This window comes from Felis catus, chromosome E2, assembly GCF_018350175.1.
Source record: "Felis catus isolate Fca126 chromosome E2, F.catus_Fca126_mat1.0, whole genome shotgun sequence".
In the NCBI taxonomy this organism is placed as follows: Eukaryota; Metazoa; Chordata; class Mammalia; order Carnivora; family Felidae; genus Felis; species Felis catus.
Window position 1 is genome coordinate 28,472,037 of NC_058382.1, and position 139,812 is coordinate 28,611,848.

The following is a 139,812-nucleotide window of genomic DNA, read 5'->3' on the forward strand; positions in this document are numbered from 1 at the left end:
GCTAAAGAAAACATTATTTTTTGGTGTTTTCATGAATGACAATGATGACGGTGATGACGATACGATGGTCCCTTTTATCACAGGTCTGTTATTTGCAGGCTCTGTGCCAAGTGTTTGCACACATTGGCTGGTGATTCACCTTGGTCTGTGGTTATTTGCATGCACGGTGACACTTCCCATGAACCTAATCTCCTCTCTTCGAGATTGGGTTTGTCCCAACACCGTGTAGGGCACCCAGCTTGGTGCCTGTCCTGCATGAGGTGTAGGGCAGCCTGATGAGAGCCCCTCAGTGGGTCACCTCCGACTTAGCGTTCGGTGTGACATGAACGGGGTGGTCAGTGCAGACGTTCTGTTACCGCACAGATTCCACAGGCCACCTGGGTTTGGTCCTCTGGCCAGAAGTCGTGTGGGGCCTGATCTTCGGGAGGTGGCTGCCTAACAGTGGGAAGGACCCCCCCTCCAGCGCCTCTGCAAACCCAAGCCTCAGTTCCTCCTTCCCTATTAGTATGTTGACAGCTGGCTCCAGAATTCCTTCTGGGGACGGTGAGGAACCGTGAGGAACTGTCCATTTCTACTAAGTCACTTGGGCTGGAGGCGAGACCTCCCCAGGGCTCCAGCTGGGGGTTCACATGGAGGCCGGACAGTTGGCACGTGGAGGAAGAGGTGACATCTACACCGGCCCTGAAGGATGAGCAGGGGCCCAGAGTGGAGAGAGTAGGGGGCAGAACAGCAGAGAGAGGGCATGGCCTCAGGAGCCTGCTTGGGACTCTCTCTCTCTCTCCCGCTCTCTCTGCCCCCCTCCTCCAGATAAATAGGTAAACTTAAAAGACAGAAAAACCTGCTAACTTGAATGGAGAGCCAAGGTTACCTTGACTTTCCAGAGGGACCACAGCTTTCCTCTGTTTAAAACCTTATTTATTGTGATCTTGTGCCCATTGTCTGGGTTTTTGGTGAGGCCCAAGAGCTTTTCAGCGGTTTGCTAGTCCTCTGTCTGCCCCCCTGGACCATCTAGGCCCCCTGCATGCTCTTATGCAGACAGGTTAATGTTTAGGGGACGAGAAGGAAGAAGATGGGGCGGGGCTCCCAGGCCCCATTCTCAGTCCCTCCTTCCTCCTTCCCCGTACCCGCCCCCCCCGCCCCAGACATCCAAGACTCAGCATGTGACGACAGAGGACAGCAGGTAGTATGGGCCCCACCTCACCTCACACAGTGTGGGACCTCGGTCACCTTCCTCCTAGGTCGTAAACACCAAAGGTCGACAGTGATGTGCAGCCTGGTGAATTCTTGAAAGATGGTCTGATGCCCGATGAAACTGAGAGCCGTGCGAGTGTCTATGCAGGAGGGAGGCCTGGCCCATCCTGAGCATGGTTCCCATGGTGGGAGGTCACAGAGGTGATGTTCTTGACGACAAGGCAGCATGAATGATGGATCACGTCTGTGGAGAGCCCACCCGCAGCGGGGGATCTGCAGACCATTTTACAGACGGAGGAAGTGAGGCCAAGTATCCAGCCAAGGCCGCTCAGCTGGCAGGTGAGGAAGGCAGAGCCATCTCGAATAGCCTAGAATCCGTCTCCAATCGTTTCAGCATGTTCCTTTCTTAGCTGTAATCCCCATACACAGATGAGAAAACTGAGGGCAGATATGGGAGACAGGAAGCACTGATGCTCTGCGTGGTCTTGGTTTCCCTCGGGTACCCACGGAAGGCAGAAGGTCTGGGTAAAGGAGGGACTCGTTTCTTCACCAGAAGCAAGATTTGTGCCGGGAAGAAGGGTCTCAGGGGAGGCCTCAGACTCAACATTCCTTGGCTGAGCCCCAGGCCTTTACACAGATGTTGATAAACACTTAATTTGTCATAATTTTTTCTACCACGGGTTGGCATGTACAGTTGCACAGTGTACACACTGCCCAACTTGAAGCGTTATGTGGGCATAAACCTGGACGACCCATCTTGCAGTACGCAAGGGCTTGGCTGGCAAGCAGTGGGAAATCCAGTCTCTGCAACTGTGTTGAGAAGCTCCATTCCTCTCCTTGAACCTGTATCCTCATCTACAAAGTGGAAATGATAATCAGAGTCCCTTCATTTCCAGGGGGTTGTAAGGATCATGTGGGATGACAAAACTCCCGTAGCCCTTCACACAGGGCCTGGCAACAGTGGGCTTTCAGTACAATTTAGCTTCTCACACTTGTCTCCTTGCCTGGTCGAGGGCAGGCAGGAGCCCCACCTGATTAATTCCTGCATCCTTCCTGCCCAGGCTGGTCCCGGCACATTGGAGAAACTGGGTACCCCTTTGCCAAGGAACTGAAGGAATACATTAATTGGGGGGACGCTGGAGCATCAGGCACCGGGCTGGCATTGCCACCCCTAGTTTTCCCTTTTGGAGAGAGCCTGGGGCCGGGTCTGAATTATTACCTTCCTTCTCCAGTGTTCATTGTCTCTGGATGAGTTTACCTAAGCAGAGGGTGAAACTAGTGACCACAGGCTGGGTTCCCGTAGGGATGCATGCTCCCTATGGCCTGCGCCACACTTAAAATCTTTACGGTTCGTGGGGCACCTGGGTGGCTGAGTCAATTAGGCCTCCGACTCTTGGTTTCGGCTCAGATCATGGTCTCACAGTTTCGTGAGTTCGAGCCCCATGTCGTGCTCCACGCTGATGGCGTGGAGCCTGCTTGGGATTCTCTCTCTCCCCTTCTCTCTCTGCCTGTCTCTGTCTCTCTTGAAAATAAATAAATACATTTAATTTTTTTTTTTTTTTTTTTTTACAACTCATGGCCAACTTAAGAAATTTCGAAGATTTCATTTAGAAACCCGGATTCACAGCTCCTTTTGAAAAATCCAAAGATCTAGCAGCTCTGGGCCCTCGGGTGGTAGCTGGTGTTGAGCTGTGGCTGTCTCTTAAGGCTGGGTATGTGCCACCAGACCTCCCTGGCCCCTGCCCTTCCCTTATGTTTCCTGCGCTTCCCCTGGTGAACCTGTGACCAGCACCCCCCTCCCCACCCCGGCCTTATGGAGCTCCTGTGCAGTCCCAGTGACCTCTCAGACCTTGGTTTGGCATACCAAACTGTGCCGGGGCCTTCCTCCGTGTGATGTGTGTACCTTACTAGCGAGAATGTGGAGGTGCTCTCCAAATGCGCTGGCCAACGCTCACAACCCAGCCCGCATTGTAACCATCCTGTGGACCTTCTCTCCCCCCCCGCCCCCCCCCCCGCCGCCCTCCCTGCCTCCCTCCAGTCAGCCAGGCTGCTGCATTGTTTTGGGACGCAAACATACACACGTTATTAGAACCCCAGATCAAAGGCGGCATCCCACAGCCTGCCTCTCAATGGTCCCTTTGTGCAGACAGAAGCCTGCACAAAGTCAGAACCCAGGGACAGAGGGAGGGGCTGGGAAGGGGGGCGCTCAGTACAAAGATATTTGTCACCCAGAGAAGTTCACAGATCATGAAGCTAAAAGGGGCGCCAGGTGGAGGATGCACCCCCAGTAGCTGTGGGAAGATGCAAACAGAGAAGAAAACACCCATCCCTGTGGTTTCAGAGGGGAGGACAGCCGCGGCCCGTGGCCCAGTGCATGGCCCCCATCTGTCCCCCTGCCCTGGCTGGGAGCGGAAGCTGCTTGGAGCGATTGGGTGGCAGTGACCCGTTGGGCACAGAGTCAGAAGAAACAAAAATGATGTGGGAGGGGCCTGGAGAAGACCCGAAGAGGCCATGGGGGACAGTGTCCCCTCCGGTCAGATGGGTTCATGTGCTGTCATTCCTGCCTACAGCAGACATTTTTTAAAAAAATAAATCATTGTTCCACTATATGCCAACTAACTTGGATGTAAATTTTAAAAAGTAAATAAATTATAGAAAAATAATCTTGTTTTCATGTTTACTTATTATTATTATTTTTTTAATGTTTATTCACTTTTGATAGAGAAAGAGAGAGAGAGACAGACAGAGTGCAAGTGGGGAAGGGGCAGAGAGGGAGGGAGACACAGAATCTGAAGCAGGCTCCGGGCTCTGAGCTGTCAGCCCAGAGCCTGATGCGGGGCCTGAACTCATGAACTGTGAGATCATGACCAGAGACAAAGTCAGGTGCTTAACCGACTGAGCCACCCAGGTGCCCCAACTTACTATTGTTTTTAACGTTTTCTCTATTTTTGAGACAGAGAGAGAGAGAGAGAGAGAGAGAGAGAGAGAGAGCATGAGCAGGGGAGGGGCAGAGAGAGAAGGGGACACAGAATCTGAAGTGGCCCCAGGCTCTGAGCTGTCAGCACAAAGTCCGATGCAGGGCTTGAACTCATGAACCACGAGATCATGACTCCAGCCTAAGTTAGATGCTTACCTGACTGAGCCACCCCGGCTCCCCTATGTTTGCTTATTTCTGAGAGAGAGAGAGAGACAGAGAGAGAGAGAGAGAGAGCACAAGTCAGGGAGGGGAAGAGAGAGAGGGAGACACAGAATCCGAAACAGGCTCCAGGCTCCGAGCTGTCAGCACAGAACCTGAAGTGGGGCTCGAACCCACGAACTGGGAGATCATGACCTGAGCCCACGTCGGACGCTTAAACGCCTGAGCCACCCAGGCGCCCCAACATTTCTAAAGCCCGTACTGTGGGCCAGGCATGGAGAGGTGAGGCCGGCACAGACCCGACGAACTCAGGCTCAGGCCCCCACGCAGAGAGCCGGCTTCTCTGCTGTGACCAGGGCATCAGGGAGAGCTGGCATCCGCCAGGGTCCTGCGCTGGAGGCCCTAAGCGTTTCACACACATTGTCTCGTTTATCTCTAGGGCTGGTTGGAACAAAGAAGTACTTTGAGAGTTCAGCTGCTGAGCCAGGAATCTGCCAGCCTGGGGGGCGGTGCAGGCAGTGGTGAGCAGGTACGAGAAGGATTGCCGAGAAGAGAGGGGGTTTCTCTAGGAGGGGAACCCACGCGGACCGAGTGGAGTCCAAGAGGTCGCGGGGTGCTGAGATTCTAAGAAGACACTTGCTGACCCTTAGACTTGGCAGGGTCCCAGGGTTCTATTCTGTTCTCTGTCTCCACTCCCTCCCCAGGGGATCACGTCCAATGTCAGGCTTTAAATTGCTTCGAGATGCTCGTGATGCCCAGGTGTATCTCTCTAGCCTGCAGCTTGCTTCTGAACCCTAGGCTCTTGGATCCACCTGCCTACTTGACCTTGCTGCTTGGCTATGCAACAGGCCCCTTCCAAGTAGCTGCTCAGACGGAGCCCCCGGGGTTCCCTGCCCTGCGCACAGCTCCATCTGCAGGCTCCCTCCTTCCCAGGGATCAGGACAGGAGCTCTGGCATCTTACACAACTCCTCTTTCTCTCCCCCACCCCCTTGTCCACTGTATTAGCTAACCTCATTGCCTCTGACTTCCAAATACAGTCATATCCTACATCTCACCTCCTTGGCTACTATCACTCAGGTGTAAGCCACCATCATGTCACAACAGCGTTGCTGCAGTCACCTTGTCACTGGTCTCCTTGCTTCTGCCAGGCCTCATGCTGCCACCCCCTAATCCACATTCTGCTTGAAGCACGGTAGCCCGGGCACTCCAGGTCACAATTCTCTGTCGACCCCCTCTCCCTCGAGTAAAGCTGAAGCCCTTGGCAAGGCCCACAAAGTTCTCAGGATGAGCCTTCCCACCTGGCAAGCTCAGCTTCCCCTCCCCCTTGAACATCCCATCCCCACACCCCCATGCTTCGGAGCCACAGCCCACCTTGTACCCAAAACATTCACATTATGTCTCTGCCTCAGGACCTTTGCACTAGCTGTTCCCTGCCTGGATCCGCTTTCCCTCCAGTATCCTTATGCATCCTTATAGCTCCCTTCTTCATTTCCAAGTCTGCACTCAAAGACTACTCTCTGACCCCCCCCCCCCCCCACCTAAGATTGCAAACCCTCCCTTGGTATTTCTTCTCCCTCTTTCCCACTTGATTTTTTCCCCCATAGACACACCATTTATTTCACTGACTTATTTTTGTCTGTTTTCTTAACATAAGAGCCTGGTATAAATTAGGCCTGCTTCACATCTTTGTGGAATGACTTAATTAGTAAAAGAGAAACACGTTTATTTCTCGGGTCCCCCCTCCCTGACTTCTGTCCCTCCTTCTCCAAGTCCTGCTACTTCCTCAGAGAAGAAGCTAGTTATAAACCCTCGCAGCTGCTGCGAAGGCATGGCTTTCCTGGGCTTCAAAGGTGGTCTACAGACCAGCGGCAGCAGTCGGATCTGGGAGATTGTTAGAAATGCAGATTCTCAGGTCCCACCCCAGACTGCATCTTAACAGCATCTCAGGGGATTCGTCTGCATGTTAAATTCCAAGGAAGCCTCCTCTCTAGCCCCCTGGGAAAGGGGGGCCAAGGGCCTGTCAGGGACCCAAGGTCAGAACACGCAGGCGGAAGTAACAAGGTTAAGAGCCGGGGATAGGCGGTCTCGGGGACTGAGACAGTGTGTCGCGTGGCTCTCTCCACCTGGTTTGCTGTCTCTGCTTCTCTCTGCTCCTGCTTCTTTTTGCTTGTTCCTTGGCTCACGTGGGCCCCAAGGAGCCGCTGCAGGCCCCGGGGCTACGGAGCCCTTCGGTTTTGGAGACCGCCAGCATGCTGACCACAGGCCCTGGGCCTCTCACTTCAAATTCTGCAAAGAGATCCTGGCTCATGAGTCAGGCGTCCAACCAGCTGTGGCCAAGGAGTGAAGGGGCCACGGGGTACCAACATGGCAGGAGGGCCCCCCTGAAGCTGCGCTCTGTGGGATGGATGGAGAAGATTCTGGTGGCGGTGGAGGCCATGGAGGAGGAGGGGGAGGAAGGGGAGGAGAAGGGAAAGAGGAGGAGGGAGAGAGGGCCGATGAGGCCAACTGGCCAGGAACTTCCCTGTAGTGACCCTCTTCCTTCTTGCCTCACACTGTGGCCGTGGAGCCTCGTGCACAGGGGTGTCCAACTGCCCAGAGGCCTGGAGGCAGGCGAACACGTCCTGAGACATGCTAAGTGCCCACCGTAGACACACGCGGTGCATACCTTCAGGGGGCCTTCCCACGCTGGTTCTGTCCTCACTGAGTTTCCTTCCCGCCACCCTCATAGGCTAGGCCCCTGGATTAGGACTTGGGATCTCAGATTGGCAAGATTCTTAGAAGCCGTCTAGTCTGGCATTTTCCAACCTGTGTTCCACGAACATTTGTTTGCAATCAAACTTCCAATAAAGGGTTCCCCAGTTAAGTGAGTTTGAAAAACACTGCTTGTGACGTCGTCTTCTTGAAGAATGACAAAACTCCATTGCTTACTGAAGGTTCTGACAGGTCCTGCAGGAAAAGGAACTTATTTCCCCGTGGCTAGGCCGGGGCTGCCCAAAGTTTCACATGGAGCCCTTTCTTTCATATAAGGATAGCATCTCACAATTCTGGTGTTCTCCATGGGACCTGCTTTGGGAAATGCTGATTGGCCGGATCCTTTCTTCTATTTTATAGACATACAGACTGAGTGTGGTGAGTAGGCCCCAGACTGACAGCATGTGACTGAAAAACAAAGGCTTGGGAAGGTGGAAGTTTCTTTCTCCCTTTTTTTTTTTTTTAAATGTGTATTTATTTTTGACAGAGAGAGACAGAGCATGAGCGGGGGAGGGGCAGAGAGAGAGGGAGACACAGAATCGGAAGCAGGCTCCAGGCTCCGAGCGGTCAGCACAGAGCCCGACACAGGGCTTGAACTCACACACCGTGAGATCATGACCTGAGCTGAAGTCAGACGCTCAACCGACTGAGCCACCCAGGCGCCCCTCTGTCTCCCTTTTGTGGAAAGAAGTCTGGAAGTAGACACACAGGTAAGGCAACTGGGAGGGCTTCACAGAGATGCGGAAGAAGGGCTGAGAGGCAGGGATTGGAGGAGGGCAGGACCTCACCAAGGAGCATCATGCTGAGGCCAGGCAGCTCCTCCCTCTCTCCTTCCCTTCTGGGAAGCCCGTGCTCTGAACTTGCTGAAACACCCCGGACCCGGGAGAGGCTGGTGGCACAGAAATCCAGTTCAGTTCAGCTAATATTTAGGCTCGAGTAGCTGTCTTTGGAGCCTTTTTCCTGTACGACTTGAATCGAGTGGCTTGGGGACCTCACCCCTCGTTCTGGGGGAAGCCCAGCCTCCTTTACCTCATCTCCAAGGACTGACGCTGGGGCCGCGTTCCTCCTGGCTGCGTCCAGCTCCCATCCTTCCCCCGGATGAACACTTCCACTCTGCCGAAGACCTGTGTGACCCGTTTCCCTATGACGACCGATGTTGGGCCCGTTCCTTCATTCTGTCCTGTGCCACTAACCCAGAGACGTGATTAGGGTTTTGCCCAGGTTGGGAGCGACCGAGGGCCATCCCACCATAGAGGTGAGCAGGTGACGCCTGCCGATCTCACGTTATATCTCACTGTCCTGAACATTCACTGGCCGGCCCCTCCTCACCGGACTGCCCCTCCTTTGGCCCCTATTTATTGCCCTTCTCTCGTGCTCCTTGGTTCCCCTGACATGCTTTCCTTCCTTTTCCTCGTGGCCATCTCCAAAATTCTTGCGACTTTCTCGTGCAGACCGGTTCACCTCTCCCTTCCTTACGCAAACGGGGTTTGCAGGCCACTTAGCAATGCCCAATCTCACTGCAGGAGGGCGGGATGAAGCAGCCCAGGGACCGGGCGTGGGGGGAGCCGGCGGAGTTGGGCATTCATTTTCTCTTGAGTGTATCCCAGGGCATATTCTTGGCAGTGTCCTACCTTCTCCTTGACAGCGTACCCTGGAATGGGGAGGGTGGAGGTGGGCCTCCGTGGGCTCTTCTCATTCCATCTAGAGCGCCTCCTATGGGCAGTGATGGGTACTGCATCTAGAGACGCCAGTCGGGCAAACCCCCTCCTTTAAAGAGCCTAGACTCTGGGAGGAAAATTTAGTACCATCATTAAAAAAATAAGGAGTGCCAAACCGAGAGGCAAGGGAGGGGACCTTGGCTATTCAGAGCTCTTCAGGTTGGGAAGTCAAGGAGGGCTACTTCTAGGAGGTGGCATTTGAAGGGAGCCAGTGCTTTAACCTGGGGACAAGCGTGGGGGTGACCCACCAGGGTGATGTGGTTTTTAAAAGGAAAAAAAAAAAAAAAAACCTCCCAGCTCGACATCTAACAGATTTCACCTAAACCAGCCTTGCTAAATCTCAAGCCCCATGAAACCCGTTTCTGTTATAATCTCTCTCTCTTATCTCTTCCTTCCCATCCTTTCTCATTCTCCTCCCCCAAAGGATGGGAAATCTTCAAAGAAAAAGATGTGTCACTGTAAGTATTCAGCCCAAGAAGTGGGCCAGATAAATTATTAAAACACATAAAAAGACAGTGAGTCGTGGGGCGGGGAGCCAGCAGAGGCCAAATAGCCACCCCAGGTGGACGGTGGGTCCGTGGCCCCCCGGGGAGCCCCTCCTCGGAGTCCTGGACAGGCTAAGATTTCAGCGCATGGCCCACCTCTCTGGTTTCTCGCCCCGGGGCCAGGTTGGTGGGGGTGGTGGTGTCACGATTCCAATGGCAGCCAGGTCCCCGGCGCCTGCCCGGCTGGGAAGGGCCAGGCTGAAGGTGGAGGGGGGCCTTTGTGTCTGGGCTGGACATTTGGGATTTACTTCCCCCAAGACTCAAACTGGTAACTGTGGAGTTTTAGTTCTTGCTTTTATCTCTTTTTGAACTGTAAAAAGAAATTCCCAAGGGGAACAGGGGATACTTTTTTCTCATGAAAGAAGAAAGCCATGACCGGTTTAAGGAAGTAACCAACTTTTTGAGCACTGTGAGAAAGAACGCGCAGACTTTTGCTTTGATTTAGATGCACCCTGGCACCGGTGGGGGGTGGCGATGAGAGAGACCAAGAGCGACCCCAGTAGAATTCCGTTTCCTCTGGAGGGGGTTCACAGGAGGGCTCCTGCTCTGAATCAGACCTTCAAACCCCCCACCTCCCTCCTGCTCCTGACTCCCCTTCTCCTGCTCTGGGTTTTCACCTTCCTATTGCTGGGTGGGTCGGGAGAGTCCTCACTTCGGCAATATTGACATTTGGGGCTGGATAATTTTTTGTTGTGGGGGCTGTCCTGTGCATCGTTGGATGTTTAGTGGAGACTCTGTGTGCTAGGTGTCCTAGCAAATGTCCCTTGGGGGGCAAATTGCCCTCAGTGGAGAGCCGCTGCATAGCTGGCATATCACCTTCTGGCTTAGTGCATGCACTATGTTCCTGTTTGTTACATTTATTGTTTCTTGTCTCACTTCCTCTCGGTAGAGTGGGAGCTGGGGATTGTTTTGTTCCACGATGGACCGTAAGTGCCTAAAACAGGGTTTGTTTGTCACAGAGCTGCTACATCATCAGAACGGGTCTCCAGATGGGGGACTCTCTCTAATGGATGTGAGGCTTAGACTGTGTTGGGGCAGGCTCGTATAGAGAAAACAGCCCGGCCAATGGAATCTACAGGCTTCGGTTCAGTCCTCACCAGGCCACCCGCTAGCTGTGTGACCTTGGACAAGTGACTTCACCTCTCTGAGCCTAATGGTTTCCTTTCTTTTTAAAGCAAGTACAAGCCTGCATCAGACAGTTGTGGTTCTGAGGGCTATGCCTGACTCAGGATGATGGCTGGCATATGGTAGGTCCTGGGTAAAGAAGTGCAATATAAAATGGCAAAAACATTACTTTGGGGAGTCCCAGGACTCCTCAAATGAAACCAGCCTGCTAACAGCATTAAAGTACCTGCTTATAAGATGAGCCTTCATTCTCACCAAAGAGGACGGATTTGGAGGATAGAAGTAAGACATTGGTGGGTGAAGAAATTTATCACTCTGGAGGCCCATGCCGTTCCCAATGTTCTTTTGTGACAGGTAGATGCTCTGGGGCTATGACGCCCAATGCAGTAGCCACCAGCCACACGTGGCCATTGATCTCTTGCAATGTGGCTAGTCTGGGAGGAGATGCGCTCTAAGTGTAAAATACACACCAGATTTCAAGCAATTAGCGCAAAAGAAGGAATGTAAAATATCTCATTATATGTTGAAATTATAATATTTTTGGTATGTTGGGTTAAATAAAATATATTATTAATCTCATGTTTCTTTTTGCTTTCTTCTGTGTTGATGAGTAATATGGCCTATATATTTTTTCTTTTAGTGTTCTTGCAAGCTTCTAAAAAATTTTACTTTTGGGTCACTTGGGTGGCTCAGTCAGTTAAGCACCACACTTCAGCTCAAGTCATGATCTCCAGGTTTGTGAGTTCAAATCCCTGCGATGGGGCTCTGTGCTGACAGCTGGGAGCCTGGAGCCTGCTTCAGATTCTGTGTCTCCCTCTCTTTCCGCCTCCCCCTGCTCATGCTCTCTCATTCTCTCTCTCTCTCTCTCAAAAATAAATAAACATAAAAAAAAATTTTTAGGGGCGCCTGGGTGGCTTAGTTGGTTAAGTGGCCAACTTCGGCCCAGGTCATGATCTCAGGGTTCCTGAGTTCAAGGCCCATGTAGGACTCTGTGCTGATAGCTCAGAGCCTGGAGCCTACTTTAGATTCTGTGTCTCCCTCTCTCTCTGCCCCTCCCCTGCTTGCATTCTGTCTCTCTCTATCAAAAATAAAAATTTAGGGGCGCCTGGGTGGCTCAGTCGGTTGAGCATCCGACTTCGGCTCAGGTCATGATCTCACGGTCTGTGAGTTGGAGACCTGGGTCGGGCCCTGTGCTGACCGCTGGGAGCCTGGAGCCTGCTTCGGATTCTGTGTCTCCCTCTCTCTCTGCCCCTCCTCTGCTCATGCTCTGTCTCTCTCTCTGTCAAAAATAAATAAACATTAAAAAAATTAAAAAAAATTACTTTTATTTTAATTTTTTCTTCTAGTATGATTAACATACAGTGCTATATTAGTTTCAGGTGTATATATATAGGAGTCAACAATTCTACACGTAACTCAGTGCTCTTCACGATAACGTGCTACTCTTAATCCCTGTTTCTTTTTACTTAAAAAAAATGCGGCTACTAGAAAATTTAGCTTTACACATGTTGCTCACATTATCTTTCTTGGGCAATGCCGCTCTAAGGAGCTCTAAGGAGTTGGCAAAAAGGGCAGCCTTGAGCCTCCATTTTACAGACCTGAAAACTGAGGCTCACGCAGAGAACTCAGTCCCGGGGGCCGAGCTGGTCTTCTCACTCTTCGCACAGGGTTTTCTTTCCCCATGCCCAGGCTGACGGGTACCAGGCCCAACTTGACAGGCCCACCGTGTCCCCAGTAGAGCAGCCATCCTCCCTGACAGCCACAAAGGTGGGGTGGAACCCCTTGATGTCTCCCTCCCCTCCGCAGAAACTTCCCCAGACAAAACAAACAAGCCCATGGGTCTGGCGAACTGCAGCGGGGAGCGGAAACCAAGGAAGATCAAAGGCCCAGCGGTTACCCCCTTCCGGGCCGCGCAGCTGGCAGCGCGCCTCGACCCCAGGAGGGCACCCACGGGCACCGGTATGAGACATCCGAGTGATTGGCTGGCAACTCGTGGCTTTCGGACACTTGTAGCCGCCAGGAGTGGGCCGGGCTCACAGTAGGCTCAGGCGCGGTGGGGCTCCTCTTGGACTCCCAAATCAAAACTTCCAGAGGGGCGGAGGGAGGGGGAGACATGGGTAATAAGCGAATCCTTTCTGCAAAAGTCAGGTCGTGGGAAGACTGGGAAGGGGCCGCGAAGCAGGCTCGCGGCAGACCCTTAGCGCCCCAGCAGCGTCTCCTTTTCCGACCTCAGTTTCATCACCCGTAAATTGGAGCCGCCGAGTCCTGCCCTGCCCTCCTCCAGGAAAAATAGAGCGGAGGGAAGGCGCAGTACACTGTTAGTGGAGCGGTGGTTCTGGAGAAGGCAGGACCCAAGAGGGTGTCTGTCCCAATACGCCTGCTGGCCAGAGGCCCGCCCCCTACTCCGGTCCCGAGTCCTCGCTTCTCGGGTCCCGGGTCCCGACCTCCTCGCCCCCTCGCCCCCTGGCCCCCCGGCCCCCACGGCCCTCCAGCTCCCCGCGCGGGGCTGAAGACCGCAGCCTGGAGGGGGGCGCTGTGTCCGCCCGGCGGCGCCTGGCCCCGCCCTGCCCCGCAGCCCCGCCCCCCGCCCGTCCCCCGCCCGTCCCCCGCCCGCCCCCTCCGCGGCCCGCCTCGCCTTTGATGCGCCGCGCCCGGCCAATGGGCGCGCGGGGAGGTGCGGGCCGCGGCGGCGGGCTGGGGGCTCGGCGCGCCCGGGCGTCAGTCGGGCCGCGGCGACGGCGGCAAGAGCGCGTCCCGGCGCCGCCTCGGGCTCCGCTCGGCTCGGGGTTTCTCCAGGAGGAGGAGAGCGAGGCGAGGCGCGGCGAGCCGCCGGCCCCGCGGACCGGGCGCATGGCTTAGGGACGCCCCCGCCCGCCGCGCCCCCAGCATGGGGAAACTTCACTCCAAGCCGGGTCAGTGTCCCCGCCCGCGCGCCGGCCCCCTGGCCCCGGCCGTCCTCGCCCCCGCGATTGCTAACTCTCTGCCTCTCCTTTCTTTCCGGCTCCCGCCGCCGCCGCCGCCGCCGCGCGCGATGTGCCTGCAGCCGCCGTGTGCAAGCGCAGGGAGAGCCCGGAAGGTAGGGGCGCGCGGGGCACCGACCGGGGGGATGGACGGGGAAGCACCGCGGACCGCGGCGGAATGGCCTAGCTCGCGGGATCTTATTACCAGGGCCACCCCCACCCCCTACTCCGGCCACCAGTTCCACAGACCCGCTCCGGGAGCAGCCTTCTTGCCCCCCCCCCCCCCCCTTTTCTGTTCCATCCACCCGCTCCTCTCCGTCCTGTGCTCTCTCTTCTGACCCCCAAGCCCTCCTCTCGCCGTCCCCGCCCTCCGCGCTCACGGCGCCCCCTCTTCAGACTCCTAAGCCCCTTCCCCCAAGATTCTGCCCCCTCTCTTTGCGGCCCTCAGCCCCTTCCCCCGAGATCTGGGCTCTTGCGCGCGCTCCCTCTCCTCACCCCCCGTTTCCCTCTTCCCCTCATCCCGTGCTCATTGCACCCATCTTCTGATCCTCACCCCTCTCCTCCGCAGTCGCGGCCTCCGGCGCTCGCTCTTCTGATCCTCAGACCCTTCCTCCGGGGTGCTGCTCCCCCTTCGCGCACCCCGTTAGGTCCCTGCTCCTGGGGCTTCGCTGGACCCCTTTCTCCTGATTACCTGCGTCCCTTTCTCGGATTGTGTCCCGGCTCTCAACTCCCTCCTGGCCCCCGCTGCCTCTGCCGCGCCCACTCGCCCTGCTCTCTCGGGTAACTTTTCGCCCAGGGGCCAGACTCAGGGGGCTTCGTGTCTTCCCCGCCCCAGGTGACAGCTTCGCCGTGAGCGCCGCCTGGGCTCGGAAAGGCATCGAGGAGTGGATCGGGAGGCAGCGCTGCCCCGGCGGCAGTTCTGGGCCCAGACAGCTGCGGGCGGCGGGCACCGTTGGCAGAGGAACCCGGGTACGATCCCCTCCTACCCTCCTTTCAGCCTCGGAGACGGGCCTCCTTACCCACCCACCCCAACTTTTAGCACCCTCTTGGCACAGCTTAAGTCCAGAAGCCCCTTCTCAGCTGCCCCTGCCCCCCCTAACATGACCCTGTACCCCCATGTCTTGGGGAACCTTAGAGGTGGCACAGGTGATGCAGTCTCCTGCCCAGCTGGGGAAAGAGGGCTGTTTGGGGGGAAGGTCCTAGGTGACGAGGTGGTACAGGTCCAGTCTGTGGGGAATCTTGTCTGCGCTGGAGGGATTTGGGGGCCTGCTCTGACTTCTTGCCTTGTTTCTGCGCCAGCATTCAAAGGTGGATCTGGAGGGGGGTGGCTAGTAAGACAGGGAAGGCATGAAGGAGGGGTGTCTGGGTGGAGGGCAGGACTGTGGTGGCCTCCAAATGTGTTCCAAGTGTCTGTGGCGTTCATCAGTACCATCTGCCCAGGAACCCCCAGTAGAAAGGGCTGTGATCTGGGTAGCAGAGTTTGGGGGGCACTGAGACCTGGTAGGTAGGTTTGGGGGGCACTGAGACCCCGTCATTTGGCCCACAGGGAGAGAGAGGGTCTCATTCCACTGCAGCCCGGGCCTTGCCCCAGTAGGTCCCCGAGGCTGGAGTTGTTCCTGGGGGAGCAGTAGATGTGACAGGGGAGCGAGTGAGTCAGGCCCCAGCTCCTGGCCTGGGACTGGTGTTCACAGATGTCCTGTGAGCTCTGGAACTCTGCACGGGGCTTTCAGATGGTCTGCGTGGAACTCGAGCAAGCCAAGGATCAAAGGATCAATCAACTTTTTGATGTGACATTTAATTTTTTTTTTTTTTTTTTTTTTAACTTAGAGGGGGAACAGACTGAGTCTCAGGTCTGGTTAGTTCTTTGGTCTCGTCCATGGGCTAGGGAGGGGCCTGGGGAGTCTTTGGAGGTGTGCGTGTGTTTCCGGGCGGTGGCACCTGGGCTCTTTGCAGCAGCCCCGTCGCAGGGGGCCGGTGTTGGGAGGTGAGCCTGTGGATAAAGTCGACTCTTGTCATACTTCTTGTATGAAGTAACCTCTGGGTCTGGGAGAAGCCCCCGCCTCCTCCTCTGGTGGCTCGCTTTAGCTGGGGGCTTTCTCTTCACCATTTTTCTTCATCTGTTGGCTGGGCTGGAATTGGAGCTGCTCTCCCCTAGGAAAGGTCAAAACTTGGTGGGTGGGGGGCACTGCGGTTGGGGCCCTTGAGAAACAGAGCCACAAACTTCCCTTTCTTCCCCCAGCGTTTATAGTTTTTGATCTACTTACTTATTTAAAGCCCAGTGAAAATGATCCGATTTAGCCCTATGAACAAATGCATTTGTAGCTCAAGACAGAGGCCAACTGAGTGGATTTCCATTAATCAAGTTTTGGGTTTTTTCAGCCTGTTTATTTTTACAAAGTATTCCTGCAGAATGACATTTATTTGCAGTCCCCCCCCCCCCCACCTTTTTTTTTTTTTTTTTTTTTCCTTTCCTCAACTGCCAGGCAGCTTGCTCCATGCTTTAGGGGAAACTTGAAATACAGCGAGGGCTTACTTCAATTGACTTTTATCTTCAAAGCCATAACAAATGTTACCCGCATGTTTTTGGTGGGTCTCCTTGGCATCCAGTCCTGGAGGATGGGAGGGAGGAGGAAGGAAGGAGAGGAAAACAAAAGTCTGTCGTTTTTAATTAAATAGTAGTGTTCCCAGCAAGAGGAATGTGAGCCAGTAAAAGTTGCCATTGGGGGAAATGAGGGAGGGTGGGGAGGGGGCCCCAGCTTAAGTCTGTGGCTTTGGTGAAGTCACGGAATTTTGTTGCCTGGTTTCTTCCCCCAGCTGAGGACAGCGTGGGGGTGGTGCTTGCCCCCTCCCTTCCTCGCCTCCCTCTCTCGGAGAAACACTGAGGGGTCATTAATGTTTGTTCAAAGCACTTTTGAAGATGTGAGACACAGAGCCATCAGCGTGACATATGTTAGTGGTGGCGGAGGGTGGGCCCCGCCATCCAGGATATTAAGGGGAGGAAGCCTCTGCTTCTTTGGGAGTTATGCTTGGTGACTAGGGTCCAGACACCTGCGTTCCTACCAGTCCCTGGCCCAGCCACCGCATCTGCAGAGCGGGGGCTGGGGAGCCCACCCTGGGAGAGGTCAGGGTAAGCCCAAACGTGTAGGCCTGCATGGTGGGGGCCTGTGCAATGATTTCAGGTGGTGCCTCGAGGAGTGTTTGTTATCTTAATAGTGAAGCGCTGCTTTTCCCGGGAAAGGTAGTAACTAGGACATCAAACCCCCGATTTCACGGATATTATCGCTTAGGATGAAGCTAAATTGAAAGAGAGCGGTGAAAGTTGATTCCGGGAAAAATATTAAGTACAAGTGGTCAAAGTCGTGACTGCGGAAACAGGATGCTCAGAGTTTGGGAAACACCGAGAAATGGTAAGTAAGACAGCAGTGAGCAACCTTCTGTCCAGTTTAACTCCCATGATTCCCAGTGGCACAGAAAGCGTTCTTCCATTAGTGCAGCGGGAGGTAGGGTGTGGGCTCCAGAGTCTGCCGGATTCCAGGGGCTGTCAGAGGTCCCCCCACCAGCTCCAGGCCCGGCTTGGTGGTGGCCTCTGTCTTCACTCCTTCACATGGCCTTTCACCAGAGTGGCTGGAAACATATTAGTGGTTCATCCAAGTAGCATTATTATTATTGCGATGAGAACTAATTATTAAGTGCCACGTGTATGTCAAGTACTTTGCTTACATTATCTTACTCCTCCTTATAACCCTATAAAGTTGCCAGCCAGCTTGTGTGAACTCTGTCTTTCTCCCTTTCTGGAGCACTGTCTAGACCACAGAGGCCACGTGTGGTAAAGCCCTGTGCTGGACCATCTGCCCCGAGGGCGCCACGCTTCATGTCCAGAGAGATGGCATGCTGACCCGCTGCTGAGTACTTTGGGAAGAGGCAGGCTGTGGGGCAGGCGGAAGGGGCCCCTGCTTGCCGTCTTCCTCCCTGACCGGGTCTGAGTAGCTTAGTAAATGTTCAGGGTGGGTCCCGGTTGCATGCAAGGTCCTGGGATGTGAGAGGGTGACCTCGCTGGCACCAACCTAAGCCTGACCTCCCGAATACAAAAATAAATGAGGTCAGGCTCTGCCACTAAAGCTGGTCACCTTGTATAAGCCATTTTACCTAAGCTCATCTGCAAAATGGGTATCATAACATTCCCATCCCTGGCAGGGTTATGGCAGATGACTCCTCAAAGAGCTCAAAAGGGAGAAAGGTACCGGGAGGTTTGCTGAGGCACCGGTGGGGGTGGAGACGGGAGCCCAGATTACAAATCCAGAGGTTTCCCACCTCCCCTGCCCGGCCATACCGTATAGAAGCACTTGGAGGGACACAGGCTAAGGCCGGGGCTTCCGCTCTTTCCGGGGGGACATGGCAAACTTCAAGGAAACTGGAGCTCAGAGGAGAAAAGCGATGAGAAATAGGAGGTGTCCACGTTACGAGTGAAGAACAACAAAGCGAACAGTTTATATGCCAGACAACAATGTGCTAACCAATTAGAAATTTACATAAGCATAACCTCAAAGAGATAAAGAAGGATAGTGAAACATGAAGCTACAACAGGCGGTTACAAAAGAGAACCAATTGGAACTACTGGGTCTGGAAAATGTAATATAATATAATGAGCGAAGTAAAAAAGCTCGGTAGGTGGAAGGACCAGCTTAATGGACCCAGAGAGCCTGATAGGAAAACACCTGGAAAAGCAGAATCTGCTCCCGCGGCGTGTACGTGCGAGAGCATACGTGAGTGTGGATGACCAGATTTAAGGCGGTCCCCTCCCCACCTGCCCCCACCCGCCCCCCATTTGGCCCTTTTGTTCTTTTATGGCAAAAGTGCCTGAAGAAACCGGCTGAGAGCCGTGGTGCCGGTCGGCCTGCCTCTGGATCGAAGGCGGCTGCCAGGAGGGCTGGTAATTTGATTAGGGGGCACCTAGCGCATTTTGATATTGGGGGACGATTGGGAGGGTGCAGGCCGGGCTGGAGCCCGCGGGGACGTGTGCGGATGGGTGATGGGGTTGGAGGCTGGCTCCTGGCCCAGCTGCTGCCCGAGTCGCCGGATTCCAGGGGAATTACCCTTGAATGATACCAGTTGGCACAATTAAAAGGCCCCATGTCTTCACCATATGGAAAGCGTTAGGCCTCCTTACGTGGTTTCAAAGCTATGTGCCGGGAGGTACACTTGACATTTGAGGTAAAGCATAAATTAAATATTTGGTGTTTCAGAATTAAAAGATGATTTGCTTTGAGGCTGGGGGAGGCCTCTGGGCCTCCACTTGCTGGCATCTTTGGGTTCTCCATGGAGGGTCTCCTCTGTCCGTGGCACCCGGGACTTCAGAGCCCCACCTGGCAGCTTTCTTTACCCCTGGGGAGCAGGGAGGAGAGACTGGGGAAGTCTGAACTGGGCAGGGTGCTGGGGGGGGCTTCTGGTTTCCAGTAGGGCTTGGGTCCCTCAGGGTGGTGCCGGGGGTGGGCGAGGGCGTCATACTCTGAAGGCTTAAACAAATCTCTGTGATGTGGTCTCTGGGAGACTTCGAGGAGCGTCTCATCCTGCCTTCAAAACTCTTCTTCTTTGAGAAGAAAGTTCCCCTGGGCCAGGCCAGTGCGTGTTCTGTTTCCTTGAATTCAGGAAGAGCCCCTCCTTCAGGACGTCAGCTATTAATTATGATTAATAATGAATTGTTATTATTAACTCCCTAGCTGTACCAGGCATCGAGGACATAGTGGCACAGAAAAGAGATGTGGCACCTGTCCTCCTGTGGCTTCTAGTCTAAGAGAAGAGACAAAAAGAATCCACGCATAAATAGCCAAATTAACAGGCAGCAGGCCTTGGGAGAAGCTGTGTGAGTGACATTCGAGCAGAGACCAGAAAGGCCGTGAGGAAGAGGGTGTGGGAGTGGCAGGTTGGTTTTCGAGCAAGGAGTAGCCGACCGAGGCCCCGGGCTTGCTATTGTCCCTGAGAACTGGGTGGTGTTTGGGTTGGGATGGTGGACCCCAAGGGGCTCGCAGCCTGTGGGGACTACAGATCTCTCCTGGTGCTCAGTCTTTCTGAAGAGTCCTGTGCGTGAGTGGCTCTTGGCATGTTTGAGCCACCTGCCCCCCCTGGACAGGTATGTGGGGTGGAACCGGGTGGGTAGTCAGTGTGCCCCCCCGCCAGCCATTAGCTTGCCCCTTAGATGTGATTAATGTGGATTGTCATGGACGTGGGGACTTGGGGGCTTTACTTCAGCTGTTTGGATGGATTCATTGCCCCTGCTACCCTGAGGGGAGAGGAGGGGCGCCTGTAGGGCCAGAAGCCCAGTTGTGGGGGGATAGAGGGGACCTGAGGGGTGGGATTGGATTGGCTGCTCAAGGCAGAGAGAGGCACCCCACGAGCTAGGGGACAAGAGCCAGGGACAAGCCAATCCCAGAGAACGGTTGTGAGCCTGTGCCTGAGGGTAGAGGGTCCCTTGCCTTGGTTTACCAGATGTGTCTGAGGAAAGGGAGTGCCGAGGAACCCTGTGGTCAAGGGGCCAGTGCCCTGGCCAAGAAGAGATCTGCTACCTCTGGTGAGCCAGTCACCACCCCCCCCCCCGCCCCCCCGCAAGTACTAGCTTGGGGGGTGCTTATAGTCTCACTTGCTGGCTGTGAGTTCCCAGTGTGCTTCGATTTAGAAACTTTTGGAATTTTTAGGTCGCTTGTTGGATTCCAAAGCAGGCGCTTCCGGCTGCCTCCCTGACTTCCCTTTTCTTTTTCACTCACACATGTTCTTTTTGTGGCTCTTGTCTCTCACAGACATTCTTTCTCTTCCTCTCGCTCTCTCTCTCCCCCTCCCCTCCCCACTCCTCCGCCCTCTCCTCCTCTCCCCCTCTCCCCGAGGTAGGAAAAAATTCAGACTCTCACAAACAAAATATCTGCCATTCCATCTGAGGGAGAACTGAGGCAGGAGCCCAGAATATCCTGGAAGAAACGCCAGAGAGAGCTGAAGGCCTCAGTTGTTTAATCTGGAATCTTTGATGTCACCGGGCTCCGTTTATCCTGGGAGGCTGCCTGCCTCTTTAGGGCTGGCTTCAGCCTCTCCGCATGAAGAATGGCCGAGAGCCTTCAGGGGCTGGAGGAAAAGCCTGATCACTCCCCGAAGGGCAGGCCTGATGATGCTGCCCCCTCCTGCCAAGCCCAGGTGGGGTGGAGAACCTTTTCCAAACAAGCACTTCCAGAGACATAAGTAATTCTTTGATAGCTTCGCGGGGAAGCAGAGGGGGCCCTTTATCCATGTGGGCAGCAGTCACAGGGCTTTGCGAGGAAAAGCTTAGGTCCCTCCGTGGGTCATCCCTGGCCCCAGAAAGGCGTCTCTGCCTACCCGGGTGTGCCCCGGGTGTGAGTTTGTTTAGAGGGCTCCAAGGAATTGGTCTGGGCTTCACTTTTCGTACGTGTGGAGCCACGTGGGTGGCGCCCTGTGTGCGTGGCCTTGTGTGTGGCTGCTGCCTTTCAGAGGACCCAGGGGTCCTGGGGGGTGGTGGGAGGGGGCTTCGCAGTGGTGTGGCCTCCCCTCCCTCCTCCAGGCCTCAGGTTTTCCAGCTGAGAAGTAGGATAAAATTATTTATTATTATTCAGCAACTATGAATGCATTTTATTCAAGTCGGTCCTGCATCTGTGCCTTAGAAGTTGAGTACCTATTTTAGGCCAGGTATACATTTGCTCTGCCAGTAGAGCTGGTACTTGGTTCACGGACTGTATATACTCTAGTAGGAAAAGGAAAATAGTTTTAAAAACAGATGACACAATTGAAGTTGTGATACGTACCTCGCAGGAGGAGCACTGGGTGCTTTGAGAACATGGATTCGGGATCAGAGTGAATCGGGTGGCCGTTCATTCCCTAGGTGTTCGAGTGTGCTTACGATGTCGTGGAAACTAGGAAGCATAAGGCTCGGTTCCCGCCTCACCTAACCTCGAGTTTAGCGGAACTAAACGTTCATCTTTGCCTCCCGTCCGTTTTTCTTATCTTATTGCATTGGTTAGAATCCCCTTTACTATTTAATAACTGTTTGCTGCGTATCGAGGTCAGAAAGCTTTCTTTAACTCCTGGCTTGCTAATATTTTTGAAACCGGGAATAATGATTGAACTTTGTCAAGTGCTCTTGGGGCGTTCTCATCCTTTGCTAATGTGATAGATGATTCAGATGCGTGATTTACATCACTAGACTTCCTCGTGTTCAACTTCCTTTGCATCCCTAAGCTCCATCTTTCTTCGTCATGAGACATTGCTGTTTTAAAATGTTGCCGCATTGGACCTGCTGATATTTTCCTCTGGATTTTGCATCGGTACCCATGTAAGATGGGTTCATAGTTTGGGAAGGTGGATACTGCACAATGGAGACAATGTTAGCGGGGTGTTGGAGGACACTCTGGGGGCTCTGAGAGTCTGGAGCAGGGAGCGCCAACTGGCCTTGGGTAAGAGGTGGCCTTGGAGGAGCTGTGATTTAGGCCCAGAGGCGAATCGCGGAAGGGGTGGTGGAGAGCAAGGCAAGGGGAAAGGCCGTGTAATAGTTGTAAGAATGTCTGCTAGATGGGCCAGCAGCGAGTGAGAAAGCCTTGGAGTCTAGAGGGCGGTTCATTTGAGATGCTGATCGCGGTTCATTTGGCTGAGGAGGGATCACCTTCTGGGCCCGGGGGCCTTCTCAACCACGTTATGGACCTCAGTCCTTGTCTAGAGGGGAGGCAAGTGGCGGGCCCTAAGTGAGGGGCCAGCGGGACAGAAGTGGGGGAGTGCTCATGCAGGGGAAGAAGGAATGTGGAGACCGGTTCTCGGGTGTAAAAATACCGTGGAGGATAAAGAGGAGTCAAGTGACTGTATCTTCTGGGCTCAGTGAGAGATTCTGGAATGTCTGCATTGGTTCAGGCATGACACTTGGTTCTCAGAGGATATCCAGGGGGCCCTTGAGGAGGCCACCAGCAGCTGGAGGACCAGGAGTAGGAGAGCAGGACGCTTCAGCAAACTGGTCGAAGGGGGTCGGCTTCCTGGGGGCACAGAGCAGCGTCGAGGAGGGCAGGGAATGGACGGGGCTGGGGATAGCAATAGAAGAATCAACTCCAGGCCTCAGTTTCCTCATCTGTAAAGCGGGGATGGTGAACGTACCTGCTCCACAGGGTGCTTTTGTGGGGACTCAAACCGCAAAATGGTTCTAACTGCCTGGCACGTAAGTAAGTGCTCAGTACAAGTTATAAGGCCGTCAAGAGGCACCGGGCTTTGGAGATTTGGGGAGGACTTTTTGAAGGAGGTGGCATGTGAGGAGGGCTCTGAAGGATTTTGAGGCTGAGGGCAGGGGTCAGAGTTGAAAAGGGAAGAGAAGTCATATTAATGAGCGCAGCAGGCTGGGTGGAGACCAGCGGGAGGGGTGGGGGCTGGTGGCCCCTGGGGGGCACCCGTCCTGTCTCAAGGGGGCAGCACCCCTCAGCTCCAGCCTGCTGACCAAGGTGTGGGAATGTGGCCCTGGCCCTGCCTTCTGATCATGAAGAGAATCCAGCCATCTGGGCTTTTTTTTTAAAGTTTATTTATCTATTTTGAGAGAGAGAGAGAGCAAGCGTAAGCAGGGGAGAGGCAGAGAGAGAGGGAGGCAGAGAATCCCAAACAGGCGCCTCGCTGTCAGCACAGAGCCTGACGTGGGGCTCGGACTCAGGAACCGTGAGATCGCGACCTGAGCTGAGGTCAAGAGTCGGGTGCTTAACCGACCGAGCCACCCAGGTGCCCTCCAGCTGTCTGGCTTTTTATGTGAAATCATTCTGATTTTAAAGAGATTCTCATCAACCGAATACCGTTTTTAGAAAATAGTTTCTTTGGGCGGGCCCGGGCAGCTAGACTTGGCCTGTTGCGCCCTGGCCTGTGAGATGAGACGTCCGTGGGGTACAAGCGTGTTCCTGGTGATAGCGTATACGCACAGGTCTTAGGCTTTACATGCAGCTTTTGCGCGTGTTGTTCCCCCGTATGGTGCAGGAGAGAGGTGGGCTCAGCAAATGGAAGTCCTGGGTCCAGCCTTGCAGAGCTGGATTCGGGCTGCGTCCGAGCAGAGAGCGCAGCCCAAGCGAAGGCTGGGTGCTGGGGAGTCGGGGACAGTATGTTTCAGTTTGGCCGAACGCTCTGGGAGGAGCAGGTGGGGGTGAGCACAGAGAGATGTGGTTTGGGCCGCTTGGTGGGCAGCTCTAGTCCATATTTCAAGCTTGCTTTGGTTCTCTTGACCTCCGTTAGACCCGCCGTCCGGTTCGGGCCCCTTTGTGCTGAGGCCCGGCGTGTGCGCAGAATGGTGTCGGAGGTGTGACTTTCGGAATCAGACTCTCTGGGTCCGAGTCCTAGCTGCGTGTCTCCCCAGCCGGGTGGCTCGTCTCTGGTCCTCAGTTTTCACATCCGTGGGATGGGGAGAGTCCTGGCTCCTAGCTCATGGAGTTGTTCTAAGAGCGAGATGAGTTAGTCCCTCTTGGCAAATCAGGGAGAGGAAAGCAGGTGTCTCTTCTCTTACAGCTTTCCGGTGTCGCTTGCTGATGATCGCCCGCATGTGCGCTGCACGTGATGCGGAAAAGAGCAGGCCGTGGTGGGCGAATAAGGAGCGGGGGAGGGGTATAGCGTGAGAGGGAGAGAGAGAGAGACTCCCAAGCAGGCTCCGCACTGTCAGCACGGAGCCCAGTGTGGGGCTCGAACTCACAAACCGTGAGATCGTGACCTGAGCCGAAACCAAGAGTCGGATGCTTAACCGACTGAGCCACCCGGGCACCCTGATTTTGTTTTTTTTGTTGATCTCGCCTTTCTGGCTGGATGGGAGGTAGGGGGGAAGCCTCTGGAGCTGATTGGCTGGCCTGCTGTGTGCTGCCCGGGGCCCCTGGCCTCGAGTGCTGCTCTGGGGCCCTGGAGAGGCTGGGGCAGAGCATAAAGGGCCCCTGTTGCCTTCAGGCCACAGGTAAGGGCTGGGGAAGACCGGAGCCTCCCAAGTGGACTCAGGCCCAAGGATGTTTTTCTAATTCCAGAAGGCCACGCATGCTGGCAGGACCCTCACACAGAGGCTTTGGCTTCCAGCAGCTCCCCTGAGTGGGTCTGGGGGTGCTGCTGAGGGATGCCACGGCCAGTCTACACCTGGCTTCTCGAGGGAGCCCGGTTACAGGGCAGTTTTTGACCTAAACTCTGTTATTTTACCCTTCTCCCCCCCCAGTGATCTAGAGCGACTTCAAAAGCAAAAAGAGGATGTAAGAAAACTACTGCAGACCAGGAATGAAGTTGCCCTTTCGGTGGGCACTGGGGACTCCCTTCTTGTTCCTTTGCCCTGGAAATTCCGAAGAGCCTGGTGCCTCGGTTGGTCTTGGCACGTGCCTTCGTTTTCAGTGTTCTGTGGCTGCAGCCTCAATGGGGCTCCTAAGTGCTCAGTATGTTCTGCACCCCATGCTGAACCATCTGCTGTAGGCCAGGCCCTGAGCCAGGCGCTGTTCTTACCACTCAGTTCTCACAGCGCCGTCGTAAGGCAGGTACTGGGATCGTCCCCATTTTACTGCTGGAAAAACTGAGGCTCGAAAGGAGTCTCCCTCCTTGCCCAAAGTCACTCGGTGTGGAAGTGGAATCTTGCTCCAGCAAGCTTCAAATTCAGGTTAATCTGGTTTTAGAACTGCCTTAAATCAATATATAGAGGGTATATAAATCACATACCCCTTTAAGCTGTATGTGATAATCCCCTTCGTGGCTCATGAAATCAATTTAGTGACCAGCATTAAAAAAAAAAAAAAAAGAATAAAAACAAGAGAGAACAATGACCAAAGTCAGAGGAAATACTGCTTTGTGTAACTTTGTGTTTAGTTTGTAGGCATGGATATTCATGTCTATTGATAATAGATGGATAGCTAGATCAATCTCGGTCTATGTATATCTACATACACGTCTATACTCAAATCCATATATAGGGAGGCCCATTCTAAAATGTAATTCTTACTGTGGGTTGAGGTGTTAGGAGACACTGATGTTTGGTCACTGGTACAGATTCTGAGCCTGGATACCCTAGGTCAGCTTCTTACTAGCTGTGTGACCTTGGGCAAGTTCCCTAACCTCTCTGCGCCAAAGTTTTCTGTCTCAGCTTCAGGGTCTTTCGGTTTGCTGACTTTCTGATCACAACAGATTCTCCCAGGATTGCCAGGGGTGCTCTCTTGCCCACCTACTCCCTTTGCTTAGGACATGAAGAGAACGAGGCGTCCTTTGCGGGCCCCCACGTCCTCCTCCTGAGAAACCAACCTCTGAGCAGCAGCTGCATCCTGCAAGAACACGTGGCTGAATCTTTAGGGTCTGGACAGAGTACTATGTTGTACGATTTGCTTAACATTATGCACTTTGGGATGGACCAGGCAGGGGCAGCTTGTCTGTGGCTCCACGTGGCATAGTTGGGGTGGCTCAAGCAGCAAGGGGCCAAGAATTCCACTTGGGTCATATGTCCGGGGCCTTAGCTCCCTTCCACGTGGCCTCACCACGTGGTTAGCTTGGGCTCCCTCAGAGTATGGCGGTCCCAGGGTAATCTGCCTCCCTACATGGTGGCGGCCTTCCCGGGAGTGCAGAAGTGGGAACTGCCAGGCCTTCTGAAGGTTTGGGCCCGGAACTGGTGACCCCACGTTCTCCTTGTTAAAGCAGGTCACAGGTTTCGCCCAGGTTTAGGCGAAGGGGCAAAAATACTGGGAGGTGGGATTTCTTGGGGGCCACGAAGGTAGTCTTGCAGAGAGGATGTGTCTTCTGGAGAGAAACTGCCCAGTGGCTGAGTAGGAAAAAGGACTTCAAGGTGTCCATTGGACTTAGGAACCTGCTGCTCACAGCTGGGTGTGGCGGGAGTTTGTCTTGGCAGAATGACAGCAGAGGCAGGACAGGCCTGGGTCATGAGGGGACTGGGGAAGCCTTGCACGTGAGCCGAGCACATACTCGTGAGAACATCCTGGGCTGCGTTATTTGCAAGAGTGAAAAATGTGTAATGACTCAGATATCCATCACCAGGAGACGGGCTAACAACAGACCATGGGGTAGCTGGGTCACGGATTTCTCTGCAACTGGTAAAACCAGGGTGAGTTAGGGTGGGCAGTGGCTGACGGGAAGGAGGCCCTGAAAGGCTCCTGAATGAGCAAAGCAAGAGCAAAACATAAGTATAATGGGGTCCCGTTTTTGCGGGATGCAAAAATCTATTCAGGCCTGTGTCTGTCTGTTTACAGTTGCACAGAGAAGGATCTGGAAGGATACACTGCCAAAGGCTGCTTCCCTAAGGATTGGGGTGGTGGCGGGTGGTGGGGAGAGAAGGAATTTCACTTTTCACGTTATACGTTTCTACATTGTTTGATTTTTTTTTTTTTTTTTTTTTGGTCCAATGAGCATGGGCTACTTTTGTATTTTTCAAAAAGCCAATACATTTTAGAAGAGAATGAGAGATGAGAAACGGATCACATGTGCGGGAACTCTGTGGAGAAGCTTTGCTGGAGAGGGTGGAGAGGGAAGATGGTGGGGGGCGGGGATGCGGGGTTGGGAAGGGCCCAGGGCACAGTCGAGGACCATCTGCATCAGAACCTCCCGCGTGCGGTCTGAGATGCGGAGAACTTGGGTCTCCCTCCCCCTGGAGGCTCTCTGAATCCAAGCCTCTCTGTATTGGCCGACACCTGTCCTGGCTGGACCCTGTAGGAAGGGCAGCTGGGGAAGGGCTGAAGGGGGAGGGCTGAGGCGGGGAGGGCACTGCCCATCTGGAGGGCTGGAGGGGTGGAGAAGGGGGCACAGTCCCTGACTCCTGACGAGCTCAGTCAATGGTTCTGTTTCTCTCTGTGCATTTCCCCACGGCTGTGGCTCTGTAAACCTATATGTGGGCTTAGAGCTTTACTGGCAGTTATGATACCTGGCCTTTCTTCCAAGACCTGCCAGGACCCTCGATTTATAACTGGAAGGAAGGAGATGTTAAAAGGACCTCAAGACTAATGCCGTCCGGTAGAACTTTCTGTGATGATGGTGATACTCTGTGTCTGCACAGAGGAATCATTAGCCACCTGTGGCCGTTGAGCACTGGGGATGTGGCTTCTGTGACTAAGGAACGGAATTTGAACTATATCGTATTGGAATTAATTTAAATGTAAATGTAAATAGCCACATAAGGCTAGCAGCTTCCTCATGGACAGCGCAGCTCTGGACCAATGGAGAAAATCCTGTGCTCCAGCACATCAGGCTGACCCCATCCTAAGCGGGGAGGGTCAAAGGGGCTATTCGCAGCAGGTGGTGGTGGAAAGAGCTCTGCCCCCAGAAAGCGCTGCTCTGCTGAAACCCTTCTTGGGGTCTTTCCAGACCCTGCTCCTTGGAGGCATGGCTTCCTTCAGCCTCGGAGGGCCACTGCTTGGCCACTGCTGCGTGGGGGATGGGAGAGATCGTGGGGTCCTTCCAGGTGGGTGGGTTGGAGCATCTTCTCCTGGTGTCACAGATCAGGCCTTCCTGGCCTTCTTAATCTGCAAGGGCCTTCTTGACATCTTGCTTCCGGGGCTCTTAGGCGAGGACTTGCCTGCTTGGCTCTGGTGTGCGGAGCTGGGAGGCAAAACCCACTCCTGGGGCAGGTGCCAAGAGGGGCCATCTTTTCTCCAGGAGGAAGGGCCAGAGCCTTATGGTCTGCAAAGCCTTCCTCGCTGTCATTTGTCAGGCATTTAATGCTTCCAGAACGGAGGAAACTAAAGCCAGACTGCAGAGTCCACGGGGCAGGTTTTGCGTGACCCGGCACCGTGTCTCAGGGCCTTTTGCTCCAGAAGCGTCTGCCAGGTGGATGAGGCTCAGACGGGCTCGCGGCTTGGTCAGGGGGTGCACGGCCCCAGAGGGGCAGGAGTTTGGGTCCGGTCCGCACCTCCTCGCACAGAGCCGTGCTGCTCTGAGCCCTTGAAGAGAGCCTCTGCTCACGTCTCCCCTGCCCCTCAGAGAGGGTCCTCATCTTTTTCCTTTTCGTAAATGAAGCAGTGTAAAACGAAAAGAAAAGAAAAGAAAAGAAAAGAAAGAAAGAAATTCAAAGTAGTAGTGAAAGTTATGTAATAAAAAGGAGGCCTCCTTGCCATCTTCACCACTGTCCTGCCAGCGCCCTCTCTCCAGGCATCTGGTTCTGGTTCCTCAAGGAGCTTCTCGCCTCGCTCTGTGCGGATGCACCCTTATCCCCGTGCAGATAGCACAAGCCCTCTTGGCCAACAGGACTGGGAAGCACTGGTGTTTGTAGGTTGATTGGAAAATGGAGTTAAGGTGGGAAATCATGAAAAAGTGATAGAGGAGACTTTGTTTTAACTTCAGTTGCCTGTCGGTAATCTTGCTTTGTTAACAGTGTATCTTGAAATCAGTCCTTATCAGTACATTTAATCTTACTGCTCCTCATGGCTCTCAAGCCTTCCATTCTAAGGATGGACCATAATTTGTTGCACTGATTCTCTGTCTTTGGGCAGCTAGGTTGCTTATGGGCTTTGTGCATTTCTGCAGCTTCGCTTCTGTACACACAGCTCTGCCTCGACATACACACCCGATGTGATTTCCAGGTGTGACTCTACCATTTTTCTGGCAAAGCCAGAGTTTCTCCCCTGGGCTAATATTTTCAAAATTCAGGGGGACAGCAGCTTCAGGGGTGGGGCAGGGGGTTGTTGTGGTTAAGTCAGTATAACCTTTCTTGGGGTGGCTTAGTCAGGATCCCTTGGGTTTTAAACCCACTCCACTGTTTCGTACACAGGCGTGTTATCGGCCTGTGTTAACTCCAGCTCCAACTCCAGAGAGCTCCAGCTCTGTCCCGGGTCTGTGGTCTGTGCCTTGCTCTGCTTTTCTTGGGGTCGGCTTTGTTCTCAGGCAGACTCTCCCCAGGTGGTGGCACTTTGGCACCCAGTGGTCCGTCCGGGCTGCTGTTCCAGGCTGGAAGAGAATGTTTCAGCTAAAGCCCAAGCTGGGCTCCCATTGTTTTGACTTGGCTCACAAGCCTATCACAGAACCGTGCCTCTGCCTGCGACGGTCCTGGGTCACGTGGTCATCCTGGAGTGGGGGCTGGGATCAGCCCCAAACCTCAAGGGCGGGGTGGGGGGGCGCGGTGGTGGGCGGTTCCCTAAAGAAACGCCTCGCTGGTGCACCTGTGAGGAAAAAGCACACTGGATGGGCGAAACCAACAACATCTGTGCACCGCCTGGTCCCGGGAGTAAAACTCACTGATTGGTGCTCCTGTCAGCAGCTGGTGAGCGTGGGTGGGGACAGAGCAGACGACAATTAGCTGCCTATCTGGGGAGAGCCGCTCCTGGGCCCTGGTAGTTTGCCACCTCCTCCATGCAGCCCACATGGGCCTTTCTTTCAAACCCCTAGCGTCTCTTTTGAGAGACCCTTTTGAGAGTCTGCTACATCTGATGGTGTCATTCGCTTCACAGAAATGCTCTTTTACACCTTTAATTCCAATTTCAGGGCACCCGTAACCTCCCAGTTAAGACTCTCTGCCTAAGTTTGTATGGCTTTTTTGTTTTTAACCTCGTTATTTATGTACTTTTTTTCTTACGTGGGTCTTCTCCTAATTCCAGGGACCACAGAGCTTTGGATCTGGGTTTTGGATCTGGGTTCATAGGCAGCTGTGGTGACCATATTGACGTTGGGTCTTAATTTTCTCACCTGTAAAGTGAGAGGGGGATAAAAGCGCCCACCTCTTGGAGTCGTTTTGAGGATGAAATGAAATAATGCACGTAGCAACTTAAGGCTTGGCTTGCAGTAAGCCCTCCGTAACCATGCTCTCCAACCCAGTAAGGCCGCCAGAGCTGCTGGTAGGTTCTGGAAGATTCCCGGGAAGCCCAACTCCGTCTCTCGGGGGTCCAGCACAAGAGCTGGAAGGGGCTTGGTTGCTGTTTGGTGGATGAAGAGGTTCAGAGAGAACATCTCTGCTGAGGAGTCGCTGGGGGCCGATCACCTCTGTTTCCGTTTGGGAAAACTAAGGCCTAGGAGGCCTCCGTGACTCATCCAGGTGTCTTGCGGCTGGTTTGGGTTCGCTGTGAGTGCCGTTACATTCTAATCTCAGGACACCCCTCGCTTATTTTAAAAACTGTGTCTCCTGCCCGCCAAGGTCAGGCCGCAGGTGACGGCTTAGCTGTGCATTAGGGGACTTGAAGGAGTTCTCTGATCTCAGCAGCGCCCCGGTCCGTGGCTCCACCGCCTGCCTGGCTGAACACCAGGTCTGGGCTGGCGGGTATTGTTCTGCAGAAATGCGAACTGGTGCTTTGCTTTGAGAGTATTAAGACACAAAGTCCCTGTGGTTAACAGCAAATTAATCACAGTATTAAGGAGGGAAGGTCTGGGTAGACATGACTTCACGAGCCTGTCGTAAAGTCTGCCGCTGCCATGTTTCACTCTCCAAGATTTTTGACTTTCAGAAAAGGAACCGCAGATAGAGTTACCAAGTTTTACAGAAATATTTTTACTGGGCAGAAGATTGCTTTATGGTGAGAGCTGGTTATTTCAGGAGACAAGCAAAGAGCCCTTTATTCTCACGTTCCGTGGGAGGAAAATATTATGCTAGGAAGCCCGCTTCTTGGATGGGCCCTTGGAGAGGCTGGGCCGCATTTCTGGAATCGGGAGTGGGTGACACCAGATGGGGGTCCGGGGCGGGGAGGGGTGCTGCTGGGCAAGCACCCACCTTCTCTCACCCCTCCCCGCGCGTTTGGGGCCTTTGTTACGCAGATGGAAGGAAGCCTAAGGTCACAGAGCAGGGAAGGGATGTGGCAGAGGTGGGCTTTGGCCTGGGGGCGCGAGGCAGAGCGGGGAGGAAGGCGGGGTGGCGCGCCAGTGTGTGAGACCCCCGGCTGGCGAGAACGCACGCCCGGGTCAGAGCTGTCTGCCATCTATCAGGTGTGTGACTCTGGGTCCACAGCGATCGGAGTGTCCTTTTTCCAGGCGCAACGTGGGGCCTCCCCAGTTATCCGGCACTCGGGCCCGGGAGGATAAAGCGAGAGGACCCACGTCCGGCATTTACTCATTTACTCAATCCGTAGCGTCCGCAGTGATTACTGGAGGCAGGGAGACTGGCCTTCCTTCCGCCCACATTCCAGAACCATCTCATCCTGCCGCGTCTTTGGCTGGTGCTGTCCAGTGCAGCGGGCGTGTTTCCTGAGTCCCGAAGACTTCTGGTCTGATAACGCCCGCAGTGAGGCGTCTGAAATCTGGGCCACCCCAGCCGGTTGGAGACTTACGGGCCTCATTCCTGGAGCTGGTCAGGATTTCAGTTCACGGAAGGGACTGTTCTCTCCCGGAAATCAGGGGAAAAGATACTGGCTTGGTTGGACCCGAGGAGGATGGGTTCGACCTCCGCGGACTAAGACTTGGTTCTCCCCTTCCCCCCTTGGTATAGAAGAAGAATGCCTGCCAGAAGTTGTGTTTGTGCCTGGAGCTGCCATGTGCCTGATAAGGAGACAGCATCCTTGCCCCCTTCTTGCTTCTGACCAAAATCCCTTTTAAGTTGGGCAGTTGGAGACGGTTGATTTATTTCGTTCTCTTCCTCACCTCCCTTTCAGTATTTAGAGTGTGAGGGAGAGTTTATCTTGTTCTCCAGGAGATGTATCGCTTCAGCTTTGGAATGGCATCCAAGTTTACAGAATGGAGTCTGGTGCCCAGTGCCTTCTGGTAAATATTTTGGGAAGCTGGATTCCGCTGGCATTATGGCCCGTGGGTTGGGCAGCGGATGCTTTTCCACGGCCGGGTGATTGGACCCGGACCCTTTTTATACAATGCCCCGCGCACGGGCTACGCGCCGAGGCATCTGAGCGGCCAGAATCCCTGCCTCTCAAGGGAAACAATATTGCTTTAGCAGGGTGATTAGAACTCTGTCCACTGTGGTAACCGCAAGCTCCACACGGTTATTGAGAATGTGAGATATGGCTGGGCTGGACTGTGAATGCTTAACAGATTTCAAAGGCTTAGTATAATAACAAAGGATGTAGAATTTGTCAACAATTTTTACATTGATTACATATAATGATAATACTTTGAAATGACAATATTTTAGCTACATTGATGAAATTTCATTATTTAAAAAATATTTTTTAATGTTTATTTATTTTTGAGAGAGAGAGAGACAGACAGAGCATGAGTGGGGGAAGGGCAGAGAGACAGGGAGACACAGAATCCAAAGCAGGCTCCAGACTCTCAGATGTCAGCATAGAGCCCGACGCAGGACTCGAACCCATGAACCGCGAGATCATGACCTGAGCCGAAGTTGGACACCCAACCAACTGAGCCACCCAGGCGCCCTGATGAAATGTCATCATTAAAATTAATTTCATCGGTTTCTTTTTCTTTAATGTGGCTACTAGAAAAATTTAAAACTATATATATATATATATATATATATATATATATATATATATATATGGCTTGCGTTTGATTCCTATCAAGCAGCATTGGTCTAGATTCTAGACCATTCTTGATGATATTGCCTCCAAGTAGGCAAAACTTGGTTCTTGGGGCGGGGGCACAAACTTGATACTCTTTATAGGTATGAAGCGCAAATATACATATAGATCTACATAAATAGTTACACAGTATATTTGTGGTATTAAAATTTCAAGTGATTAGGAAAAAAAGTCTTAAGTAGGCTCTGTATGGGGCAGGGGGCAGATAATGAAGCCTGAGAAACCTTGCTACAGGGACAGCCAGACCTGAGTCATATGCTGGCTCTGCCTCTTATTAGCTGTGTGACCTAGGGTGAGTTCCTTAACCTCTCTGTGCCTCTGTTTCCTCATCTGTAAAATGGGAGGAGAGATGGTACCTACCCCACAGAGCTGTTGTGTAGATTAAATGTGAAGCCCTTTGCCCAGTACCCAATAAATAGGGAAGTTATTGTTAATTCTTACTCATATGTGATAAGCGAGGCTTCTGGAGGCAGAACCGAGGGCAGGGGCGTGGGGTGCGGCGGGATTTCTCCTTCTAGAACTTACAGAGTGACCATAATGTCTGTTCTCCTGTTTTTCCATCTGGAAATGTGTTGCTGGGCAGACCTTAACATATGCACAGTGCTTTGCACTGAGCGCAGCATGTGGCTTGGGGGGTATTTGAGCGCTGGTCACTCCCACCCCCAGCCATACCAACACCGTGCCGGGCACTGGGGGTTCACACTGGGGGCTGTTCATCAGTGACCTTTGCCGGGCTTGTGGCAGAGGCTCATGGCCGCCTCTCCTGGGCAGGCGGGTGTCCAGCTGTCAGGGCCAGGCCGGGGCGGTGCTGGACATCTTCTCCCTGGGGCCACCTGCAAAGGGAGAGCTGGGAGGAAGGTGGAGGGGTAAGAGGGGCTGACCACTGACACCGACAATTGGATTAAAATTCCCTTTCAAGGCGTTGGAAGTTGTTAGTGACATGGACCCTGGCCTGGGGACCGCTGCCTTTCCATAGTAAAACCAAATTCCATCTTCTGAAATCACAGTTGAGAGACACAGATGCCAAGGCTCTGCCTTCTGTGCGAGGAGGTGGTGAGAGGGGCCGGTCAGCAGCATGGTGGGGGTGGGGGAGACCTGTTGGCCGCTCCCCCTGCTAGATGCCCCGGGCTTCCCGCACATGATGGCCTTGGGGGGCAAGTGGGGGCCTTGGGAGTCTCAGGTGGTCTGGAGATCTTGGGTACCCACTGCTTGACACGCCCCCCCCCCCCCCCATGCCACTCACACACCAAACATAACCTGTCCAAACTGGCTCCCTTCATCTTCCTGGGAAACCCACCACTGGCCCTCCATTCACCTGCTGCTCCATTTGGAAGCTGGAGGTCATTCCCAACTCTTTCTCTCAGCTCCACACTGCATAGCTGACAGATGGTCACTTTTGTCAATTCTGTGACTTAAGTGCATCTCAGATTTGCTGCTCGCTACTATCCCGGTCTGGTCGAGGCCACCCTCATATCTCACCTGGAAGGTTCCAACAGCCCGTGATGTTACCTTCTGTATTTCAGCCAGGACACATTGGGATTTTACAGAATCATGACCCTCCTTAAATCCCTACCACGCCTACCTGAAGCCTTTAGAAGAATGTCACATCCTTCCCATAGTGGACAAGACTAAGTACCACTTGCCCCTTTCCCCCTCCTTGCCTCCTACTGCCTTCCCCTCGCTCCCTCGGTCTCAGCCACTCTGGTCCTTTTGGAACACACCCATCACACTCTGACCTCAGGGCCTTTGCCCATGCTGGCCCCTCTACTTGAGATGCTCTTCCCGGTACAGTTTGCCTGGGTCTTCTTTCCTTACCATTTAGGACTCAGCTTTCACATCACTGCCGCAGAGCAGCCTCCCCTGAGGCCCCACTCGAAATGAGTTTCCTTCCTCACTGCTGCTCCTTCTCATGACACCCAGCTCCTTCCACTTCTTGGGGTGCTTATCACCATTGGTCGTTAGCGATTTATTCACGTGACGATTGAGTGGCAGGAACATCAGCTGTGTGGGGTCCAGGGCAGTTACTCTCAACCCCTGTAGCTCTAGGCCCAGCACAGCGCCTGACACATCGTAGGCACCCATTAATACTTGCAGAATGGAATTGCTTTGCTGTGTGCTTTGGACACAGTCCTTCCTGCTGGGCTTCACCTACCCCGTCTGTAAGTAGTGGAGAGGGGTAGCTGGACTCAGTCACTTCTAACTTGTTCCCATCTTGGGTATTTTTTGGAATTAACTGGTGCTTCTTCCTTTACCCCATACGTTACTTTGGGCTGGCTGGAAGGCTGGCTGTTACAGGTCATGTGCCCCACCCCCTTCCTTTGTGCTGTAGCCAGGCTGGGGCTCGGGGGGTCGACCGCGGCACCCCGGGAGAAAGAGACATCCTCTGTGCCAACTAGTGCATCCATAAAAATGGGCGCTCACTACCACCATCATGCTGCTGCTTCACAGCTTAGAGGCAGCGTGGCGTTGGGGCTTGACTGAACCCTGAGTCAGGCAGAAGTGGATCCAGAGCCGGTCTCTGGCCCGCCCAGCGAACACTGAGGTTAGAAGGGGTGCCGATGGGCTGTGCGGAAGAGGGTACAAAGAATGGGCTCTGGGGTTCAGAGGAATTTGAATCCTGGGTCTGCTTCCTACCAGTTATGTGGCCTGAGGCAGCTTTCCTGATCCTTCCGGGGCCTCAGTCTCCCTGTCTGTAAAATGGGACTCCCAGTTGTGTCTGCTCACCAGGGTGTATGAGTTCAGTGAAGGTCTTGCACGTGAAATCACAGTTGAGGGACACAGATGTGTCTGTGCCTGGCATAGGCAAGGTGCTCAGTAAAAGCTCCTTTTGTTATGACTAATAAATATTCCCTTAAAGATCGCTTTTTGCGAGGGAGAAGGAAACAGCAGAAGGAAACGTCTTTCTAGAAATTTCTTTCACCCATGGAAAGGTCTTCGGTATTTTCGTCCTAGCTGGAAAACCCTCACCCCTACACACTCAGCATCACCCTGTCCCCGTCCCTCCATGGTCCCCCTGCACCCGGTCTGGTCACCAGGTGACTCATTAGTTACTCCAGCTGGAGGGTTGCTATGGAGACTTCCTTATGCCGAAATTGCCCTGTGGCTGGGTGGACATCCGGTGATCCTGGCCTAGGGCGGAAGGGTGATGGCCAAGGGGACAAGGGGAGGCCCGGTTTGGAGACTCTGGGCATCCATCCTTGCCGTGCAGCTCGAAGGCGGATGCTGTTGGGGGAAGGGCCAGCAGGTGCTTTCTGGGGTCAGATCGGCGTTCTGCCTGCTCTCTGCCCTATGGAAGCTCATCTTGGCTCAGGTCTAGGAGAGGGTCCTGTCCTGACGGCCCTTTGGAATCCGCGACCCCTTGCAGATGTGCAGTTTCCTGGGGGGGGGGTCGGGGGGGGGGATTAACACCCTCTCTGAACGTCGCCTCTGAGCCCTCTGGGGTTTTTCTGGCAGCTGGCCCTGCGTGCATCAGACTAACCTGGGGAAATTCAACAAGTAAATAACTTCTGGGTTCAACCCCCGGCAAGTCTTACTCAGTAGGTGTTTGAGGACCCCTGTGGAAACAGGTCAGGCTCTGATCAGCCACAGGGTCTGAAAGGGGGAGGGGCAGCGGCCCAAGGAATATCAGGGTGTTGTTGGCACAGCTGGGGGAGGGGTGCCTGGCCGCACGAGCGACAGCTGTTGACTATATATGTCTGGGGTGCAGCCCAGGAGTCTCTTTTTAAAACACACACACACGTGTGCGTATGTATGATACGTGCATATCGGTACATAACGGATGTCTAAATTTTGCTTGACGTAGGCACTCTCACTTTCATGTTCCAGATGGTAAAACTGAGGTTCGGAGTGACAAGGGGCCTTCTTCCAGGTCAGTATCCAAAACGAAGCTCGGTATCGGATCCAAACTCCGGGCTGTTGTGCCTCGTCACTGCCTCTCTTAGGACTCAGTGTTCCTGCCTGTCAAATGGGAACACTCAGCTTGCCTTGACCACCTCCTGGGTAGACAGCACTTGGAGAGCGGGACCGGCCGTGGGGAACCGGGTGTGTGTGAGTCACCCCTCCTGACTGAGGGGGAGCTCCTTGGAGTCAGGGCTTGGGGCTGAGGTGGCCTGGGAGGGCCTGTTTGGTTTCGTTGACATTTCCGAGAGATGCTGGGCCTCACTGGTGCCCTGGCTGAGCAGACACAGCCGTCTCCCCCCAGGGACTAAATTTAGGATTCCTCGGCTCTTGGCTGGGCCTCCTCTTGTTTTTGGAAAGTCTCCATTTTGTTCCTCCTGCTGCCTGCGGGCGGCCGAAGCCCAGCCACGGCCAAATGACTGTCCTGCCTGCTCTCCACTCACGCTCTGGCCTGAATTGATCTTGTCGGAGTTAATTAGCGGCTGGCCTTGCAGGCCTGGCCTCCAGCGGGCAGGAGGGGCTGTGCTAAGGGTGTGCCAGGAGCCAGGGGGTCCCCTCCCCACACCCCTACTCACCGCCGCCTCAGGCAGAGGCCCTCTGAGGGAGGCTCTGGGCTTTTCTTTGGCACTTGGTGAGCAGATGCCTCCCTCTCCCTTTTCTTCTGAGCCCTGTAAAAATAACAAGTTAAAAGACCCTCAAGTTTGAACAGTAAAACCAAATACATGAAACCAAGCTGTTTCCATGTGGGGGCCACGGACTGTGAACACCCAAGTTTGAAACTTCCTCTCTTCGGAATTTATGGAAGCCTTGGAAACTTTTCCTTTTCCCTTTAAACATCAGAATTGGCTCAGGGCATTCTTTAAAAGCATAACCCTGGTGCCGCTCACAGCTTGATTTAATACAGCTTGAATACAATAGTAACTTCTGAACCCGGCTCTCTTCAGAGAGCAGGAAAGGTGTTTCATGACACCAGTAAGTAGGCTTTTTTTTTTTTTCTCCTTTAGCCAAGAAGTATATTCTAAGATTTATTAGATTCTCCACTGCCCTCCCCCTAGTAACCCAGATTTTTGCTAGAAGTAAAGGAACCTTGCTCAGAACAAGTTCTTTAACTAGGGGCTAGAAGATGCGCGACCAGTCCTCTGGGGGAAACGTTGGCACTGAAACATTCACCAGTGCCCAGAGGCCGGCTGTTTTTATAGGCAGGCGGTTCACAGGTATTTGCTTCACAGACCAGAACCGCTCAGGGCCCCAGCTTTAAGAGCATCAGCAGGAGGGTAATTGTATTTCGGGGAGAAGGGGTGAAGTGTGGGGGTGGGTGGGATGTTGGCGAGGAAAGTCAGCTCTCCTGCAAAGGGAATCCGCTCTGGGTTTCTGGGGACGGATGGGTTTGCCGGCCTGCATTTCTGGGAGGGGGCATTTGACAAGCCAGCGGTGTCGTGACAGTGTTCCCCGAGAAAGAAGTCAGATTCCGGATCCGCCTCTGCCTCAGTGGTATGGGTCTCACGTCTGAGGGCTCCTTCCCGAGGGCTGCGGGGTCCGAGTTTGGCTTTTAGGGAGCCCCGGGGCTCTGGTGTTGGGAAGGGGGTTGTGTCCTTTCTCGTCTTCCATCTGGACTTAGCAGAAGCTCAGCTGGAGCCCCGCACACATGTTTTTTTTGGCTCTCATAGCATAAAACAATTATTTTAATTAGTTGCCAAAATCTAAAAATCAGGACATCTCACTTAAAAGTCCAGATATGAGAGGACTGAATTTTGGTGTGGTCACCACGTGTTACACCAGTTAGAGCGGGGCATCTAGTGGGGGCAGAGGCGTTTGGCAAGGTCTGCGGACATTCTCGGTTGTCAGACCGGGGCGGGGGGCATCTGGTGAGTAGAGGCCAGGGGTGCTGGTAGAATTCAAACAGTGCACGGGACAGCCGCATGACAAAATCATCTGGCCCCCGCAGCACCAAGGCTGACAAACCCTGCTATGGGGCAGCATCTGCAAAGCCCACCAACTCCACTCCTGGCTTCTAGAAGGTTCTGAGTTCCTGAGATTGGTTGCTGGCTTCACAGCTTATTCCCATCTTTTGATCTTTTGTTCAGAGTTGGGACTGGATGCTGGTGTGCCCTCCCTCCTCCCGGGGCCCTGCCTGGGTCCCCAGACAGATGGGTGCTTGGCGTGTGGAATGACCACTAGGCAAGCCTCAGAACAGAATGTACAGGAGCAGCTACCCCTGAAGGTGTTCGGCCCCTCCTTCCCCCCTTCTTCCCCAGGCAGCGAAGATGCAGACCCCTCAGTGGTAGCGATTCCTGGTTTCAATGCCAGTAACTAGTGATTAATATGCTCATCGATCCACAGCTAAATTCCTGCGATCAAGCGGTGGTCTGGAGCGGAAGCGGTGCCTGTCCGTCCGTCATCATGCTTCTGGGTGTCTTTTGTGGACAGGGCTGGATTGGAGAGCTCAGTCTGAGACACTGGAAGTCGGCCTGAGAGAGGCTGCTGGTTGGCGTGTGACTCCCTGCAATTCGTGTTAAGGGGTCCCCAGAGGGGCACCCTGAGCTGTGGGAGGGACAGCGTCAGCACCCGCTTCAGGAAGAGCCCAGTGTAGTGGGAGGTGCAGAAAGGGATTCGTGGGAAAAGGTGTGAACTATTCCAGAGCAGGAGGGGGTGGTGGAAAAAACAGGAGCTTAAATCAACAGCCAGTCCGCCTCTCCCTGCTGTGTGACCCTGGACCAGTCGCTGAATCTCTTCATCCTGTGGCCCTCGCTTGTCAGTGCACATAGGGAATGGCTTCCTGGCAGGTTGTTGAGTAGGCAGAATACACTCGGTAGGTAACTTTTTTTTTTCAAAATAAGTTCTCATAAGTCATTGAAAAAAATTTTTTAAACGTTTATTTATTTTTGAGAGTGAGAGAGACAGAGCCTGAGCGGGGGAGGGGCAGAGAGAGAGACACACACAGAATCCGAAGCAGGATCCAGACTCCGAGCTGTCAGCACAAAGCCCGAAGCGGGGCTTGAACTCACAGACCGCGAGATCATGACCTGAGCCGAAGTCGGATGCTCAACTGACTGAGCCACCCAGGCGCCCCAAGTCACTCTTGATCAAGGTGGTAGGCATAACTGAGCACCCAACGGTCTCAAAGTTCACCTCTATCTGGGGGCATTCAGGTGGGCTGCATGTAGGAGGTGGTAGCTGATCTGACTTAAGGCGAATTTTTCCTGCTTTGGTCGTCGCCTTGAGCTGCTCACTCTGGTGAGGACCTGTTTTCTTGACCCATGGCATTTTTTTTTCTTTCCTCTCCCGTTTTAGATGGGGTGACCCTAGTTGTTGTAGCAAATAGACTCTGACGTTGGGGTGGCTCATTGTGCTAGGATTTTATTTATCGTGCCATGTGCCAGGTATCTTGTTTGGAAGGTGACTCTTGCCCGGGCAGTGATTTAGTGGCCCAGGCTCTTTCCATCTCCTAGCTCAGGCTCTCCAAATCCTTCGCTTCTAGCTGGCAAAATTCTGGCGTGAATTCTTTCATTCATGAAAGAACGAAAAAAAAACTACCCGCTCCTTAAGATCCCTGACTGTGAGATGGCCCGTGGCATGAAAGCACATGGCCCTGCCCCAATACAGTGGGTGCTGGGAAATACAGTTCTGTCCGGCCAGCCACCCCCCAGTGACAAGCCCACACCGTGGAAGGGGAGCATGACACTTTGGGGGCAGGTGTCTATCTCTCCAGCCCCCGCTCGCACCCTTGTATCCTTTGCAGGGTCTCTCGGTGCCTGGGCCTCCTTTTCTGCGGATTTCTTCTGCTGGCCACGTCTAGCTCCATGTTCCGGGAGCTTCTGCCCCTGTGTCCACGTGGAGTGGCATGTCCCCTGGAGGGCTGCTGGTGCGTTGCTAGGAGGGTCACACCCAGGTTCCGATTGGATGGCCACCCTGCATGCACTTCTTGCACTGCTGTGGCTATTGGTCGGATTCTGAGAACCATTCCTCATGGTTCTGAGGATGCCCAGGAGGCCTTTCTGCAGGCCTGTGGTCCTGGGCAGCCGGGGATCCTGTTGGGGTACAGGACTAGGCTGTGACTGGGTCATGGCTTTCATGATGCCTCGTCTTATCAAGTGTCTCTGGGGATGCATGTGTTACTAGGTCACCCTGGAGACGTTAAAGTCTGTCCATGGGCCTCATCTGTGAGAATGAAATCAACACGTACTCAAATAAAACCCTGGCTGCCCATGACACGGCCACTCGGAGGGTCTACTGAGTCCCTCGCCGTGTAGTCGAACCTGCTACACACACGTGCCTTCAATCTGTCCCATGGGCCACTCCTTTGTTGGTCTCTCCAAGTTGGTTTTCTGTTTTTATTTTTGGCTTGAGAACATAGCATATTTTTAAAAACAGACCTGAGTGTCATGGCACCACGATGGGCTGGCCTGCCTGCCTTCCTTTCTTTCTTCCTTCCTTCCTTCCTTCCTTCCTTCCTTCCTTCTTTCCCTCCTTCCTTCCTTCTTTCCCTCCTTCCTTCCTCCCTCCCTCCCTCCCTCCCTCCCTCCCTCCTTTTCTTTCTTTCTTTCTTTCTTTCTTTCTTTCTTTCTTTCTTTCTTTCTTTCTTTCTTTCTTTCTTTCTTTCTTTCTTTCTTTCTTTCACAGAGACAGAGAGAGCACACACACAGGCAGGGAAGGGGAGGAGAGAGAGAGAGAGAGAGAAAGAGTATCTCAAGCAGGCTCCACACTCATGGAGCCTGACATGGGGCTTGACCCCACAACCCTGGGATCATGACCTGAGCTGAAATCAGGAGTCGGACACTCAACTGACTGAGCCACCCAGGCACCCCCAGGTCTTCTTGGTGGCCTTGGCCTCTCATTGTGTGCCAGCTCACAGCTCACCCCTTCCTGTGTGTAACCAGGGCGAGCCCACGCAGAGGACGGGGCCTCTTGCTCGGGGTGGAGCCTTCGCAAAGGCAAAGCCTGCAATTTCGGGAGGCCCTCGGTACGTCTGATGCAAGCACAGGTCCACACAGGAAACATAGTACCCGTGCTGGGTGAATGTAAGACGCAGCCCCCGAGACAGCAAGCGTGCTCTCATCCCACGGTTCTGCCTGCCGACACCGGTCTGGTTAATGTTTGACTCCCTTGTGGCCTGAATCTCGTCCCTGGGAATATTTTGCTTGACCGGCTCAATTAGAAAACAAATGGATCAATGGCTTACAAATGGAGGTTTTCATTTACAAGCCCAGATTTCTGAGTTCTTGGAAATTGGAAAAGCTGGTAAAACTAGCATCAGCTTCTTAACCTGGCACCGTTGAGCTGGAGCAGAGTGTGGCTGTGCCTTTGGACACAGTATACGCCTCCCAGAGCCCCGTGGCACCCGCCAACCCTGTTCCTCTCTGTGGCCCCTCATCATGGCTCTTGCCCGTGTTTTCTTATACACATAGGTTTCTCTTTAATCAGTTTTTCTAGTGCTTGCAAAGAAAAAAAGTTGCTATCAAAGATGGAGGGGGGGAAGATGAACCAAGATGGTTCTCAGAAAAATGACAACGTATTGCTTCCTGGTGATGAAAGGTTCTGTATGTTTCCTATGTGAATATTAAATGTGGCCCACTTCATTCATTTAAATAACCTAGCCCCAGTACTGCTTCCAATAGGACAGTATTTCCTCACTGCAGTATCCCGCTGGGAATTCTGTGGGGGTAAAAGATGCTGTGCTCAAATAGGTTTGGGAAACAGTAGATCTAATAACCAATTAATAAGTTTCTTTGCTGCGGGAATTCTCAGTGCCTTTATTGTGCCGAGGTACACGACGGATCTCAAAATGGGGTTTTAATATAACCTGGTGTCTTTTCAGGTTGGTGGCCCGCTTCCCCATCTCCTCTGGCCAGGATCCCTTTGGGAAGCAGAGCGGTCGGGTTTGAGTGCTCTCACACTGTTAAGTGAGGTCTCTTATGTTCACCCAGCCTTGCGTACTGCATATCCCCCGCATGTACCTGCTCTTACGCTGGACGCGCAGAGGGCCTCCCAAGGATACAAGCTTTGCTTTTGGTCTTCTGCCAACTCCCTACCAAGATTTGCCTCCCTCCTTGCCGTGTGGGGCCCCTGCCACTTGCTTAGAGGCAACTTGGAGTGAAGAGCTGTCTGAATGGCTACTGCCCAGTCCCTGTGGTCGGTTTGTAGCTCTGGGTCTTTTGTGGGCTTCCACAGAGCTGGTGGTTGTTTTCTGCTCCAGGATGACGTCGGGCTATTTTGCAACAGCTCTTAGTCACCGTGAGTCCACGAGGGCTCGACGAGTGGGATCTGGGGAGGGTGGAGTCGGGTGTGGGGAGATCACCCGGTTGATCTCGCTGAGCCGCGTGTGCCGTAAGGTGTATTTCTTGCCCGATGACGCATTCGTCTCTTTGCCCGGCCATAGTAAGGCAGCTCCGGGACCAGATGCCAGCCTTGATCTGTGGAGCTCCCTGGGCTGTTTGTGAGAAGGCCAGAGTGTGTTGCCTGCCCAAGGATGTCTCAACTAATTAGTCCATTAGAGCCGATGGGCCTCAGATCATGAATTTGGAGCTGTCTGCTAATTATGCCTTGAATGTGATTTTAGTTAAACGGTTAAGGGCTCCCCCGGGCTGTCCTCCCTACAGCAGTCCCTCAGGCCTCTACCTAGAGCCCTTGCCAAGATGCAATTCTTTTTTGTCCTGGGAGAGAACCTCCCCACCCAGGGCCCAAGGGAGACTGGCTCTTGCAGGGGCTCAATTCCAGACCGAGGTCTTTGCAAACAGTGTGGTGGCCTCACACCTCCCGGACATCCCTGGGTATGTGCAGGAAACAGGAACAGTGGCCCTCGCTAGTCATGTCACACGTTCAGTCTGGAAGGGGCCTCTGGGCCTCCTGGTGACCCAGCAGGGATTCTGCGGTCCCAAGGCCGCTGCTTTCACCTTGCTGTTTGTCCCAGAGCCACGTCTGGGGCACAACTTTTGGGGTTTCCAGCCCAGACGTGCCCTCAATGACCGCACTGGCAGCTCCGTGGAAGCTCCGGCCTCTGGCAGCCACACGAGACATTCGGGGCCAATTAGCAGAGCTGCCCGGCTGAGCCCAGTCAATCCACAGCATCGTGAGACATTAGACGGCGGTGGTTTTAAGCCACCAAGTTCGGGGGTGGTTTGCTCCACAACAGCAGAAAATCAAAACGGACGGGTAGCTTCGTGTTGGCTTGCGTGGAAGAAAGATGATGTGTCTCCTGGTATCCTGGTAGAGCGCTGCCTCGTAAGTGTGGGAGGGAGAAGGGCAGGACAGTAAGTGGTTTCGCTTGGGGGACACAGCGCGCAGGTATGGCGCAGTGACCAGGGTCATGATGGCAGACGTGGCTCGATCCCTTCACGGGTCTTGTCAAGAGTTGTAGGATTCAAAGCCGCCTCTAAATACAGAAACCCTTTGAGAATCCCTCATTTAAAGGAAACCCCTTGATTTAATGCGTTTCTCACTCAAAATAGTATCACTGTTCACCCTGTGCCTCTCCTGAGGTTTATTTCCTATGTCAAAAGAGAATGGGCAGGGGAGCCTGGGTGGCTCAGTCGGTTAAGTGTCCTGATTTCCGACTCAGGTCGTGAGCTCATGGTTCGTGGGATCGAGCCCTGCATCAGGTTTTACGCTGGTGGTGCGGAACCTGCTTGGGCTTCTCTCTCTCCTTCTCCCTCTCTCTCTGCCCCTCCCCTGCTCGTGCTCTCTCTCTTTTTCCCTCTCTCTCAAAATAAGTAAACATTAAGAAAAAGAGAGAGATTGGGCAGTGAGATAGTGTATATGTGTGTGTGTGTGTGTGTGTGTGTGTGTGTGTGTGTGTGTGTGTTTTAACGTATAACTATGTGCTATGTGTAAGTATATACGTGAGCATGTATATAAATAACTGTATGTTTATGGTTAGCTCTTGCCGTGTAACAAACCACCCTATGACTTAGTGACTTAACCGTGAGTTACTCCTCATGCAAGTATGCTTTGGTTGTAGCAGTTTCATTGGTCTGGGCTAGGCTGGGCTGAGCTGGGTTGGGCTTGCTCATGCTTCTGAGGACAGTTGGCAGGTCAACTGGCAGCTGCCTGGTCTGGAAAAGAATGGACTGGGACAAGGTGACTCTCCTTCACGAGCATTTCGCATTCCTCCAGCAAGGGAGCCCGGGCACATCGTGTCGTAGGGACAGAGGTCTAAGGCAGGAAGTGAGTTCCCAAGTGCCTTATCAAGTCTCTGCTTGCGTCACGTTGGCTGCAGTCCCATTGGCCAAAGCAAGTCACACGGCTAAGCCCAGATTCGGTGTGGGAGGACACCACCGAAGGGTTGTGGGTTGAAGGGAAGGGTGGACAAATTGGGACCGTTAGTACATCGGCTCGATGCAACTGGGCTGAGGGATCTTTTTTCCTGCCCACAGGTCCCAGAACTGCTACTCTCCAAATAGGTGATTTAGCCATTACTCAGCCTGTGTCTTGGTTTTCTCATCTGTAGAATGGGCATAATAATAGAAGGAATGTTGCGAGGGTTTAAAAAGAAGATACATGTAAAGCCTGTGGCACAATGTCTGGCACAGGGTAAATGCCAGCAATGATTACAATTATCTGCCAACTTATAAGTGACCCTGTGTCACAGGCATGTGGCAATTGGTAGCTACTGGGGCTGATTGGTTTCTCTACTTTGGCCTCTGAGGATAAACTAGGGGTCGGTGCTATCTAGGATGGCCCCTGCTGAGCCCATCTTTCCCTAACTCTGGGCAGGAGGGCCTTGTGACACCCCAGAGCCTCTCCTGTAGCACCTGTGTCCCTGAAGGCTCCAGGCTGTCGTCTGTAGATGGTAGCAAGTCCCAGACATCAGGAACAAGGGTGCCCAGGCTGACTGCACAGAGCCTCCTGATGAAGCGATCTGCTGGGGGGGCCCAGGCCGTGGCATTTTCCCCAGCCGCCTCCCCCCCCCCCATAAGAATCGAGGAGGCTCCCAGATTCAGGATATGCTGCTCTCCTTTGTTTCTTTTTCCTCAAAACTTGGCCTGTTCTGGCATTTTGTTCCGGGGGAAACCTGTCATTAGATTCAGGTTTTGACCACGCAGTGCCTGCCACCACTCAGGCACCAGGGGGACCAAGAGGGGCGGCCACAGCCCCTCACTGTACCACACGTGTGGCTGGCACAGGGCCTGGGGACACTGGCAATCCCAGTTCGGTCCACTCAGGGGCTGGACGGGGCCTTGGTGGGAGTGTAGGAGAAAGTGTCCCAGCAGCTGGGCTCTGTCAGCCTCGTGGAGACGTGGTCCCCGCCGGCCAAGGAATGCTGGGTCTGAGTCGGGGATGAGGCTGCCTTGGAAGCACATCCCGGGCCCTGGAAGAATCCGAGCGCCCTGGGCAGCAGGCCCGACTGGGGACTTGGGGCCGGAATGCCAGGAACCGAAAGCTGGCCTGACTTCTGAGGCTTGTGGAGCTGGCTCTCCAGAGGCCTAGCTGCCTCCAAGATCCAGCCGCCAAGCTTCTGCCCAGGCGGTGCCTTCCCCTCCTCCCCAGCGCTGCCCTCTTCGGCCTTGCTCCGTGCCTCAGCAGCCCCCCTCCCCCCCTCCCAGGGCTGCACAGTGTGGCCCGTGCTGATTTTCTTCTCTTCTCTCCAGCTAGAATCTGGTTAAAGTAATAAAAATGATAGCAGCAGGATCACCAGTGATAACAACTACCATTTCTCGAGGGACTTCCGTCTGCCACGGACATGCCGGGGGCGCCGGTAAAGCTGGCCCTTCTTTGGAGTTACAAGGACGTTTCTGTCCGCTTCTTGTGTTTACTCATCGGATGTGCTCGCTGTGTGCCTGGTGCAGTTCTAGGTATGTGTCCGGAGTTAGGTGCTGTTACTCTCTGCATGTTCCAGACAAGGATCTGAGGCACGGCGTGGTCAGTTCATGGGTGGACCTGGGATTTCAACTCCAGCGGGCAGGCTCTGACCCTCGGCCATGCTGTGTGCCTCAGAAAAGATTTCCATGGCCTGACATTTTAGGAGACAGGTCCCCATCAGAGTTTTCCATTTTCACTCTGTTCCGTGACAAGCTGGGTACAAATTGCAGTTACTTGAAGACGCTTGTGAGTAGAGTCTGGTTAGCCAAGGCGTTGGGCCATGGGCGAACAAATAAGGATCTTCTTCAAGGGTTTTTTCCTGTTTGCCAAAGCTCGGGTCACGGAGCCACAGAGGTATCTCCTTGCTTCAGAGGGAGTGAGGGGTGTCTGCCCGCCTCCCCACCCATCCCCAGCCAGGGGTCAGTTAGTTCTGCTTACTCTCTGAGGACCACCCATGCCACACGTTGGATCCAGGATGGAGATCTTTGGGCCGGAGGTTTAAAAATAGGCCGTATCCTCTGTTCAGACTCTTAAAGCCAAAGACTTCTCAGTCTCCCAGGGGCCACTGTTATCTACACTCAGCCCTTGGTGGGAAAGGGGGACATTCTGGTCTGCCTAGAACCCTGGGATTAAAGAGGAAAGTCCCACCTGTCAAGCCTGACTCCTTCATAAAGTAGGAATCCTCTCCGGTACATCCCATACAGAAGGCCACCCAGCCTCCGCTTGACTACCTCCTGTGACAGGGAGCTCATTATCCTGAGTCGCCTCTTTCTTTGTTGGAAGGCTTCAGCTCCCGGAAGGATGGAGACTCTCGGCCCTCCCGGCTGTGAGTCCTGCTCTGCCTTCAGGAGACACCCAGAATTGGCCTTCTTCGTCTGCTGAAGGGTGTGAAGGCAGGAAGCTGGCCTCTCCCACCATCTCTCACAGGTCATCTAGAGCCCTCAACTGCTCCTTGAGTTCTTCACCTCTCCCATTGTGTTATCAGTTCTACTGCTCTGAAGCTGTGTGCCCTGGAGTAAGTTACTTAGCGTCTCTGAGTCTGAGTCTACGTCTTAGAGTCTGCGAGATTTTGTCTTAATATAAAATAGTCAGAGTCCTTATCTTAGACTTCTTGGCCGTGGTAAATGAGTTTGTGCATATAAAGTACTTATACAGGGCTTGCTGAGTAAATAAATATCGGCTCTAATTATGCAGTCATCTTTCTGGTCGTCCCCAGACCAAGCCTTCTCAAACTTGAATGCGTATATGAATTATGTGGATTTCATGGAAGTGTGCAGATTCTGATTTAGTAGGTCAGGCGAGGCCCGAGACTCTGCCTGACAACTTCCCAGACTGTGTGGAGACTGCTGGCCCTCAGCCCACTCTTTGAATAGCAAGGCTAGTGTAGTCATGTCTTCTTTATGAATGCAACTTCGTTTTCCAGGTAGGAAAACTAGATAACCTCTTCCAGTGATGCCGGAATCATCACCTCCTGTGATATAGATGCAATACTTGCAGTAATGCAACCTAACGTTGTATTACTTAGAAGGGGGGAAAGTACCATGTTGGATAACAAGGTAACCTTTGTCCTCTGGCTTCCAGTCTGAACCAGTGATTTATGGAAAAATTGTCCTGTGGTTTGCATTTATCCTTCCTGGATCTGAAGGAACCTGAGGATCTTTGAGGGACGTGCCTCGCCTCTGGAATTCTCTCTGCTCCTGAACCTGGGACGTATCGTCTGACTAGCCAAAGCTAGTCAGTGAAGCGAGTTTCTCAGGGTCCGTAGAGCGGAGCTCCTCATGACAGGGGTGGCCGGCTCAGGCGGGTCATGAGTGAAGCAGCCTGGTGGGGGTGATGGGTCGGTGCCCTGCTGCTAATGGGATTCCAGAACATCCTGGTAACTTCCGCACACGGAGAGGACCACCTACACCTCTTTGTAGTTTCACTGCTCAGTTCATTCAACTTCCCTCATAGAGAAACCGATTTTTCTTAAAGCTTTAAATGCTGATTTCCAGTTGAATTCCCATAAACAAGTGGGACAGAGAATACAACTTTAGAATGGCAGACCAGATCCCCTAACAGCAGATACATTGGTTATCAACTTATCAGTGCACATACCATTCAACTCCTTCCAAAGCTGTGGTGGTACTGTAACTTTAACCTGTGTTTCTTGGTGCCTTATCTGACTCTTCCGGACTGTGATCTGCTCTGGGCCGAAAGGAAGTGGCAGTCCAGCCTGGTGGTTAGATCCAGCACAGCCTGGGGCGCCAGGTGGCTTGGGTTTGAATCCCAGTGCTGCCATTTCTTAGCCACTTAGTCACATTTCCTAACTGCTTTGTGCCTCAGTTTCCTCATCTGTAGAACGGGGAAAATACCAACGTCTACCTCGTAGTTGTTGTCACCATGAAATGAGCTCATAAACGCAAAGTGCTTCGGAGGGTGTCTGGCCCATGGTGCTGCACAATGTTTGGTGTCCTCCTGTTATGTTGTGATCTCATTGTGGTGAAATCTAGCATTTCCCAGAACCTGACATCACAGGATCTTGATTGTTGACTAGCTTATTCCTGGTGAGTCTTGGGTCTGGCGGCTTTTGCCAAGATGATTCAAAGTCAAGCTCTTGTTCTTCCAGCTAAGCTGCCTTCCCCCCTCCCCCCACTACTTAGAAAAGTACTTACTGCAGAAAATTTCCATCATATACAAAAGTATGGAGAATATGGAAATGAATTCCCTTGAAACAATTAGCCAGATAGAACAACTAATCAACTTTCTTGACTTTTTTTAATTAGAGAAAGAGAGAGAGAGAGAGCGAGAGAGCGAGTGAGCACAAGTGGGGGAGAGGGGCAGAGACGGAAAGGAGGGGGGGAATCTCTGCTCAGCGTGGAGCTCGACGCGGGTCTTGATCCTGCAACCCTGAGGTCATTGCCTGAGCCCAAATCGAGAGTTGGATGCTCAACCAACTGAACCACGCAGGCGCCCCTCTTGACATCTTTTTTAAGTGTTAAACTTCACTTGTGGCATCATAGAGCTTTTTAAGGCTATGTCGTCCTCCTAGGTTTTCTTACTTATTTAAACTTAAAAAAAATCTTTTTATTTTTATTTTATTGTGGTAAGAACAGTTAATATAAGGTATACCTTCTTAACAAATTAAAAAAATTTTTTTTAACGTTTATTTAGTTTAGAGAGAGAGAGAGAGAGACAGAGCATAAGTGGTAGGGGCAGAGAGAGAGGGAGACACAGGATCCGAAGCAGGCTCCAGCTCTGAGCTGTCGGCACAGAGCCCGACACGGGGCTCGAACCCACGAACCGCGAGATCATGACCTGAGCCGAAGTCAGACGCTTACCAGACTGAGCCACCCAGGCGCCCTCCCCCTCTGTCCCCCGCCTTAACAAAATTTCAAGCGTACAATACAATATTGTTGACTATCGATCCAATGTTCTACAACAGATCTGTAGGCTAATTCACTGACTTAACTGACACTTTATGCCAGTTGAATGGCAACTTCCTATAACTTCTTCCCCCAGCCCCTGGCAACCACCATTCTGCTCTTCGAGTCCATGAATTTGCCCATTTTAGATACCTCACGTGAGGGGAATCATGCAGTATTTGTCCTTCTGTGACTGGCTTATTTCACATAGCATCATGTCCTCGAGATTCATCCATGTTGCTGGATATTGCAGAATTTCCTTCCTTTTTAAGGCTGAATAATATTCTATTGTATGTGTATACTATGTTTTCTTTATCCATTCATTTATTGATGGAAATTTAGGTTGTTTCTATATGTTGGCTATTGTGCATAGTGTTGCAGTGAAAATGGGAGTGCTAATATATCTTCAGTATCCTCATATATTTAAAATGCTCAAAGAAGATGGGGTGCCTGGGTGGCTCAGTTAGTTGAGCGTCGGACTCTTCAGGTCATGATCCCGGGTCATGGGATCTAGCCCCACATTGGGCTCTGCGCTGAGCATAGAGCCTGCTTAAGATTGTCTCTCTCTCTTCTTCTGCCCCTTTCCCCTACTCACACATGCTCTCTCTCTAAAAAAAGAAGAAAAAAAAATAAAATAAAATAAAGTGCTCAGAAAAGAAAACTGCCAACCAAGATTACTATACCCAGCAAAATTGTCCTTTAGAAATGAAAGAGAGATAAAGTCTTTCCCAAACAAACAATAGCCGGGATCAGGGGGACACCAGACCTGCCTTATAGGAACGTGGAAGAGGAGTTCTTCAAGTTGCATTCAATAGCAATGCAATAGCATAAGAAAGTATAAAACTCCTTAGTAAAAATGTACAGACAAATACAGAATACTGTAATGGCAGTGGGTAAATCATTTTGAATTCTATGAAAGTTATAGCACAAAAATATGAAGAGTAGCTAAAAATGTGTTAATAGACAATAGATGTAAATAGATGTAATTTGTGTAAATAGATGTAAATTGTGACAAAAGTCACCTAAAGTTTGGCTGGGAGGGAGAAGTAGGTGTTGAATTTCTTCATACAATTGAACTCAAGCTGTTAGCAGCTCAAACTACACTGTTAGGACTATGAGATACTTTATGTAAGCCCCATGGCAATCACAGAGAAAATTTTAAAATGGCACAAAAGAGAAACAGAAAGAAATCAAAGCACATCAGTCCAAAAAAAAAAAAAAATCACAAAGCACAGAGGAAGACAGCAAGAGGGGGGGAAAGATGGACAGAAGAGCTATAAGAATTAACAGACGACAATGAAAAAAATGGCACTAGCGAATCCTTCCCTGTCAAGAATTAAAGGCAAATGGATTAAATTCTCCAATCAAAAGACCCAGAGTGGCTAAATGGATTTAAGAAAATAACCGGATTATGTGCTGCCTACAAGAAACTCAGGGGGTTTTGTTTTTGTTTGGGTTTGTGTTTCTGAGGTCCAGCATGCTCCGTACGGAAGTCCCGTGTGGCCAGCGCTCCCACCTCATTCCACTGGCCCGGTGGAATATCCGCCCTTGGCATGAGAGGTCCAGTGCAGCCTCGGAAGAGGCCCAGTCCTTTCCAGGACCCTTGGGCTCAACTTCGTCTCCCATATCAATCCTTCTGTGTTTATTTTTATTTATTAAGCAAACATTTATGTGGGGCTTCTCATAAGCCAGGCACTAAGTGCTTTGCAAATATTGCTTTAATCATCACAGCCACTCCAGGAGGTTGATAATATCATTTCCCTGCAATACAAAGGAGGAAACTGAGGCACAGAGGAGTTAACAGCTGGAAGGTGACAGAGCCAGGTGGTCTGGGGCAGAAGCTGGGCCCCACCCCACTCAGCGATGCTTCAGGCTCATGAGCTCACGGCCATTAGGACTCAACCTATTGTAAAATTAGCCCGCTAGTCATTATTTTTGGAGATGCACATTGTCAAGCTGAGGCCGCTGGGGTCCTTCCTGGGGTGTTTCATGCAGGTATGTGTCTGCTGCTTCTCAGTCTTCGAGCCACACATCACTTTCTGTCTGGGGTCACCACAGCACTCCTGGAGCAGGGTGTTGGGGCTGAGAGACCGGCCTGTGAGACTGATCCAGAATCTGATTGAGGGACACGTTCAAATCTCATAAATCTTTCCTTTGCTCCTGAGACAGACAGTCCTGAGAGACTGACCTGCCTGGTGGCTTTGTGAGTGGTGACGGTCCTATGAAGTGGCCTAAAAAGAGCAGAGGAGGGATGGAGGTCCGGGCCTCGCTGAACTGACCCTACCACGAGGCCATGGAATCATGGCGTGCTGTAGCAGGAAAGCCTTTGGAGACACCCTCTCGACTCCTCTCTTTATACAAATGGGGAAACTGAGGCAGAATATGACGTTCCCAGGCCAGCGTTTTTTTTTCCTGCCATAACCGTTTGTGTCCCGGTGAGCAGGACTGGGAAAGTAGGGCAAAACAACAGGGATCTGAGTTGGTTGGAAAGAGGGAGCCACTGAAGGCTGCAGAGCAGGGGAGGGATCCCGTGGAAATAAAGAAGTAGTGTGCCATCCGGATTAGGGTGTGAGCCAAGGAGCTAGTCGGCAAAACATTTTCCAGGTAGCTGACCTCAGCCTAGGAGCCTGGCCGAACCAAGAAATGAGGCGGGCGAGGCCGCCCAGGGGTAGGCCGGGAGAGCTGTGTGGGCGGGGGCCCGGCAACCCAAGGGGATGCTGTCTGCTCACGAGTAGAACAACCCGGGCTGTGTGTGGGATGTCATGGCCTCAGTTTCGGGTTGGAGAGGCCCTTTGCACCTGCCCAATTTGCATTCTGGGCAGCGACTTGGCCGCCGCTGAGGACAGCTGGCTGAGGCTGCAGGGAGACGCCGGGCCTGTGTTTTGAGCAGGAGCCAGGGCTGGATTCTGGAACAGGCAGCCGGCCCAGGTCCAGTCCACACTGGCCCCTGATCAATGAAAACTGTCGTAGGGCCAGCACATTGCCGCCGTCACCGCCTGCGGGCCGCTGGGCTGGGCGGGGCCTCCCAGGGCTGCGGTCCCCAGAGCCCTCGGCTCTGAGAACATTATCAGCGTGTCCTGGCCTGCCAGGGGGCGGGTCCCACTCCTGCCCCATGCCCTCCCTGCTCCGTGATTCACAGCCCCGTTCGTCCCTGCTGGCCATCTCACCCACGACGGTCCCGTCGACACACGGAAGAAACACGAGACCTGCAGACAGGAGGCAAAAGGAGAGTTAGCTGTTTACTTTTTTGGCTTATGTTTTACGCCTTCCAGGCACTGCCAGGTCGGTAGGGCCTTCAGTAGCGAGGAAATATGGGGTCCCTGTCCTCCATGCGCTTGTCTAGCCATGTGGGGAGACTGGCGATCCACAAGTAGTCGTACAGAGCGCCGAGGGCTGCAGTGAGGGCATCCCAGGTGGTGGGGGGGGGGGACACAGAGTGCGGGGCCATGCCGAGTCTGGGGGGTCCTGGGCTGGCTTCTCCAGGAGGGAACATTAAAGCTGAGCTGGAAGAGAAGGAACCAGGTGGCAGGAGGAGAGAATAGTGGGAGTGGCCTGGGCAGAGGGCAGTGATGGGGAGACAGGGTGGAAGGCATTGACCACGGGGGTGGGTGCAGGTGGGCAAGGTCAGTTGTAGGTAGGGCTACTGCCGGCCCATTTACCCGTGACACTCCTAGTCACTCCTGTTGTCCTGGCCTGGTTATTAATAGCTCCCCCATTCACTCTCAAAAGTGACCTGGTTTGGGCAGAAAATTGTATGGCTGTAGACACAGATACAGTTAGTAGTATCCTCGTTTTCCAGACGAGGAAACTGAGGGTCCCAGAGGCTCGAGGAAGTAGGGCAAGGCCCTGGAATGGGACAGAGCTGGGATGGGATCAGGGCCTGTCTGACTTGAAAGCCCAGGCTTTCCCATAATCCCAAGCCACCTGCCACAGTAAAGTGTAAAGTTAGAGACACAAGCAACTGAAATATTTGCTGAGCGTGACTCCACACAGCATCGTGCCAGGGTTGGTGGATGGCGTCAGAGGAGGCCGGATTGAGCAGCACTCATTCAGGGGCCTGTGACAGAAAACAAGCTCAAACTGGTCTAAGTAAAAAGGGGTGATTTAGTGGTTCATGTAATTGAAAAGTCGAGGGAGAGGACTAGCTTCAGGCATAGTTTGATCCAGGCACTCAGACAGTGTTGTCAGGACCCATTTTCCATGATTTCACCTCCTGGTTCTGTTTTCTTTTGTGTTGGCTTTTTTCTTAGACAGAATCTCTCTGTAAAGAGGTAAAATGTTTTCTTCAGGGTCAGATTCCCACCCTCACATCTCATGAATGTCAGCAGAAAAAGAGAAGCATATCTTTGACCCAAGCTCGGGTCATGTGTCTGGCCTTGACCAATCGCTGTGACCAGGGATGTGCAGAGTTCTCACTGATCGGGCCTGGAACATGTGCCCACCCTTCTGGTTAGGGGGACAAATCAACCCTGTCCATACCTCATGAGTGAAAGTGGTGGAGGGCTAGGATTTCTAGGTAATACATAGAACAGCTAGTTTTATGAATTTCAGATAAACAACATTTTTTTCCATAAGTATATCCCAAATGCTGCATGAGTGCATCTGAGGTTCAGATTTGAGTGTCCTGTGTTTTTATTTGTGAAGCCTGGCAAGCCTGTGGAGGGGTGGCTCTCCAGGGAAAATCAAGGTGTTACCAGAAGAAGGAGAAATGGATGTTGGGGGGATGGGGTGGGAGTTGTTTGTCCAAATCACAGGTGCTCACTACGGAGACAAAGAGAGGGATAAAAAGCTTTCCTTCAGCCTTGGATTTCTCCTGAAGGTACATCTGTGAATCCAGCCCCAAGAGCTATGGACGTTCAGTGAGAGAAGGTCCCTGGAGGATGAAGTGCTCAGGAAGGGCTCCCTGTACTTGAGTTAGGCCCCAGGGATGGAGAGAGGCGTATATTGACATGGGGGTGGGGTGAGTGGTGGGTGGGAGAAAATGTCTGTTTCTGTCTGCCAGTGAGACCTGAGTCCCGGCATGGGACGCCTGGCTCCTCATGTTGCTGGACTGGCTGTGGGGTGATCCCTTTGTCTGAGACTAACCAACCTGCTGGTCGGCCTGTCTGCTCCCTGTGAATTCACCAAACGTGTCCAGATTCCTCCAATCAACTGGTGGTTCAGTGAAGAGCCATCAGGTACCACAGAAGCAGAGCCTGAGACAAGGATCATGTGCAAGTGATTCACGAAGGATGGTCTCCCAGGGCAGATCAGGAAGGAAGGGGAGAAAGCACGGCAAAGGGAAGGCAAGCTATGTGCAATTTCAGGAAAAATCTCGGTCTGAGCCTTATCCCGCAAGGCGCTCTGGAAGGTAACTTCTGGCTCAGAGTTGGCCCGCACTGGAGGTGAGGAAGCGGGGCTCAGGGCCACCTGGCGGAGGGCGGGATTGCGGCGGGGGGAGGGGGGCAGTTCTCTGAAGTCCTCTGAAGACGCCTCCCAGGGGTGGGCCGCCGGTGGGGAAACCTTCCTGAAGGTGGGTGTGGGTAGCATGCGGAAGTGGCAAGGGATCGAAATGGGGGCCGTAGTCAAAGGGTCTCGGGAAGTTGGAGAAACATGTGCACTGCGAGCACTTCAAGGGGCTCCCGATGCGAATCGGCTGCAACGTTTGAGAAATCCCACAGTGAGGAACCTGGGATCCTCCCCAAACTGCACGAGCCATAGAACCCTGCCTGTGGGGACACCGGTCGGAGTCTGCACTTGCTGACCCGGGGCACCTGCTCCCTGCCTTCTGGTGGAGTGGAGGGGCTCTGCTTTTTATTTCTGGCCCCTGTGGGGGGGACTGACCTTTGTTGGCTCTTACGGCCCGCTTTGAGTGTTCTGGATCCTGATTGTGGCTGTGCCACGCTTTGCGACTGGGGGCAAGCGCTATCTCCTTTTGAGGCCTGAGTTTCCCCATGTGTGCTCCGAGAGGTTCTTAACCTGAAACGTTCGCAGAAAGGTTCAGCGTGCAGTTTTGTTTGTGTGGCATTTTCCTGGGGGGCCAGTCTTCAGGGGGTGTGGACCTTCCCTCAGGTCAGAACCCCTGCATGAGGGCTCGGGTGTGGCCCGGATGCCTGCGGTCTGAGGGACTGCCTGTACACGTCTGCAGGCCACTCTTCCTCTGCGTCCAGGAACACGCCAGATGTCGTGTGTCAGGAGCCCTGGCCTTCCTCTTGGGGGTCTTGGTTCCTCCCGACTGTACTGCGTGTTCCTGCCTCCCCTTTCACAGCCTAAAAGCCTTCTCGTCTATAAGGGGGTGAGTGCTCCCTCTTGACCTCTTAGGGTACAGGGTGAGTCAGACGACCCGGGGACCGCAGTGGGACAAGGTGCGATGGACACAGTCACTGCTGTGAATGCCCTCTTGTCCCCAGGTCGAAGTGCATCCTTAGAACTTGGATGCCAGCCAAGGCTTAGCACCTTCTAGGCTTCCCTGGGCTTCTGGCGGGACCACTGTGGCGGCAGGGGTCCCTGGTATGACCCATAGGAGCAGACAGCCACCTTTCGGATTCCTACAACCCCTCCCCCCCTTAAAAAAAAAAAAAAAAGATTTTGGCTTGCCTGAGAATGGAAATAGTAGAATTTGATGTGCAGCCGTTGGGGTCGGGAGAGAGAGAGCTGCCCTCCCCCGCTCCCAGCGACAGCCCAGTTTTATATGCTCAGCTGGCCTCTTGCCATTTCTGGAATCAAAGCCTGTCTGCATTACATGACCACAAAGAAGGGTCTTGCCAGCGCCCCCGGCTTCCTACGCACCCACAGCCAAGAGCACTGGGAAACAGTCGGGTTCCCGGAGGGTTCTCTTCGTGGGCTGTGCACGTGGTGGGGCCGTGGGAGGGGGCCGTGGGATCTGGGGTGCAGAGAGGCCTGGTACTCCTGCTTCCCTCCCAGATGGGATCTGGAAACCACCCATTTCACTGGAAAGTTTCAGACCACACCACCTGGCGGCAGACTTCTGTTTGCGAATCCTTCTCGAACCGCCGTGGGCCCCCAGTTCCGTTTGCTTGCGTGTGTCTTCTTCCAAACGCTTCCCGTCATTTCTGATTGTAGAAGTAGTCGTGCACGTTCACAGCAAGCAATTGGACAATGTTGCGTCCAGCGCCCAGGCCCAACCTCTGGGACCATTTTGCTGCCGCTCTTTCCAAATGCGCCTGTGTGACCGCGGTGCGTGGAAAACGCATGCGGATAATCTTCGTGGATGCGAACGTGTTCACTCCGCTCTGTGGCGACTGCTTGCCTCTCTCAGGAAAATGCGGGGAATGTTTTTCTGGGTCCGTAAACTTAGAACCGCATTTAGTTGTTTGACACGTATTCGTGGAGCGCCTCCTCTGTCGGGCAGTACTTGGTACGCCAGATGGTGATAAGTGCCCCCGAGGAAACTAAGGCAGAGCAGGGGTGAGGGAAGGCGGCGGGGGGTGGGGTGGGGGCTGCCATTTAAATAGAGGGGTTTGGGAGACCTCACCCAGGTGATGAGGTGAGCCAAAACCTGAAGGAGGGGAGGAGAGGCTATGTGGGAAAAGAGTTTCAGGCGGTGGGAACAGCATGTACAAAGGTCCTGAGGTGGGAGTGTGCCCGACATGTCTGCAGCAAGGAGGTGAGGGTGGCTGGGGCAGAATGCATGAAAGGGAGTAACAGCAGGTCAGGTAGATGATGGGGCAGACAGGCTGGGTGGGGCTTTGTAGGGCATTAGGAGGACTTTGGAGAATGGAGGGGGAAGGGCAGAGACTAAGAAATGGTGGCCATCGTCCCAGTGAGAGAGGGTGACCTCTCTCCCTGGCTTGGCGTGCACCTTAGGTGTGGAGGAGGTGAGGGCGCGTTGGGTTCGAGGTACATTGTGGAGGCAGAGCCGGCAGGATGTTGTAGGGACTTGGCGGAAGGGTTGAAAGGGCAGCGGCAGGCTGACCCCTGCGCTGCTGGCCTGAGGAACAGGAAGGAGGGTGCTGCCCTGGTTGGGTGCAGGGAGGAAATCAGGGAGGCCGGCGGGAGTCAGTTTGGACGCGTGAAGTCGGAGATGCCTGTGGAACAGCTTGGTGAGTGTGGAGTGGGCGGTGAAGCCACATCGTTCCCTTTAGCGGAACAGCTTTAGAAAGCTCAGTGTCTTTTGAGTATAAGACCATTGCACGTTCTTGGTTAAAAAAGAGAGAAAGAGGAGGGGAGGGGATGGGAGCGGGGGAGAGACAGGACAAACCCAGAGAGTCCAGAAAGCTGGGCAACTGAAGGGGACGGCTCCCCGGCTGCCGATGCCTGCTCCCCAAGGGTAGCCACTGTTACATGCAAAGCATAGCGTGTCCTTCCAGAAGAGTTCTGGAGAATATGCCTCTTTTGTTTCGGAGCACAACAGGATTGGCCCCTCGGCGGTCCTCACCTGCTCTCCCACCGGCCGATGCCTGGGACCCTGGGAGCCTGGGTTCCCGAGCAGTGCCGCTAACCCTCCCGTTCTTCCATGTCCGCCTTCTTATGGGACATTCTAGGCACGTCTGTGTCACAGGCCCATTTTATAGGTACGGACTTGGAGACTGACAGGCACAGATCTGGTGGCACATAAACAGTTAAGATTCCAAATGAACTGAGTCCTCAGGGAGACCAGACGTGTGACCCTTGATTCTGCCCAAGAGCGACATGGGGGGGCGGTTGGGGGTCAGCAGTCATGCTGGTTGGGGCCCCGGGGACAGGACTTGACGAGCGGGCAGTCAGCGGTTGAGGGTAGAGGGCTCCCCAGACCGCAGAAACAGCCCAGGCGGGGGTCGGGAGACCCCAAGGTGGGGTCCAGCCTGTGAGGGGCCTGGGGAGAGGCCCTGGGAGCAGGGGTGTGGCAGGAGAGGGAGGCCTGGCAGGCGCAGACATCGGAGGGGCAGGACGACGGCTTCTGCAAGAGCTTTAGGGCAGACGGGGTGGCCTGAGTGTGTCCATGCGTGTGCACGTGTCCAAGAGAGGAGAAACGAGAAGCCAAAGCCCCTCACTCCTGAGGCTGAGAGAAACACCCTTCCCCAGGTCCCTAGGCCACACAGGGCTCCTGGCCGGGCCGACCTCTGCCCCGGGCAGGGTGCACATCCTTTCCTGCAACAAGGTGACCCCCGCCTATGGGGGCGCCGCTTTCCCGGGCGACAGATGACAGCGCTGTCAGTCACCAGCAGCCTGGCTCGCCGCCACCCTGCTCAGCAGGGCGCACCCGCTGGCCCCTGGCAGCAGACCCGGGCCCTGTCCCAGGGCCAGGAGCCGCTGGCAGAGATTGCCCCAGCTGCTCAGCGATCCGAGGCGCCCCACAGCCCCCTCGGCCTCTCCTGTTATCAGCGCTCGGCTGCGTGGTGTGGCAGGCCAGTGGCGGGCAGCTCCGTGGCGTAGCAGGGTCAGCAGCGTGGCTGGCCGTGGGCCGGGCGGAGGGTGGAGGAGGCAGAGACTGAGAAGCGCTGAGTGTTAGCCGCTGGCTGGAGCTGGAGGCCCGTGGGTGGCTGAGGTGCTCCCGGGTCCGGCTTTGATCAGCTGTGGGGCCTCCCTGAAGGCGGCAGGGGGTAGACAAGAGGATGGGAGGGTGGGGAGTGAAGGACAGGGGCCCCTGAGAGCAGAGAGGGAACAGCTGCGTGATGGCACGCTGGCCACCCGGTGGGTGTGCCGGGCCCTTTACACATGCAGTCTCCTCTCCCCTTCTAAGTGGTCCTGCTGGGCGGCTGCTGTCACTTCCCTGTTCAGATGGAGAAACCGAGGCACCGACGGGGAAATCGTTTGTATGAGGTCACACGGTATAAAACAGAGGGGCCAGGGCTCAAGTCGGACCCTCCTGTGAGTCACTTGACTTCTCCAACCTCCTGGCCGCGGGGGGTAACAATGGCACCCGGCTCTCAGGGCTGTTGGGAGCGGTTAGCGAGGCCCCTGATGTGCTGGCAGAACAGACCTCTTGGCACACGTCAGGCGCTTGCGAAAGAAATGCTGGTAATTATTATCATTGAGTCCTTTATGTTCCTGACCTCAGTTACTCCCACGCCCTGACAGGCCCATCGGATCCTGGTTTCCACTGTAGAAACTCCTTTGAACTGCCATCTAGTAGGAAAATTCCCGTCACGCCAACAGCAGACCCTTGAGGCCCCACGTCCCGCCCAGCCCCGGACAGTCTGCCTCGCGTTGGGTCGCCTCCTCCTGAGAGCTCTGAAGTCCCAAAGACTGGAGGTCAAGGCAGGTCCTGGGTAATGCCAAGCTCTGCTGTCTTCTCTTGGCATCAGTTATTTTAATCTGTGCCTAGGATTCATGGTCCCCGGACACCCGCTCTAGAGGAGGGCCTGTCCCGGGCGGGAGGAGCGGCCGCTGGGCCGTGAGAGCATTCCTGCTTCTGTCCTCGTCTGGTGCTTGTCTTATGTGGTGTCTCTCCCCCCCGCCCCCCACCTGTCCAGGGAACCAGCCTGATCACTGGGGGTGGGGGAGGGGGCAGAGGACTTCAGCTCTGGGCTCTTGAAACCTTGTAGTTCCCCAGGTGTGATCTGCATTCTGCTGGGAGGATGGGGCTTCAGACAGGTCAGCAGACGGCTTGTATTTTAATGGTTCTGCATTTGTTTCACGTGGATTCTGTTTTTGACGACCCCGACCATAACTCGGACATCACACCCACGATTTCACGGATCTTATTGGTAAGACTAGGTTTTAAAGAGAGAAAGAGAGAGAGAGAGAGGAGAGAGAGAGAGAGAGAGAGGGCCAATTTAAAGAAAAACGTGAAGTACTCTTGGTCGCCCAGGTGGGACCCAGTTCTGGGGGCATTTGGGATGACGGCAGGTGGAGGCCGGCAGCTTGCTGGGGTGACAGCCCAGGAAGTGGACCTTGCTGGCCCGTTGCCGCCTATGGCCAGCTGTGTCTCCAGACACGGGACTGGGCAAAGCCATCTTTGGAGGTTATTTGCACCCTGTAGGGTCTAGGGCCTGAGGCTCGGTGGAAGAAGGGATGTGGTGGCCCCAGGGCCAAGCCCCGGGTTGGAAGTCCTTCCTGCTCGGCTCTGCCATCCCAGCCCCTGCCCACCACTGTCCACCTTCCTGATAAGTGTTCCCTCAAGTCCAGAAAGCCGGCTCAGGCTGGAGTCCCTGGGATGTGGGGGGCAGAGGCTGGGATGTGCCAATGGGAACAGAGGGATTATATCTTGAGCAGATAAAAACAGTCGGGGAGAAATCCAAGGAATTTTAATTACCGCTGCACATCTTCGGAGTCTTGAAGGCCTGGTCCTTGTAGGCCAGACATGCAGGCCAGCTCTGGGAATTGAGGCAAGCCACTTCTGCTCAGCCTCCCTGCCCTTCTCCAGCTGGGGGTACCCGTGGAGGTGCCCCCCTGCTTAGCAGGTGGCGGCAGCTTCCTCCCTCTGGCCTCTGAGCTTGGCCGGGATCTTGGGCTCTGATTTTAGGGGGGCTGTAATGTGGTTCTGAAGGCTCTGGGGGTCAGAGCTTTCAATGGCAAAGCAGCAGAAGCCCACCGTGAATTGCCGTAAGCGACGAGGGCAGCTCAGTGGCTTCTGTAACTGTCCCCTCCCCCAGGAAGCACAGGCGAGGGTGTATCTGGCCCCAAGGTTCATCCCACAGATACTTGCTGTTTACTATATATCAGGCACTGTTCTAGACCCAGTTGCCTGCCCTTGGGGAGCTGACTTCTAGAAACGACTTGGCCTAGGGCCTTGGACCAAGTGCCTTCCCCTGGGCACTGGTCTCTCTCTCTGTCCCTTTGTGAGTTCGCTTCTGGGGTACGCTGTCGCAAGTAGCTGGAGATGAGATTATACACAGCCTTGGCACCGGAGAAGACTTCTTTCCCGCCAGCCGTTGTGAGAAGCATCCCCAGGGGGAGGACTCTGAATTTGCTTAGCTGGGGGACAGGTGCTGGGCAGGCGGAGCCCGGAGCCCCCAATGGGGGCTACATGGCCATGGGGGGCTGCATTGTCCTCAGGGGAATGTCGGAGGGCTCTGCCCCACATGTCATTTGTTTGAGAAGAGGTGCTGTGTCTTTCTGGAAGCAGCTGTCAGGTCTAGGTTCTGCTGATGTCCAGGAGGAATAAGTCTGTTTCCCTCCCATCCTCGGGGAGGAGGGAACCCCCAGTCCCTCCTGGCCTGTCACTGGAGCCGGGGCCCCAGGAACCTTCCCACCCCCGGCCCTTCACCAGTGGTTACCTTTCAGCCCTGGTTTGCATGTTGCCTAGGTTGGGGTGGAGTGGGGAATACCCTGAAGTTTTGACCTGCCATTCTGGTGGGTAGAGTGACTCTCAGGGACAGAAGTAACAAAGGTCCACAGGTTAAAGTGCACGTTGGAGATGGGGACATTGAGGCCCCGAAAGTGGATGGCCATGGCTTTCCTTCCACTCCTGATTCCTGCTGGGTAGGGGGACTGGAGCCCCAAAAGATCTCTTCTCAAGGGGACCATGAGCATCATCCTGCACCCACACCCCCACCCCATTCTAGAGACAAGGGGCCCGGGGCCGGGAGGGTTCTAACCCCAGCTCTGCCACTTTCTCTCCTTAAGTGACCTTGGACCAGTCCCTTAACTTCCTGGCTGAGCCCCAGGTCCTTCTTGTAAAGTGGGTTATTGTGTGGGGTTTTATTAAATTAGATTTTAGTGGTGCAAGTGATACATTAATATACTCGTCTCAGAAATTAGACTGCTTCTGAGAAAGTTGAAGTTTCTCACTCTCCATCTCTCTTGTCCCTCCCTCCTGGGGGTAACCATGGGGATACGTGGACGTTGGGTCTGGTATTTTCTTAGAGGTACAGGTAGCATTATACCCTTAACACTACTAAACTTAAACGTGCCTCCTTGCTGCTCTCATGAGAATGTCATCCGGGGGTGGACCCTGGGGCGTTGAACCACTGGACGTTAGGTTTTTGCAGGAATAAAAATGTAAGGATGTTCCAAGCACGTGGCAAAAGAAGGGCACTACAGAAGGAGAAGAAAGGCTCATGTGTAGTGTATCCCGCTACGTGTATTTTGTCTCCCTTTTCTCGTTGACTTCCTTTACATCTAAATCCCCATTTTACAGAAGAGCAAAGTGGGAGCCGCAGTGGTTAAGCAAGGCGTCTGCGGCCGCTCAGCTGCTGAGGGTGGGCCGGCAGGGGCCCGGGCTCCCACGTTCGGCCGGGTTCCGGGGACAGAGCATCCCTGCCCTGGACGGCCTGCCTGCCCGCGGCCGCGCCGGTTCCCCAGGCACGCCTGGCCGGGCTGCGTCTGTACGGTGTGCTGGGAAGAGGGAGCTTGCCAGAAATTTCCTGGGGCAGCTCCAGGGCGGACTACTTGGATCTAAGGGTTACAGGGTGGCTGGGTCGTGCCCCCCACCCTTCTCTTCCCCCGGCATGTCCCAACCCTGTGCATTCTTGGAATCTGTAAGTTGTGCCGTGTTCTGTGGGCACCAGGAGTTTTCTTTGAAACCCGTGGCACCAACATCTGTTAGCTCTTAGAGAACAGAAAGATTGGCAAAGGACTGCCGGGGCAGGCGGTGGGGGAAGATATTAAGCTCAGGAGTATGAGTCTCAAAGACAAAGAGGAAAAACCCTAACCGAACTCCAGCCCGCTCCCAAGCCCTGCTTTGATGTGGTTTCCCGTCCCCGGAGGCCTTATAAGGCCTCATGCCTGCAATTCTGGACTCTGGGTTGGTGTTGGCTGCACTTAGCACCCGGAGGAGCTGGCCTCTCTTCCTGGGGCCCAGCGTGGGGCAGAGGAACAGCGGTGCTGGGACGTGCGAGGGAGGGGGCTCTGGGTCCTGTGGCCTGAAAGGCCACCAAGCCTGACCGCTGAGCAGGGGGCAGCCTGGCATCAGGCTGGGTGCGACAGGAGGCCTGGGGGTCCAGAGAGGCCTTTGATCAGAACTTAGAGCCTCGTCTGAGGCCGACTGTCCTGAGGGTCAGGGGAGAAAGGGCCTGGGACCAGGGGCCAGAATGATGGCCGAGTAGACAAAGCAGCAGTGAAGGGAAGTCACTGCATCCCAAGCCCCATACTGGGGCTTCTTACAGGGGGGGCAGTGAAGGGTGTGGGCTCTGGAGCCAGGCAGCCTGCCTTCCATCCCGGCTCTGACACTGACTAGCTGTGTGACCTTAGGCAAGTCACTTAACCTCTCTGTGCCTCAGTTTTCTCATCTGCGAAGTGGGGACAATAATGGTATTAGCTCCAAGGATTGCCTTGAGGATTAAATGCGAAGCGTTAAAAACAGTATGCCAGGTAGGAGGGTGTTTCCCAGTGTCTTTGAGGGCACGTTGGGTCTGGTGAGACTTTGAGCTTCTCTGAGCAAAGTTCTGGTAGCCATTTGACAATCAGAGTAGAAGAAGAAGTAGGAAACAATCACTACCGGTCTCATGAGCCTCAATCGTATCAGGTGTAACGTTAAACACTTTACCTGCCGTGGCTTACTTAACCCTCACAACCCGCCCTGAGGCATCATGAGTGCTATCATCCCTGTGTACACCTGGGGAGGCCGAGAAAGTTCCCTCACCCAAATGATGCATCTTGTATGAAGCAGAGCTGGGATTTGAACCAGGGTCTGACCCATTCCAGTACTGTGCCTTGCACCTGCTGCACTGGGGCTCCCAGCGGGGCTCGTGGCCGTCGAGGGGTCTGAGCGCCTTCCTGAAGGGTGGTCCTGAGGGCCTGGCCCCAAACCTCACAGGCGGGCCTCCCGGCCAGGGCCCTGCCAAGTCCTAGACCTGGCGGGGAGGAGCCGTGGGCCCTTCTAGTTGCACAAGACAAACAGGAGTACTTGTCCACCACCCACGGAGCCACTAGCCAGCCTGTTTTTCTTACACTTCTTTAAGTGTGATCCGTGGTCCCTGGCAAGTGCCCAGACTCTTGGCTGCCTCCGTCCCCGTGCCCACAGGAGCCCTGATTCCACTGCACAAGCCCAAGCCAGGCATGGCTCCAATCTTAGCTGATGATCCAGAGCCACTCGCCTGGCCCCTTGGGGCCTCCTTACTTAAATCCAGGGCTGTTGGGAACCCCATTCTCTGGAGGTTCTTGTGAGGAGTCTGTCAGTGCCTCATACACCAGGAGCACTTGGTAAATGATGCAAGTGGCTGTCATTACCATTATGTCCTGTCTCCTATGTCCCTGGAGGGTTGAGGGTGCTTTCTTCGTAGAAAAAATAATAATAACAGTTATAACTCTGAGTTTACCAATTGCAGATCATTTTTATGAGCGTTTATTCCTTGAGAGATAGAAAGCACGGAGCCGTGGCAAAGATTGAGGGAGAGGATATACTCATAAGGTGCCTCGCACGGTGCCTGGCACTTAGGAGACGTGTGAGAAGGTCAGCTGTCCTATCGTTGCTGTGGTTCATCATTGTGCCCATTTAACAGAGAAACAGACTGAGGTCCCAAGAAGGCAGTGGCTGGCCAATGCCAGCCCGGTCCAAGGGCGAGCGAGGCAAGGGAGCCGGGACGTGATCCTGTGTCTGGCCCCACACTGCATTGCCTCTAGCTTAGCGATTCAAAGCTTGAAGACCACAGACACTGCACGGCACTGGCCCCGGGCCGCCTGGCTCAGCGGATGAAATGAACGTGTGCCAATGTCGAGCTTCTGTAACTGCACAGTATGTCAGTGGACCGTGGTGCAAAGGAGCTCTCACAGGGTTATACAGAGCAGGGTAAGGTTTAGCAGGAAGAGGCCGACCCCGGAGCTTGCCAGAAGCCTGCTTTAATATGCAGAGATGTGTCTTTACTGTGTCAGAGAGCTTCGTCCTCACAGCAGACAGTTCTCAGAGTGCGTGATACACACTGTGAGGCATCGTTATCGGGGTTCCAGACGGCTGCTTTGTTGGGAGTGACGTTCGGAGTCTTTAAACTCCTCCAAGTCTGCCAATAAGAAGACACGTGCGCTCAAAAGTATGGGTCTGGCAGGTCCTGTCTGCCTTGCCTGCAGCGGTCAGGGTGGCGGGCCAAGGTCAGCACTGAGCCCCCCGCTTTCCAGAAGAGCCGAGCGTGAAGCGGGCTGTTGACTCCCTTGAAGACCGTCAGCTGCTCCTGTGAGGAAGTGCTCCTTTATGGGGAGATGGCATCCGTCTTCCTCTGGCATGAAAGATGGGCTCTAATTGGCTGCCGGAGCGTCCCAGCCGTCTAATGATGCCACCTGAGTGCGTCCCTTCCCTGTCACCAGCTCCCTGCTTCCCTGTCAACTCCAGCGCCGTTAACACAAACAGCCAGTTTACAAGCCCGGGAAGTGTTCGGTGATTATGATAATTGGCGGAGGAGGAGGGAGAAGCCATCCTCTCTCCAGGAATCAAGCAGCCTGGTTTTGAAGTCAGTGGGACCCCGGGAGTCTGAGTGGCCACATTTTCACAACCCGTAGGAAAGAGTGTGTGACGCCCCCGAACGATCTGAAAGGAGAGCGAGAGAACACCGGCCCTGATCCATAAAATGTCAGCTGTTGATCCTTTAAAAAAAAAAAAAAAGAAAAGAGAAGAAGAGAAGAGAAGAGACTTAGCTCCAGCTGTGTCCAGTTGATAAGATCAGATATACAAAGAATTATTTTTGTTTGGTTAATCAAAGCAAGCCCTGATTTTTCTGTTAAGGATCTGAGGTGCAGGATTTTTTTTTCCTTCTAATTTTTCAACGAGAAGGGTACGTTCTCATTTTTCTTTCTCTTTGCCCCCCCCCCCATTTTTTTTTTTTTTCAAAAAGAGAAGTTGGTGACAGCTGCTAAGTTTGGGCTTTTTTTATTGCTTGTCATTTTGTGGTTCGAGAAATGCTGCCGTAGCATTGTTGTGGCATCTGAAGAGATAAGGCGGTATAACTTCTCAAACCTTGTCTCTCTCCCAGAAGAGGAGCATTTCCCAAAGTGGGTTCCTCAGAACACGAATCCCATGTGATGCTTGTGTAAAACAAATCTCCACGGTCTAAATAGGAGGAAAATTGGGGAACGTAGCCTCAGTTACTACTTGGATACTCACAGTGTCCATTACCGTCGTAAATTCTTCAGTACAGGATCTCGCGTAACTTTAGAACAATCTTTTTAGATCACAGAACTCTTGCGGGCAGAATACCAAAAAATGCAGAAGACAGTCTGTCAAATGCCGGCCCTGCTTCTTCCGTATCTAGAGTCATCCTGCGGGGGTGGGGTGAGATAGGTCGTACCTTTGTCGACATCCCAGAAATTTCCCAGCCTGTGGACCAACCAAAGTCCCCTGGCCAACCTGACCACATCTGAATGACAGCCTGAGCAGGCTGGTTGGGACCAATTCTGTCATATGGGATAAGCCGCCAGGCATCCTCAAGGATGCCACCAGGCAAGGCATGTGCCAGGATCAGGCTGGTTTCTGGCAGGTGTGTGCACGGGGGAGATGTGGCAGGCCTGTCTGAAGATCAGCCCGAGCCAAAGCATGAAGGTTTCTGAGTGTGATGCTGAAGAGTTGGGGTTTATGTTAAGGGTAGTAGAGACCTCCCCTTGGGCACTCCGGGCCCTCTTTGTAAACCCATGGAGACGGCCCGTCCGGGAGCCTCTGCTGGAGAAGGGTTCAAACTGAGATCCCTTCTCGGGGCCCACAGGGGCGGCTTGCTGGAGTCGAGTTGACTCCAAGGGGTAGATGAGAGACATTTTCTCATCTTGTCTCTGTCTTTTTCCAGGGTGGAGGGTGGAACTTCCTTTCTGAGGGAGAAGCGTGGTCGGGTATAGTATTTTATAGTGAGCTGAGAAAAAGTTACTTCCTGAAAAGCATGGTGATAATTCACTTTTCAAGCGTGATAGGATCCACCTCAGTTGACCTAAATTCCCATTGGAAGAATTAGAGCAGGATCCCCGCTTCCTTGTGACCAGCTGGGCACACGTTCATGACGTCCCAACACCAGGCTCCTACCTGACTCTGTCCAATTCTTGCTTAATGTCCCTGCTTTGTCTTCCTCTAGGAGCTCGTGGGTGAAATTTTCAGAGAAACGCTCAGTGAGGAGGAAGAGGAAGGCTTTCGGCTAGAAGGTACTGGAATCCATTGCTCTCTTCTTCCCAGGGTGCAGTGAGATGGGGAAGGGGCCATCTAGTCTACCGTGTGCCCTGTGTGCCCTCTGGAAAACCTGCAGACCAGGCGGAGGACTGGACCCTGTCAGTGGGGGTGAGTGGGGGTGAGAGGCAAGAAGGGAATATCGCCCTTCGCAGGTCCAAGCCCAGAGTGGAGCCAGGCTCCCGAGGCTCACATCCTGGCTCTGCTCTGTATTGGCTGTGGAGCCTTGGACAGGTTGTTGGAGCTCAGCTTTCCCATTGCGGGGTGATCACAGTAGCGGCTCATTGGCCCCTCAAACTGTGTTCGGCACGTAGCTGATCTATTTCCCCACTTGTCATTCACATCGCTCAGCTGGAGCACATACAAATGGCGCCCCACTGGCCGCTCTCCGCTCACTCCTGTCTTGGTTCAAGGGGAAGCACCTGTTGTGGAAAGGAGGCGGACACTGGAGCACCGGCCTGACTTTGGGCAAGGCACGCCACCTTTCTGAGCCTTGGTTTCCACACTTACAGAACAGGAATGAGAGCCTTCTCCCTGCTGGACTCCCTGAGTTGATGCAAAGCATAGGTGGCATTGATTGGAAAGCATTTGCGAAGCGGGATAGCATTTCCGTTTTACGCTCAGAATCCGAGAAGAGAATCACTGCACTGGGGAAGCCTTAGGATGGTAGGGCCCTCGCTGTTGGGGTGAGGACAGGCAACTTGTAGGGGAGCTGAGGGTCTTAGGGGGATCTAGGCCTTGGGCCCCTGTAGAGCCTTGAGAGGAGAGCAGACAGTGCCAAGGTTTCTCAAGGGGAGCCTGGGCCAGGCCTGAGGACTGTGGCCACATCCAGCTTGACAGTTGTCATAAGCATAGGGTCCCCCTGCTCAGCCCCAGGCCTGCTGCATCCAATCTATGCTGTAAGAGACTCTCCAGGTGACTTGTGCACTTTGAGAAGCACTGTGTTAAGAGATCCACCCAGTTGCCCAGGAGCTGGACGCAGGCTGGGACCCAGGTATCTATCAGACTCAAATATGAGCAGGTCCTGAACCAAGGGTGGGGAGTCCCATGGGTGCAAGGCTTTGTGAAGGCTTGGGGGTGTTGCCCTTGAGCGTGCTTGCTTGCAGATCTGGTGGCTGCACGCAGGGGCTCTGCAGCTCTGATTCTGTCATGCCCTGGCTCCCCTCAAGCCTCAGCTGTCATCTTTGGTTCCATGGAGAGAGATGTCAGGAGTTGGTGCCGAGAGATCTGGGGAGTCAGATAAGGGTGTGCAGGGTGTAAGCCCTTAGGGATTGAGCTGATCCCGGACATTGATTACATGGGCATCAGCCCTCATTCCTGTTAGGTATTCATTTGCTCATTCGCACCATAACTCATTAGCAAGTTCATTCTCTTGTTTATCTATCCCTCCACCTGTTCCATCCATCGCCCATTCACTACCCATCCAACCACCACTCATCTGTCTGTCCCTTCGTTCCCCTGTCACTCACCCACCCACTGGTCACGCCCCATCCATCCATCCATCCATTGCCTTTTCATTCTCCTCTCTACTCTCCTGTCACCCACCCACCAGCCAGCCAGCTCTTTGTTATCACTCAGCCACCCATAATCCATCCTCCACCCATGGATGGATTCAATCATCCCTTCATCCACAGAACCATCATCCTCCAATCATCATCTATCTGTCTTTCTATCCATCATTTGTTGAGCCTCTAGTTACTGCTCAAAACAAGGCCGTTCTCTGTCCATTGAGGCTCAGTTTGAAATCATGTAACTGATTTCAAGTGAGGTGTCTTTGCCTTCAATCAGACATGAAATGGCCCGCCCATGGAATCCACTTCCCTCTGATGTCTGCATTCAGAGCATGCGTGCTGTTATAATGAAGTAGAAGGAACGTTGGCCCTGGCTTTCTCCCAGCTCTGGTAGCGACCTGCTGTGGATTGTGGCCAGGTCCCTCCAGCTCTGGGCCCCCCTTGCCCTCTGTAACATGATGAGTGGGGATGTGGAACCGGACTCTGTGGGTGCACGGAGGCTGTGGGCTCCTTGCAGGGAGAACGAACCCCTGAGACACGGGGAGGGCGACACTTACAAACTTTGGTTGATGGATGGGGGATGAATATGAGGTGTCTGGGGGTCCCAGCTCCCGTTGGGGGAAAGGGTGTGAGGTTGGCATCATTCAGTCTGACCCCATGCCCCCCCCACCCCCCGCCCCAGCTGCATTCCTGGCCTTGAAGGGCAGCCTGGGCACCTTGCTCATTACTGATGATGTCTAGGCACATCGGTGCCACCACTGGTGAGGGAGGGGCTCAGGCCACTCTCCTGCCTCAGTTTCCCAACTAGGGGTCAGACTAAGTTGTCGGCGGTCAAGCTTTTCGGCCTCTTTCTTCAAACCAAAGCTGACGCAGAAGCAGAAAATACAAAACACATCAGGTTGCTGAAAGATGCAGCATGTCACAGTATGTTTTGTGTAAAAAAGGGCACGACACAGCATTCCGTATTTCCTTGCACATATGCGTGTGTACCGCGTGTATATTACGGGGTGGCTGGAGGCCTCGACACACAAAGACAGTAGCTCCTCTTGGGCGTGGGAGAAGGATGCTAAAATCAGAAAGTGTGCACAAAGAGGACGATAGTGATGAATGTCCAAACTTTCACAAGGAGGATGAATTGAGAGACGAACCACAGCCTTAAAAAGCGAGAGCACTGCGTAGATGAAGCAGTTGAGAGCGAGACTGCTCTGGTGTGCGCCTGGGCTGCCCGCGTGGCCCTGGGACTCCTTGGGAGGATGCTGGGCCCGTGACTGCCGGTGGTGCCACGGTCGCCCTCGGCGCAGAGGCCTGAGGCCGCACCCCCCAGAATGGGGGGACGTGGCCACAGTAAGAGCAGGTGCTGCCGAGTCCCCGAGAAGCATCCACCTGGCCTGGGGGCGTCCCTCTGTGCTACCCGGCCAAGGGAGAGCACGCGGAATCCTGACTCTCTCCTTTGTCTTCCTGTTGGCCAAGTTCATTGCCTCTTGGCGGGCTGGAGGGCTGTTTAAGGGAGAAAAAAGGCCATCTGAGGCGTGAAGATAAAAAGAAGTCTTTTAGCCATCCCAGGAGAGGACGGCTTTAGCTCCTGCGTTGTTATGTAAAGCCGGCCCTAATCCAGCATCTTAACCGCCTTAACTGGCCAGCTGGGAGCTCGCGGGACGGCAGATTAAGTCTGGGCTTGGTGCGAGGCTTCCGAGCTCCTTTTGAACTGTGGAGAGAACAAAGTAAACATCAAAAGTCCCAAGCCAGGAGAGCTGGCTGGGCGTGGCAGGGGCGGACACGAGGCTGGCTTTCCAGGGGAGAAGGGGAGAGGGACCCTCCCTCTGCTGGCCCGGCTGGGGTCTGAGCATGGGCGGCCAGCCCCACTCGTCACTCCAGTACCCACCTGGCTTCCCCACCTCCCCGGCTGGGCCGTAGGACAGGCGGTGGCAGCCTGTGGCTTGTGGCCTGAGGTGCAAACGGGTGCCACCCTTGTTTGGCTGACCTGTGTCACCCTGAATGGCCCCCGGAAGAGCTGTGTTTGGGGGTGTCCTCTCCACTCGGCATAAGATGCAGCTTCCTCTCTAGGTCCCCTCTCTCCCTTCCACCTAGGGCTGTCCCCCTCCCTCCCCGTGCCTTGACTCACTTCTGCCCCTCCCCTTCTAGTATCTGCCCACTGACCCTAACACCGAGTCTGTTTCCTGTCTTCTGACCTCCACTTGGGGATGAAAGCAGGCAAAGAGCAACCTGCCTGGCATCTATGGAGAGCTGACTTCACAGAACGCCCATCAAGGAACCCTCAGGATGAGTGAAGTCAGGAGGCCCCTCCCTTTGGGGGCCCAGGTCCTCCCTCCAGGACCCAGGGCTGCTGGGGGGGGGGGGCAGGCCTCCCTCTGCGCAGCCTGGGTCTGGCCTGACGGGGCCTATGGGATCCCCACTTCCCCAGCCTGAGGCTGTGGTAGAGTAGCTAGTCCTGCCGGGCAGGGCCGTGGTGTTGGGATTGAGGCCCTGGGGTCTGAGTGGCCCCACTGTGAGCTTAGGACCTGCCTGACTCTGGATGGGCCCCGAAGTTTGTCTCACCCCCACCCCCTCGGAACCCAGGGGAAGTACCTTCCTATCTTTATTTGGGCCTTTTGGGAATTTGCAAGTCAGGCCCCAGAGCAGCCGGGCTTTAAACCACAACTCACTGGGTGAATCCCTTCACTTCTCTGTTCTGCATTTTCCTTGTCGGGGGGTAATCATTAGCACTTCCTCCTCAGGGCTCCCGTGAAGACCGTGAGGTCATTTATGTAATCCCAGAGAACGGCCCTGGTGCGGAGTAAGTGCCCGGTGTCTGTGAGCTGTCATGAGTCTTATTGTTTTATGGGTCTTTTCTTGAAGGGGAGCCAACTGGTGTTTATAATTATTTACCAGTCCAGATCAAAGAAGACCTATTTTCAAAGTTTCTTTAATCCTATTAGCATCTCTGAATGTCTCCTTCTTCTCCCAGCGCCTGACATAGAGTCTGGCATGCTGTAAGTGCTCAATAAATACTCACTGGAAGAATGAAGTCAACAGCATGAAGTCAGACAGTCCCCTCCCTCGGGCCACCCAGGCAGGTCCTGTGTACTCCCCCTTGCGGCCCAGGTCCGTCTGTCTCGGCCCCCAGGTGTGATGTGTCAACCACTCACAGACCCGAGGAGCCCTGGGAAGGCCTCTAGCCCCCTTCATTTGTAGTTGGTGAGCTGAGGCCCAGAGAGGGGACATGAGCCGTCTAAGGTAACACAGCAGACTGAGAATGGAGCTCAGGCCTCTGACTCTTGCTCATTCAGGGAGTATTTAGCTGAGCATCTCCTGCAGGCGTGGGGCCCTGCTGAGTCCTGGGTGCTCGACCATGAACCAGGTAGGTGGGCCTTACTGGCAGGGTGCTTGCTTGAGGGAGGCAGGTAGTGACTGAATAATCCAGAGAACGGCCGTGCAAATTTCTGGTAGTGGTAAAACGCCACGAGGGATAGATTGTGGCAAGGCCTCTCGGAGGAGGTGACATCTCAGCTGAGGAAGGACCAGCCTTGGGAGGATGTGAAGGGAGAACAGCCAGGAGGAGCAAGCAGAACCCCAAGGTGGAAGGAACTTGGGGTTTAGGGAAGAACAAAAGGGAGGCCTATGTGGTAGGAGGAGCCACTGGGGACAAGGGTGGGCCAGCGGGCAGGGGTGGGACCACACGCTTGGGTTTTACGCTGCCTTTGAAGAGAAGGCATAGGCGAGTGCCAGCTTCTGACATCCGTTTTAACAAGATCCTTCTGGAAAGCGTGATGGGCCGCGTGTGGGGAGGAAGGAGGCCATGGAGACGGGGCACGGTCACAGTAGTGTGGGTGAGAGGTGATGACGTCACCCAGCATCGGGGCTGGGGGGCCGGAGGGCAGTGGGTGGCCCTGGGGGTAGAGGTGAGAGAGGGGAGGTCGGTGAAGGAAAGAAGGGATCCCGGGTTCGCCTTCGACGTCCGGCTTAAGGACGGAAGGCAGTGGTGGTGCCGTTTCTGACGTGGAGGCTTAGGCGGGTGACAGTGGAGGCTTTTTGTTGGGGGCACATTGGGTTCAAGATGGCTGTTGGACATGCAGGTAGAGAGGCCAAGTAGACAGTTGGACACTGAGTCTGGAGGTCAGGGAGCAGCTGGGGGGAGAAAGAGAGGGAGGGAGGGAGGGAGGGGACTTCTAAGGACGTCCCCACGGGCAGCTCCGCACCACTCCCTGGCAGGGCCGGTCAATCGGCGGGGCTGGCCGGTGGTTCCCTGGAAGCCCAAGACGAAGAAGACACGACTGGCGAGCAGCGGGGCCCCCCCGACGGAGGGCAGGCGGGCCACACCCCGCTGGCTGCCGTGTCTCAGTTCAGAGCCTGTGCTCCTGCGAGTGTCAGCGAGGCCCGACTCCACTCCGCGGCAGTCCCCCCAGAAGCCCGTTCTTCATAAAAGCTCAGCTGGAACAGTGGAAATTCTGACTTGTGTCAGATACCGAAGAGGCTTGAGTAGTTTCAAGTAGCTCGGGGTTAGATTCTAAAAGTTGGATTTCATCACATGTTTTAACTTGGGCGGGGACCGAGGGAGAGTGGAAGGGACATGGTATTTTTAGCCCCAAAAGGCTTTTTTCTCTTTCCTGCTCCCTCTCCCGGCTTCCCCCCCTCCCTCCCTGAACAGATGTTTCGTCTCAAGCCTATACAAACCTCAAAGCAGAGTGGCCATCAACCTTATGCTCTGATGAGGGAAAAGGCCAGAATGCTATTCGTTGGGAAGGTTTTTTCCTTTGTTTTCTTTTTTCCTCTCCTCTTTCCCCTTAGTCACAACCGGTCCTTAAAGAAATTCTCCCTACGGTAAAGTGCACCCTGGGGAGGCAGGATTGTGAAGAAAAACACCCTGGCTGGCATTTCTGGTCTCAGGAAGGGGTAGACACCCGCTGGTGGAAAGTGCCAGAAGCCACCTTGGAGAATACTCATCATGTCAATTCCTGTTTTGGTGGTGGTTTTTCCTGACAAGCAGGGGCTCAGAGTGATGGATAGTTAAGTCAGGATTCTTTGGCTTCTTTCGACATTCAGCCCAAATTTGCTGAAGCTTTGGCTCACGATATTGAAAAATTCTAGGGTGGATCTTGCCCAAAAAGGGCCAGCTGGATCTGGGAGCTCAAACCGTGTCATCCAACATGCACATACTCTCGCTGCCTTCCTCCCGTCCTCTCTCCCTCCCTCTCCGTCACCGGTGCCCTCCGCCCCTTTGTTGGTCTGTCCTGCTAAGGTGGGAAGGATGGCTACCCAGCTCTAGGTGCTCACATTCTATGAACTTCGCCATCACAGGTGAAAGAGAGCCCCCAAGTCTCACTACGTCTCACTTTGCTGGTGCAGGTGGATCTAGGTTTTGTGGGACCCGAACTTAATCCGGCTTGGGGGCCTTCTTTAAGAAAAGAAACACATGATTCTTTTATGGATTTATTTTTTTGTATGATCCTTTTATAACTTTGAACCAGATTATATATGTGTCCTGTTAAACCTAAATACCTGTATCTCCAATTCAGCCCTCCCTTAGCTCGATTCCAGAAATGCCTGTGTTCACCCCAACTGTGTGACACAAGAGGATGTACAGAAGTCAGAATGGGAAGAGACAGGGGTCGTAGCTGACTGGGGTTAAAGTGCCTAATTGGAAAGTGTCAGAAAACCAAGTGAGCATGTGAACACATTGCTTAGGGCCTGTCCCACGCAAGTGAGGGGCCCGCAAGCTTTCACTCCATTGGCTTCAGGACGAACTCTCCCGTTATACTGACCAAGGAGCGGCCACAGTGGCCATCGGGATGAAATATACCATGTCGGGTCTGGGCGCTGGGTGCACCCCCGAAGCTGGAGTCGAATCAGCCCTCTGTAAACCATGTGGATTGGGATGCGAGGGGGGCGGCCACCGGAGGAAACCCAGATGCTCAGAAGGAGGAGCATGGTTGCGGGACAGGCAGGAACAGGTGTCAACGATTGTGTGACAGAGTGGAGAGACCAGTGACTGGGGAGTCAGGAAACCAGGCTTTTAGTTCTTCTGTTTCTACCCCTTCTGGGTTCAAATCCTGGTGCTGCCACTTACCGTCGTTTTGATGGTGATGATGGTGTTGGCGGACCCGATGTGGTGCGACAGGCACTGTACCGTATTCTGGGGCCACAGCGAGAAGCTAGGATGAACTGAGTAATGATAACGGCGGTGTGAGAGAGTGTCACTGAGCAGGGAACCCTAACCTAGCCCCCGGGGGTATGCAGGCACCATCTGCCAGGTTGCAAGGCCTAAGCTGAGGACCTGAAGGGTGAGCAGGAGCTGGAGAGCCAGGACAGGCGTTCTTGGCAGGGATAACAGTGTGAGAGCACGGCTAGGTCAAAAACTGGAAAGCGATTCCGTGGGGAGACAGGGCTGAGAGACAGCGGCGGGCAGATCGATCTCGGCAGGGAAATGGCTTGATCCACTTTGCTTTTTGAGTTTAGTTTCCTCTTTGGTAAGATGCAAACAGTAACCTATCCTGCCTGGTGTTACTTAGAGGCCCTGATGGAGCAACGCGCACACCCACTAACTCCACCGGCCCGCGGCTGCGCTCGTTGACAGACAGATTTGTGTGTCTCTGGGATCCTTGCTCCCTGAGGAGAGCCTCGTGCAGATAACACAAGAAACCATTTGGCCTGGAATGTACATATGATACCTTTCTCTTTTTACTGGCAACAGATTTACGCGCCTAATTATATTTGGCATAGGCTAATATTAAAATTCCTCTGCATTCCCTCTCGCAGCTGCTGGCGGAGGGCTGGGGAGTCAGAAACATCCTGGCGAGCCACCCTGAGACTAAAATATTTGCGGCAGATAATCTGTACATGGACAATTGGGAAAGGCCTGTGGGGACATCAGGGCGGGGGTCCAACCTCCGGCAAGGAAGCGCTGGCTTGCGTTAAATCCTTACGTCGTATCAACTGGGAAGAACGTGGCAGGTAACCGGGCTAAGAGAGCCATGCCTTTGAGTGTTAGTGATTTCTGGTCTTTGGTGGGGTTGATGTAGTCATAACTGTGTTTCAGACTTGTCCCCTACTTCCAACGTTTATTATCAACCGGGCCTTTCTGGATTGTGTTAAAGCAAGCTGGCATTTGCTGATATCGTCCAGGGTTGGGATTTTAGCCTCAGTGTGGGATTCAGGATCAGACCTACCTCTTTCAACCACCCCCTTCCTCACTCCGGTTCCTAGTCTCAATCAGGCCAGAATTTATGGCGTGTTTGTTATGCAGGCTTCCTTGCGTCTGCCTATGGGATTTGGTGCAGTTGAGCACACTGGGGTGGGATGGTTGCCCTGTGCATGGGTGGTACGTGTTGTGTGCTCTGGGCATCCCAGGGGCACTAGCCAGCAGGACCCTGGCTCCCATGAGACCTGCAGTCTGCCTGCTGGCATGTGGCAGGCTCCTGTGAAGCTGTCAAGAGACCCCAGATCAGATTGTGCAGAATGAAGGAAGGGCTAGTCCAGGTGGGGACAGACCGTGCTCTGCGCGTAACAAATGCATTTGTGCAAATTGGAGAAAGGAGCCCCCCTCAAGACACCTTTCTGCCGTCTGTCTGAAAACTGTCACCAGCAGTACACAGGCATCTGGGGTCCGGCCTGTGAACGGAGTCCCCTAGAGTTGTGCAGTACACAACCTGCTTCTCAGATGAGCCCAGGCCCCTTGGGGAGGAACGCTGAGGTGCTGGTCCCACCTGGGTGCCAGGGAGGGTGGGGCTGCGGGAGGGCGGGTCTGTTTTATTTCACAGCCTGAGTCTCACACTGTTTGGGTGGCGCCGGCTGTCAGCAGCTCTGGCTGGGTGGGCTGTGCCATCCGGCTCCCTGGGTCACTGCTATTTGCCAGGCTAAACAGTCTTGAGAAAGTGACCGTGGCTCTCCCAGCATGCAGTCCCAAATGAGCTGTTGATGCCTCCCATTGGGACTGGGGGTGCAGGGTGAGGGCGAGGGCTGGGAGTCTAGACCCCACGGCCACCCCCAAAGATCGCCCCCACTTGGGTCTTTCCTTGCTTACTGACGCTCCCCTGCACTCTCTTCTTTCCCTCTCTTCCTCCCCAGCCCCCTCTTCTTTTTAAACTGGGGGAGGGACAGGGAAGAGACTGTCTTTGATCTCAGTGGAGGAAAAAAGTCTGTTCTGTTCAGGCTTTTGGCTAACACAACAAACAGTGTTTAAAATTTAACTTTGCTTAATTAATTAGTAATTCTGTTTAATGCTGTCTGATCTCCCTCCAAAAGGTATTTTGAAGCTTGAGAAGGGAACATCAAAGGGAGCCGGGTGAAGATGGTCAAGTAATGCATTTAATCTGGCAGTTGCTGGGGGTGGAGAGATGCCAGGTTGGGAGCTAATGTGGGAGAGAGCCATCATCTGGTAAACACAGCCAGCAGGCTCCTCGCAGCCATGGTGTGAGGAAGGACAGGGAGTAGTTTCCGAGGAGAAGGAGCTTACACGCTGCCCCCCAGACTCATCTGAGCTGAGAATTGGTTTTAAGAAAGCAGAGTTGACATTTTCTCTCTTGCATGCCTGCTGTGTATGGTTGGGCAGGTTGTGTACTGCACAAGAGTTTCCAGTTAAGCAGGTGACCAGCAGGTGAAATCCAGCCTGCACCCTGCTTATCAGGGTACCCTAGTGGGGAGGGAGGGCTGCATTTACCTAAGTACAGTTCACCATCTTTTCCTTTTTTAAAAAAAGATTATTGATTGATTGTTGAGGGGGAGGCAGAGAGAGAGAGGGAGAGAGAGAATCTCAAGCAGGTTTCTCGTTGTCAGCACAGAGCCTGACACAGGGCTTGATCTCACGAACTGTGGGATTGTGACCTAAGCTGAAGTCAAGAGTCAGACACTTAACCGATTGAGCCACCCAGGCGCCCCCGCAGTCTTTTCTATAAAGGGCCGGGAGAGTACATCTTTTGGGCTTTATGGGCCATACGGTCTCTGTCGTGACTCCTGAACTTTGCGTTGTAGAGTGAAGCACCCACACACGGTGCACATGAGCGTGTCTGTGCGCCACTCAAACTTTATTTACAAAAATAGGCGTTGGGTGGGTTTGGCTCCCAGGGCATCCTGCTCTCTCATCCAAAGGTACTTCACAGACACTGTGAGCCCAGAATATAAACCCAGAATACGAGTCTTTGAACTTGAAGGCTTTGCTTTCCTCCTTAGTCTATCCCTTTTCTTCCTTCTTCTCCTACCTCTCCTCCAGCCCTCCTTTCTTCTTTGAAATTAGCCGGATGGCCTGCTGTTACTGTGAATGATTAAAGAGTGATCAGAGTGCCTCTGAAATTATGCCCCCAAAAGATCATCTCTGGGGGGAAAAAAATCCGCTGGGCTGAACAGGAGTAAGAGACAGAGAAAGGGCTCGAAATCTGGAGCCAAAGTCCATCTTGACAAAAATGCCATTCTCTTTGCTGGTTGGTGGGACCTGGGCAGCCCGAGGTGAGCACCCTTTACCCTTGCTGTGCCTGCCCGTGAGCCTCGGGGTTGATGGATAGAGGGCGGTTTGTTCTGCACACGGCAGGTGGGGCCGGGGGCTAGTTGATGCTGTTTGGTTCGAGAGGGTTCACATGTGGGTGTAGAACTCACAGGAGTTCCAGTCCCTCCCTCTGACACTGGGGTCCACCAGGCTTTCTGACCAGCTCTCTGGTACCTCCTCTGGCCATTGGGTAGGGGACAGTGACCAGGTGAAGGGTCTTTGGTGGGGACGAAGGGTGCTGACTGTCCTTGTTCCCGGCCCCCAGGGCTCTGGGGCAGGGTGGCTCCCAGTCTCCCCCCGCCCGTCGGTGGCCAGCCCCATGGGTGTCCGGGTAACTTTCTGAGCTGGGGTGGGATGTGGGACCCCCTGGTGAAGAGAAGGCAATCCAGACCACGCTCGTCCTTGGAGAAGACACATAAAGAGGGTGAGCGGTGGAGGGGACGTTTTTTCCCACATCCCCCCCTCCCCCGCCCTGGGTGAGGAGAGAGGAGGGGAGGGGAAGGGAGGAGGGCCTGTATGTGGGGAGGGGTGCTCCAGAAAAGGAGAGAGCAGGGACAGAGGTTTCTTTTCTTTGGGTTTTATCAAGTGGAACTTGAAAGGCAATGTTGAACCTGAAGGTGGTTTTCTGATAACTTCTCTTTGAACTTGAAGTTTGGCTTCGATAAGCTTGGCTGGCTTACATCTCCAGCCGGGACCTCTGTGGAGGGAGCTGCAGCTTTGAAGATGGGGCTGGCCTTTGTTTTTCTTTCTTCTCCCCGCCCTGCAGGGGGGCTGAAAAGAAGATGTTGCAGGTCAGGAGAGCACCATGGTTTCTCCAGCGGGGCGGTTTTGGGCTGAGGGGGGGCACTGGGATCTGGGCTATCCGCAGGGCTCATGGGTCATCTCCATCATTTGCAAAAGCCAGTGTTTACTGAGCACCTCTCGCCCGTAAGCTGCTGTGCTAAGTAGGCACTTTTCTCACCGTGCCCCCCTCCTCCCCATAACTCTGTGGGGAAGAAACCATCTCATCCCCATTTAACATACGAGGAGACTGAGATCTGGAGAAGTCCAGCGCCTTACCCCAAAGTTGCCCAGGCCAGTCAGCTGCAGGGTCAGGACATGGACCCAGGACATCGGTCCTCACAACCAGGACACTCCCACCGAGCTCACTGGCACCCCCTGGAGGTGCTGGGGGGCTCCTAGAGCAGACGGCTGGGCATGGAGAGAGACCCAGCTCCCCGACTCGCTCAGACAAGCCTCTAGACCTCTTTGCCTTCTTTTAAATAGAGGTGACAGCAGTGCCTACTTATTTGTCGCCTCGTAGAAGCGACTCTGCCTTGTACCCTGTCTGGTTCCATGGTGGCGGCTGCTCTGGCCCAGCGGGTCGCCAGTACGGGGGAGTCAGGGTGGCCTAGGCTGTGTGCTCGGCTGTCCTCGGGTCACTGGCTGGTTGCCCACTTGACTGTCCCGGGGCTCGGGTCACACTGGATGGCACACCTCCTGGCCATTGCGGTCTCTGCTTTTGGAGGAGCAGGGAGGGCAGGGCCTGGTCTTACCCAGTATATCAGAAGCAGCCAGGGTTGGTCGCCTTCCCCCCATCAAGTGCTCCCTATGTCCTCCTTGGCTGCATTCTGTGAAAGCACTAGAAGGGAGCTGGGGTCTGCGACTGCAACTGGGGAATGGTTGCCCCGACAGCCCTAGAGAATGGTTGCCTTGCTGTGGGGGCATCGCAGGCCGGGGGGCTCCCCGCGTCTCTCTGGGTGTGCCCGGAGTGAACAGAAAGAAGGGGGCGCTCAGGCCCAGGCGGGAGGGGAGCTATGGATGGGGCCAGGTCAGTCGGTTGCCGCCACGGCCTTCCTGTCCCCGCCTGTCTGGACTGGTGACCCGAGCGTCCTTATCGTCAGCTCCTCCCTCCCTGTCCTGCTCCCCATCCCAGGCTGCCTGTGTTTGATAGGATGCTTCTGTGTCCTTTTGTATTCCAGAAGCCTCAGTTTTGAGAAAACTTAGCTAACAGCTGTGCTGATTCCCAAGAGATTGAGTCGGGGCGGGGGGCAGGGGGGGGACATCATTCCTCCATCACTACTAATCACTAGGACCCTGTGTGCTGGCCCTAGGCCCTTGGCCTTTCACAGTCATAGCTCATTCAGTCCACACAGGGATCCTCTGGGGAGGGGACTGTTATGATCCCCGTGTTACAGCGGGGGAGACTAGTTGAGACGTCTGGACAAGTTCTGTGACCCGCCCTGGGTCACACATAGTGTCAGAAGGATCCGGGCCCAAGCAGAGACTAACCTCCCCGGACTGGCTGAGAGAGGCACCGCGCTCCCCGTTTCCCTCACTCCTCCTGACCACGCACCGGTGTGCTGGGCGCAGGCAGGCGGCGTCTTTGAGGAGGCCAGGATGTCAGCAGGGAAGGCAGCGGGACTGTGTGGAAAGCGGCCCTGGTCTGCGACCCCCCTCTGTGGTCTGGCACTGCCCTGGCCGGCTGCAGACTGCTTCTCTGAGCTGTAATGTTGGGGCAGGGGATGGAGGTCTGAGAGGCCCACTGGGTGATCTGAGAGGCTGGCACAGATGCATCCTGGGAGCGGTCTGCCCTCGGGCAGCCCTGGATGTTATCAGAGCCCAGAGAGCACAAAGTCATTTGGCCTCCACACTGGCGGGACAGGAGGGGCCCGGCACCCTGGCGGTCCTGCACACTGTCCCTGGAACAAAGCCGGGGTGGGTACGGGGGCCCCACGGCCCTGCTGGGGACTGTCCTCATGCTTTTTCCCCTGCCGTCCCCGCAGTGGCCCTGCCTCCCGAGAAGACAGACGGGCTGGCCAGTGGAGACGAGAAGAGGAGGGAGAAGGCGAGTGAATCTTGCCCGGGTCCCAAGAAGCAACTGAAATTTGAAGTAAGTTTCCTTTCTTGGCGCGGACTCTGGAGAGAAGGGTTTTCTCCTCTCAGTGGTACTTTTCGAGGAGGGAGGCTACGGCCCTTCCAGATGTGAAGGCCCTTCACCTCCTGTGTGAACAGCGGTCCTCTGTGGGAGGTTTGTCCTGCCACGTCTGGGGCCGCCCCAGCTCAGCACAGGCCCTGAGGACTCCCCGCTGCCACCCCACTCGGCCCTGGCCCCTAGCCGTGCAGCGTGGGGTGGTGGCCTGAGGCCCGGTGGTCTGGGGGAAGGACGCGAGCATGGACGGGGGTGCAGCCATTACTGTACGAGGTGACCGCCTCCCTCTCTGGGCCTCAGATTTCCTCACCAGTGAGAGAAACAATTCCTGTCCAACTCCTGGGGCCTGTTCTCATCATGGGCTGGTGCCCAGGGGGCAGGAGGCCTTAGGCAGGTCCCTGACCCTATCTGGGACTCAGTTTCCCTGTGTGGTGAACAGCACAAGGAACACGCCCTCCCAGAGCTTGCAGTCTGTCTGTCCTGCCCCATCCCAAACAGGGTATTAAGCTCCTTCTTTGCCCCGAGCAGGGCCAGGTGCTTGGAGAGCAAAACCCAGGCTTATCGGCACGGCGCTTTCCGGAAGCTTCTCTCTGCCCTCCTTTCCCCCTCCCTTCTTCCTTCTCTACTTTCCTCCATGAGACCACAAATAGCTCTGGAACCAGGAGGCTAGGGTTCCCTTCCTAGCTCTGCCACTGCCCCACTGGCCTCACCTATGAAATGGGGGGTAGGAGCAGTATCCATCTTATCGGGGTATTGTAAGTATGGTGAGTTAATGCATCTAACGTGCTTAAAAGGGTGTCCAGTCTCACAGAAGCACTCTCCTTCTTCCTTCCGACCAAGCTTGATTGACAGCTGCTGGTTACCAGGGGACCCAGCAGTGAACTGGGCAGGGCTCCTGCCCTCACAGGGGACAGACCCAGTAACTGCACAGCCGGCGATGTGATGGGGACCTAGGAGCACGCGGAGGGGGTGGTCACCTGAGTCAGGCTGGAGGGATGCGGTGTGACAGACTTTGCGGAGCGGTGGCTGCAAGCACGGGTTGGAGAGGACGGGCGTCTGAGTGGAGCCTCTGAGTGCAGGAGTAGGAGTTGCGAGAGGTCATGACACGGAGCCTTTGGGGTAAGGAGAGCACTTGAGGCCGAGGGAATAGCAGGAGCAAAGGCCCAGAGGCCTGCCGGTGCCACACGTTGTGTGGGAATAACAAGCTGCATTGTGCTGAGCGGTGACGCTGGGGACTCGGGGGGATGACACGGGAGAGGGTGAAAGACAGATCACAGCGGGCCCCAAACGCAGGAGCTGAGGCGGGTGAGCACAACCTGGTCGGGGAGCTGAGGTTGCCAGCTTCCGCCCTGGGGCCCACCGGCGTCCCTAGTGTCTTCCAGGGTGGTCGGCAGCTCAGAGGGCAGGCTTCTGATGTCTCGCTTCCCTGGAGGCCTGTTTCTGGAAAGGGCCGGGTCGACTGCCTGGGACTCAGCCAGGGCCCATGAGGAGGATTCACCTGAGAAGTCCCAGTAGTGGGGGCACGAGGACAAAAAAATGCACATGACAGAGCTTGAGGGAGGTGGGGGTAGGGATAGTTACTCAGCCCTGAGCTGTCTTCGGAGCTGAGCACAAGGGCCAGGGAGAAGGAATCGGGTAACCGCTGTGCGTGTGTGCGTGTGTGTGCGTGTGTGTGTGTGTGCAGGGCAAGTGCTGTGCTACATGAAACGGTGCCTCGCAGAGCAGAGTGGCCACTTGGCAGGTATCAGACGGGCATGTCACAACTGAGGGAAGGCCGACTTTGAACTCAGCGTGGGCCGCCCGAGGACTGCTGGAGGGAACTGGCTTCGAGCTGCAGAGGCTGGGGGCAGGGACGCCGTGCGCGGGCACATTCCTGCCTGCGTTCAGAGGCCAGGTACCACCCCTCTCTGGGGGCGCCGAGCCTGTCTTCCTGCAAAAGGAGAGGGGAGCGGAGGCAAGACGTGGCACAGAGTGGTCTGGGAGCATCGTCGCTTGTTTTTATGGAACGTTGTGACTCTCTTTTCCAAAATAGCCCGCCTTTCTAGAACTTTCTATGTGGTGTTCCACTGGCCCCTGTGTACGTGCTGCCAGTGACCAAGCTCACCACCTCCCAGCTCAGGTCCCTGTGGTTAGGGCACGCTGGGCTGTGTGAGCGATGATAATGAAGTCATTGTTAACATTACGTACATCCTATGTTAGTACTACAGCAAAGATCACAGCAGCTACTACCATTAATTGGACTTCTCTATGTGCCAAGCAGTTCCACGCTTTTCCAGTTCCATCACGGTGGACCCTGAGGCAAGGACTTGGGAGGTGATCCCAGGGAGCAGGAATGGAGGGAAGCCAATACCAGTGGGTTGATGGGTGGATCCCTGCCAGGGCAGCCGGGACTCAGACACAGAAGCTGGATGCTTGGGGTGGGAGGTCGGGGAACTGTCCACCATGGCTGCAGGGGAAAGCCGAGGGGATGTGGGGCAGGGCACTTCATGCTCCCAACAGCCTTAGGAGAACAGTACTGTCCTTTTCCATGATTTATATGAGGGGAAACTGAGGCACAGAGAAGCCATGCCCAGGGTCACACCGTTGCGGAGGGCTAAGCACTGGCTGGCATCTGGGGCTGACCTGGAGCTTTACCTTTTAATGCTCACCCTCTCCTGCCTTCCGGGTCAGGTGTCCACCCTGGGAGTCCTGCCATAGCCTCTCATTACTGGGCCCTGTGTCTTCCAGTAACTTCTGTCCCTTGGTCCAGGTTAAGTTTCCCTGAGGCCACAAAGAAGCCTCGTCTCACACCCCTGACTCACACCCCTGGTGTTTCCTTTGCCTCCAAAGACCCAGATGCGGTCTGGCACCCCTGTGGGCATGCCTCCCTGGGCCAGACCTCCGGTGCCCAGCCTGGCCTCCCCTCTGACCCCTCACGTCTCGGTCATTTTGCTCTTCCTTCACACAAGGTCTGGGGAGAGCAGCAGGGAGGTGGCAGCCCCAGAACCTGGCCCCTGGGCGCTCCAGCCACGCCCGTGTGTTGTCTGTTCATGCCCAGGAGCTACAATGTGACGTGTCTGTGGAAGAGGACAGCCGGCAGGAGTGGACCTTCACCCTGTACGACTTTGACAATAATGGCAAGGTCACGCGTGAGGTGAGTGCACGTGGCAGGCAGGGGGCCACTGGCCATGCCCTCGAACACTCCTGCCCCTTCTCCTTCTCCTAAGGCTGGTCCTGCTCCCACGGGCAGCCTGACGGGCATTGGTGGGGCGTGGGGAGGGGAGCAGGGCCGCTGGAGCTCCAGGGAGACCTGGAGGAATGTCCCAGAGCTGCCTGGTGAGTGGGCAGAGGTGACAGGAAGGGGCGGCCGGCTCCCTGGGACTCAGGCCAGGCGCTGCTCCCACTAGAGAAGGGGAAGGTCAGGAGGCAGGTGCCTGAGGTCCTGCCTCCTCCCGTCTGTAGTCCCAGAGCTGGGACCACCCCAGGCCACCTCCCACCTCAGCCGGTCTGCCCGGGAGCTGGGGCCAGGGGGGCACACAGAGGCCAGGTGGGGCCTCCCTGCGCCCATACAGGAACGAGCATCCCCAGCCCCGAGGGCTGTGTCAGCGGCTCTGTGCACGGCCGTGTCCCAGGCCTGTTCTTCAACACCCGACTCCCTCCGAACACCTGTGTCTCTCCCCTCGGCCCTCCTGCCACGCCTCTCTCCTCCCTGTGTGCCTCTCACCCTTCTCCCACGCCTCCGTCTGAATATTGAGCACCCACTGTGTGCATCCACTGTGCCCTAGGTGTGAGGACAAGGTCAGGGGGGACAGTGCAGACAGAGTTCCCAGCCTGTGGCTCTGGCAGCTGCTTCGGGAGGCAGATCCCAAGCAATCACAGGGCAACCGTAGGCGGTGACGTGTTCAGTGAAGGAAGTAAACAGTGTGACAGAGAGGGACCAGTGTGTCTAGGGAGGCCTCCCTGTGGGGACAGAGTCCCGGGCTTGGACCCAGCAGGAGTGCTCCGGGTGTTTAAGGAACCGGAGGAGACCGGTGGGCTCACCAGGAGACATGGCTGCGGCCGGAGCTGGCAGGGCAGGCCCTGGCTTTGAGCCCTGGTGCTGAGGGAGGCCACTGGTGGGCTAGTTTAAGCAAGAGCATGACCTGGTCTGAATTCTTGCAGTCCCTGCCTCCCTTTTACCCTGGACCTTGGCATCCCCCCTTTTGCCTCCTTATTTCTTTTCCTACTGTTCCTCTGTGACATCATCTCCCTCCTCAGGAAGCTCTGGTTTCCAGACAGGTCTGCAGAGGGGTCCGAGATTAGCATGGCTGGCCGCCTCTGGCTCGCCAGGGCATCAGGGGTGTGCCCAGAGAAGCTTTGCTGTCTTGTCTCCCTACCTGGTGCAGGGCTACGGGTTTTTTTTTCTGTGGGTGGTGCAGGAGAAGCTGCCAGAGGGGAGGCCTGGCTGGAAAAAAGGGTGTCTCTTCCTCAGCCGGGGCTTAAGGAACGTTAGAACAGGGGGAAGAAGCCATGAGTGACTTTTAATAATTCAGGACTCCTTGGGACATACGTGACAGAATCCCAGCAAACTGCTATAGGTTAAAAAAAATAATAATAAAGGAATATATTGGTTCACGTAACTGCAATGTGGTCCAGGGCACTGACTTCAGGCACGGCTGGATCCAGAGGCTCAGTGTCGTCAGGACTAGCTGTCTTCGCGGCTCTGTTTCCTCTGTGTTTCTTCATTGTCTGGCAGCCTTTCCTCTGGCCAGTAGCAAGGTGGTGGCTGACATTTTACTCTCTATCTGAGACTCTCAGCGACCCCCCACCCCACCATGCGGAAGTTCCAGAACTGAATTTCACTGGCTCCGATTGCCTCGCACGAGTGGCCCTGACCCGGTCGTTTTTGCCATGGGTTTGTGATGTTTCAGATGGCCTATTCTGGGTCAGGTGCTCCTTCTGGAGCCCAGGGGAAGTTATGTGATACATGAGCCACACAGACTGAAGGTGAACGTGCGTTTGGCTCATGAAATAAAATCAAGGGGCTGTTATTAGGGGATCGTGGGCAGGCAAGGCCCCCGAGAGGGGCCTGGGTACTTGGGAAGCAGCGAAAACCCTTCCTGGCTGGACACCTTGCTCGTGGAGGCTGGGGAAGGTCCAGGTGAACCCCCGTCCCCTCCAGCTGTGGTTCTTTGTGTGAGGGGTTATGGTTTTTCCAGAGTCAGAGCCACCGTTCTTCCCCATCCTGTTTGGGAATGTGGCAGCCGTGGTGTAATTATCTTCACAGGGGGACACACTGCAATCTGGAAACCTGGTCAGGCGAGCTGAGTTGCGGAGGCCCCGAGCTGTTTGTTAAGGCCACGCAGGCAGCCAGGCCGGGCTTCTCAGGGGTGTGGCGGCATTGCCCTCTCTTCTGACATGTGCAGTGGTGAAGGCCATGCCGCCTCTGGTCGCTGCCTTCTTCATTCCTTTCCGGCTCGGAAATGCCGAGGGGCCTCACGTGCTGACCGTAAAAGGGTCGCCTCCTCCCGCCCCGGCCCCCCAACCTTGGAGGCCTCACAGGAACCTGCTCGCAGACACTGCTGTCTGATTGTGCGTCTTGCCTTCCTTTACCCTTGGCAACCAGAGGAAGAACAGGGAAGCGAGGGTTTCCAAGGAAGGTGCTCCCGCCCGGCCTGGAGAAGGCATCGCTGGATCGTGTCTTCCTTCTGCTGAGGAGCGAGGAGGTTGGCTTCCGGTCCAGAGAGAAACCAGCCTAGTGTTTCCCTTGGTCTATTTTTAGCCCCAAGGCCACTCCTCAAACCTGGCTATAAATACCGGTCCCCTCCATACTCTCCGGCTGTCTGCGTGCGTGCTTGCTTCTGTGTGCGAGGGCAGAGGGGCTCCTTCCTCACCGTGGCTGCAGCCCGGAGCCGGCGTCTGGGCCAGCTTCCCAACTCGGAAGAAAGCGCCTGTTCGTTTGGGCAATAAATATTCGCAGGCACCTACTTCTGTGTGCTGGGCCCCGTGCAGGCAAGAGTTGATTTTTCAGCCGGGATTGCCAGAGCGTGCCGGTTCCTAGAGCCCGAATCCCTGGGCCCCCCGGCTTGGGATGACGCTCGGGGGGGATGATGTTGGAGGGCGTCACTTTCCTCCTCTGTGAAATGGGGATTTGACGCCTCCTTCTTGGGCTTCCCAAGATGGTAAGAGGGAGGGGCAAACGTGGCTGTGCAGAGCAGCCCTAGGGAAGAAAGGAGGAGTGCCCTGTGGGCCTCGCCAGAGGCGGTGGGATTGCTGAGCAGGCCAGCAAGCCTGGGTCTCAAATTGGCCGCTTCCACAGATGTTCCAGCCCAGCCCCCCAGAAGGTTTTGTTAAAAATTAAGTTATCAGCCTGGGTGGCTCGGTCGGTTGAGCGTCCGACTTTGGCTCAGGTCATGGTCTCACGGTTCATTTGTTCGAGCTCCGTGTTGGGCTCGCTGCTGTCAACGGAGAGCTGGCTTCTGATCCTCTGTCCCACACTTGTCTCTGCCCCTCCCCTGCTCACACACACACACTCTCTCTCTCAAAAAGAAACATAAAAAAAATTAAGTTATTGCAGGTAACGAAAGTAAAAATAGATACGTTGACTACATCAAAAACGGGGCGCCTGGGTGGCTCAGTCGGTTGAGCGTCCGACTTCGGCTCAGGTCGTGATCTCACGGTTCGTGGGTCGGAGCCCCGCGTTGGGCTCTCTGCTGTCAGCACGGAGCCTGCTTCGGCTCCTCTGCCTCTCTCTCTTCTCTCTTCTCTCCCTCTCTCTCAAAAATAAATAAACATTAAAAAAAAAACATTTAAAAAGTTTGAAAACAAACCCCAAACCGAAAAGAGCAAGTGCCGCTGAGGAAGGGGCACGATCAACCCCGCGTGCTGTCGGTGGGGGTGTGAGACGATGTAACTGCTTGGAGTTGGGAAACAGCACGGGGGCTCCTCGAACAACGACACGCAGAATCGCCACGGGACCCGGCCATTCTACTTGTGAGTACACACCCAAAAGCAGGGTCTCGAGGAGATCCTTGCGCACCGTGTTCACAGCAGCGTTCTTCACAACAGCCAAAAGGCAGAAGCCACCCAAGGGTCTGTCCACAGATGAACGGATAGACGCATCCACACAATGCAGCGTTATTCAGCCTTAAGAAGGAAGGACGTTCTAACACGTGCTGCAACGTGGGCGCACCTCCAGGACTTTCCGCTAAAATGACAAGGCCAGTCACAAAAAGGCAAATACCGTGCGATCACCTGGAATGGCTTGTCATAGAGACGGAGGGTAGAATGGTGGTCGCCAGGGGCTGGGGAGGTGGGGAGCTGAGAAAAACTAAATGAGAATTATCCAGTATCAAAGAGTCCGAAGATTTAGCAGGAGATTCTGGACCTCCGGGGTGACCCTCACTCAGCTCGCATGGCCACAGGGCAAGTCAGCTGTGGTGAGTGGGAGGCACCGTTGATGGGTACGGAATGAAGCGACGGCTGAGCCCGTCTGTGTTTACGAAGAGCCGCAGGGCAGATAACTGGCCTTCTGTGGGCCTGACCTCTAGAGAGCAGACATCTCTTCCAGAGGTTTCCTACATCATGTAAAGCCGGAAGCCCCGCCTCAGACAAACGACCTTAGCGGATGCCCAGAACAAAGGGAGACCCCGTTTATCCCTGCATTCGCCGGTCAGAAGCGTCTGAGATGTTTCTCGGAGCATGGGTTGGACACCAGTGTTCTGGCTGAGGGGACAGCTTGAGGCCCAGAGACAAGATGAGATTTGCTCAAGTTCTCCCAGGGTATTTCATCTTTAGGGACACATCTGCTTTTCCATTTGCATTCAGAAGGAGCTCGCCAGACCTGAAGCAGGTGCTGTGGGTGCCTTTCTTCCCAGCAAGATCGCTGACCTGCGTCTAGGTTGACCTGCTGCTGTGGTGGACAGTGCCCGCCATAAGACCTTTCTCTGGTGCCCGGGAGCCGGCTCAGCCTTTGCATGACAGCCCGGAAGCCCAGGGGCTAGAGCATCCCTGGGGTGGGGGTGGGGGGTGCAACTCTCAACCACCAAGGGGCGGGAGTTTGCCGAGGTGGGTTCCACACAGTCTTTCCAAGGGCCCAAGTGGACTGAGCCTGGTTGGCCACGGCCATACCTGCTCGTTCGGGGCGTCCACTGTTTGCTGCCCCCTTGCTTCTGTGTCCTAGGACCCCTTCTCAAATGAACCTCTCACGTGCAAGTTTATGCCTTCGTCTTGACTTTGGGGAAGCCGGGGGGCTTCACCGGGCCGTCTGATTCCTGGGTTGTCGAGACACTGAGACTGAAGCCCCGGGTGCCTTTCTGCTTCGCTCCCCTGCAGGACATCACCAGCCTGCTGCACACCATCTACGAGGTGGTTGATTCCTCCGTCAACCACTCCCCGACGTCGAGCAAGACCCTGCGGGTGAAACTCACCGTGGCCCCCGATGGAAGCCAGGGCAAGAAGGGCATCCTTCTCAATCACCCTGGTGAGGGGTTGGAGGGCCGCCCGGGCCACAGGGGCCAGTCCACTGCAAGCTCTCAGAAGGATCACACCCCTGCCTGGGAGGAGTGGGAGCGAGTCCTGGGGGTTTCCACTGGGAGTGACTCTGTGGACAGGCGGGATTTGAGCAGGTCCTTGAAAGAGCAGGATCTGGATAGGGAAGGGATCACAGGTGGGGGGCCCTGTGGAGGCAAAGCCTTGGAGGGGCGCGTGGGCATAGCTGCAGCTACAGTGAAGGCTTGTGTTGTGATGAGCCTGGGCAGGGCATGGCCTTGAATGTCAGCTGAGGAGCCTGGGGAGGAGGGGAGTCTAGCCGGGGAGATGTAAGGGGACAAGTAGCCGCGAGACCCCCCTGTGGTCCTGGCTTGGCGAACCCCTTCCACAGAGCCACGGCGAGCTGCCGTGGGCCACTTGTCAAGGGCTGCATGCCAGGGAGCTTAGAAAACCCCAGCAGAGCCAGGAAGCTGGCGGACGCAAGAGCAGACCGCTCACCCGGCTCTTTCTGGGGCGGGACTCAGACCTGCAGAGCACGAGGCCCAGAGCGGAGACCAAGCCCGCCGAGGAGCTGCGCAGCTGGGACAAGAAGCAGCGAGCCCCGCTCAGGTACACCGGTTGCGGGAGGGTGGACGGCAGCCCAGTGCACCCGAGCACATATGGAGCGCCAGCTGTGTGCCGCCTGAGCGGCGGTGGCGGGGGGGGGGGGGGGGGGGGCTCCCGACTGTGTTCTCTTCAGGGCGGGGTGGGGGGGGGCAGTGACTTCAGAGGACAGGCTCACACATCAAGCTGAGGTTTTAAAAATAACTAAATATAGGTCCGCATTCCTTTGTCCCAAACGCTTTGGGCCCGAGATGTTTTGGCATTCAGCATTCGCCGGGTTTGAGACAAGGTGTTCTCGGCGTAGTTACGTATTCTGTATGGTGTCTGGGCCGCACCTTGGGATTTAGCGCACTGACATTTCCGCACGGAGCCGCGGGACTGTCCGCGTGAAGTGATGGAAAGGCTATGGCTACCTTCACATCCGTTTAGGGCAGCGTGGCTGCCTGACAGGTCATGAGCAGTCTTGGTCTTCGGGCTTTTTGGGTTTCAGAATCGTGGCTAAGAAATTGTAAGGCCGCAGTTCTCTTCCGCCTGTTGTTATTTTGTTAACTGCAGGGAGGGAAGGGAAGAGAAGAGAGGAACGGCAGGCAGTGTAGGAGGCGAGAGGAGGCCTCAGTGGCCCAGAAAGGCAGGGGCGGGGTGTCTGTACCTGTTGTGAAATGGAAAGGAATTGGCCGGAATGTGAGAAGCACGAGCCCAGAGGGAAGAGAGAGAAGGCAGTCCAAGCAGGGGCCGAGGCTTGTTGTGGGGAGGGGGCTGGGAATCCAGGCATCCGGGCATGCAGGCTAGCTGTGCTGGGGAGTGGGGAGGGTGAGGGAGGTGGGGCTGGCAGATCAGAGAGCCTTGGAGGGGAAAGGCAGGGAACCCAGGCTCCCGCAGTGGGAGAAATATGGCCTCTGGGGGCACCTCTGTCCCCACCCCCTTTCTTACACACGCACACACTAGTAAGGCCCATTCTGGGCTTTGGGGCCGGGTACAGAGCCTGCCACCCTCTGTGGCAATGGCTTGGGAGCTTCCGTCCACACCCTCTGGGGCTCCAGCCCTAAGAGGAGTTAGGCCTCTTGTCTGCAATGGGCACACATGGTTTGAAGCCTGACTTTGGGGCATCCTGAAGCTTTGACCAGTAACCTCTCACCTTTACTTTGGATCTGTTCAAAGCAGATACCTATCTGGTCCTCCCAGAAGGCCCAGGGAGGCCGGAAGAGGTCTTATCTCCGCCGTCAGGGAAGGAAATAGAGACACAGATTGCCGAGATGACCACTCCCTTCCCCTCACCCCCTTCCCAAGACCCAGAAGGAAATGAATGGAAAGTTCAGAAGGATTCCTCCTGGTGGCTCCCCAGGTAGGGGGGGGCGGGGCTGCTGCCCACCCACTCACTTGCTTCCTTGTCATAGGTTCCAGGGGGACAGCCGTCTGGAGCAGTCTGGTTGCGACCACCATTGCGTGGACGAGAACATTGAGAGGAGAAACCACTACTTAGATCTCGCCGGGATAGAGAACTACACGTCCCAGTTCGGGCCTGGTAAGGGAGCTCCTACACCTGCAGGGTGGGGTGGGGTGGGGGGCATTCATCATGCCGCTGGGCTGGGGGCAGGTACAGCTTTGATTGGACGGGTTACAGAGTCCTCTGGGAGGAGATGACATTAAAAACACTTAAAAGACTAACACGTGCACAAAGCTGAACAAAATCAAAGAGCATCTTGGGGCCTACAATGCAATGAATACAGTAGTTCTGTGCCCCTACCCCAGGCCCTTTGCCCTGTCCGATTAGCAACATACTGCTCTGTCTTCCTCAGCCGTTGACATGTGTTGACGCCTTGCTGAAATAAATGAAGAGGCGGCCCACTTCATTTCACGCCCCCACCCCTTCTCCCCTTCCTCCCACGTGTAATTCCTGTGTCGGTCACCTCTGTAAGTGAAGGAAGATGCCTGAATTTCCTTCGTGTTCCCATGATCTCGGACACGTAGCAGGGTCTCTGTCTCTCTTTCTCGTCCGTCTCCTGGAAGGGGAATGAATTCTTTTTAAGGACCCGACGAAGAAGCAGTTCTTCCCGTTTAGCAGACGGCAAAGTTGCGTTCCAGAGAGGTTCCTCCAAGGCAGCGAGGAGCAGTCGGGGCTGGGGGGGGGGGGGGGGGAGGGGGCGAGAGGAGCTGTCAGAACAGTTAGTGTTCCGGGAGCACTGGGCGTGGGTGTGGTTTCGGGGGCACAGTGCGGCTCCCGCACACAGTAGGTGCTCATGAAATATCTGTTAAATTGGTTCCTAGGCTCCCCGTCAGTGGCCCAGAAGTCAGAGCTGCCCCCCCGCACCTCCAACCCCACTCGGTCTCGCTCCCATGAGCCAGAAGCCATCCACGTCCCACACCGAAAGCCCCAAGGCGCGGACCCGGGCTCCTTCCACTTCCTTGACGCCCCATTCGCCAAGGTCTCGGAGGTCCAGCAGCGGCTCCGGGGCACCCAGGATGGGAGCAAGCACTTTGTGAGGTCCCCCAAGGCCCAGGGCAAGAGCGTGGGTGCGGGCCACGTGGCCAGAGGGGCAAGAAGCAAGCCCCCTCTGGGCCCCGCCGTCCCCGCGGTGTCCCTGGCCACGCAGCTGGCCGCCAGCCCGGCCCTCCTCCCCACTCTGGCACCCCTCGGGCACAAGAAGCACAAGCACCGAGCCAAGGAGAGCCAGCAGGGGTGCCGGGGGCCACAGGTGCCGCTGGCCGTGGGCGGCAGTGTCGTGGGGCGGGACCGCGTGAGGGACCTGCCCGCTGTGGTGGTGTACGAGAGCCCGGCCGGCCAGGCGGTGCAGAGACACGAACATCACCACCACCACGAACACCACCACCATTACCACCACTTTTACCAGACATAGACCCCTCCCCAGGAAGCCCCGCCCTGCCATATGAAGGACCCCCCTCCCCCTGCCCCCCAGGCATTATTATTCTATTAATTATTGTTATGATGATGATTATTGTTATTAATAATTATTGTTACTCCACTAATATTCAGCTAGCCTCCATGTAGAAGATCTATGGAAACACAGAACTAAACTTTTATTTATATGTTGTGAGGACTGCATAACTTTACCCGAGAAATGACTCTGGGTTTGGAATTGGCCTGTCGACCGGCGGAGGCTCGCGCGGGCTCCCGAGCTGCGGTTTCCACGCAGGCTGGCCCACGCCCGTCCCAGCTCTGGGGGAGCCCCCGGCCAGAACGGTGCCCTACCCCAGTCTCTTCCAGGAGAACGCCCTTACCTGGCCCGCTTCCAGAGACCCTCGAAATCTCCGAGAAGATAAACAGCTGCTACCTCTTAGTATCATTCTGATTTTATTTTGCCCTTAACTGATTGTAACGTGCTACAAGGGATTTCAGCGGACTGCAGACGCGTGACCTTCCTGGCTGTCGTGGTTTTTTTACATCCCAACCTAGGAACCCTAGCTGTCCTTTCTGGCGTTCTCTTTCACGCCTTTCCAGTGGGATCACGTCCTTGCCCAGAACCGGTCCCCTCTTCTCTGCCATGCACAACAGGAAAATACGCTTCTGGTCCTCCCTTCCGCTTTTCTCTCTTCTTTAGAAAGATACACACATATTTAAAGACTGCCCCCAAAACCAGCCTTCTCATTTTGGAAACCTCTGGAGAGGGAACCCAACCACAGAAACAACTGTGGTTTTCCAAGATCAGGCGCTTGTGTGTTGTTGGTTGTGGCCGAAGATGTAGAGACCTCGTGTTCTGCCGCTGGCAAATACACACGTTCCTACACGGTTCTCTATCGGAGCTCCTGTATCTACAGCCAGGTGCCATCTGTCCATTTCTATGTATCTTTCGATAAATATACACTCTCAGGTACCTGTTCTGGTGTGCAGAGATCAGTGGCTTGCTTCTCTAGACATTTCCTGACCCCAGATGTGACCCTGTGTGCCTCCTGTTCGGGCCACTCTCCATCAGATGCGAATGGTCACTTGCTTCTCATTGGTGGGTCCTTTTTGGGGGTTTGGGGTCTGGCAGATTGGGAGAGGCTTGCTGGAGCCTAGAAGCTTGGAAGGAAATGAGGACAGTGGCCGGAGCTGGGACCCTGGAGTAGTGTCCTCCACAGAGCAGGATTTTATCTGATAAGGGCCCGGAGAGACTAGGAAAAGGACCACTGGCAACTAGTCGGGGTCCCATGAGAAACAGATGACACACACTCATGTTGGGTAATTTGAGGGAATATTTATGAACTGTGGGTAGAGCCTCCGTTTCGAAAGAGTGCAGGATCGGGGGCTAGCAATGTGTGGGGTGGCTCCTGCCCCTGCAGTGGAGCAGAGAGGGGGAGCGTCATCCTCAGCAGCAGAGGGGTGGGGCTGGGGGGCCCCCTGAAGGAGCCGTGAGGGACCCTCACTCTGGGATGCAGCCAGCCTGTGGGGACCCTACAGAGAAATATGATGGATATCCTGGCTTCACTCCTTCCTGCCCTGCATCCTATCGAGACCCCATTGACTGAAGCCACTGGGAGCCGTGGGGCCAGAGAGCTGTTACTGAGGGTCACATGGACATTCTTTCAGGGCAGACAGTGAGTGGAGGGACACAAAAAAAGGAGTGGCCAGCTGCCTACCTTTCTGCTGCTTGGTTGCCAGGTGGCACCCCCTCTTCCAGACCCTCTGGTTTTGGTTTAATGTGGCTGGTAAGGAGTTGGTTTTGATAGTGAGCTGGGGGAGCACATCAGGCTCAGAGAGGTTAACTAACTTGCTTGAGATCACACAGCAGGTGGCAGAGCTGGGATTCTAGTCTCCCCGTCCCCCCTCTCCCTCCCCGTGATCCCTTTAACCACTGGAGCGCTTAACCACTGGGTCAGGGCTTCCCTTGTTTTGAGTTGTGGGTTTCTATTAGCATCCAACTCAGTGGGAATGCAACCAAAGCAGGGAAGGCAGGGAAGCAGCTGGCTTGGAGAGGAGAGGAGCCAGGGTTTGAATGAAGCCCTCCCTCTCGGGGTTCGTACTTCCACCACTCTCACCGGGAGGGGGCTGCTGGCCCTCTGAGCCCCACTACCACGTGGAAAAGCATCTTCTGCCCCGGGAAGCCCAGGGCAGGCTGCTGACTGGCCGGGCTTAGAGCCGGAACCGATTCCTGGGCCGATCCCCGTGGCCCACCTGGGGTCACATGTCCAACCTGCAGCAAGGGGGCGGGGTCTGTGCCGGAAGGAAGGAGAGGAAGGGTGCTAAGCAGGCAGACGCTGATGGGGCCCCAGGACCAGAACTGCTGCAACACGGAAAAGAAGCAGGAATTGTGTCCACACGGGGAGTATCTCTGCAGTGGCTTTAGAGCATTTCCTCAGCCTCTGAGAAGAAGTCCCATTCCATCTCTCCGAGCCCCACGCCTGTCAGGATTCTATTTCTTAGTGACTGGGATGTGTTTAAAATACCATTTTGGAAAATGGTGACAGGTGCACATGTTAAAGATTCGAATAGTTCAAAATGCTGTTCGGTAAAAAGTACACTTCCCTCCAGCCTCCCTGACTCTACCTTCCCGGGCTGTTGAGTGAAGCCTGGTGGTTGAGACGTCGGGGCCAGGCTGCCTGGGTTCAAGTTCTGACTTCCTTAGCGTTGTGTTCCAAGTCGTACACCGTACTTCTCAAGCCTCAGTTTCCTCTTCATACAAGGGGATTATAAGAGACCTACCCCACAGGGTTGTTGGGAGAATTCAGTGAGTTAACATATGCCCGGCCCATGGGAGCACTATGAAAATGTTAGCTGCCATTATTTACAAGAATAAATGCATTTATAGAAGATATCTCTCCACTAAAGTTATGTTATTATTTTTTTTTTTTTGAAAAGACTTTATTTGTTTCGGAGGACTTTGAGGCTTACAACAAAATTGACGGGAAGGTTCAGAGATTTCCCATATACTGCTTACCTCATGCATGCACGGCCTCCCCCACAATCGACATCTGTCACCGGAAGGGTAACATTTTTTTTTTTTTTACCAAGGATGGACCTACGGGGACACACTGTAATGACCCCAAAGTCCATAGTTTGCCTTGCGGGGGTGGGGGGGTCACTCTTTGGTGTTGGACATTCTGTGCATTCGGACAAATGTGTAATCACATATCCATCATTCTAATGTCATACAGAGTATTTTCACGGCCCTAAAAATCCTCTGTGCTCCTCCCATTCCTCTCTCCCCTGCCCCGTTTTGTTATTTTATTCAATATTTCAAACAAGATTTGAAGCAGAAAACTGTGTAACAGTAACTGCAAACTTACCACCCAGATCTTACAAATGCTGACAGATTACAATATTTATTTGAGATCTATTTTTAAGAAAGAAAACACTGCCATTGCTGCTTAATCCCCTTCCCGCCCCCACTCTTTTATTTTTACCCAAGGAGTAACATAGTATTCATACTCAGGCACTTTTCTCTGTGACCTAATGTATTTGGAGAGCTTCCCCCCAGCGTTTATAGAGCTCGGACCCCTTCGCTCTGACAGCTGCTCAGCCTTCTGTTCTCAGAGGCCCTGACACGGACTTGTCCCATCCCCCCTACCGTGCCTGTGGATCTCTCATCCCGGCACTCAGGGTCCTTGTGCCCAGCTCCACCCGGTGCCCGCCAGCAGAAGCAAGAGCCACAGGACCAACACAGAAGTGCCGAGTTCAGGAGCAGGTGTGATTTCGATGTGGGTGGATTATAAATGACCTCTGAGAGAAGGTGTACCAAATAATTAGAAGCGGAGGAAGAAGACAGAGGAAGAGGAGGGAGGGAGGAAGGGAGAAAGGAGGGAGGGAAAAACAACTAGGAAACTACAAGGGGTCAACCGTACTTCTTGGTGAGGCTCTGAGCACATGTTCCTGCAGGCTGGTGTGGGTGAGTTTTGTCTTGTTTGCAAGTCTCCTGACATCCTTTGCAGAGGAGCTGTTGCTGCTTCCCCAGGACCCTGAGCTCTGAGCTCCCCTGGCGCCTAGAGAAGCTGGGGGGTGGGGGGTGGGGAAGGGGTGAGGACAGGACTCAGCTTTGCGGGGGGACTCTTTGCGCAGGACTCTTGCGCGCGTGCGCACAAGCACTGGCCAGTGGCTAGGATGCCGCGTTTCTGCTCGTCTGTTCCCGGGCCCTGAGGACAGTCTGGTGTGTCGGGCAGACAGCCGGGGTGAGGCTCGCAGCTGCCGGAGCCCCCCTCTCATCTCCTGGGGAGCATGGGGCGGGGGGGGGGGGGGGTCGGGGAGCCTGGGGGGGCTTGTGCATTTCCCGCCCAGCCGTGCCAATTACACTTTTTGGCAAAGGAAACAGCCGGGAGCGGTTTCTTTTGCTTCCCCCTCGTTGTTCTCAGCGTTTAGATGTCAAATCATTACAGAGCCGGAGGGAAGGCAGCCTTGGAGGCGGCAGGAGGAGGGCCAGGCTGCCTGCACCTCAAGTACGGTTCCTGTCAGCCGCCGCCACTAATGACCCCAGCTTCTGTGAGGCCCGTCAGCACTCGCGGGAATGAAAGGGGACCCCTGAGATGTGCTCCGCGTAAGCAGACTGTGACCCCCCCCCCCAGCCCCCCTCGCCTTCACCTCCTCATCGAAGGCGGGGCTTCAGCCAGCAGAAGTACCTGGGGGAGGCACACTCCAAAAGACCCCCACAGCAGCCTTGCCCTTGTCCGGTCCAGCCCCAGCCTCAGCCTCCACCTTCCCAGCCCCACCTTTGCCCCCCAAGTCCCGTGGGCACAGCCCGGCTCCACCCCTTCTCGGTGGGCACATGGCTGTGTTTCGCAGAGTCAGTACCGGTGGCACCCACAGTCAAGTGCTCCTGAAAAGCCGGGGGGAGGGCACCCTTCCCCTATCATTAAAGTGTCATTACACCCTTGTGGGGGGCTCTGATCTGGTTTTTGGTCTTGTCCTCTTCTCCCAAACCAGCAGACCTGTGAACCCGACCCCTCTTCTCAGGGGCTTGCGGCCTTGAATGATTTTACTGATTATTGTATGTCTCTGCAAAAGGCTTTCTATGCTCAGCATCTTTCTTCCTTTAGCATGAGAAGGCGGATGAGTGTGAGACCCATTTTCTAGCGACCGTGGGGGGCGGGTTGCGCTCAGGTCCAGGTCTCATGGTCCATGGGTTTGAGCCTTGCATCGGCCTCCGGGCTGACAGTGCAGAGCCGGCTTGGGATTCTCTCCTCTCTCGGCCCTTCCCCTACACGTGCACAAGCTCTCTCTCAAAAACAGATGGATAAACTTAAAAGAAAAAAAAGAAGAAGAAGAAGGTGACCCTGCGGAGGAAATGACACACAGAGCAGAGCCTGGCCTAGATTTTCCATCTCCCACTGACCGTCCCGCGGGCTTCCTTTCCCTCCACCTTCTCCCCACAAAGGGGAGGAATCCTGGTGCGTTCAGCCCGTGAGCCTGGTGGAAACAAGAGGATCTCTATCTTGACCTGAGATGCTCCAGACGTGACTCTGGCATCACCCAGCTTGCTGGGGTGGGGGTAGGGAAGGCAGGGTCGAATGTTCGCAACCTGTAAGTCTCACCCCGAGTGCTTCAGAATCACCCGGGGAGATTTTTTAAAAATGCCACTTCCTGGGCCCACCTCTGATGGTGCTGATTCGCCCGGACGGGGGTGTGGCCAGGCATCAAGGTGTTTGGAGCTCTCAGGTGACTTCCGGCGCAGCCAGGGCGAGGGCTCTGAGCCTTGCATTTTCCCCAGATGACCTCAGAAGGCCTCTTCGAAGGAAATACCTAACGTCAGGGGTCCTAAGAATCTCCCAGGAGCATGTTAAACGCAGATACCCCTGGAGAGTGAGATTATGTGGGTCGGGGGTGGCAGACATCATCGGTGCTGTTAACAAGCTCCTACCCCAGGGAGTGGTGTTACAGGTGGGCCCACAGGCCACAGTGTGAGAAGCCCAGCGGCCTGTGCCTTGGCACAAGCGGGGTGGGACCGTGGTGGGCCTACCTTAAGGAGTTTGTGCGCTAAGGTGTAAATGAGGCAGAGACAGCTCCCCAGACGCCTTTACCATGAAGAGCCTCCAGAAAGCCTCATGATGTTGGCACAGGTGGCCATGACCGCACCAGAGGACAAAACCGGATAATTCAGTCACGGCCCTCGGGATGCAGACCGAGTTCTTTTCCCAGCTGCCCAGCCGCCTAGGCCCTCAATAACCCACCGCCCCTCCCTCGGTTAAACCACAGGCACCCAAAGCAGCCAGATGTAGTGAGATTCCCAGGTGTGTCTTTCAACCAGGATGGGTCCGCAGAGCCCCCTGGCGTGTGGGCCACACGTTCTCCTTCCTCTCTTGGCTCTTTATATAGAGGTACAAGTGGCCTTTTCTCAATCCTCCCACTTTTTTGGGGGGCCCTTGCTCCCTGGGGGAGGCACTCGTGTCCTTGGTCAAAGCCAGCCTTGGGGAATAGAGGCGTGGTACAACCCCCGGCTGACGGTCTTTGCAGTACTATAGACCCAGGCTTGGTTACCGGCAAGCTTATGGTGCCCCGCCCCGCCCCTACTCGAGTCTACACTGGGGGCCACGTGCGCGCTGGCCCTTTGGACCCTTCCTGATCCCCCATGTCTGGACGGAAGAGGCATGCACAGAGGGGCATCAGAGATCTAGAAGAAGGACCAGGGAGGCTTATCCAGCCACGAAGTAACTGCCAATGTCTGAGGATGCACTGGAGGAGGAGAGCAGTCCCGGGCCCCCTGGGCCACCGCTCAGATCTCAGAGGGACAGGCTGAGCCAGATGAAGGCCTTTGGGGACTGTGGGCGCTACAAAAGGATTACCATCGCCAACTCCCTGCCCTCATCCCGAGCTTTGACTTCCTCCTGCTCCACTGAAGTGACACTTTTCTAGATATGTCTCGTCGCAAAATTCTGGATGAGTCCGTCGAAGCTGACTTTTTTTCTATAACAGCAAGGCCTCGCTTCCTGTCGCCAGCTTAGCTGGTGCCCAGACAAAGGGGCGGGCAGCAGTGTGTGTCAGCATTTTGCTGGGTTTACTGGCATCCTCCTAGGCTGGGACATCTCTCCAGGCGGGGACCTCTGTACTGCCGGTTCCTGGAGCAGGCACAAAGTAGGTGGTCACTAAAAGGAAAAGATGGCAGGAAAAGGAAACGGAAGGCGGAAGGAGGGGACTGGGGATTTCACGGCCTTTATTGACCGGAGGGTTCACGGCATTCTCCTGCCGGTGAGTTGTTTTACTCGACTGTGGAGTTTTACAAAGCCGTAACAGTTCGAATAAAAGTCTGGGAAAGCAACACAGCGTCACCAACTTCTCATTTCGCTAAATAAGACCGTAAAACAAAACAAAACCAAACAGAAAAGAAAGCCACGGTCTTTTACTGTTCAAAGAAACATTTTTTAAAAAGAAAAGACAAAATGTAGCCTTATTTGAAACGAAAACCCCCTCACTGCATTGGTATCCCCCCCTCCCCATCGGAAACCGGTGCAGATTTGGCTGAAGGTTCGTGGGGTTCGTGAACAACCAGCTGTTGTTGGGTGGGAGACTGCCCCCAGTTTAAAGGTAAGAGAACTGAGTCCGGAGGAGGCGTGTGGAGGCCAAATTGCCACTTGTTCCCAAAGCTGAGTCCAGACCGGCTCCGAGGCCCCCTTTCCGGTCTTCGGCCTGCACTGCCTGCTGGGGGGCATGGGGCTAGGCTGGCATCTGTGATATCTGGGGAGAGGGTTTCCAAGGCCTCAGTCGCGGGCCAGTGACTCTGCAGGGGCCGTTGTGGTGATCCTGCTTGGGCTGGCCCAGCTCCGCCACAGCCAGACTGTTTGAGGCCTGTCACTGCCTGTCCAGCAGTCAGCCATTCGCTGTGCCTCCGGGTGGTGAGGGCCTCTCCCACCCTTCCCATACCCTGCCTCCTCGGAGCCTCCTGGGTCCTCCTCCTCTACCGTCTGATCCCTCAGGCTATACCCACGGTGGCCCACCAGGACATCATGTTTGACCCACCTGGGCTTTCACAGATTTTGAATTAATTTCCCAAATCCGAAGGTTTCACCTGAATATCTGGATTTTTAGCTTTTCTCGTAAAGATCAAAAAATGGGATTCCACCAGGCCCACATTCCCAACGGGGCAGCAATCGCCAGGAACTATGGGGACGTCCCTTCAGATGGCACGTGTGCTCTCCGGTCGTCCTGGTCAACCTGGGGCACGTGTGCCTTCCTCGGCTTGCTGCCGTGGAATCCCAGTCCATGACCCCGAAGATGCTCAAGCTCCTTTGGGGAGTCAGCTCTGCCAGTAAAACCTGGGTCTGCTCAAGGCAGCGTTTCAGATGCCAATGGGGGTATTTCAGGCACGGGAGGATTTTCATGGGGGAGATCTTTGGGGCCAGTTCTAGAAGTCCTCCCTCAGCACATGGCCCCATTCCTTCTTTAAGTGAGGCAGGGTTGGCTGGGGGCCCTTAGCAGACGGTGCCAGCCCATGTGAGACCCTGCCCGTCACTGCTTAAAGAGGCAAAGTGGGTGGAAAGAGCCCCAACTCAAAAGACTCTGGTTGATTCCATCTAGCTGGGCTCCTTTGAGCTGACCATGGGTCAGTGACTTCACCTCTCAGAGGCTCAGTTTGCTTTTCTGCCGAGTGGGCCTGATGAGATCTGCTTTATTTTAGCTCCAAGGTCTTCGGAGATGTAAGCAAGCTGAGAAATACAAGAGGAGATTCTTACACCTTAAATTCCGTGAACAAATCCCCACACGCCCCAGCTTTCTTGGAAGGACAGCAGAAAGGCTGCCGAGGAGGAAGGGTTCTCAGGGTGGACACAGCCCGGCCCTGTCTAGGCCTGGCATTGGCCGTGACTCCCGCCTCCCTGGGCTGCTTCTCACTGCTCAGGTTGGGAGTCTGGCCCTCTCCCATCTGCAGATCTGGGAGGATGTGGCTCCAGAGCCTCTGCGTATGACATCTGGTTTGGTGGGCGAAGTTTGAGGTGGTGAGGAGGTCCAGTAGCCAGGCCCCCAAATGAGGGTGTGGGGGCTCAGCGCAGCTGGTAGGGACTTTGAGGTCAGGCAAACCCTAACTGAGACCTGGGTCTGCTACTTCTGAGCTGTGTGACCAGCGAGACCATTGTGGGGCCAGCGGTCCAACTTATCCGGGCCTCAGTTTCCTTCTCTGTAAAATGGGGCCAATCAGAGGACCCGCTTCACTGGGGGCATTGTAAGGATCAGAGTAAATGATCCAGTGGATGTGGAGGGCTCAGCTCAGAGCCTGGCACAGAGTAGGCCTTTAAGAAATGACAGCTGCTGTTACGAGATCTGGTCCTGCAGGGCTTATGGGAAAGGGGGCGTAGTCCTGAGGGACATCTCGTTCAGCCCCTGGACTCAGGCCCTGAGCTGCAGGATCACTGGGGAGTCTAAATCACCATCTCGGTCATTTATGGAGCACCTGCTGTATGCTCAGTCTGCATTTGCTGGCATCCTTAGGCCAGCCTTGTGAGGAAACTAACAAGGCAACTGTGTGTTGAGCGAAATGACTTACCAAGGTCACAGTTGATGTGTGGCAGGGTTAAACACAGAGTGACACCTGAGCGGGGGGCCAGCTGTTAGTCACTTGACTCTCCCTTTCCAGGCGCCTTCAGACACTGGCAAAGATGAGCAAAGACCAGTCCTACCCTCTCCTCTACCATCACCCTCAGCCAAGTCTGGGCGAATGTGAGTGAAGGCAAGCTCTAGCAGGTGGGACAAGCCTGAGGCCCCAGCTGCGGCAAGACGGCGCCCTGCCCGTCCACTTGAGTCTTGTTATGTTCTGGAAAGTCATCGCTGACCCCGAATCAGCAGATACCGAACCATTGCTCCTAGGTGAAATACAGGGTTAGGTTCCTGTGAGCCCGGGCTTGCAACACGTTTGTCCACCAATCAATACATAACCTTGTTTTGTGTGTGTGTCTGTTGAAAGACACCTGATTCTCTATATAATGTTGGGTCATTATCATTTGAACTCAAGGCCAATGGCAGTGTAACTCATGCCTGAACGAAGGTAATCTAACGTGCACTTTCTCTATAAGGCCCATAAGAGCCTTCTGGTGCCCGGGCACACGGGACAGCACGTCAGTACCACACGTGGTACCTTATTTTTGTTTTTTTAATTATTTTTTAAAACTTTATTTGTTATTTATTCTGAGAGAGAGGGAGAGAGAGGGAATCCCAAGCAGGCTCTGCACTGTCAGCATGGAGCCTGATGCGGGGCTCGAACTCACGAACCATTGAGATCATGATTGGGGATCATTTTATTTTTATTTATTTTTTTTTAATTTTTTTTTCAATGTTTATTTATTTTTGGGACAGAGAGAGACAGAGCATGAACGGGGGAGGGGCAGAGAGAGAGGGAGACACAGAATCGGAAACAGGCTCCAGGCTCCGAGCCATCAGCCCAGAGCCTGACGCAGGGCTCAAACTCACGGACCGCGAGATCGTGACCTGGCTGAAGTCGGACGCTTAACCGACTGCGCCACCCAGGCGCCCCTTTTGGGGATCATTTTAAACGGCTAAGTCACCAATACAAGGCGCAAGAGTACAAAAGTGTGACACTAAATCGACTGCAAAAAGGACACTCATTGGTAGTATAAGAGCGGGAAACGCGAAGGCAGAGCATGGCCTTGTTTGACGTCAGCTGGAAACATGCACATCTAAGCGGCTGAAATTTTTTGCCGCTTGGCGCATGACTCTGATTGACTGTGAAAGCACCGTGAGTATTGATTTGGAGGTTACAAGTAAGTTTAGAGGGTAGGCAAATTCATAAATAAAGACTCGGAATCATCAGAGTTGGCTGTATGATGCTTGTTTGTGCCTCCGATTATTCAGCTAACATCTGTTTCCACCAAAGCGCTCTCTTGCTCCCCGAAGGTTGTTTTGTAATCCCAAAGACCCCGCAAAGATAGGTGCTTGTTAAATATCTGCCGAGCAACTGGAAGACAGTGCCTTCCTGGCCTCCCCACCCAGCCTGGGCCATAGCACAGGGCCTGCTCTGGTGTCCCACGGGTCTCTGCGGATCCATTCATTCATAAAGACTGGTGGGCAGGGAGCCTCCCTTCCCACAAAGTTGTGCTGCCCTCAGGGTCCTGCCCTCAGGGAGGGGTAGCAGCATTTGGACAGGCTGAAAACCTGGAATGTACTGCGGATGCTCTGGGTGGGTGGGAAGAGAGGGGTAACACCACTGGGCTTGGCCTGTGGGCTCCCAGTATAGCCCAGGCATGCGGCACCCGGGTGACTTTGAGTGGCTCTGTCCCCTGGCCAGATCCTCCCCAGGTGGCCACCGTCACCTGATTTCATTTCCTCTGACTGTATCCTCTAAAAGCAGCATCCGATTGTTATTTGTTCAGAAATTCCTAGCTGGAACATTCCAGTGTGGTCCCTGTGACCTTTTTTTCCCTCCCTCCGTCCTTCTTTCCTTCCTTCCTTCATTGTGGAGAATTTGGCATTCAAGTACCTCCCTCAGTCGGTCGGTCGTGCTGTGTGGTTTACTTGCTGCCAGTCTGTCTCTGAGGGCTGACTACTCCCTGACGACAGGGAGCTGCCCGAATCGAGCCTGGTCAGAGGAAAGGGTGATCCACACTGGGTACTCACTGTTCCGAGAGGTTTCTCTCAGACCCACCTGGCCTGGACCACACCTGTCCCAAATTCCTCTCCATCTGTACTCTCAAATATTTACTGATCAACTACTATGTGCCAGGAGCTTTGCTCAGCACCAAATAAAATAGACATCCCCTCTCCCTACCTTCACAGAGCTTTCAATTTAGAAAGGGAATAACAGTCATAAAAATGACACTGTTATCAACTGTGATAATTTCTGGGGGGACGTGTGAAGAAATAACAGAGGGGACACGATTGAGACCAGGGTTGGAGAGGGCCTCTCCAGGAAACCACATTCAGGTGGAGACCTCAAAGATAGGAAGGATATAGCCAGGTGAAAAGTTCGAGGAAAGCTTGTGCAAAGGCCCTGGGGCAGGAGAGAGGGTGGGCCATTGGATGAACTGATGGAAGCCAGGGAGGCTGAACACAGATTGTAAAGAGGAGGCCCAGGATGGGCATGACCTGGGAGTCCTGGTGGAGAGTTTCCTCATTACTATGAGGACACATTAAGAAGTTAGAAGGTCGGGGGTGGGAAAGGCGGTTAGGGTGTGTGACCCTCTGGCCACTTGGTGGAGACTGTGAACAGTAGGCAGGAGAGGAGGCTCTCCTCATAGGACACAATGGCAGCCTGCCAGATAGACGTCGCTTGTGTCGCTCTTACCCACAAAAGTGCTAAGGCTCCACTTGTTTGCCCACGCCGGGGATCAGCGGTACCTTCTCTGCTGTTGAACATCTTCTTAAGTAAGGGAAGGAACAGAAAGTGAAGTTGGAAAGAACAAGAGGGCAAAGACAGGGGCCGAGAGAGAGGCCTCCGTTTCCTCTCTCTGGTAATTGCTGAATTGGCGCTCCTGAAGGCAGAAAAGGAACGACTGACTCATGTCCCTCCGCCAGAAGAGGGGGAAGAACGGAGGCATGATATTGACTTAAACGCGGGGGATTTAAAAGGCCCCTATGTTCCCACTTTGTGCTTTGCTTCTAACAGACAGCCTGGGACCTTTGAAGTCAGTCTGGCCCAGTGGGGAGCGGGCTTCTGTGGAGACAAGATGCTAACGGGGGCGGGGGAAGGGGGCCAGGGGGCGGCCGAAACTCTATTAGGCATGCTCTAGCAAAAAGAAAGGCAAATCCAATGATAATGTACATCTGTTTCAGGGAATTTATAAGCTTTGAACATTTTTTATGGGCAGATAAGTGGGTCCTTTTCTTACCATAACTTAGAACTTCAAAGCTGAGTGTGTGGATAATGCAAATTGCTGAAATATGAGATTTTCCCTACAAAGAGGTTTCCAAAAAAGACGGGGAAGAAAAAGAGAGGGGGAAAGAGAGAGAGAACGAAGGCTAATTGATGCCACAGTCTTTTATGTACATGGCAAAAACGGGACAGAAATTGATTTTTATGAAATAAGAAATTGATGGGAGAGACAGGGAGAGGCGGAGCCCAGAGGCAGGTGTGGGGGCTAGGCCTGGGCAGGGCGAGTTACCCTAGGCTGTGGGTCAGCTCTGGGGGCACGGCCCCCTCCCTCTTGGAGCCCTCACCCTTAATGGGGAGGACAGGACAAACGGACATAAGGACCCTTCAGAGACGGCCAAGGCAGTGTCAGCCCAGCGCCTGGTCCATCCAAGGTGCAAGGGGGCTCAGGGACAGGGTAGATCCTGGAAGCCTGGGACAATCCGGAAAGCCTTCCTGGAGGAGAGTGGCTGTGTAGGGCAGGCATGATCCTGGGCGGCTGGGATGGGAGCAGGTGCACACTAGGTGAGGAAACAGCTGAATCAGGGGATCCCAGGTTATGCCTCTGCCAGCCAGTCCTTGACACAGTCCTCTGTGCTTCTCCTGTCTTCCCACCTCCATGCCCAGCAAGTAGCCCGTGAGCTCCGTGAGGGCAGGGGCATAGTAAACACTCAATATATGCTTGTTGTAGGAGTGAATGATTGAATGAATCAATGAATGAATGACAGGCAGGATCAACCAAAAGAAGAATCCACTCCGTCTTTTCACTATTCCATATTTTAATATTTATAACATAACCAAATACGAAGATCTGAGCTTATAAAATTGTTCTTTGGGCATTACAAATTTTGCTTCTTTTTGTTCTTTTCTTCTTTTCTTCTCCCTCTTGCTGCCTCTTCTTTCTTTCTCCTTCTTTTTCTGCATTTTCATAGAAGTGGCGGGCTTCCTGTGTTAATTTTATCATTTGTCTACGCCATCTTGGCAAAGCCGTCCCCTGTGCCAGGGATTGGTCAGGAAACGTCATGTGACCCTGTGCGGGCCAATGGGACCGGAAAAGAAGTCTGTGGACGGGCTTGTGCGACGTCATGGCGGCAGCCGTCTTGTCTGGCACGGGAGGACCGCAGAGCACCTAGAGAGGCAGGCCTGGGTCCCGGAGGATGTCACCGAGTACCAGCCATACAGTACCTGGCAGCTGCTCAGCATGGGCACTCCAGTTGCTTGGCTTTTCGCAGAAGAAAATCCTGAGATCGAGTCGTTTATTCTGAGGGAATCCTGGGAAATGCCAGTAGGGCAGTGCGGAAGTGGGACTGGGGAAGTCACGCATTGTGGCGGGTCGGGGCTTACTCCTGCCTGGAAGCCCAGGAGCCCACGTAGAACACCCTCAGGGTGACGCACCCGCACGGCAAGGGAGCCGGGGCATTTATGCCCCCGTTGCTGTCAGCCATTAGCCAGCTGCTCCTGCCCACAGGCCCAGCAAGCTCTGGCGTCCAGACAGACCCTCCTCAGAGACTCCCTGGTGCCTGCAGTTGGGAAATGGACTGGCAGCCACAGAAATGCTTCCCACGGGGCACTCAGGGCCAGCGCTGGCATCGTCTGTTCCTTGGGGTTTCCTAATCCACGCCAGGTGATCGCAGAGGGTCTCCAAGGAAGAAAGAAGGGGGTGGGACACTCTCCTGGGGACCCATGGGCAAACGTCGGAAGTTTGGGACAGGTGTCATAATGGCCGCGAGAATGTGAAAGAGTTGGGGTGGTTTCGGAGGCACCTGGGTTTGCTCCAAGAGATGTCTGCCTCTACCAGCATCCTGGGGGGGGGGGGGGGGGCGGGTTCAACACCCTCCCGGACCCCTCCCAACATTTTGTAACTCCCCACCGTCTTCCCAAAGACCTCGTTTTTCTCTCTGCTTTCCCCGGGCCTGTTGTGGACCCAGAAGGGTTCGGCCTCCGAAACCATAAAAACTGCCACCTCCTTCTGTCCTACGCCTGTCCTTCTCACAGCCCCGTTTGGTTGTTCCCAACACACCAGTGTTCTGTCTCCACTTCCTGCTTGCTCTACAGTAGCCCCTGGTCTGGATTTCCACCACTCTCTGTACAATACCTTCAACGCCATCACCTCTGTCTTTCTGCCCCACCCACCCGACGAAAACCAACTCTGGGAAAAATAGGGAACAGGATCAAAAGCTCTGGAGTCAGACGGACAATGGTCATTATCCTCACCGGGTTGCCATTGACTTTGTTCTTTCTCAATCCCATGGGTATTTTAACAGCTACCTTTCTTGACCTCTTGGCTGTATTTCATGATGGTGGTCATATTCTCTCCCCTTCGTATTCTCCCTCTCCTCTGGGATTCCGTGCACAGGCTGTTTGTTGCTCCCCTGTGTGCATTTGGTAGTAGAACCTCTGGTTTTGAGTTCAAGAATAAAGACTATAGTTCTCAGACTCTTTTGCAACTAAATTTTGTAACTGAATTCTAGTCACAGGGAGGTGTCATGTGGCAGCTCTGGGAATCTTTTTTAAGAGCTAGCTTGTTTATTCCCATCATCCATTTTTCTTCTCCATCCCCTCTTCCATTCTGCTTCCTGGAAAGCAGATGTGATGGCTGGAATTCCAGCCACCACTCTGGACCATGAGGACAAGCACAATAGCCTAGAGATGGTGGGGTGGCTGGAAGAAGCCTGTGTCCCTGAGGAACAGGACTTCCATTACAGACCTGGATACCTACATTTAGACTATTAAATGAGGAAGAAACCAACTTTTCACTTTTTTAAACCACTGTCTCTTGCAACCAAACTAATTCCCAAGTGAAATTATTTTCTTGGTATCAAGCCCTGTTGGATATTCTCTAGCCCCTCTGGACCACATTTAGCAGTAGCCTTTTCCGAATCCTCCTTTAAAAATTGCTGCATTAAACCTGGGTACGCGGGACCTGTCTGTACTATCGCTACAGAATCTGTAAGTGTTTCAAAATAAAAAGTTTTTTTTAAAAGACGGCATTGAGCTGGGCTTGGTCCTCGTCCCATTTCTTCTGCATGGCCTCACTTCCTGGGATCTCATCCACTGCCATGGCCTTGATTGACCATCTCTAGACTGTTAAGAAGGGCCTCCGACTACACGCCCCCAAACGAACTCACCATCTTACCCCAAAACTTGAGTTTCAAGCTTAGTAAAGGGCAATGCAATGAATCAAGTGACCCAAGCCAGAAGCCTGGGCCTGCTCAACTCCTTCTCCCTCACCCCTAACCCAATCACTGAGACTTGCCGGTTCTGCATCCTAAAGAGAGGTCACCTCTACCCAAGTCCCTCCATCCCGGAGCCACTGAGCTGGACGGAGAGCCCTGTCAGCTGTCCCCTGGCCTGGTCAGCTCCTCTTACGGCCTTCTCCTGTCGGTCCCCAAAATGCGGACGGAAAGTGCTTCTTCCAGTGGAGTCTGACCAGGCCACTTCCAGCTTCACCCACCCAGGTGAAGGTTGGACGAGGGTCCAACTAACTCCCGGCCCAGCAGACCAGGCCTCAGTGAGGTGCCCCTGCCCACTTCCTGCCTCACTTTCCCTCACACCCTGACTCCCCTCTCCACCATGCCCCACTGCATGGTGGTCCTCGAACGACCGACGCCTCTGCTCCCCTCCGTCCCCGAAGCGGCTGCTACTCACCCTGTTGAGCCTGTACTCGCCCTGGTTCTTAGCCTGCATTCCCCGAGGAACCTGAGACACAGGCTCGAGGGCAAATTGCTGTTTGGGCAGAATGATGGCAGCAAGAGGCGTGAGGGGGCAGGAGAGCGAGCTGGGAGGTGACAAGTCGACACGAGGATGCGTCGAGAGCACTCCCAGAGCGTCCACCTGCAGGATGAAAAGTCGGAGCACGCGTTCACCACTCCCAGCCCCCAGGCCCGCGTCTTGGGGCTGCTTCTCGGGGGGGTGCTGACGCCTCCCCACCTCGCAGGCTGTGTGCTCACAGGCAGGCCCCTGCAGGCCTGAAGAAGGCCCCAGGGAACTTGCAGGACGACAAAGCACAGCACGGGATGCAATTGTGCTGGGACCAGGTGGGTCCGTGCTGGCAGCCGGGCTGAAATAGCAGGTGGCCGTGGCTCTGTGCTGCCTCTGCCCTTCAAGAAGACCAGCTCCTCCAGGAAGACCTCCCCAAGGCTGGAACAGATGCCCCTCCTAGGCTTCCCGCACATCATCTCACAGCTACTTGTCCTCCCTGCTTGGCTGCAAACTACTTTAAGGCACAAATGAGAGGAGGCGCCAGAGCTCAAAATAATGCTGTGGAAATAAAGCTGAGCAGAGAGGGACAAGTGTAAAGACGCTTCAAATTTATAGGAAGCTGGGATAGGGTTTCAGCAGAGTCTAGATGAGCTTGGGAGGCCACGGAGCTGGGGTGAGAAAGCAGCCTGCTCCTTGCTCTGGGCCTTCTGAGATGCCGCGGTGCCAAAATCCCCCTGGAGGCCAAGCGCTGCTCATTTAATCCTCATGGCAACTTTGGGGGGCAGGTGTTCTATCATGTCCGTTTTACAGATGAGGAAGCCGAGGCTCTCTCTCCCCCCCTCCGCCCCCTCCCCCCGGCCCCCACTGATTTAAATCCAGTCCAGACCCTGGGTCCAGCGTGACCAGCCGTCCCGGGTTCCCTTCCACCACCGTTCTTGGTGTCCTCAGACAACCCAGTGGAATTCTCTGGAAGCCCGCCGTGGCTTCCCATATCATGGCGGAAGGTGGGGTGGGCGGTGGGGAGGGGGTGGGGGCTGTTGAGACGGCCAGAGGACAGGCAGGCCTTCCCATAAACGGCCAAGGAACCTGTGCCAACCCGCCAACGTTGGGGGGGGGGGGGGGAAGGCGCGCTTCAGATGCAAGGATTATGGAAAGCGAGAATACAATTTCCTGATAAAATAGAAGAGGCGATTAAGTTAATGAAGGATCATTTTGCTGGTTTGAAAACTATAATTAATAGGCATTAATTGTATATTTAGAAGTTTAGCGTGGCGTGGGCTTGGGGAGCCATCGTCAAACACAATGACGCCGTAGGTGCTGCATAATAAAGACAGGGCCCAGATGGTCCTCAAAGCCCCTAACGAGAGCTTTGCGAGGGGCTGCTATAATGATAAAAGATGCCACTCGCTGTTCTGCTCTTCCTTTAACGACATCCTTTCCGAGATGATGCTTATCATTGGTACTTTCATCTTCAGTTAAATAGCATATGGCCCCGGCTGATTAAAACCCCCTCCTGGTTTTAATCAGCGACTCGGGATCAGGTTTCTAATGGTGGCCGTGGTGGCCTTGCTGGTCCCGTGGTAGGCTTTTCAACTACATCTACGTCTGGAGAAAGGGTGGTGGAGGGGTGGGGGGGGGCGTGGAGCTGGCCCTGTCCGCGTCCTGGGTGGCAGGACAGTCGCTCGGGCCCTCCTGGAATGACCTGAGCCGGGAGCCAGTTCCACGGATGCCTCAGAGATCAGGCTGGGCTGGCTCAAGCTGTCTTCAGGGGACCGGGTTGGCTGGAGGCCGGGCCCGGTTACCCTTGGCTGTGGCAGGGAGGTGGGCTGTCAGATCCCCTCAATCTTATAGAAAGCTTAAAAGGTTGAGCGAAACTGTAGGGGCTGCTGACCCCGGGAGGAAGAGGAAGAACCACTTAGGGGACTCGAAGACGAGAATCAGACGGATGGCATCCGAATCCCGGCCCCACTGCCCAGAGCTGTGAGCACCCACCAATCTCAGACTCACTCTTCTCACTGCTGTTGGATGATTTCTGTTAGTCTCTTATTAACCCCATTGCATAGATGGCAAAACTGAGCCTCAATCAAGGGTTGAAAGCTGACGAAACTTAGTTGGTGAGTCAGGAAGGAGGGGCGTCTGGAGAACATTCAGGAGGATCTGCCTGTTCTTCCACCATGCCACCCTCCGTCCATGAGCCCCCGAAGGACTGGGACCATGTCTGTCCTGCTCATGTCTGCCCACTCCAGGCACAGTGTCTACCTCTGTCAATCCTTAGTCGGTGTTTGGAGGAAACGAGGGATCCCACTGGAGGGGGCAGAGTGGACATCTGCCAGGGGTATTTGGCAGGTAGGCAGGAGAGACTTCCATCGATCACCAACACTCTACGTGCTTCCCATGGGTCCCAGCCCCCTCGAAGTTTCTTAGGGCCACAAGATTAGTTTTGGCCAATGGACTACACGTGGGAGCCACTTGAGTGGAACTGTTAAGAGCCTTTGCTTGTCTTTCCAGTTCTTTCTGCCCCTGAAGGCTTGTACTGAGACAGCAGAGCCGCAAGAGCAAAGCGGCCTGGTCTGCTGAGACATCGCGTTGTCCTGGAAAGTCACCCGACTTGCTCTGGACTTCGTGGCAGCCGGGAAGCCACGGAGATGTCAGATAAGTTTGTTACTGCTGCATAACACAGCCTTATACTGACTACCTTGGGGCAGAGTTACTGAACTTGAGTCCAGGGCAGGGCTGCAGTCAGGGATCTGGCCGGCATGGCATCCTCGCTTGTCAGGGTAAAGGTCACCTGGTCAACCTCTGCCCGCCTCTTGCCTGGCTCTCTTGCCTGGTGTGGGCCCATGGAAGAGGCATGGAGATCACTGTACCAGCCTCTGTAGCTCCTGAAGTCCCCGAGACACTTGTGAACAGGAAATATCAATATATACTGATTGATATCTATCCAGGCTCTGGGCTCCCACATCGCTTAAGAGTAAATACTATACTCTCCTCACCGAGTATACTTAACTTACTTAAATGTCTAAACCAGTGGTGTTCAAATTTTATTCAGCATCAGAATCGCCTGGAAGGCTTGTGAAATCACAGATCGCTGGCCCTCCATCCAGGTTCTGATGCAGTAAGTCTGAGGCAGAGCCTGAGAATATGCATTTCTGACAAGTTCCCAGGTGCCCCTGAAGCTGCTGGTCCAGAGACCACACTTTGAGAACCATTGGTCTGGGGCATCTATGGCCCTGTTCCTGGAAGACCAGGCCCTCTCCCAGGGGCATTTTGCCCTGGCATTTGTGTCCGTCCTATGCATGCTGGTTTCTACCCTGTTTCCACATTGCCAACCTTCACTCCCATGGCTTCCAGGAGCTCTCACCCACCTAGATAACTGAGGGGGTCCATGGAATGCCTGAGCTTTCTATGACGGATCTTCCTGACCTCTGGGGGATGACTGGGTATGGTTGTTTGCTTTGTCCCATGACACGTGGCCCCTCAGAAACTCGAATGCAGCCATATAATCAGGATTCTTTTGGTTGCAAGTGAAAAATCCTGAAGGAAATCTTGAAGGAAGATATTGGCTCTCGAAAGATCCAAGAGCTAGATCTAGGGCCAGTCATGGCTGGATCCAGGAGCACAATCAATGTTGTCAGTGCTCAGTCTCCCTCTCTCCCGGCTGCAAGGGGAAGTGTGTCAAAATAAGGAGATGGGAGTAGGAATATCACGTGTTCCTTGTCCCTTCTGCCTCAGTCCCTGAGCCTATAAAATGGGACTGCTAAGTTCAGGGAGAGTGATATCGGTTGCAGGAGTCACAGGGCTATGAGGACTTTTGATCCATCCTTCTAGGCTGTCTCTTGGGTGGGAAGATACCCGGGCAGAGACAGACAACCCCAGAGGTGTGACTTATCCTAGGAACTCTCTGTGTGGTACCCCACTGGAGCGAGCCTCCGTTTCCCCATCTGAACCTGTGCCCTCCAACAGGGACCCTTCCATTGCTGGTGTGCATTGAGCCTGGATTAGTCAGAAGGGCTGCCCTCTCTTCTAGCACTGGGTCCATTTGGAGGCCCCCAAGATTCCTTCTCTGTGGTTCTGATTGGCTCACGTACCCATCTCAAAACCAATCACCATGGCCAAAAGAATATAAGATTCCACCAAGCCAGGTCTGAGTCACATGCACAGCCCATAGCTGGGCCCAGAGCTACACCTAGTAAACCAGATGATGGTGGAGGAAAAGGTGATTATTCGAAAGCAAGATTGGGATGCTCTGCCCAGCAGATGGGGAAATGCATGCTGGGAGGCCCACTCAACTGATGTCAACCACTGGCGCCAAATTATCAGCCTGCCTGAGACCCCCTCCTTCACCCCTGCCCCAGCCGCTACCCTTATCTCTCCCCTGCTTAAATCCTAAAGCCACCCAGCCCAAGACGCTCTGCCCTGTGATCCTCCTTCTTCCCGGAGAAAGGAAGGGGGCGGCAACCACATTCTCTCATTAGTCTTTCTGACATCTTTTGTCACCTATCAGGGGAACAAGCAAGTCCTTTGATCACAGCAAAAGGAGAAAGAGTATTTAAAACACGGCCTGTGAAGATTTGCTGAGCAGAAGGTGGGAAAGGCAGTCAGTGGCAGTTTTCAAAGCAGAAACATGATTTCCAGCCTCCAGACTTGCTTGTCTGAGGATTGCTAAGGAGGATTCGCCCGCAGCCTGGGTCTTTAAATGGGCCAAGGAGCCCTGATGTCGGGGGCGGGGGTCCCCGAGGGACTTGGTGAAGGGGGTTTCTGGGAGGAGAGTGGGAGGCCAGACTTTGATTCATCATGAATCACAGACGTTAAGGCTGAATGGTCAGCTGGGGGAGAGCACTGGCCTGGGGACCTGGAGAACCGGCGTCACCACTGGCCCTGTGTGGGACTCCAGACACGTCCCCTCCCTGCTCGGAGCCTCAGTGCCCCCCTGTGTGGGACTCCGGACACGTCCCCTCCCTGCTCGGAGCCTCAGTGCCCTTTCTGTATGAGGGCCGGGACCTAGTTCAGAATTCCCCCCTTTCTCTCAGGATCCCCTACCCTTGCCGTCCTATCTACCACCGCCTTGCCGTAATTTACAAAGATTCCCTGTTCCCAACTTAATTTAATCAGGAACATTTATGTCACCGGCATAAATGGGGAACCAAGGAAGGAACATCAGGCCCGTAATAAGAAAGATAACCATGAAAATAAACACGACGGAGAGCAGCATGGCATTAAATTCCAGCTCGATCATGTTTTGACGATTCCGGGAGCAACAAGAGGAGAAGAGCTCCCTCTGTAAAAATCAGAGATCGGCAAGAGGGAGGTGGCTTTCCGGGGAGGCTTTCTCCTGGCCACGCTTAGGAGGAGAGAAAGGGGCCGACATCTCACTCTGGGGTTCAGGTGGTCTAAGGAATGAAGTCACTGGGTGGGCTGCACCCCACTCTGGGCTAAACTGGACCCGATGAGCTGGAGGCCCCTCCCAGCGCTGGTTGTGCAGGCGGGCGCCTGGCCATCCAGGCGTGCCCTGCAGAACGAGTGAGTTCGTCCTGACGGTTCCTCAGGGGCCAGGGGGAACATCAGGGAGGTTCCCGCAGCCTGTCGCCTCCTCCCCCGGCCCCCCAGCCCCCTCCTGCTTGCAGGGCTCTGCTACTGCTGTTTCTCAGGTGTCTTCGGGGACCCAGGGACAGAGGCAGTGATTCAAAGGGTTGGCTTTGTCTCCTTCTCTGTTCCCTACTCCATCCTCTCCCTTTCTGTTTCTCTGCTTGAGCTCGGGTAGGGTCTAAGCCCAGCCTCTCAGAAGGAGATGGGGGGTGGGCAGGGCACAAAGTCTGCTCTCTACCCACCCCCCCCTTCACCAAGGGATACCTGTGACACCATTCAATAATTATCTATTGAGCACCTTCTATCTACCATACACTGGGAGAGGCTATGTAATTTACAAGGCCTGGTGCAAAATGAAAATATGGGACCCTTGTTCAAAAAGTACTGAGAATTCTGGGGTGCCTGCATGGCTCAGTTAAGCCTCTAAGTCCTGATTTCCACTCAGGTCATGACCTCAAGGTCGTAAGGTCAGGCCCTACGTGGGGCTCTGTGTTGAGCATGAAGCCTGCCTGGGATTCTCTCTCTCTCTCTCTCTCTCTCTCTCTCTCTCTCAAAAAAAAAAAAAAATGTATGTATATATAGGTTCAAAGCTCTGTTGCCACTGTGAGAATTCTCACTATATATATATATATATATATATATATATATATATAATTTTTTTTGAGAGAGAGGCAATTAGTGAGAATTTAGTGAGAATTCTGACAGTGGGAACAGAGCCTTGAACCAAGGCTGGGCCCTTCTAGGTAGGGGGCATGTGGGATTGCAGAGGTCAACCACCTACAACACAGGTCCTCTAGGTACCAAGGGCAAATGCCTGGTGAGCTGTGTGCTAGAGGGTCTCACAACGGAGAGAGAGAGAGACAGTGAGCAGACTCCAAGATGATTTCCCAAGGGGATACGGGCCCCTAAAGAAGTAAGTGGTAGATCAGTGGGGTCTCAAGACAAAGGGGTAGACTTTGAGCCGGGAGGTGAGATGATCCGTTTCCATTTGGAAAGTTCTCTCCGATGGCTGGGTGCAGAGAGCGCAGGGGCAGGGGTGGGTGGGGCGAGGCAAGTCAGAAATCCGGAAGGTGCCAGAGGTGTCGGGGGGCTGCTGGGGCCAGGCAGGAATTGTGGGGGCAGAGCAGGGGTGGGGTCCAGGGCATGTTTGGAGGGCCAACCAAAAGGATTCCCAGATAGATTCAAGGCCCACCGTCCGCTCACTCACCCCCCAGGAGTGGCCGCGGGTGCCCAGGGTGAGACAAGGAGGAGACAGAACCATCCCCCCCACCGAATAGAACAGTGTAAAGGACTAGAAACCTGCTTTTAGGGGGGCCCATGCAGGGTGCTGTGGGGTTCCGTGATAGGACCAGAGGGGATGACCGTGATAAACTATCATTTGGTTCGGTCCTGGACACATTCTTTCACGACATCCCGGCTGCCACCACCCAGTGTGCACACGACCCACTCGTGCTGGGGGTTGAACTGTGTCCCCTGTAAAGATCTGTTCAAGTCCTAAGCCCCAGGACCTGGGAACACGCCCTTGTTCCGAAACTGGGTCTTTGCAGATGTGACCAAGTTGAGATGAGTATATCCTGGATGGGATGCACCAGAATCCGATGACTGGTGTCCTTCTAAGAAGAGGGGGCATTGGGACACAGACACACACGGAAGGGACAGGGCCACGGAAGGATGGGGACACAGATTGGAGTGGCGTATCTATAAGCCAAGGAACCCCAAAGATTGCCACGGGAAGCCAGGAGACAGGCATTGTGCGGGTCCCTCCCTACAGCCTCAGAGGGAGTGTGGCCCCGCTGACGCGTCGATTTCAGACTTCTGGCCTCCAGAACTACAAGAGAATCAATTTCTGTTGTTTTTACCCTCTAGTTTGTGGTGATTTGTTATAGCATCCTTAGGAAGTGAATACAACTTACAAGCGGAGAAACTGAACCCCAATAAATGGAGGAGGGGGCTCAGGGCAGCCGGTGCTCCAGCCCGTCCCAACGACATGGGCTGGAATCCGGGAGGGGCCGCTCCCCAGAGGAGAAGAACCAGCTGCTGTTTCCAGAAGGAGCCAGGAGGCGAAACCCAGAAACACCCAATGCCTGACTCCCACGCCTGGACCTCTCTGGCTCCCTCTGGAGCATCGTGTCACATCTGCAGACACCTGCATCCCATCTGTCACCCTAGGAGGTAGAGGAGGCTGTGAAGACGCCAGGGAAAACTGCTGGGGGGGCGGGGGGAGGAGGGGGTAGCAGCTCTGCAGGAAGCTAGCCACACGAGGACTGTGCAGTGAGGTGAGAGGGCAAGAGTCAAGGGAGATGATCCCAGGGAAAAGAGTCCAGGGTCCCAGTGGACCCCCAGCTAAACACAGCAAATTGATAAACACGGTCTGGAAATCTAATGACTGAACAATCCTATCCTAGTGGCTAGGTGAGAAGCCAAGAGCACCATTTTGAAAAATGGATGTTAAAAAACATCAGGTTTCTGCCTTCTTTTTGGAATGAGTGTTTTTTTACTCATCTGAGTTTTTTACTCATTTTTTTCACTCCCTGAGCAAGCCCAGGGATGGGAGGCAGGAGATCTGGGTTCAAGGCTTGGCTCTTCTACGTGACGGCTCTGTGACCTTGAGATTATATCCCATCAGCAAAATGACCTGACCGGCTCAGCAAAGCAGTTCTCAAATAGTGCTCCTTGGAGCCCCAGGAGTACCTTAGCGGAAGAGGTACCTGAGGCAGAGCCCCCTGGCCTCCCGGCCTGAAAATCTTGGCTCTGGTCTTTCCTGTGCATTGGGTTTCTGTATCAAATTTCATCTGAAAAAGACTCAGCGGCTTTAAAAGACTCTGAAACCTGAACTGGATTCGCTCTGGAGTCCCTTCCAACCCAAATATTCCAAGAGTCTCTGTCAAAATGACAAACTCTATTCCAATGCACTTCATTCTGTTTAGGAGTTATTGCAAAGCATCCCTTCTGCTGACTGCTTCCTGTCGTCTGGCATCTCGTTCATCCATAGGAACCATGTGCTTCTGGGACACGCTTGCTACTGAGCGTGGTCTTCAGGCTGGGGAACTGGGTGGCCCTGAGGGAGAGGAGGAGGCAAGCAGAGGGCTAAAGCGAGGGTGATAATAGCACCTACCTCATAAGGCTGTTGTAAGGGGTAGGTGTGTAAGGGGATAGGTGTGTAAGGTGCTACACCGAGGGCCTGGCATGAGCGCTGTCTGCATACTGTGCATCAGTAGCCTCAGCAGCAACGGTGATGTGGAGACTGCTTGGAACCTGAAAAGGTATCCAGCAAAGGCCGGGGTGTGGGGCAGACTGGCGTTGCTCACTTCCCAGCCCGGGCCTCTCCTTTCAGGAAATTCTTCCAGCAAGTCCCCAGAACCCCCCACCCCCCCCGCCCCCCGCCAGCTATCTACAGGCAGTGTATCAGCTAGCTACTTCTACGTAACAAACGGCACCCAAATTCAGTGGTTTAAAACAATGATTTGTTATTCAAGTTCACAAATCACATGTCTGAGGGTTGGCTGATCTCGACTGAGTTTGCCCACCTGTCTGGGAGCAGCTGGCTGTCATTTGGTCTCGGCTGCCCTTGGCTCTGCATCTTGAATCTTGCAGCCTCCAGTAAGATACCCTAAGCATATTCTTCTAATGACAACGGCAGAAGCTCAAAAGCACAAGTGAAACACCCAAGGTCTCTTGAGGCCAAGGCTTGGAACTGGCACACTGTCCCTTGTGCCACATCATATTGGCCAGAGCAAGTGTCTGAGACAGCCCAGGCTCGAGGGCTGGGGAAATAGACCCTGTGTCTGCAGTGAGGACAGCTGCAATGTCACATGGTAATGGCATGGAGACAGGGAGAGGGGAAGAACTGGCACCATCTCAATGTATCAAGCACGATTATTTTAACGAGGCACCCGTAGGGACCTCTCTGCCCCCCTGGCTGATTGTCATTCCTGAGTATCCACCTTTCACGACTCCTTCCTGTGGTTTCGGGCAAGTGTGGACCTAAGGTCAGAGTGCCACGCTAGCTGGGTGGGTGTAAAGTGTCTTAGTCTGCACTGTTCACTAGTCGGAGCCCTGAAGTTCAAGTAATCACCCCACCCCCTACTCCGTGCCCAGTGGTTTAGCACAGGCTGGGGGCCGGAGCCTTGCGTTCAAATTCCAGCCCTGAGTGCCACCACACGTGGTGCATAATAAACCCTGAATTCCTATTTGCTGCGTCTAACCATTCTTTTATTGAAATCCTTTTATTGTGAAATATAACGCAAAGCCCAGAGATATAAGTGCACAGCTTAACCAATTATCACAAAGCAAATACCCTTGTAACCATTGCACGAGACTAAGAACCGAGCACTACCCACAGACTGAGATCCTCACCACCACCCCCTCCCAAGTAATAGCCAGTATCTCGACTTGCGTATTAACCCCTTCTGCTTTTTATTTTCTTTCCTTTAAGGGTTTTTGCCATGTAAGTAAGCATCCTTAACCACTATCGTTCAGTTTTCTCCTCTTCTTGAGCTTCCTTCACTGGAGTCACACAGGCTGTGTTCTTTTGTGTCTGACTGCTCACACTCGGCTCTGCTTGTGAGATTCAGCCGCTTTATTGTGTGTCAGTGTAGTCTTTTTCATGGCTGTATAGTATTCCAATTTACGAAAATATATATATATATATAATATACACATATATATGAATATAATGTTTTATAGATATAACTATTATAGATATAAATATTATATGTATATAATATATAATGTATAATGTATAAATTTTATATGTATATAATATATAATATATTATATATATATAAGTCTTAATATATACCTATATGTTTTCCTTAGTGGTGGTACCAACTGACACTCTAGCAAGCCAGGTGTAGTTCTCGTTTCTTTTTCCTGCCACTCTGTCTCCCTCTTCCTTCCTTCCATTGTCCTTATTCATCTGACCTATGCTTTATCAACAGCCCCCCCACCAGGCCCTGGGTGGGCAGTTAATGGCGAAAAGAAGTCAAAGTGCGTGGCGCATCCCCTCCCCCAATCCTGTAGGCAGATGGATGAGAAGCCCACAGCACCACCTGGGGTCTCAGAAGGTTAGGGTTAGACTCTCGCTCCTGGAAAGTCATGTGGCTCGGCCCCTGGGGGTACCTGCGCCCCCTCCCTCGATACTTGTGAAAGGGCCCTGCCCCCGTACCGAGGGAGACTGACTCCAGCCCCCTGCCTCAGAAGCCAGCAGGTTAAAGGTCTGACCACAGGAGGCGGGACCCTGGGCCCGCCAGCTCCTGGAGCTTCTTCATGCCCGCCCTTTATTTTGTGCGCCTTGTTTGCAGTTATTGTGTTTGCCTGCTTCCTTCTGATAGCCCCTGGAGGTGGGGGGTGGGGGGATGCGGCTACAAGTAGACCTCCTTCCGCCCCTATGCGCCTCGGTGCTGCGGGGAGAGGATGCGGGAACAGAAACGAGAAGTGAGGTCCTGAACTCCAAGTGGGGGGCCCCCCCGGGGACCTCCCAACAAACATCGGCGGAGCGGGGCGGGGGGGGGGGCAGTAAAGGAGGCAGCGAAACGTCGGCGCCTTCCCAGCACACCACTTGCTTAGCATTATTTCAAGCCCCTTTGAACAGTTTTTCAAAGTTGTTTTTTTTTTTTCTTTTTGGAGAAATGCTCAATTTCTCTTTGGTTTCATTCCTCTTCTCCAGCACCGCGCGGAAGCTCTCGGAGCCGTCGGGGTGGCAGCGCCATCTGCCGGCCGCTTTGTAAATTGCGGGATTCGGTCCCGCCTCCCTCCGGAAGGGTGTGATGCAAAGCGGGGGAAAGAACATTTCAATAACCTCCAGTACAATTCGAGTGAGCAATAAGCCCATGAAAAGTGTTCATACTTACTAAGAACAATTAAGCCACGGATACCTCTTCTCATCTTTCACACCGGAAATAGTTTAAAACTGCTAACGTCCCGATGCTGTGCGGAGTGCGTTAGCACAGACTCTCTGGAGGGAATGTAATATTATCAAAACCATTAAAAGTGCTTATGATTCAGAAACGCCACAGTCAGAAATTGCCTTAGGAGCGTACAAATACGAAAAGACATTGGACCCGGGCACATGCTGCAGTATTGCCTTTAGTGAGGAAAATTTGGAACATTACAAGATGGTTAAAATAAATTAAAAATAACATGGAAGAATATGATATATTCCAGGAAAATGCTCATGATAGACCGACAAAATTTAATCATACTGCAACTATGCTTTAATTTTATTATACTCGGTATGATACTGTAATGGTAGATACATGTCCATGGTGGTTACATTTGTCTCACCCCCTGGAAAGCGCAACACCAAGAGTGAGCCCTGGTGAAAACTGTGGGCTCTGGGTGATCATGATGTGTTCACGCAGGTTCATCAGTTGTCACACATGTACCACTCTAGTGAAGGATGTGACCACGGGGGAGGCTCTGCGTGTGTGGGGACAGGGGCTCTATGGAAAATCTCTGTATCTGCCACTCAGTTTTGCTGTGAAAAGAAAACTGATCTAAAAAAAAACAAAGTCTATTTTAAAATTTGGAAAACAGATTACAAAACAATATGTTAAGACTTATTTCTGTTGAAGGCTGGGCAAGCTAATTGTGGTCGCGGCACTTGGGGACAGGATCTGCCCTGCCTGGCTCCTCAGGAAAGGACATGTGGGTGTTTCGTCCATATCATACCGGCCAGGGACTTCACAAGGCCCTGGAGGGGGATCCACTGGGATTGCCCAGAGGGAAGCATATGAGCCTGGTGTCGCTCCAGCCATCCTGTCACCAGGAGGAGAGCCCGAGGGAGAGGCAACGCAGGGGAAGCAGAAGGAAGAGAGACAGAAAGTGAAAGTTAGAGAGAGACCAGATGACGAGCTTTGATTGTTGGGATCCAACTTGGCTTGAAGCTAGTCTATTCCTGGATTTTTTGGATAATAAATTCCTCCCCTGCTAAATTACCCAGGGTTTCTGTTGCTTGTAACCAAAAGGGTCTGTGCGTCCTAAACACAAGCTCCCAGCTTGTCCACTTTGCAACGAGCCAGTCACTGGAGGTGGATAATGGCACAGATGTGGCTTGCCAGGCATATTTGTCAGCACTTGGAGCCCTTCCTCGAAGTGGGTACCACCAGGGTGGTGCATCGGGGAAAGGGCATCTCGGGCCCTTTCTGGGCCCAGGCCTCAACCAAGCAAGGGTCCCCAGGGATGGAGTTTCCTGCCTCGAGGGTGCTTCTGCTTTTCTTCTGCCTAAAATTCTCCCCTCCCCACCCTGTAGTGTCTCCTTAGCTTCTCCTGTGGCTCCCTTAAATACCTCTTCCTCTGAGAAGCCTTCCCTGACTATCTGGCTGAGGGCGACTATTTGGTCTCAGGTTCCCTTTGCTCTGTGAGTGACTCCCTTCTAACCTCAGTGTGGTTAGAGACTGGGGCTGTGCCCTTCACGGCTGTGTCCCCAGGTCTTGGCAGGGTCTGGCAAATAGTGGGAGCATTGTCAATCGCTGTTTACTGAGAAAATGAGAATGTGCACAGATAGATGGATAAGGCTGGTGGGAACCTATTCTGGGAGCAGACTATGAGGCCAGGGCTCTGTGCAGGGCCTCTTTGGGGGAGCAGCATTTTCTTGCTCATACTGGGGGGCAGGGCACGGCGACACGAACCAGAGGACGTGTTGCAGATCTGAGTTTTGACTGAGCTAGAATTTTCCTTCCAATTGAGGGTCTTACCTGATATCAGGTATGAAGCCAGGACCTGGAGCCTAGGTACCACCTCCCAAGTGGGGTGTTGAAAGCCAAGGATGTCAACCAAAGTCAAAACCAGGCCCACGACTGAGTTGCTGGGGAGCCAGCAGGGCTGAATACAGGGCTGAGGGTGGGGGACCAAGTTCATGGGCCAGGCAGCGGGGAGTAGGACCCCAGATGGTAGGGGACCATGCACAGACAACATCGAACGATCCAGCCTACGCGGTCGGAAACTTATTTCCGTTGGCAGGATTTTCCAGTCCTTCTGAGTAAATCGAAGAGAAGTCTCAACTTGGTGTCTCTGTCTCTTTTCACAAAGGGCCTCTGGCGGCCTCACATTCAAGGCCTGTCTCAGACAAAGGCCTGTGAAGTGTATTAGCAGCAATAGGTTTCACTGTGTTTATTTTTACGCTACCTTTCTAATTATAGCAAGCGATTCTGATTTTCCATTTATAGCGGTAATAAGAAGTTTCTTTTTCAGGCAAATTTACATAAGTAAAAGGAGACTGCTAAAAGGAAAATGGTAAGTGAATGTTAGAACAGGTGGTGGCATTGTGGGGCCCCAAAGAGGGGGGTGTGTGGGGCCGAGCAGGAGGATTCTGGGAAGGCAGCTCTTTGCAGTTGCTGCAGGAGGGACAGGAAGCATCTGGAGAGCCCCTGAGCAGGTGCCCCTCCCCCACCAGCAGGTGGCATGGGAACTGGCCTTGCAGCTCCAGGACAGAGTTGCAGCCAAGGGGACATCCAGGGCCAAGGCCACGTGGACCAGAGCCTACTCTGACCTGAGCCTCCCGGCCGGCCGGCCCCCGGCCCAAGCCTCAAGACTGGCCCTGCGCCCCCAGGTTCAGCTGGGTGACCCCCAAGGGCCTCTTCGAAGGGATCGTTCTCTCTGCCCTGCCTGCCAGACCATATGACTTTGATGTGGACACCCCAGGTCTGGTCCCGGAGCTATCCCTGTCTCACTGTGTGACCTTGAGTGTGTTTCTTCTCCAGGTTGTGTCCCACCTCGAAACAGAGGTGAGTGAAATGACCTTTAAGGGTCCTTAAGGATAAGAGGACCAGGGACATATCCCTACCGTCTCTTCTCACCGCTCCCCTCTGAAGTAGGGCTCAGTGGGGAACAGGCCTGAGTTTAATTTCCTGCTGTACCTGTCATTAGTGGTGGGACCTTGGGCAAGTCACTTAAGCTATGTGTCTGTGTGCTCATGTGTGAAATGGGATAAGAATATCTCCGGGGCAGAGCTGGACCGGCAGTGCTGAGGAAAGCCCTGGACACACAGTCGGGCTCCAAAAATGCTCTGGTTTTTAGCCCACAGGCAGCCATTAGAGATGCCATCTTCCCAACCTGCCTTGGGGCAGGGTAAGACACCTGCTGCCTTCCCAAGCAGCCTGACCCCTGTGGATGGGAGGGAGGGGCTGCTGGAGCAGGCTTCCGTGGGAATGAGCCCCCAGCCCACTCAGGCTTAGGGGCCGAGTGCCCAGAATGAGTTCCTGGGTGTGGGTGAGGCTGGCATGATGCTCCCACCGGGAGCTCCCTGAGTCCTGGGACTGTGTCCAGGGGGAAGACAGGTGGGGTTCATGGTCTTGTAAGTTCCTTCCACCCCATATAGGCTTTAGAAAAATTTGCAGGGCACCTGGGTGGCTCAGTCAGTGAAGGGTCCGACTTCAGCTCCGGTCACACGGTTCGTGGGTTCAAGCCCCAAGTCGGGCTCTGTGCTGACAGCTCAGAGCCTGGAGCCTGCTTCGGATTCTGCGTCTCCCTCTCTCTCTGCCCCTCCCCCATTGCGCTCTGTCTCTCTGTCTCTCAAATATAAATAAAACGTTACAAAATTTTTTAAAAATTTCTCCATCTATACTACACACATATATATGTGATTTTGAGACACATTCTGCCCCCCCATCCCCCATTTCAGCACCTCTGTCAATGGCACCTTACACTCTCTGTTGGCCTGACTCGATGTTGACTTCCCTCAGAGAGAACCTGCTTTCTAAGGTGTCGGGGACCTAGAGCACCTGCCTCTGAGGCCACGGTGACCTCTCTGCATGAAGTATTTTGGACCACACTGTATGTGTTCAGACCCTAACGCTTACAGTTCAAGTTCTAGGAGGAAGACTGCCACCCCCCACCTGGTGCCAAATTTGATTCTCGCATTTCCTGATTGTCCTTTCTCCCTAGCAGGTTTCTTACACTGGGAGCTAAGTCTTTGCTCTCCCAGCTTCTTGCTGGAAACTCCTATCTCACTCCCCGCGTTGGCCATATTTTCCTTCTGAGTGAATATCTGGTGCACCTTATAGTTAGTTGATGGCATTTCCCATTGGACGAAATGACTCACGACATCAGTACGGTCTTCTTCACCGTGACAAGTAGAGTCACGGCCCTTTGTATTTCCACTTAACACTGTAATTTCCCACACGCCCAGATTTTCAAGAAGCCCGGCATCTCCCATTCAAAGTGTCCCCCCTGCGTAAATTGAGGGACTTGAAGCTTTCTCTGTCCCCAGGTATCATCAGATGTTTCTAGCCTCGAGGCCAGAGCCTGATCGGGCCGCTACAACTGCCGCCACACGGTGTCGCGGTTGAACACGTTCCGGTGCAGCTTGGCGGATGCCCGTCGATCCCTGTGCTGAGCCAGATCCTCGCACAGGCCAGGCTGGTGCCCCACATTATGGGTCCAAGTTACAGCCTCTTTATTTTGCTCTGATAAGTTCAAGCAGATGGTTTAGGTCTCCAGGGACTTCTAGCCACAAACACACATTGGCCCAAACCAGCCTGTACCATCAGCTTCAGGACCAGTGTTGAGCCTGGGTTATGGGTCCAGACTCCCCTCCACTCTGGGCTCTCGGTGTCCTTTCCTGAAAGCAGACTTCGGTCAAGGGCATCCCCATCCAGCACAGAGGTTCCAAGAACATTGTTCCTCAATGGGGAGGTGTTAAGCATTCAATCAGTGTCCTACCCAGAGGTCCCACTGTGTATCACCCCACCTCCCTTCAGGGCTGTGTCTACATAACTCAGGGAGCCTGTTTGGGGGCCAGTTGCCCATAAATGAAAACCCAACCAGGTAATGAGTTGCATAATCCTAACCAGAGAATCGTGGGCAACTTCCCTTCCTAAAAATGCCTCGTTTCACAGAATCTTATGACATGATTATGTTCTAGCCCAGGGTCCCTCCGCCCTTCAAAGGGTCCCATACACCCCATCTTAGGGACAAAGTTGGCCTTGAGGAGCAGTGGATGAGCCTTTGTTTTGCGAGTCAGGTTTACACGCTAAGAGGGAAGAGCTGGAATATTTAGGATAACGGTGGGGATATCTGCAGGCAAGGTCAAGGGAGAAGGAGCAGAGAGGAAAGAGAGGACAGCTGGAGACAGCTGTCTGTACGAGATGGGTTAAGCTCTGTCCGTGGCGTGCAATGTCAACCTCCCCTCCAGCCACCTGCAAAAACACCAGAAAGATGGATCTCACTCTCTGACATTTTGGCGTCTGGGTTCGTGGTTTTGAGATGAGGTGAACCTGGCATCGAAGGGACACAGGACTCGAGCGGAGGCTTCCAAGGATGCCCCGAGGGACCTCTGTTCAGCAGAGATGGGGAAACGGAGGGCCAGAGGAAGGACTTGTCCAAGGTCACCCAACAACCTAGGGTCCAACGTGGCTCTGCCCACTAAAACGTGAACCCCAAACCGCCCACCGAGCAGCGGTGACCCCAAGTCTCCAGCCCGCCTGCCAGAGGGGCTCAGTACAGATATTCCCGCACGGTGAGTTCCTTCAGGGTGAGGCCCCAGGGGGTGGGCTTCCGGAGCTGGCTCTCCTGCAGCCTTTTCTGCAGTGAAATGAAGTCTCTGCCCAGCGTGTAGGCCAGGCGGATCATGGCATCCAGCAGGGGGGCGTAGTAGCGATGGCCCTCCCGGGCTTGCAGGCACTGGAGGGCCCTCTCACCCACCGCAAAGGCTTCAGCAGGGCGTTCAAGGTCACGGTGGCACACCAGCATGGCACAGAGGGCGGGGACCACCATTACGGGGCAGTGGGCCGTCAGCTTCTCCTGCAGGGGCACCACGCGCACCAGGATGTCCAGGGCCCTGGTGTACTGGCCGCCTCGCAGGCAGCCGAAGGCCTCCCTGAGCTCCGGCCGGGTTAGGAAATCGATGAACTCGCGGGACCGCCGCACACAGCGGATGGCGTAGAGCAGGCTCAGGTACTCCTTGAAGGCCAACTTGCGCTCGGAGATCATCTCCTCCGTGAAGTTGCCCATCAGGTGCTTCTTGGGGAAGACGACATCCTCGATCTCTTCCCTGAACGTCTTGAGGAGGTTTTTCTGGAGCGTCTCAAAGTCTGAATAGCGCCGCTCCAGCACGGCTTTGTTGCTGTCAAAACTCCCTGTCTGGATGACGACGATTTGGTACATCTACGGCGCAAAGGGAGAGAGCGTTTGACTACCTCCGAACAGGAGGTTTTAACTGACAGAGTGAGCCCCGGCAAATAAAAAATAATGATGATCACAATTTCAAGCATACCCTGAAAATGGGTTATCGTTATACGCAACTCTGTTTTAAATTGCCATCGGCATCTGCTGAGCTATAAAAGCGAATCATGACAAGAGTCAACCGAGAATAACAAACACGGCAGCATGGAGGCGTCTCCTGGGACAAAGAGCACAGGAAATGGGGGGGGAGGGGACAGGGAGCTTGGGGGTGCTCCCCACCCATATCGTCAAAACCCGGCCCCAGGTTCCTAAACTGGGGAGCCTGGATTAGATCCACTTGAGAGGTGGTTTTAGGCGGTATGCTGGCGGTAATGTTATACGGTAAGAAAATTACTGCTTCTCGATTCTCGTTCAGCTAGAGCATACTGATTAAGGGCACAGGCTGCCTGGGTTGCAAACCCAGCTCCACCGCGCTCTAGCTGTGTGGTCTTAGGTAGGTACTTGACCCTCTCTCTCCAAGCCTCAGTTTTCCCATGCATGAAAGGAGGATAGTGGTAGCACCTCCCTTGCTGGGTGAGGATGAAATGAGTTAATGCACTGCAGGGACGGGGGCCTGTGTTCAACACGCGGTCAGTGCTCAGTGTCCCCGTTGTTATTATCCCAGTCCCAATTAAGGGGGCAAGGCATGGAGAAGGGTTGAATATGGCTCCTACTTGGACACTAACGTAGCCCCCAACACGGGCTAAAACTCCATTTTATTTATTTATTTATCTATTAAAAATTTTTTTTCTTAATGTTTATTCATTTTTTGACAGAGAGAGACAGAGTGAGAGTGGGGGAGGGGCAGAGAGAGAGGGAGACACAGAATCCGAAGCAGGCTCCAGGCTCTGAGCCGTCAGCACAGAGCCTGATGCGGGTCTCAAACTCGTGAACCGTGAGATCATGACCTGAGCCAAAGTCGGACACTTAACCAACTGAGCCACCCAGGCGCCCCTTATTTATCTAGTTTAATGTTTTATTTTATTTATTTTTTTAAAAAATTTTTTTTTCAATGTTTTTTATTTATTTTTGGGACAGAGAGAGACAGAGCACGAACAGGGGAGGGGCAGAGAGAGAGGGAGACACAGAATCAGAAACAGGCTCCAGGCTCCTAGCCATCAGCTCAGAGCCTGACGCGGGGCTCGAACTCACGGACTGCGAGATCGTGACCTGGCTGAAGTCGGACGCTTTAACCGACTGCGCCATCCAGGCGCCCCTGTTTTATTTTATTTTTGAGAGAGAGAGACAGAGTGTGTGTGTGTGTGTGTGTGTGTGTGTGTGTAGGTGCAAGTGAGGGAGGGACAGAAAGAGGGGGGCAGAGGATCCCAAGCAGGCTCTGTACTGACAGCAGTGAGCCTGATGTGGGAGTCAAACTCACCAACCTCGAGATCGTGACCCGAGCTCAAGTTGGACACTTAACCGACTGAGCCACCCGGGCGCCCCTAAAATTCCATTTTTACAAAACGAGCAACAACCCCTAACCCCAGAGCCTCCTGCCAGCCATGGCATGACCAGCTAGAATCTAATAATAGCACTTAGCTCGCCTTGTAGTTACTTTTATAATTATTTTTTCTTTATGCTATGTGATATTGGTTCCCCTCTGAAAGCTATTTAGTGATTTTTTAAAAAAAATTAAATTTATTTTAAAGAGAGAGAGAGAGCAAGCACAAGCAGAGAAGGGCAGAGAGAGACGGAGGGAGAGAATCCCAAGCAGGTTCCACACTCAGTGCAGAGCCCTACGGGGGGCTTGATCCCAGAACTCTGGATCATGATCTGAGCTGAAATCAAGAGCCGGGCCACCCAGGCGCCCCTTGTTTAGTGTTTTTAAAAAGTAATCTAATTTAAAGAAAATAGAGTAATTATGATGATGATATATCATTATTTTTTAGGATATATAATTATTAATAATACACCTAGTTATTAATAATAACATAAATGACGGGGGTGGGGAGCCAAGACTGGCGAAGAGACACAGGTGGTTAGTTGTGGGCGGCACGGCCTTCATCTGGGCCAGTTCCTCCTCAGGATCAGGAACCGTGACTCACATCTACAGTTCTCACAGTTCTGAGCACAAGGCTGAGCGCAAGATCTGGCTCTTTGCCCCCCCCCCCCCCCCCTTAGAACCCTGTGAGTCAAAGTGCGAGGGCCCATTTCATCCTCGGGAGAGTTGAGGCCCCACCGACTTGCGCGGGGGCCGGGAAGGAGGTGGTGAAAGGCGGGCCGTCGCTGCCGGATCTCGGAGGTCCACTTACCACGAACTTGGAGACTTTTCTCTCCTCGATGCGGGCCGACGCGACCTCAAAGAGCAGCTTGACGCGCCTCCAGCCGCGCTTCTCCTTCCGCCAGTACTCCTGCAGCTCCCCGGTGGTCATGCTGGAGTTGGGGCTGGGGCCGCCGGGGGTGTCTGGAGGGACGGCACCCTTAAGCACTTGCACCGGCTCGGTGCACTGTGGGGAGATGGCTGGGTCTGTCTGGGGTGGGATGTCCGAATCCGGAAGAGCCCTGTGCATCCCCCTCCCCGGCCCCCCCTGCCCAGACTCCGGGCCCACCCCGCCTGCGTCCAGCCCACCCCCCCCCCCCCCGCCCCCGACAGCCTGACACGGCACTCCTCCTCCTCCCCCCACCCGCACCGCCAGCTGGTGTCTCCGTTGTGAAACGCGGCACGGCACGTTTCCGTTGCACCATCCACTTCCCACCTGCAGGTTGGCTACGGGCGCCCGAGGCCCTTGCTCCTGACAAGCAGGGACAGTGGCTTGTTGGCTTCTGCACTCCCTACAGCGCTGACGCCCGTGCGGTTGCCCGGGGCCCTGAGCTCACACTGGGCGACCAGCGGAGGGAGCGATTAAGGATGCCGGGCTCCAGGCTCAGCCCGGTGGGCCGTTCCAGACTCTTCCCTCTCTGGCTTCCCACATTCCGCGCCTTTGCTTGCACCTGCCACTCCTTCCGCCTGACAAGCAACCCTCCCGTTTGCCTACCTGCAAACCGAACAGTGTGTCTTCGACCTCCCTTGGGCGGTGAGCCCTTCTGAGGATCTTGGGAACGATGAGAATCCTTCCCTGCCGAGATGCACAGATCGCTGTGCATTTTATTTCAAGGGATATGGGGCTCCGGTGCCCTTCAAGACCCAGCCCAGATGTCACTTCAGCTGTCCCCTTGCATCAGAGTAAGAGCCTCCCACCTCGTCCCTACAGCCTATTTTGGTGACATCTCAAATTATTTTTCACAGATCTGTTTCCCTACCACACTGGAGGGCCTGCGGTGCTTGATTCGCTCTTGTTTTCCCCAGGGCCCCGCACAGGGCCAAGGACAGAGCAGACGGTCCATAGGCGCATACTGAAGGAATGCACGAATCAGTAAATAAATTTGCTCCAGGACATGACACTATAGCGCTGCTGGGCACTCACTGTTCCAGAATGTCCCACTAGCTTCTACTGGAAGCACCTAGGACTCTCACACTGAGGGCTTCCTTCAGCTAAAGCGGTATGTTCTGGAACTTTCCTTGGCTGATGAAGGATGGGACTGGTCCCCTCACCTCTTGGATGGGATGACTCTGAGATGTGTTCCATATGTCTTGCAGAGGACCCCCTCTGGGACTGAGCCCAGTTGCCTCCAGCAGTAATCTCTCCATCAACATCCTGTCCTGGCTTCCTGCCCTTCCTTTCCTCAATTTACCGCTCCCCTGCTATGACTCCTGGAACCATCTCCCAGAAAGATGACTGGCACCAAATTCTTGTTGTCAACCTAGGAAAGCTGCCCCCTCTCCCGCGGCATCTGTTGAAGGGCCCACATTTGTATTTCAGATGTCTTCAGACCTCTATCTCTGATCAAGCCCCAAGCCTCAAGCTCACCTAAGTGTTCATCGGGTCCTGGACATGAGAGGTCTGGGCCAGTGGCTGCTGCTTCCTGCTCGGTCCCTGTCGCGCACTGGGTGATGGGTCCCATCCATCCAGGGCTTCCAGGGTGCTCAGGACTGGCCATGATTCCAAGGCTGCTAGGGAGACAAAGAGGGCAGTGAGTTCCCACTCGTGTTGGGGTTCCTAGTGGGCCCTGGGGTGCTACGATCTGTGGCATAGTCCCCACTGCCCACCCAGCTGTCCACCCAGCTGCCACATGTGAGGCCTGGGTCTGCCCCTTTGCTCAACTGATCGGTCCAAGCCCTCTCTTGTTGTCACGATGCTTCCATTATCGAGTTGCTCTGAATCTGATTTCAAGCAAAGTCAGGATTACTTGGGAGCAAGATGCTGTCTTGTCCAGAAGCACATCCCCATACTCCATTTTCTGTTCATTTGTAAATAGAATTGCAGCGTCCAAAGCAGGGATACTGGTATGTATCCCTCCCATCTCTCTCTCCCTCCGTCTCTAGACAGACACTTGGGACTTACGGAACACGCTTCGTATGCTCCTAACTTCTTCACATCCACTTATTTAACGCCCACAAAAATCTGTCGTGACTCCCAGTAACAGAAGAGGAAACTGAGGTTTAGCCCAAGGTTCTGTGGCTGGTGAGCGTACCCAACGAGCAAAGCTGAATGTTTTGTGACGGGCCAGGTCGAGTGCTCTGTACTCAACACCCACTCTCTCACTTAACTGATTCTGTGTGCAGAAGGAGTTTAAGCTGCATTTTCTGATAAAGGAACTGAGAGAGTTGCCTACGATCAAGGCTAGTATGTGGTGGGCAGGACCCAGATGCCTCTCCACCTTCTTCAGGGTGTGGGGGCGGGCAGACAGTGGGAGTGCTGGGGGCCAGTTTACGCAGTAAGATCTGTGACTCAGATCAGTGAACAAGATGACCTCGTGCCTGGACTTCTCTGTGCCTCAGTTTCCTATAAATCGGGTATAAGAGCGGAGCTTGGCTTCACGATGCTGGTGTGAGGGTTAAGTCAACAGCTCAGGGCTCCCCACATACCTGGCCCTGTATAATAGTCCCTGTTATTTATTATTATCATCATTTGAGAGTTTATTTATTTGAGAGAGAGAGAGAGAGAGAGCACACATGTGAGCAGGGGAGGGGCAGAGAGAGGGAGAGAGGGAATCCTAAGCAGGCTCCCCACGGTCCGTGCAGATGCGGGGCTCCAGCTCACAAACTGTGAGATCATGACCTGAGCCAAAACTAAGAGTCAGCCGCTCAACCACCTGAGCCATCCAGGTGCCCCTATTTTTTTAAAGATTTAAAAAAAATTTTTTTAACATTTATTTATTTTTGAGAGACAGAGACAGAGCATGAGTGGAGGAGGGGCAGAGAAGAGGGAACCACAATCCAAAGCAGGCTCCAGGCTCTGAGCTGTCAGCACAGACGGGGGGCCTGAACTCACGAACTGTGAGCCGAAGTCAGACGCTTAACTGAGCCACCCAGGTGCCCCTAAAGATTTTATTTTTAAGTAATCTCTACATCCAACATGGGGCTCGAACTCATGACCCTGAGATCAAGAGACGCACGCTCTACCAACGGAGCCAGCCAGGCACCCAAGTCCCTGTTATGAATATCTGACACTTGGGCCACCACTTTGGCACAGAGATCCAAATCAGAAGGGTGCAAGTAACCTTACCTCCTTCTTCCCAAGATCTGAGGGAGCTGTAAGGGGCACATGGGGACGAGACTCTGGTCTGCGTTCCGGGCCCCGTGTCTGAATCCTCACGCTGATTATGGCCTAGAGAGGGGTGGGGTTACAGCTCTTTCCCCACAAGTGGCCAGAGCCCATCCTGACTCCAGGGCTGAAGACCTTCTGGAAAGGCCTGGCCTGGGGAGACCTGAGGTCATCTGGGGCCGGGGTGGGGGGCCCTCCTTCAGGGGGCAGCTCTTCTCCAGTTAGATGGAAGGAATTCTGGTCCATTCTCCAGGTGGCTCTGTGCAGTTGCCCAGTGAATGTCTCCCCAGGACCCTCTGTCCAACCTTACCTTATATGGTGGGAAACTGAGGCACAGAGCAAGGGCATGGCTTGCGCCTGCCAGAGCCTGCACACCTCATTTGCCTCTTCTCCCCTTAAGGAGACAGGCCTTCTATCATGACCAATTGTGGGTCTGAATGCAAATTGTTTAGTATCTCTAGGCCTCAGTTTCCCCACCTCAGAAGTGTGGCCACAAGCCCTGTCCTGCTGACAAGAACACCGATGGTGAAGGACAGACTCTATATTCTGGCAGGTGCCGGGGCAAGGTGGTGAGAGGTCTCCATGTTTTCTTAGTGGACTCTGGGTCCACCCTGGGAAGCCCAGTGTTTCCTGTGGGCGCTCCTACGTACCTGCCTCAGTTAGCCCCTCGGTAAAGCGGGTGATGGCAAGCCTCAATGGCTCCAGCCCTTCCAGCCCTGCTGTCCTGATCAGGCAGCTGGCACCAGGTCAAAAGCAGGACACGATTTGCCCAGAGACCCTGTGAGAGCCCAGAAATAATGGCCTTGGCTGAACACGTCCATGAAGGCCCGGGAAAGCTGAGCATGAACCCAGGGCTTTGAATAAAAATCAAATTCAGCAAGCAAAGCCAGTTCCCTTATGTTTTCTCTTATAGGGTTGGCTGGGAGCCACTATGAGAGGAGTGAGAAGGAGAAAGTCAGGCATTGGCGCATGTGCAAGGAGTCTTGGACAGCTTCCCGGGCCTCTCCAGGCCTCAGTTTCCTCATCTGTGAAATGGGGAAAGCAGCCTGTCACTCCCAAAGCTCTGTGGGGACAGCCATGCATGGGGTTCTCTGGGGGCTTCTCTCCCGTCCCCATCCCCTGTCTAGCAAAGATTTCTCAATTTTATAAGAAAACCCTGCAAAAGCTGGTGCCGGTGGCTTGGGGTCCTGTGCTTGGCTGAGGGGGTGCAGAACAGCTTCCAAACCCCCGCCCCGTCCAGCTGTGTGTGCAGCCATTCTCCTGCATCCCTCCCAGGCCCTGAGTACCACTCCTCCCTCCGACGGCTGCCCCGTCCTATCCAGGCCTTCTTCTGCTGGCTACAGTGGGCCACCTTCAGAGCCCGTGCTGCCTCCCTGAGGAGCTACCGAGGACTTTCCATCGGACTGAGGCTCCAATACAGCAGGGTAAAGCCCGACCCAGGGGACAGAAGGTCCTGGACGTTGGGTGGGCACACTCACATTTGGCAATCTCCCAGGGGGATGGGTGGGGGTCCGGGGAGCCTGTAATAGCAGGTTTCCTGGTTCTTCCCATCAGAGAGTCCCTTCCGGCAGGCTTGGGGGTAGGCCCTGGCTTCTGCATTTTGCCCCAGTCCCCAAGGTTGCCTGGCACCGCTTTCTGTGTGGTGACTTATTCTCCAGGCTCAAGACGGGCTGTAGAGGCACCTCAAAAGAATGGGGGTGGTGGAGGGTTGGGGATCTGCTTCCTGTTCTACCCCAATGAGCTAAGGGGAGCCCCAGATGTAGAGGCTCTGCCCCACACTGCCCCCAGCAGGTACTGGGGGAGGCCCATAGGAGGAGGGGGCTCAGGCCACAGGAGGGCAGAGCCCCACCGAGGTGGGGATCAAGCACTGACCTGAGGCCTCTGGTTCCTGTGTGGGTCCAGGGGGGGCCAGGAGGAGTGTCACATGGTCCCCTTCAGCTCTCCTCTGTTCTAGGCTCTAGCGAGGCCGCTGCATCTGAGTTCCCCCTTAGAAAACAGGAAATAGGCTGTGTGACCTACTCCTGGTCGCCCCAGCCCATTGGCTGATGACAGATAGCGTATTGAACCCCACTGACAGGCAGCCCCACAGGGAAGGGGCGAGCAGGACAAGGTGAGGCAGGGCCAGCCCTGAGGGATCTACTTCTGAGGGATCTAGCTGGGCCTCACACAGCCTTGCAGCGGGCTGGGCTGTCCCTCAGAGCCCCAGATAATCTCTGGCATTCAAGCAGCACTTCCCAATTAACATTCCTTATTCTAGCCTATGAGCCAGGCCTGGTGGGGGCCACTGTGCCCCATTAACAGATGGGGAAAGTGAGGCTTGGCGCACAGAGCTGGTGGGATGCAGGGCCAATGCCTGACATGAAAGGGAAATGGGGTAAACTCACAGTTCCGTCTGGGGCCTTCCTCTGGGCAAAGCTGCATCCGACACTCCCGACAGAAAGTACGGGGGAAGGCAGACCTGTGGCTGTGATGTGATTCATGGCCACTAGCACTTGTAGCCTCGGGGGCAAGAGATGGGGACAAAACCAAGAGAATAGAGCCTCACCAGTCCCCAAGGAGGCCACCACGTGTCTCTTCCCAGCTATGATCCCCTCCTTCCCCATTAGAAATCGTCACACTCCTAATTCTGAGGAGGGTCACTTCTTTGCTTTTCTTTGCAAATTTAGCACCTATGAATAGACCCCAAAACAATAGAGCTTCATTTTACCTACTTTGGAATTTTATGTAAATCGAGCCATGCGCGCGCGGTTTGTCTGCTTCGGTGTTTTGCTTCCTTTATTCAACATTTCTGTGTATCGCAGTCATTAATTTGTGTGTGTGTGGCTGCAGCCTTTTCATTTTTTGTTGTTGTGTCGCTACATTATTTGAATACCTCATTGTTTCTCTCTCTCTCTCTCTCTCTCTTTTTTTATGTGTCAACACACATTGAGGTTGTTTCTAGTTTGGGCCACTGTGGCCCGTGCGGCTGGGCATATTCTTGCACATTCATCCAAGTGCACACGCGCACGTGAGATGAAATCCCCGGGTTTTAGAGAACGAACAGCCGAAGAGCTTCATCTGGGCTGGATTATAGCAAACATGCCCCCAAGTGGCTCTGTCTCTTTGTGCCCCCACCCGCCACCCGCAGGGCGCGTGAGTCCTAGGTGCTCCACATTGATGCGGTTGGTATATTTTTATGGTCATCATTCCAGCGGGTGGGGAGTGGGCTCTCATGGTTTTACATTGCATTTCCTAAGGAGAAGTGATGTGGAGCATCTTTTCATGGGATGATTTTCTACCCGTATAGCCTCTGTTCAAGTCCATTGCTTGTTTTTTTGTTTGTTTGTTTTTTTGTTTATTTTTTTGATTGGCTTATTTTCTGAGTGGTTTGTAGGGGTTCTTCATGAGTTCGTTTGGGTCTTTGTGCTTTCCAATATTCTTTCCCACCCTGCGGTTTGCATTGTACTCTCTAAAAATAGGGTGTTCGGGGGGCGCTGGGGTCGCTCAGTCGGTTAAGCGCCCGACTTCAGCTTAGGACATGATCTTGCGGTCCGTGAGTTCAAGCCCCGCATCAGGCTCTGTGCTGATGGCTCAGAACCTGGAGCCTGCTTGAGATTCTATGTCTCCCTCTGTCTCTCTGCCCCTCCTCTGCTCATGCTCTGCCTCTCTGAAAAGTAAATAAACTTTAAAAAAATAAAAATAAAAATAAAAATAGGGTGTTTGGATGAATAGAAGTTGCCAAGCTTAAAGTAGTCAACCCTATCAATCTTGGCTTTCACAGCCCATGTCGTACCTTAAGACCACAGAGATTTCTCTGTTATTGTTCTTTCTTGCTGCTTCTGCAACAACTTTGCCGGCCACTGTGAGGCTGAAACTGAGTTAACATGTGCAAAACACGTAGAACAGCGCTGGTCCCTCATGAGCACTGCACAAGTGCTGGCAGTCCCCGCTGTTCTCAACACCTTTCCAGTTTGCCATTCTTCTCTGGGATTCTCTAATGCCCTTACAGTCGATTTTCACATATGGTGTGAGGTAGGGGACCCAGTGTTTTCTCCCTAAGTGTCTGCCTACTGGCCTTGTTTATTGAAGTGGTCATCCAATGCCACGGCACAGTCATGCTGTCATTGTTAAAAGAGAATGTCAGGGTCTTGGGACCTTGAGGGGAACACCCCAAACAGTGTGCTTCTGGCCTGCCGGCCGGTGAGAACCCATAACCCATTCACCTCCACCCCACACTGCCCTGCAGAGGGCCTGGCATGGCTGGAGATGCTGGCTCTATGTTGAGCGAGGCTGGAAGTCCCCCTCCCATCCTTTCCCTAGGTCCCTTCTGCAGCTTTCCAGTTTTCTCCCTGTCTCTATCTAGGCCTGGAGCTTTTGAGACACCGGTGTAGACTCTATGCCTCTCACCCAGCAGCCAGCGCATGGGGGGATGGGTGCGTGGAAGCTACTGCTTCCTCTTCTGGGGGTAGGAGGTGATCTTTGGAAACCCCCGAACATGCAGGGGTGTCTAGCTGGTGCGGGAAGGACCTAGATGGACCAGAGTGGCTATGGATGGCCACCTGCCAGGACTTGGCTTTTCTTTGCAGCACAGAGCTGTGTATGGTAGGAGAGAACAGGCAAGGACAGGCAAGGCCCCGCTGACACGGGAGGCACAGGCTGGGTGTCCCTACGCTGCCGGGCTGAAACCACAGGGTGAGCGGCGGGCACCAAGAGGCCTCGGAGAGTCAGAAAGGGAAATGTTGGCATCTTTGAGTCTGGGTGTCTGTTCTAGAATTCAAATGGCTGGGACCTTTCAGTGACTTCCTCCTTCTCCTCCTGCCCCCAGCACAGTCAGAGTAAGTCCAGACTCCCTCGGGAGGCCTCCTGTCCAGCCGCCAGCTGCCTCCCTCACCTCACTCTTGGACTCGCCCGCCAGCCTGGGCTGCTTTCTATGCCTCCGCCTGCCTCACGGCCTGTGCTCATAGTCTCTTCAACCGGCAACGCCTTTACCTTGGTTCTTTCCACAACTGGCTCTCTCTCATCCTGCAGCTTGGCTGTCTGTCCTCGGTGTGGCCCTCCCCGGCCCCTCTGTTGACACCTATCATGGTTTTGCTTACTTGTTTACTTGTTCGCTGCCAGTCTCAAATGCCGCCACGACAGGGACCTTGCCTGGGTCAGCATTCTGTCCCCGTTGCCTACCACCGTACCTGCCCCAGAGCGGGTGCTCGGCAATCGTGCGGTGCGCTAGTGAGGGGGTGAATGCAGAAGAAGTGCCGATTGGGCCCACGACTCACTGTGTGACCTGGGCAGGCCGCCGCCCCTCTCTGAATCTTGGTTTCCGCAACTGCAACATGAGACTAAGTCAAGGATCCTCTGAGCACCCCCAGGCAAATAGCTGAACGCTGCAAACCACCGCTCACCGCCACTCTGGGTGTCTTTCAAGCCTGAGACTCCAACGCTGACACACTTCCTGTGATACATTCAAGAATTGATCACTCACAGGTATGTCCCCACAAGGGTGGCAAAGAAAACCCAAACTGGCGAGGTGTGTTTGTTCATAGGTGATGCAAAACCTGGTCGTTGTCGATCTTGTTTTTCCACAGCTGGGTGTACACACGTAAACCTTTTAAAACTCTCAAAGGTCCTGCTACGGTATGATCCAGCAAGCCCACTCCTGGGTATTTATCTGAAGACAGTGCAAACACGGGCTTGAAAAAATATTTGAACCCCCATGTTCACCGCAGCATTAACTACAACGCCCAAGACATGGAAACAGCCTAGGTACCCACGGTGGATGAATGTAAACGAAATGTGATGTCTAGGTAGGATGGACTACTACTCAGCCACAAAAAAAGAATGACATCTTGCCATTTGCGACAATACGGGTGGACCTTTCACATGCCGCGTGAAATAAGCCAGACAGACACTGCGGGAGCTCGCTTACATGTGGAATTAACAAGGGGGAAAAAAAAAGCTCCTGGATACAGACAATGGATTGGTGGTTACCAGGGCCGGGGGTTGGGAGGGTGGGTGAAATGAGTGAAGGGGGTCGGAAGGTACAAACTTCCAGTTATAACACAAATAAATCATGAGGTTGTAACGTACAGCATGGTGACTGCAGGTGATAATACTGTAGTGTATATTTGAAAGTTGCTAAGAGAGTGGATCTTAAAAGTTTCTCATCGCAAGAAAAACAAGTCTTTTTGTTCTGTGACTATTGTGCTCTGTGACTAGTCTTATTGGGGTATATATTATATATATATGTATATATTATATATATTATATATA

General features: G+C 54.1%; 2 protein-coding genes and 1 long non-coding RNA gene across 9 annotated transcripts; 1 reads left to right on the top strand and 2 right to left on the bottom strand.

The window, feature by feature from the left end:
* The first annotated feature begins 13,175 nt into the window (after positions 1-13,175).
* On the top strand, positions 13,176-96,571 carry NKD1 (NKD inhibitor of WNT signaling pathway 1). 2 transcript variants are annotated; one of them, XM_023244859.2, is made up of 10 exons: positions 13,176-13,379; positions 13,511-13,543; positions 14,263-14,396; positions 67,788-67,854; positions 81,625-81,731; positions 84,808-84,903; positions 90,063-90,210; positions 90,743-90,827; positions 92,216-92,343; positions 93,087-96,571. In XM_023244859.2, exons 1-10 carry the CDS (start codon positions 13,355-13,357, stop codon positions 93,674-93,676), a joined length of 1,413 nt encoding a protein of 470 aa, XP_023100627.2. In that variant the 5' UTR covers positions 13,176-13,354; the 3' UTR covers positions 93,677-96,571. The 2 variants fall into 2 exon arrangements, with proteins under 2 accessions (XP_023100627.2, XP_023100628.2); XM_023244860.2 differs by lacking the exons at positions 13,176-13,379; positions 13,511-13,543; positions 14,263-14,396 and adding an exon at positions 16,735-16,834.
* Positions 96,572-107,978: 11,407 nt separating this feature from the next.
* LOC109494662 lies at positions 107,979-111,051 on the bottom strand. Its single transcript, XR_006590616.1, has 2 exons — positions 110,180-111,051; positions 107,979-108,333 (listed from the first exon to the last, which is right to left on the bottom strand). It is a non-coding gene; the product is annotated as an uncharacterized LOC109494662 (long non-coding RNA).
* Positions 111,052-125,869: 14,818 nt separating this feature from the next.
* On the bottom strand, positions 125,870-135,588 carry SNX20 (sorting nexin 20). 6 transcript variants are annotated; one of them, XM_006941504.5, is made up of 5 exons: positions 135,439-135,588; positions 131,830-131,969; positions 130,957-131,037; positions 130,234-130,385; positions 125,870-127,924 (listed from the first exon to the last, which is right to left on the bottom strand). In XM_006941504.5, the coding sequence occupies exons 2-5, from the start codon at positions 131,957-131,959 to the stop codon at positions 127,256-127,258; spliced, it is 1,032 nt and encodes a 343-aa protein (XP_006941566.1). In that variant the 5' UTR covers positions 131,960-131,969; positions 135,439-135,588; the 3' UTR covers positions 125,870-127,255. The 6 variants fall into 6 exon arrangements, with proteins under 6 accessions (XP_006941566.1, XP_006941567.1, XP_023101139.1 ...); XM_006941505.5 differs by having other exon boundaries at positions 131,830-131,972; positions 135,439-135,585; XM_023245371.2 differs by lacking the exon at positions 130,957-131,037.
* Positions 135,589-139,812: the final 4,224 nt, after the last annotated feature.

Excerpts from the sequence above, each read along its gene's own strand:
- NKD1 (XM_023244859.2), top strand. The coding sequence starts at position 13,355 with ATGGGGAAACTTCACTCCAAGCCGG. Across the intron at positions 84,904-90,062 it reads ATGGCAAGGTCACGCGTGAG|GACATCACCAGCCTGCTGCA; the intron begins GTGAGTGCACGT and ends GCTCCCCTGCAG. Across the intron at positions 90,211-90,742 it reads CATCCTTCTCAATCACCCTG|ACCTGCAGAGCACGAGGCCC; the intron begins GTGAGGGGTTGG and ends GGCGGGACTCAG.
- SNX20 (XM_006941504.5), bottom strand. The coding sequence starts at position 131,959 with ATGGCCAGTCCTGAGCACCCTGGAAGCCCTGGATGGATGGGACCCATC. Across the intron at positions 131,038-131,829 it reads AGGACCCGATGAACACTTAG|GGAAGGATTCTCATCGTTCC; the intron begins GTGAGCTTGAGG and ends GCATCTCGGCAG. Across the intron at positions 130,386-130,956 it reads ACACACTGTTCGGTTTGCAG|ACACCCCCGGCGGCCCCAGC; the intron begins GTAGGCAAACGG and ends CCGTCCCTCCAG.